General features: G+C 45.2%; 6 protein-coding genes and 1 pseudogene across 23 annotated transcripts; 6 read left to right on the top strand and 1 right to left on the bottom strand.

Moving 5' to 3' along the window:
• Window positions 1–3,876: 3,876 nt before the first annotated feature.
• Window positions 3,877–12,114, top strand: LOC112441491 (zinc finger protein 548-like). Of its 2 annotated transcripts, XM_015458463.3 has the most exons (3): window positions 3,877–4,862; window positions 8,427–8,553; window positions 9,711–12,114. In XM_015458463.3, exons 1-3 carry the CDS (start codon window positions 4,848–4,850, stop codon window positions 11,171–11,173), a joined length of 1,605 nt encoding a protein of 534 aa, XP_015313949.2. In that variant the 5' UTR covers window positions 3,877–4,847; the 3' UTR covers window positions 11,174–12,114. The 2 variants fall into 2 exon arrangements, with proteins under 2 accessions (XP_015313949.2, XP_015313950.2); XM_015458464.3 differs by lacking the exon at window positions 8,427–8,553.
• A 7,589-nt stretch (window positions 12,115–19,703) lies between these two features.
• On the top strand, window positions 19,704–25,546 carry LOC132342758 (zinc finger protein 304-like; the record flags this gene model as incomplete). Its single annotated transcript, XM_059877344.1, is given in 1 exon segment — window positions 19,704–25,546. A coding segment is annotated over 1 exon segment (1,218 nt), but the record flags the coding sequence as incomplete, so codon positions are not given.
• Window positions 25,547–25,936: 390 nt separating this feature from the next.
• Window positions 25,937–36,834, bottom strand: LOC528802 (zinc finger protein 501). 5 transcript variants are annotated; one of them, XM_010815628.4, is made up of 4 exons: window positions 36,585–36,834; window positions 32,765–32,803; window positions 30,897–31,023; window positions 25,937–29,578 (listed from the first exon to the last, which is right to left on the bottom strand). In XM_010815628.4, exons 1-4 carry the CDS (start codon window positions 36,597–36,599, stop codon window positions 28,194–28,196), a joined length of 1,566 nt encoding a protein of 521 aa, XP_010813930.1. In that variant the 5' UTR covers window positions 36,600–36,834; the 3' UTR covers window positions 25,937–28,193. The 5 variants fall into 5 exon arrangements, with proteins under 5 accessions (XP_010813930.1, XP_059733642.1, XP_059733643.1 ...); XM_059877661.1 differs by lacking the exon at window positions 25,937–29,578 and adding an exon at window positions 29,769–30,367; XM_059877659.1 differs by lacking the exon at window positions 32,765–32,803.
• Window positions 36,835–49,591: 12,757 nt separating this feature from the next.
• ZNF548 (zinc finger protein 548) lies at window positions 49,592–59,560 on the top strand. The gene is made up of 4 exons (NM_001206808.2): window positions 49,592–49,620; window positions 51,414–51,455; window positions 54,195–54,321; window positions 55,944–59,560. Exons 2-4 carry the CDS (start codon window positions 51,420–51,422, stop codon window positions 57,524–57,526), a joined length of 1,746 nt encoding a protein of 581 aa, NP_001193737.1. The 5' UTR covers window positions 49,592–49,620; window positions 51,414–51,419; the 3' UTR covers window positions 57,527–59,560.
• Window positions 59,561–62,083: 2,523 nt separating this feature from the next.
• Window positions 62,084–70,663, top strand: LOC101909173 (zinc finger protein 852-like; annotated as a pseudogene). The gene is made up of 2 exons (XR_009491231.1): window positions 62,084–67,728; window positions 68,043–70,663. The product of XR_009491231.1 is annotated as a zinc finger protein 852-like (transcript).
• A 3,250-nt stretch (window positions 70,664–73,913) lies between these two features.
• LOC512684 (zinc finger protein 547-like) lies at window positions 73,914–81,749 on the top strand. Of its 6 annotated transcripts, none has more exons than XM_059876649.1 (4): window positions 73,914–74,170; window positions 74,951–76,783; window positions 78,355–78,481; window positions 79,774–81,749. In XM_059876649.1, the coding sequence occupies exons 2-4, from the start codon at window positions 76,724–76,726 to the stop codon at window positions 80,943–80,945; spliced, it is 1,359 nt and encodes a 452-aa protein (XP_059732632.1). In that variant the 5' UTR covers window positions 73,914–74,170; window positions 74,951–76,723; the 3' UTR covers window positions 80,946–81,749.
• A 4,105-nt stretch (window positions 81,750–85,854) lies between these two features.
• On the top strand, window positions 85,855–98,326 carry LOC100296121 (zinc finger protein 776). Of its 7 annotated transcripts, none has more exons than XM_024979431.2 (4): window positions 89,113–90,953; window positions 92,991–93,061; window positions 94,800–94,926; window positions 96,173–98,326. In XM_024979431.2, exons 2-4 carry the CDS (start codon window positions 93,047–93,049, stop codon window positions 97,342–97,344), a joined length of 1,314 nt encoding a protein of 437 aa, XP_024835199.1. In that variant the 5' UTR covers window positions 89,113–90,953; window positions 92,991–93,046; the 3' UTR covers window positions 97,345–98,326. The 7 variants fall into 7 exon arrangements, with proteins under 7 accessions (XP_059733246.1, XP_024835196.1, XP_024835197.1 ...); XM_024979430.2 differs by lacking the exon at window positions 89,113–90,953 and adding an exon at window positions 90,960–91,281; XM_059877263.1 differs by lacking the exons at window positions 89,113–90,953; window positions 92,991–93,061; window positions 94,800–94,926 and adding exons at window positions 85,855–86,150; window positions 88,347–88,494.
• Window positions 98,327–109,527: the final 11,201 nt, after the last annotated feature.

Genomic DNA, 109,527 nt, shown 5'->3' with positions numbered 1-109,527 from the left:
CGTGGGCTTACTAGTTGCAGTTCCTGGGCTTTAGACACAAGCTCAATAGTTGTGGTGCTCAGCATGTGGGGTCTTCCTGGACCAGAGATCAAACCTGCATCTACTGCATTGGTAGGGAGGTTCTTCACCACTGAACCATGAGGGAAGCCCTCCAGTGGTCCATCTTGATCTTTGGCTTGTTCCAGTTGGGAGTCCCCTGAGGGTCGCTGAATCTGCGATAAGACATCTTCAAACGAGGCCAGGTGAGAAGGCAAGGTCGTCTCAGGTTTTGTGTTGCCCCCTGAAGGGAATACAATATATAAAAAGGCTTCTATGTGATGGCAACATAGAAGAAAAATCTTATTGGGGAAAGGGATTTCGAGTGCAGCAAATACCAGAAAACCTCCATTAGAAAGTCCCATCTCATTTATCGCCAGAGAATCCACATTGCAGACAGAATGAGTGCTGTGGGGAACTCTTTAGATATAACCACATTAAACAGAATCCACAGTGGTAAAGACTATGTGAAAGGGTCTGTGCTACTGTATGCCACAGGGAACTATATTAAATATCTTGAAATGACATAAAATGAAAAATATATATATATGGAATCGCTTTGCTGTACACCTGAAACATTGTAAATCATTTATAATTTTTTAAGAAATAAAAGACGTTATGAGTTCAGAAGTTATGGTAAATTAGGTACAATGATAAACTCCTAGATTGCTGAGAGAAATATTGACAATCTCAGATATGCAGATGATACCAGTTTAATGGCAGAAAGTGGGAAAATGGCAGAAAGAGGAACTAAGAAACCTCTAGATGAGGGTGAAAGAGGAGAGTGAAAAAGCTGGCTTAAAACTCAACATTCAAAAAACTATGATCATGGAATCTGGTCCCATCACTTGATGGCAAATAGAAGGGGAAAAAGTGGAAGCAGTGGCAAGTTTTATTTTCTTAGACTCCAAAATCACTGAGGATGGTGACTGTAGCCATGAAATTAAAAAACACTTTCTCCTTGGAAGAAAAACTATGACAAACCTAGGCATCATATTAAAAAGCAGAGACATCAGTTTGCCAACAAAGGTGTGTATTGTCAGAGCTATGGTTTTTCAAGTAGTCATATATGGGTGTGAGAGTTGGACCATAAAGAAGGTTGAGCACCAAAGAATTCATGCTTCTGAACTGTGGTGCTGGAGAAAACTCTTGAGAATCCCTTGGACAGCAAGGAGATCAAACCAGTCAATCATAAAGAAATCAATCCTGAGTATTCATTGGAAGGACTGATGCTGAAGCTGAAATGCCAATACTTTGGCCAACTGATGGGAAGAGCTAACTCTTTGGGAAAGACTCATACTGGGAAAGATTGAAGGCAAAAGGAGAAGGGGGCGAGAGGATGAGATGGTTGGATAGCATCATTGACTCAATGGACATAAATTTGAACAAACTCCAGGTAATAGTGGAGGATAGAGCCTGACATGCTGCAGTCTATGGAGTTGCAAAGAGTCCAACACGACTTAGCAACTGAACAAAAACCACAACCAATTCTTAACACTGGAAAAACTCCTATGAGTTATGTTGGAATGGGCCTTCTGAGTACAGTGAACATGGAATGTTGTTTTGGTAGAGCTATCTACAAGGGCTTCTCTTGTGGCTCAGCTGGTAAAGAATCTGTCTGCAATGCAGGAGACCTCGGTTCAATTCCTGGGTGGAGAAGATCTGCTGAAGAAGGGATAGGCTACCTACTCCAGTATTCTGGCCTGGAGAATTCCATGGACTGTATAGTCCATGGGGTCTCAAAGAGTTGGGCATGACTGAGTGACTTTCACTTTGCACTTTCCCACTCATTAGACATCGAGTTCACACCAGAGGATGGCCTTCTGAGTTCAAGTGAATGTTAAGATTCTTAATGGATTAGTGTGTTTAAAGTTCACATATGTGTGCAACTAATCTCCAGAATTCGTTTCAACTTGCATAAATGGAACTCTATATGCATTAAACAGCCTCTAAGACATCAGTGTAGTTGTATTTGAAAAATAACAAGATAGCTGATAGCTAAGAGTGGAGGCAGACTGTCATGCTATGTTGTAACCACTGGGGTGTGTAGGGCTGGGACCTTGCTGTGTTCCACAGAGTCTGAAATAACAGGAATGGAATGTGTGTGTGCTCTGCTGCTGTTAAGTCACTTCAGTCGTGTCCAACTCTGTGCGACCCCATAGACGGCAGCCCACCAGGCTCCCCCGTCCCTGTGATTCTCCAGCTGTGTTCAAATCTGTGCTATCCCATGGATTATAGCCCACAATGCTCTTCTGTCCAAAGGATTCTCCAGGCAAGAATACTGAAGTGGGTTGCCATTTTCTCCTCCAAGGGATCTTCCCAACCCAGCGATCAAACTTGTGCCTCCTCTGTCTCCTGCATTGGCAGGTGGATTCTTCACCACTGTGCCACCGGGAAGTGACAGAAATAACAGAGCCCTAACGAGAAGATGCTAGTAGTGAAGAACCCGCCTGTCAGTGCAGGAGACATAAAAGACATGGGTCTGATCCCTGGGTCAGCAGGATCCCCTGGAGAAGAGCATGGAAACTCATTCCAGTATTCTTGCCTGGAGAATCCCATGGATGGAGGAGTCTGGTGGGCTACAGTTAATAGGGTCACAAAGAGCTGGACATGGCTGAGGTGACGTAGCATGCAACCTTTCTCAGCTTTTCCAAGTGCATGCGTATGTGCTAAGTTGCTTCAGTCGTGTCCAACTCTTTGCGACCCCATGGACTGGAGGCCACCAGGCTCCTCTAGACTACCAGGCTCCTCTGTCCATGGGATTCTCCAGGCGAGAATAATTTTCCCGACCCAGTGATCCCGACCCAGATCTCTTCTGTCTTTCTTGCATTGGCAGACTGGTTCTTTACCACTTGTGCCACCTGGGAGTTCAGTTCAGTCACTCAGTCATGTCAGACTCTTTGCGACCCCATGGACTGCAGCATGCCAGGCCTCCCTGTCCATCACCAACTCCCGGAGCTTGCTCAAACTCATGTTCATCAAATCGGTGATACCATCCAACCATCTAATTGTCTGTCCCATTCTCCTCCTGCCTTCAATCTTTCCCAGCATCAGGGTCTTTCCCAATGAGTCTGTTCTTCACATCAGGTGGCCTAAGTATTGTAGCTTCAGCTTCAGCATCAGTTCTTCCAATGAATTTTCAGGACTGATTTCCTTAAGGATGGACTGGTTGGATCTCCTTGCTGTCCAAGGGACTCTCAAGAGTCTTCTCCAACACCACAGTTTAAAAGCATCAGTTCTTCAGCGCTCAACTTTCTTTATGTTCCAACTCTCTCATCCATACATGACTACTGGAAAACCGTAGCCTTGACTAGATGGATCTTTGTTGGCAAAGTAATGTCTCTGCTTTTTAATATGCTGTCTAGATTGGTCGTTACTTTTCTTCCAAGGAGCAAGCGTCTTAATTTTATGGCTGCAGTCACGATCTGCAGTGATTTCAGAGCTCAAGAAAATAAAGTCTGTCACTGTTTCCACCGTTTCTCCATCTATTTGCCATGAAGTGATGGGACCAGATGCCATGATCTTTGTTTTTTGAATGTTGAGTTTTAAGCCAGCTTTTTCACTCTCCTCTTTCACCCTCATCTAGAGGCTGTTTAGTTCCTCTTCACTTTCTGCCATAAGGGTGGTGTCACTTGCATATCTGAGGTTATTGATATTTCTTCTGGCAATCTTGATTTCAGTTTGTGCCTCATCCAGCCTGGCATTTCTCATGATGGACTCTGCATATAAGCTAAATAAACAGGGTGATAATATACAGCCTTGATGTTCTCCTTTCCACATTTTGAACCAGTCTGTTGGCCCATGTCTGGTTCTAACTGTTGCTCCTTGACCTGTATACAGACTTCTCAGGAGGCAGGTAAAGTGGTCTGTGAATCAGAAGTAGATGTTTTTCCGTAATTCTCTTGCTTTTTCTATGATCCAACTGATGCTGGCAATTTGACTCTGGTTCCTCTGCTTTTTCTAAATCCAGCTTGAACATCTGGAAGTTTACAGTTCATGTACTGTTGAAGCCTAGCATGGAGAATTTTGAGCATTAATTTGCTAGCATGTGAAATGAGTGCAGTTGGGGTAGTTTGAACATTTTTTGGTACTGCCCTTCTTTGTGATTGGAATGAAAACTGACCTTTTCCAGTCCTGTGGCCACTGTTGAGTTTTCTGTATTTGCTGGCACATTGAGTACAGCACTTTAACAGTATCCTCTTAGGATTATAAATAGTTCAGCTGGAATTCCATCACTTCCACCAGCTTTGTTCTAGTGATGCTTCCTAAGGCCCACTTGACTTCACCCTCCAAGATGTCTGGCTCTAGGTGAGAGATCACACCATTATGGTTATCTAGGTCATTAAGATCTCTTTTGTATAGTTCCTCTGCGTATTCGTTCCACCTCTTCTTAACATCTTAAGAGCCTGGGAACTCCGTTTCCCAGCGCACCAGAGGGACTCTAGGCAACTCTGAGAGTTGATAGGCGTTGCGGCAGCGGAAACTACATTACCCAGAAGTCTCTACAGTGCCAAGCGGTGTAGGCTGAGCCAAAAAAAGCTTAAGAGAGCCTGCATACGTGCGTACACATTGCCTGGGGGCGGGACTTCCGGCGTTTGCCTTGTAGTCTTTGAGCTACTGCTGTCCTGCTGCTCACTTATTCAGGGGTTTTCAGTCGCGTGGTGGGCACCGAAGAGACGGAGCGGAAAGCGAGAGGAGATGCGTTGGCCCCGCTGCCCAGTGGCGGTGTGAGGCCCCCTGAGCCCGTAGTTGACGGCAGTGCCCTCGGTCCGTCCTCGCTCTTCCCATGACCGGCGACCGAAGCCGCGGCGATGACGCCGGCTCAGGTGGGTTCTCCATCTCCCGAACCCCACCGGCCTGACTCCAGCCTCCGAGTCCCAGATCCGGACGGAGTGGCCCTGTCAGCCATAGAGTCCAGAACTGAGGGCAGCCTTGTGAGGGGTCGCCCTTCAGCCAGTGGACAGGGGTGAGGGAGAGAGTTCCCTCGGGGGGCGACGGTGCACGGCTTGCAGATGCTCACGAGTCCGGAGCATCTTTTTTCGGGGACAGAGGGAAACGAGCTGTCTCACCTGAAACGACATCCTAAGCGGATGGGAATCGTGGAAGGTTGCGAAGGGAGTGAGGAAGACAGGACCTGTGATATTGTGATTTAGAAGCAATATAGATGTGTTCATTCGGATGATCATAATGTATTTCCCTTGTGTATTTGGTCTTGATCCACAGTTGTAGACTCACAACTGCCAGGACACTTGGAATTCCCTAAGTGTTGAGAGTGATTGTGTCTTGTAATGAGAGTGAGCTGACTTGTGGAAGCACCTCAGGATGGGAGCTGATTACCAGGAGAACCAATTTTAGGTTTTGAGGGCTGCCTGTTTCACTCCCACCTCACGCCCCTTCAAGGAGAGGAGAGGGTCTGGACGTTGAATCTGGCTCCCATAGCTAATTATTATTATTATTTTAAAAATAGTTTTATATATTTTTGGCAGTTTTGGGTCTTCCTTGCTGCCCACTGGGCTTTCTGTAGTTGCGGCGGGGGCGGGGGTGGGGGTGGGAACTACTGTTCCGTGCACAGGCTTCTCAGCTGCAGTAGCTTCTCCTATTGGAAGCACGAGCTCTAGGGCTGTTCAGTACTTGCCACACGTGGGCTCAGTAGTTGTGGTTCCCAGGCCCTAGAGTGCAGGCTCAGTACTTGTACCACAGGGCCTTAGTTCCTCCGAGGCCTGTGGGGTCTTCCCAGATCAGGGATGGAACCTGCGTTTCCCTGCATTGGCAGTCAGATTTATTACCATTGACCCACCAGGGAAGCCCCCAAAGACAATTACTGAATCAGTCATGCCTGTACAATGAAGCCATTAAAAAACCCCAAAAGGCCAGGGTTCGGAGAGCTTCTGGGTTGGGAAGATAGGGAGGTGCTGTTGAGGTGAAGTTCCAGAGAATGTGGAAGCTTCTTCCACCTGGCTGTTCTTGAGCTGTGCGCTTTTATAATCAACCAGTAATCTAGTAAGTTAAGTGTTCTTTTCATTTCTGGGACCTGTACTAGCAGTTTATTCAAACCCAAGGCAGGGGTCTTGGGAATGTGTGATTTATACCCTGTGGGTCAGAAGCTCAAGTGAGCGCCTGGGCTTAGGACTGAATCTAAAGTGCTAGGAGCAGTTTTGTGGGGCAAAACCCTTAACCTGTGGAATATTAACTGTTTCCGGGTACATAGTGTCAGAATGAAGTTTAATTTTTGAGCGCTCTGCTGCTGCCTGAGGATTGCTTGGTTTTGTGTGGGGTGCCCACCCCTCACCCCATTGGCACTGGATCCAGGAACTGGATGAGGTATGGAGGCAGGGAGGCTGGTGAGGAGGACGTGGTCAAAGAATTCAGGAGAATTGTGACAGGAATTTGGATCGAATTGGCAGAATTTCTTGCTGCAACACAATGGCTGTGAGTAGAGAGTAGAAGACCACTCCAAATTTTTTTCCCCTGAACATTTAAGGAATGGTGATGAGGAAGTCTGTGCAGTGAGTGGGATTCAGGGAATGGTGATGAGGAAGTCTGTGCAGTGAGTGGGATTCAGGGAATGGTGATGAGGAAGTCTGTGCAGTGAATGGGATTCAGGGAATGGTGATGAGGAAGTCTGTGCAGTGAGTGGGATTCAGGGAATGGTGATGAGGAAGTCTGTGCAGTGAGTGGGATTCAGGGAATGGTGATGAGGAAGTCTGTCCAGTGAGTGGGATTCAGGGAATGGTGATGAGGAAGTCTGTGCAGTGAGTGGGATTCAGGGAATGGTGATGAGGAAGTCTGTGCAGTGAGTGGGATTCAGGGAATGGTGATGAGGAAGTCTGTGCAGTGAGTGGGATTCAGGGAATGGTGATGAGGAAGTCTGTGCAGTGAGTGGGATTCAGGGAGGAGAAGATCATGAGTTGTGTTTGGACATGGTTATTCTGAGACATTTTGAGATGGAGATGTTAGAAGATGGAGACATCTTGTGGGTAGAGGAGTATAAAGATCTGGAGGATTGGGAAGGTCGCTGGTCTGGTCCTTTCTGAGGGGTGTACTGTGTGGACTGGACCACATTGTAGCCAGGGTGTACTGTGTGGACTGAAGGAACAGAGTCTTAGGTTGTTATTTCACATGGTCTCCATGGTGAGGTGTGCAAGGCCTGAGACTGGAGGTGAGGGCACGGATGGGTGTAGGAGGGAGCAGGCCTGCTATCGGATGGATTCTGACCTGTGTGTAGAAGGATCCATCCAGGTGGACTCAGGAGCTGACCTGCGAAGGAGGTTGAGTGGTGAGTTGGTGTAGATTCTCCCCACTGCAGGCTTCGCAGGCCCTCAAAACCACTCCCTGTAGAACACGGCAGAGGTCACCTGGGCTACTGGAGCAGCCGGTCCCAGACCAGGGTACTACCTCATCTCCTCAAGCCCTCAGAGCAAGAGGGGTAGTGCACTGTCCAGCCCAGGGCTCCCTGAAGCTTCCTCCAGGCTACTGTGTTACAGGCAGGCTCAAAAGGACTAGTAGCTGATTCGCTTGCTCAGCGCCTTCCTGCACCTCATTAACTTAAGAGTACATGACACAGTTACTGACTTAAACACTAATGAACCGATATCCCTCTAAATACACACATGTAGGTAGGCCATTAGAAATGAACATATTGAATTAGTTAAATTTATCCAGACACTTGATCGTTGGTTTGCATGATAATATACATTTACGTATTTGCTTACAATGTGAAATTTTACTTCTCACATCTTCTTAAAACCTTAAAAAGTAGGAGAAACACACACCCAAATTTCAAAACTACCAGTTCACTTCCACTGAAAGTGCACACAAAACCCTTGATTGTGTGGATGGTACCACTGACACATAGTGTGTACTTCTTATGTTTGGTATCAGTCTCAGCCCTCTGAATTGAAACCATCCTTATTCCCATTTTACAAATGGAGACACTGAGGCCCTTGTGCCTTCTAAAATACTGACTTGGTGTGTGCGAGTTCGATAAGGAGGTGGTTCAGACCATGGAGGGGTTCCCAGGTGGCTCAGTGTAAAAGAATCCACCTGCCAATGCAGGAGACACAAGAGACGTGGGTTCAATACCAGGGGTGGGAAAATCCCCTGGAGGTGGGCACGACAACCCATTCCAGTATTCCTGCCTGGAGAATGCCATGGGCAGAGGAGCCTGGCAGGCTGCAGTCCATGGGTCACAAAGAGTAGGACACAACCACTGAGTAACTGAGTGCTCATACATGTCAGACCAGAGACTCCAAATGGTGGGGAGATATAAACGCGTTTGGTGGTTAGTTTGGCCCTGGAGTTGGTGGGTAAAGAGTAGGCCAATACAAAATGGAAGGAAATACAGCACATGCAGCTGCTTATGGGGTGAACTACCTTAATTTTTGTTACAGGGCCTTGTGGTCTTTGAGGACGTGGCCATATATTTCTCCCAGGAGGAGTGGGGACTTCTTGATGAGGCTCAGAGACTCCTGTACTGCCAAGTTATGGTGCAGAACATTGCACTTCTGTCCTCCGTGGGTAAGGCCCCCTGCCCACCGCAGCGTCCTGGGCCGGGCTGTGCTCTTCGTCACTTTCTAGGGCTGCCACTGACCTTCCCACAATTGGTTCTCATTCTGTAGGTTGTTTTTTCGTTTCATTTATGGTTTCCTCTGCTGTGCAAAAGCTTGTAAATTTGAATAAGTCCCATTTCTTGATTTTTGTTTTTATTTCTGTCGCATTGGGAGACTGACCTAAGAAAACATTGGTCTGATTTATGTCAGAGAATGTTTTGCCTATGTTCTCTTCTAGGAGTTTTATGGCATCACGGCTTATGTTTAAGTCCATAACCATTTTAAGTGAGCTTCGTGTCTGGTGAGAGGGACTGTTCTACTTCATTGATCCACTACTGGACTGTTTAGACCTGCTTTGTCCTTGTACTGATCCCTTTAGAGTGTGGGATTTCCTACAGCGGGCCCCATCCCTCTCCCAGCCTTTCCTCTTTGAGTGCTCTCTTCAGGCCCAGGTGGTTGCTTACCCTGAGCAATAGGAGGGCCCTGGGTGCCTGACAGGGTGGACATTATTTCCGTAAGGTCAGGAGAGGCTCAAGAGCGCATAGCCCTGGTACGTGGGGGTGAGGAAATGGTGAGACATCAGAGCTGGGGTCCTGTCACATCGGGCGTGTGTCCTATATCCAGCAGTGTGTGGTGCCAGAGTCCACACTTCACTTCCTCCTTTTCTTCCCCATTGATTTTTTGACTCTTCACTCCTGGCCCTGGCTCTCATCCATTCCTCTCCACTGCTCCTTTTGCAGTGTTCTCAACATAACCTCCATTTAAAGTGGTGGAACATGTGCATGCATCCTTAAATACTCCTTGTCGTCCAACTGCCATGTTGCATTTAGACATTTGGGGTCTGGACAGAACCTTCTGCACATTGCTCACCAGTTACCAGTAGCCAGGCCTTGTTGAAGTGAGCTGTAGACCTTCCTCCCCTCCCTGCACCATACCCCTTCCTCCTGTCCTGGCCTGTCAGTTGTCTGGGCTCTGCCCTCGGATGAGCCTCCCAGGCTCCTCTCTGCACCCCAGGCCTTCCTCACATGGGCTCTAGTCCCAGGCCTCTGCAATCCCACAGACTTATTGCTGGGCTGGTATGAGACACACTGATGGGCCCACCTTTATTAGCATCTCTCCTTCCAGGTTGCCGGCATGCCACCCAGGATGAGGAGGCCCTTTCAGAGCAGCATGATGTGGCTGCAAGGTCACAGGTCAAGACTCCAAAGCCAGGCCCATGCATCCAGAAGCCTCACCCCTCTAAGACATGCAGCCCACTCTTGAAAGACACCTTATGCCTGGCTGGGCACGGTGGGACACAGCCTGAGCAGGAGGTGTCCGCATGTGGGGAGAGTCCTTCCCAGCATCCAAAGGAGCCACATCAAAGGAGACTCCCTGGATGGGGTGAGGGGAAGACTTGCTGTGTGAAGAATGACAGTGTTCACGTGACAGACGAGACCTGGCCATGTCGGGAGAGAGGGCAGGAGTTCCTAGCCCAATCCAGCACTCTCCAGCACCAGACCCCTCACACAGAAGGGAAACTGCACAGCAACATGGAGGGCAGGGCAGCCTCTGAAAGTGGGCAGGATGATGACAAGTGCAGTGACTGTGGGAAGACCTTTAGCCAAGAACACACAATTGTTGAGCACCAGAAAAACCTTTGCTGTGAAAGCGGGAAGACCTTCATCAGAAAGTTCCACCTGGTTCAGCAGCAGAAAACTGACACTGAGACAAGACTCTCTGAGCAGCTTGGATGTGGAAGGTTCTCTGCACAAAAGTCTGGCTTCACTGCACACCATCGAGTTCACACTAGGTTAGTGCCTTATGAGTGCAGCCAGTGTGGGAAGTGCGTTAAGGACAGCTTCACACTCACTGTTCATCAGAGAGTTCACACGGGAGAAAAGCCATATAAATGCAGCAAATGTGGGAAATTCTTTAGGTACAGCTTCACGCTCAAAAGACATCAGGGAGTTCATATTGGAGAAAAAACATATGAGTGCAGCGTGTGCAAGAAATTTTTTGTAGACAGCTCCAGGCTCATTATTCATCAGAGAGTTCACACTCGGGGAAGGCGTTTTGAATGCAGCAAATGTGGGAAATTCTTTAGGTACCACTTCACACTTGAGAGGCATCAGAAAGCGCACACTGGAGAAAGGCCTTATGAGTGCGGCATATGCGGGAAACTCTTTAGGCATAACTCAAATCACATCAGGCATCGGAGAAACCACACTGGAGAAAGACCTTATGAATGCACTGTATGTGGTAGAGTCTTCAGTCAAAACTCCCACCTCATTCGGCACCAAAACGTCCACACCAGAGAAAAAACTTATCAATGTAGCAAATGCGGGAAGTTCTTTGTGGACAGCTCCACCCTCATTATTCATCAAAGAGTCCACACTGGAGAAAAGCCTTATGAGTGCAGAGAATGTGGGAAGGTCTTCAGGTACAACTCCAGCCTCATTAAACATCGGCGAGTTCACACTGGGGAAAGGCCTTATGAATGCGTCAGCTGTGGGAGAGGCTTTAGCCAAAACTCCCACCTCCTTCGACACCAAGAAGTTCACACTAAAGAGTACTGCAAACAGGGAAGACTTCAAAGCAAAGTCTGATCTGATTTAGCACTGGGATGGACTGCTATCTAGGTGTTTAAAAATTTTTTTAATTGTGAAGTACATGTAACAGAGAATTTACAGTCAACCATATTTAAGTGTGAGTTCAGTAGTAATAACACATTTACATTGTGCACAAATATTCAAAAGTCTTTTCATCTCATACAAGTAAACCCACCAGACAGCAATTCTTCGTCCCCCCTCTTACTGACTGACAACAACTATTCTGCTTTCCATGTGTGAATTATTCTCACTGGGTAACTTATATAAGAGTCATCAAGTTATTCTTCTTTTGTGGCTGGCTTATTTAACTGACCATAATGTTCTTAGGGTTCCTCCATGTTCTAGAATGTGTCAGAATTTCATTCCTTTTTTGAGTAATGCTCCATCTTCTGTACATCCTACTTTTTCTGTTTCCTTTTATCATTGGGCACTTGAGTTGCTTTCCCTATTTGGCTGTTGTACATAATGCTGTTATAAATATAATGGCATAAATATTTATTTGGACCCTGCTTTCAGTCCTTTTAAGGTATATTCCCAGACGAGTTTTTGGATCATATAGTAATTCAATATTTACATTTTTTGAGGAACTGAAGGGCTGTTTTCCATGGTAGTTGGGCTGTTTTCCATTGATACAGCTCGAGGTTTCCAATTTCTCTACACCCTCAGCAATGTTTTTATTTTCTTCTTGTTTTATTTTTTATTACACTAAGGGACATGAGGTGATATTTCATTGTGATTTTGATTTGCATTTAATGATGTTGAATAGTTTTTCATCTGCTTGTTGGCTGTTTGTATTAGTCCTTTGAGAAAATGTCTCTTCCAATCCATTGCCCATTTTTTAATGTGGTTATTATGGTCATTGTTATTGTTATTTAGATGTTAGAGTTCTTATATATTCTGTGTATTAACTTGTTATTAAATAGTTTGCAAATATTTTCTTCCACTCTGAGGGTTGTCTTTTCACTGTGTCTACTTAGTAATTTTTTTTTTTTGCACAGAAATTTTAAAAATTAGTGTAGTCTAGTTCATTTCTGTTAATGTTGCCTGTGCCTTTGTTATCATGTCCAAGAAATTATCACAAATCCACTGTCATGAAGCCTTTTTCTTATGTTTTCTTCTCCGAGTACTATGCTTTTAAACCTTAATATTTAGGTCTTTCATCCACTCGGCGTTCCTTTCTCTTTTTTTGGCCACATCACACGGCTTGCGGGATATCAGCTCCCAACTAGGGACTGAACCAGGGCTGCAACAGTTTTGTTAAAAACCAAGAACAGATATCTGTGCTTTCTTGCTTTCTCTGCTTCTCTTGTGGCTCAGCTGGTAAAGAATCTGCCTGCAATGTGGTAGACCAAGGTTCAATCCCTGGGTTGGGAAGATCCCCTGGAGAAGAGAAAGGCTACCCACTCAAGTATTCTGGCGTGGAGAATTCCATGGACTGTATAGTTCATGGGGTCGCAAAGAGTTGGACACAACTGAGTGACTTTCACTTTCACTTGCTGTATCTGGAGTATCGCCAGCCTTTTGAGCCCTTTGGTAAGAATACGTGCCCCACCCCCTTGATTGGTTAGTGTGGACATCACCTAGCTTTGCCAGAGGACTGGATCTGGCTTTGCTGGCAGTTTTCAGAGGTTTCCCTTGTTCAGGGTCATTAGTGATTGTCTCCTGATAGTCTTGACAGATTTTTCCAGCCTCCATTTTATCCGCTCCTCAAACTCCAGGCTAACCTTCCTGGTTCTTGCAATAAAGGTCTTTTTTTTTTTAATTGAAGTATAGTTCATTTACAATGTTGGGTTAATTACTGCTGTACAGCAAAGTGACTAATTATACATACATATTATTTTTTTAAAATATCCTTTTCCAGTATGGTTTATAATAGGGTATTAAGTAGAGTTCCCTGTACTTTACAGTAGGGTCTTGTTGTTTATCCATGCTATGTATAAAAGTTTACATCTGCTAATCCTAACTTCCTATTCCATTCTTCCCCTCAGTCTTATTGTTTAAGCTATCTTTACTCTTTAACTTTTTGTGACCTAAAGGAAATAGCAGGAGGACAACAAACAGCTCTCAGTGTAAATCTGGCCTACTTGTATTGCTTCCTGAGACTTTCTAGGAAAATCTGAAGGGCCCCTGCACCAGGATCTCATGCCCTAGACATGAAAATTATTTGTGGATCCACAGTCACTTGGGGCAGATGGTTTGCAAACAGCGGTATTTGGCAGTAGCCTGAGTTGGGGCCCTTGAATTTAGTGAATGTCCCTTGGCAAAACTGAGAGCTGTCTTCTGAGATCCACTGTAGGAGCTGTGTCCTGAAGAAAAAACTCATGTAGGTATATGTCCATGGACTTAAGATCTAAGAAGGCCTAGGGGTGAGAACCATATTGTGTACAGAAACAGTGACTGGGTTAATAGGGACTGGGGGAGATTGCAGCAATGTAGAATCGATAAAGTGAAGTCGCTCAGTCGTGTCCAACTCTTTGCAACCCCATGGACTGTAGCCTACCAGGCTCCTTTGTCCATGGAATTTCCAGGCAAGAGTACTGGAGTGGGTTGCCATTTCCTTCTCCAGGGGATCTTTCTGACCCAGGGTTCGAACCCAGGTCTCCTGCCTTGCAGGCAGATGCTTTACCATCTGAGCCACCAGGGAAGCCCTTTAGAATGGATAAGCCCCTTCCAAACGGACATGTGTTTCAGTAACTGGCTAAGTGGGAAGAGAGTGTACAGAATGAAGGACCTACAGTCCAGTCCATGGAAATCTGGGTGCATCCCCTTTAAGAAACCTGAAACCCCACCCGCGCCTCAGAGCCCAAGGATCCTCCTCTCCAGCAACTCTTCTGTGGTGTGGGGGAACCTTTCCGGATCTGGGGAGCACCGCCTCTTACCTGGACCTGGGACCCAGTGAACTGCTTTACCCAGAAGGCACTGCGCCGCACCTGTCACAGGATCACTGAAGACACAGGCACTTCCGTTCTGGAGGACGATGTCTGGGCGGGTCTGTTGATGTGCACCGCGGATGACGTTTTGTAAATACGGATGTGTTTACTTGGTGGGGAGCTTGGAAACGTTGGACCAGCCCGAGATCTGGGAGGTGGGAAGCCTGCCCCTTCTGCTTCTCTTGAGGCGGGCACGAGGCAATTTCACTCCACGTGCCCATTCTGCAGCAATAAAGATTCAACTGCAGAATGGTATTATTAATACAGAGACTCGTTTGGAGGTTTGGAGGCCGTTTATCTCCATTCCCCAACTGATCAAAAGGCCAGGCACCGCTACAATAGAATTTAACTCTCTTCTTTTTTAACCCTTCGATTTTGAAGAATTTCCAATTCTTAAGGATACAATCCAAAGGCGCTTTCTGGCTTAGAAGGGGATCCACCCGTGTTGAATAACCTGCAACTGAGAACTGAGGGTCACAGTGTTGCCACAGGTCGCCATGGAAATAGGGGCGCGTTGCCTTTACCAATAGGTCTGGCGCTTCAGACCACAGTTTCTCCCCGACCTTTCCGCCTCCACACGCCTCTGCAACTATCAGGGAGAACCAGAAACGTGCCCTTTCCATGGGTGGATTAGGCGCACAAACTCCTTTACCTCGAGGTCTCTGCCCAGCGCGTCCGCATTGTCCCAGTGGCCGCCCAGAAGATGGGCGTTTCCGGAGGCCCTTGCAGGCAGAGGCGGGATTTCTGGCGTCGCGGTTGTGACGTGGATTCCGGGATTCCACGTGGAATCCGCGTGGTGCCCAGGATTCTGGAGTGCCTGTGTAGGCTGGGAGTCCTCACTGGGGTCCGCTTTGGGGGAGGCTCTGGAGAGGCGAACAGAGGACAGAAGAAAAGATGGGACTTCTGTCCGCTTGGTTATTACGAAACATGGTTGCTGTCGTGGACGGGCCGCCTGTCGCGGAGCTGTCGCCTGGGGCTGCGCTCCTTCGGAGGCCTTGGCAACCGCCCTCTGTCCTTGTCCGCTTCCGGATGCAGCAGCCTAAACTTCCGCGCCTTTGACCAGGAGGAGACTGGGGCTCGAGCTCGACCGTCCTCTCGGGCTCACCACACCCAGGGGAGTGCGCGGGTTCCGCCGGCTTTTCAACCCGGTTCTGCTCACAGGACCCACGGCGGCTGCCGCGCGTATGGACCGGGCTCAGGTGAGTGGAGAGTCCTCAAGCCTTCCCGACTCAGGTGTGGGGGCCGTTGTGTTCTCAGGCTTTCCGAACTTGGCCTTCGTCGCTCCCTTCTCTTGAGTATGAAGGCGGTGGAGGGCGGTCGGTCAGTGACGGTGAACACGTGGCAAGGAACCCCTTCCCAGGGTTGACGGGATGAGGTGCGAAATGGTTTGCAGGGCTTAGGAGCCCCAGATACAAACACTTGGAGGTGAGGCTGAATTAGGCACTTTCTGGAAACGGCAGGTATCTGCGGTTATGTGTGCTGAGAACAGAGAGCAGGCAGTCAGGAGGCCGAACTGGTATGGCAGCCTGGGGAGCTGGACCTCAGTTCTGACGGTGACAGGAACCACAGAAGGTTTATAACACAGAAGGGAGGTGATCTGACGTCGGTGTTGACAGGCTCCCTCTAAGTAGAGTGGAAAGACTGGGGAAGCCTGAGGGTGGCAGGGAGACCAGGCGGAATTTACTGCAATAGCCCAGGTGTATTGATGGTGGGGCCAAAAGTGGACGTTAGAGAGTGTATGGATTTTGGATGTTTTTAAACTAGGGCCGGTGGAGATTTTGATGAGAAGTAGTGATGTTCTGGGACTCTTCACCTGTCCCTCCCTCTGTGCTTGAGTCTGGGGGCCTTACAGTAGGAGTCCTTTTATAGCCCAGCACCCCAAATCTAAGCCAAGAGTTATATGAAGAGGTTCCTGCTTTGGGCAGCCAGTAGGAGGAACGGAAGGGTGCATTAGACTCAGGAACCGCTTGCACAAGTGCTTAAGGGGTTAAGATTGAGTTGGGAGTCATCAAGAAACCACAGGTCTTAATTCTGTCTGTTGAAAAAAAGGCCAGAAGTTGGGCAACAATAGCAGGCTGAGGAGCTGGGCTTCTGTTTTGAAGGTGATGAAAGACATGAACTTCCGGGATGCCTCAGTGGTAAAGATTGCACCTGCAGTGTAGAAGATGCAAGAGACAGGTTTGCTCCCTGGGTCAGGAAGATCCCCTGGAGGAGGGAATGGCAACCCATTCCCGTGGTCTTGCCTGGGAAATCCCATAGAGAAACCAGGAGGGCTGCAGTCCTTGGGGTCCCAAAGAGGCAGACTGACTAAGTGAGCATGTAGCAGGCACAAAAGACACGGCAGATTTGGAAGAGAAGAGAGATGCTCTGAATCAAAACAGGCTCCCTCTGGCTGCTGTCTGGTTGAGAATGGAGTGTGGGCGTGAGGGAGGAGGCTACTGCACTGGTCCACAGAAGTGCTGATGGTGGCAAAGAAAGTCCCAACCGGGCACTGAGGACTGGGTGTGTTGTTCAGGCACTGGGGTAGCAGTGGAGCCTGTCATAAACACAAAGGAGTTCTTCCGGACACTGTGCAGAGTGGTTTCAGGGGTGGGGTGTGATTTGGAAGTGTAGACTGGAAAGTTTTCAGTCTTAAAGGAGGGGGACCCCAGATATGAGGAAGGTGTGGTTCAGAGTGGTGTACCTGGTGGGAGGAGCATGGACTGATGGCCTGAGAGTTGTTTCTGGGAGGCCTGGTCAGGAGGATGCCAGCGGGAGAGTGCTTGGTGCCCTTCCTGCCGGACCTATGGCTTACATAGTCTCTGTCTGCCCGCCTTCCTGATTTTGCTCTGGGCTGCCCACGGTGATCAGAGGGACAGGAGAGGGCAGCCAGGAGTGGTGTCATGGCCGAGTATTGCCTCCGAGTTGGGAGGCTGGGGAGCAGAGGAGTCAGGGGGTGGGAGGTGAGTTGGGGGCCTGGAGAGTCCTGTTGTGTGTGGGCTCAGCTGTCCCCATCGTGGCAGGGTGGTGTGACCTTCGAGGATGTGTTCATGTACTTCTCCCGGGAGGAGTGGGAGCTGCTGGAGGAAGCTCAGAGACTCCTGTACCGTGATGTGATGCTGGAGAACTTCGCACACGTGGCCGCCTTGGGTGAGTCCCTGTTTCAGTTACCTATTGGTACATGTCAAACTACTCCAAAAGTGAGTGATGTAAAACAGTAAAAAGGCCTATGGAAGTTTCAGTGTGTCAGGAACTCGTCACAGCTCACCTGGTGCTTTTGGCTCAGGGTCTGCCATGAGGCTTCTCTCAAGCTCCCAGCCGAACTGTTCTCATCTGAAGGCCGTTCTCGGGAGGATCTCACTCACAAACTCACTCATGTTTTATGTTTCCAAGAGGTCGTTTCTTGTGGCTTGTTGGACTGTAAGGCTGTTAGTCAGAGGCCCCCTGGCTTCCTTGTTACCCTAGCCTTTCTGTAGCGCATCTCAAAGCAGTGAAGGAACCTTCTTTCTGAGCAGAGAGAATGTCCAGGACGGTAGCTTGTCTTTTTGTAACCCGACCTGGAAACAGTGATCCCATCATTTTTCTCTGTTCTGTTCTTAGAAATGGGTCAGTCAGTGCAGCCTCCGGTCAAGGGAAGTGGCTCATGCAAGGGCAAGAACACCAGGTGACAGGTCTTCCTGGGCCATCGGAGAGGCCGCCTGCCACAGGCCCACATGCCTGCTGCAGTGTCCTTGGGTTCGGTTTTTCCCTGGTGCCCTGGGGGCAGCTCTTCCTGTCCTGCCAAATCAGGGGCTCTTCCCCCTCCCGTCTTGGTTCCCAGGGTAGGGGCTGTGGGTGCCCAGGGCTGTGTATAGTGTCGCCTCGCTGAGCAGTCCCGACACCTGCTGCCCAAAGCCTTCCTGGAGGAGGTTAAGCGTTCAGGGCGCTCGAGTTGGCTTCACAGATTGTCCCGGGCTTGGGCCCTTCTAGACCCATGATGTGTCCGTGTCTGTGTTCTGCCCCCACCCCCTGGCTGACAGTTCTCGGGGACGGACTTTGCCAGAAATTGTCGCTATTGACATGTCACTGCTTGTGGAGGGCATAGGGGTGCTCTGCCAAGTCCTCCTATGTGGTTTTTGTCTCTTTAATGTTAACCTTCTCTTCTCTCTGAGCTGGGTCTATCTGGGCCACTCACCTGTGCTATGTTTGTTTGTTTGTTTGTTTTTACGACTTCTACCTTCCAGATCCCATGTAGGTGCCCAGTGGCAGAGAGGCAGAGAGCCCCGGGTGCCTGTGGGTGGACCTGCCTCCAGCCACACTGACAGCCCAGAGCAGGGGAGCTGAGAGAGAGCCATCTGAGGGTTGGGCTCACATCGTACCATCAGCCTGCTTTGTGTTCACCGGTGTTTTCTTGCCAAGGCCCATAGCAGTGCTCACTTCTCCCTTTCCTCACCATGCTTGGCACTTGACGTTGTTCTCCTGTCTTCCATCCCTTGGCTGTTTTCCCACCTCTCTGGCCTCCATGTATGTCACTCATTCTCCTCTGCTCACCCTGCAACGCTCTGCCACATTGACTGCATTAATGTGTCAGGAGCTGTGTTCATATCCATATGTAGTCCTGAAGAGCCAGCTACTTACTTGCAATCAGATTTTCCTGGGCCTGGACAGAGCCTTCTGACAAATGAGCCAAGCTCACCTGACACCAACAGCTGCTGCTGCTGCTAAGTCACTTCAGTCGTGTCCAACTCTGTGCGACCCCATAGACGGCAGCCCACCAGGCTCCTGTCCCTGGGATTCTCCAGGCAAGAACACTGGAGTGGGTTGCCATTTCCTTCGCCAATGCATGAAAGTGAAGAGTGAAAGTGAAGTCGCTCAGTTGCGTCTGACTCTTACCGACCCCATGGACTACAGCCCACCAGGCTCCTCCATCTGTGGGATTTTCCAGGCAAGAGTACTGTTTAAACCCTGTTTAAACTGTTTAGACCCTGTTTAAACCCTTCTTAGAGGAGTGAGTTGGAGACCTCGCCTCTGCTTCCAGTACTGTTCACCATCATTGTGTCTTTACTCATCACTGGAAGTCCTCCATACCTTCCAAGGCCCAGGACTGACTGGGCCCTTCCTCACTGATCCTGGCCCCTCATCCTGCCAGAGGCCTGTGGACTCACTCATTGGTGTGTCACACACTCGGAGGTGATGGACTTGCTGCTTCTTACTGAAGTCAGCATGTCCTTCACTAGCAGCTCTTTGCTTTCAGGTTATTGATGTGAAGCAGACAATGAGGAGGCCCCTTCTGAGCAGTGTTTTTATGGAATTAGTGTCAGAGTTCAGGACTCTTGGGTCCTGTCCACTTATCCAGAAAGCTCACCCATGTGAGACAGGTGACCTGCTCTTGAAAGCAGGTCATTTTAACACCTGGATGAACACCACGGTCATGCCCTTCACTGCACCTGTACACTTGTGACCCCTGTGGGCGAGGATTCACCAGAAACCACATAGTGGTAAGAATCCTGTCAGTAGAATGATAATGTGGCCTCACGTATGAAGAGCTGTCCGTGAGTTAGGGAGACCTTTTATTGCGGGATGTGCAAGTAAAAGACTAGACTTTGGGCGACACCAGGGAGACAGTGATGAACTGATGCACTGACAGTGAGAAGGCCTTCCTGAGCGCCTTCACTCTCAACAACCGGATAACTCAGGCTGAAGTGCGAGCCTGTAGGTGCCTGCTGTGTGGAGATCTGTCCAAGGAGAAATCTGCTCTTATTCATCACAGAAGACTTCATGGTGGGGAAACATCACATGTGTGCAAGGAGTGTGCAGAGGCCTTCATTCACCTGTCTCACCTAAAGACCCACCAGAAATTTCACACTGGCAAAAGACAATATATGTGCAGTGGATGTGGAGAAGCTTACAACAGAAGCTTGCACCTTGTTCAGAACCAGAGAACTCACACCGGGGAAAGACCTTATGAGTGCAATGAATGCAGAAAACCCTTTGATTGTAAAAGCACACTTGTTCAGCACCAGCGTGTTCACACTGGCGAAATGCGTTATGACTGCACCGAATGTGGAAAAGCCTACAGCAGAAGCTCCCACCTTGTGCAGCACCAGAGAATCCACACCGGGGCGAGGCCTTATGAGTGCATTGAATGTGGAAAATCCTTTAGCCCTAACTCCAGCCTCATTAAACAAAGGAGAGTCCACACAGGAGCAAAGTCTTATTTGTGCGGCAAATGTGGGAAGGCTTTTGGCTACAAAGACACACTTGAGCAGCACCAGATAATTCACACTGGTGCACGGCCTTATGAGTGCAGCGAGTGTGGGAGGGTCTTCGGCTGTAAACACATGCTTGTGCAGCACTGGAAAATCCACACTGGAGAAAGGCTTTATGAGTGCAATGACTGTGGAAAACTCTTTAGCCATAGCTCCAACTTCATTGTGCACCAGAGAATTCACACTGGAGCAAAGCCTTATGAATGCAGTGAATGTGGGAAATGCTTTAGCCACAACTCCATCCTCATTCTACAAAAGACACATCACAGTAGAACAAGGCCTTATGTGTGTAGTGAATGAAGAAAAGCTTACATTAGTAGCTCCCACCTTGTTCAACACAAGAAAGTTCACACTGGAGCGAGACCTTATGAGTGCAATGAATGTGGGAAATTCTTTAGCCACAACTCCATCCTCATTCTACACCAGAGAGTTCACACTGGAGAAAAGCCTTATGTGTGCAGTGAATGGAGGAAGGCCTATAGCAGAAGCTCCCATCTTGTTCAGCACCAGAAAGCTCACCCTGGAGAAGGACCTCATGAATACCACAGTTTTGGTGACCCTTTAGCTGCATCTCTTAAACTTGTTTAATGCCCAGAAACTTCAACTGGAGAAAGGTCTTATGAATGGAGTCAATGCACTGTGTCCCTTTTGAAGATTATAGGACTCACACCGGCAAAGGTAGGAATCATCTTGGTACAGAGACAGTGAGATAATGGAGTGGGGATGACTGAGGCTCGTGAGAGGATGGGTATCTGCTCTTAAGGCAGCATCTGTATATGTCCCTGTGATTTTGGCTCTATGGCATGAAAGTATACAGAAATTCTCAGGACCTTCACACCTCTGAGTCTCCTGTGGCCAACACACTGTCTCAGTAAATAAAGGTTTGTGGATTCCTGTACCTCCCTAGGCTGTTTACATCTGGCCATCACTGCACAGGCAGGAACCCCAGCAGTGACAGAAGAGAGAACCAGGGCTCAGGCTTCTCTGACCAGCCAACATTCCTAGTGACTGAAGTGGACGTGGCCTTCATTGCTCTGCAGTTTTTGCTGATCCTGAGGCAGGGCTTATGCTCCTAAGTTATGTGGAGAGGGATATGGTAGAACTAGAACAGTTGGCAGATGGGACTTTCCAAGAAGGACGGTAAATATGGATATTTATGGGGAATATTTAGTTCCTAACATCTTTACTGAGGTATGGTGACATGAAATAAATATGTTAAATATAAAATGTGTTAGGTTTCAGCATGTGTATATACTGATGAGACCAGACATCAAGATAATGGAGATATCCAACACAGCCAAGAGATTCCTTGTGTCTCTTTATACTGTTTCTTGCCCATTCCTTTCTAACCCCCATCCCACAATTCACAAGTAATAGCAAGCATTTTATAGTATTTTATATAAACAGAATCATGTGGTACATATTTTCTGGGGAGTGGGGACTCTGGCTTTTTCACCAGCCATGACTACTTTGAGACTGATCCACTTTGCCACAGGTATCAATTATTCATTTGTATTGTTGAATATTCGTCCACTGTATGGATATACCACGATTGTCTTTTATCCATTTGCCAGTTAGTGGATCTTTGGGTTGTTTCCAGTTTTGTGCTGTCACAGATAAAACTGCTGTGACGATGTGTGTATAAATTATTACTGAATCACCTTCCATTGTATGGTTGTACCACAGTTTACCATTCACTGAGGGATATCTTGATTGCTTCCAAGTTTTGGCACTATGGCTAAACCTGCATTATGCATTGTTTTGTGTGGGTATACACTTTCAGTTCATTGGGGTTCAAGCCTCAGAGCATGATTTGCTGGGTCACATAGTAAGGGAATATTTAGTTTTATAGAAAACTGCCTTCTAAAGTGGCTGTATCGTATTGCATTCCCACCAACAGTAGGTGAGAGTTCCTGTTGCTCCATGTTCTTGTCAGTATTTGATGTTGTCAATGTTTTGGGTTTTGCCGTTCAAGTAGGTATGCTGTAATAGTATATTGTTGTTTCTTTCATTTGCAATTCTCTAATGACATATGATGAATATCTTCATATTCTTTTAACAGCGTCTTTTGCTGAACAGAAATTTTAAACTTTAGTCAAGTCCAAATTACTCAGTGTTTCTTCCATGGATTGTATTTTGGTGTTGGATTTAACACATCATTGCCTAACCCAAGGTCTGTGTCCCCTGTATTACCGTCTATGTGTTTTATTACTGTTTTGTATTTAGGCTCATTATCCATTTTGAGAAAATATTTGTGAAAAGTGCGAGGTCTGTGTCTAGATCACGTGTTTTGTTTTGTTTTCCCCGTGCTGTGCAGCTTGTAGGATCTTAGTTCCCAAACCAGGGATTTTAACCCACATCCCCTGCAGTGGAAGCAGGGAGTCCTAACCACTGGATCATGTTTTTAAGCCCCATTTGTTGAAAAAGACTATCCTTTCTCCATTTCTTTGCCTTTGCTCCCTTTTCAAAGATCAGTTTACTGTATTAGTGTGGATCTATTTCTGTGGTTTCTGTTCCAGTTTTTTCCACTTAGTGAGATAATCATCATGTGGCTGTGGTTTTTTTTAATTTTTTCCTTGTCTTTTATTTAAATGGTGCATGCGTGCTAAGTCGCTTCAGTCATGTCTGACTCTGTACAACCTGTGGACTGTAGCCTGCCAGACTCCTCTGTCCATGGGAACTAATCTTGCATTTCCTGCAAGAAATCCCACATGATCATCTTGTATAATCCATTGTATATATTGCTGAGTCAGTTTTCTGATATTTTGTTAGTGTATTGTATAGATAGATGAATGGTCATGGGTTTATAGGTTTGCTTTTCTCCGACTTTGGTATCAGAGTAATTCTGATGTCAAAGAAGAATGGTTTCCTCCTCCTTTATTTTCTGGAGGAGTTTTGAAGGATGAGTGATACTTCTGTTTTTAATGCTTGCTGCAATTCCTTAGTGAAGGCACCTAAGCCTGGAATTTCCTTGTGGGAAGACTTTCAATAAAAATAGTCAAGTAATTTTTTCAATTTTGTTCTCTTGAACGGCTTTGGAGTATAGTTGATTAAGAATATTCTGTTAGTTTCGGGTGGACAGCAGAGTGATTTGGTTATACATATACATGTGTGTATTCTTTTTCAAATGATTTTTCCATCTAGGTTATTTCAGTGTTTTGAATACATATACTATATATAGTAGGTCCTTGTAGGTTGTCTATTTTAAATGCAGCACTGTGTACATGTCAATCAACTCACTAATCTCTCGCTCCCCCCCCACCCCCCCCAAGTTTGTTCTCTTAAGTTTGTGCATCTGTTTCTGTTTTGTAAATGTGTGTGTGTTTTTTTTAATCATCCCCTTATGACAACTTCAATCTCTTTAGTCAGTAGTGTCTTCACTCTTGGTTTTGTTGTCTTTTCAGTCAACCTACAGTTTTGTCAATTTTGAAAGAACCAACATTTTTCTTCATTGACTTTTTAAAAGTTTTGTTTCAATATTTTGTTCTAATTTTACCATTTCCCTTCTTATCTTTGCTTTAGGGTTTGGTCTTATTTTCCAGGTTTCTCAATAAGGAAGGTTAGGTTATTGACATCAAATAAACTGTAAATAAAGCTATACATTTCCTTTAAATTTTTCCCTTGTAATTAGGATATTGGGCAGTGTATAGTTTAATAAGTCTCTTCCTATTAAATTTGCAGGGATGGTACCAGAGTGGGAAGAATGCTTATGATTTTTCAGTCCAAGTATTTACGGCTGAAATGGGGGAAATCTGGGTTATCTGAAATACCTTCCACTGTCAGGAAGAGATTGAGCTAAGCTGTTGGTGATTGATGTAGCATTATCCTCCATGTCTACCAGAATTTGATGAGGATGACCATGTACAGTCAACTCATCTTGAGTACTAAAGGGTATGGCAGGCTATTGGGCACTTTCCCGTCCTCAGGGCACCCCGTTTTGAGGTATATTCTTTGTGTCAGCTTTTCTTCATAAGATAGGAAAATCTTTCTCCAGTGTTCAGTCTATTTATTTGCAAGTGTTCTTGTCAATAGGCAGTTGGTTGGGATGTGGGCTCCTTAGCCTCTGCTCATCATCTGCAGGGACACGTTTCTTTGGATCCTGTCTTACAAATGTGCTAGTCTGTCCTGAAAACCTACAGCTTACACATATTTTTGTTTCGCTGATTAAATTGCAATCAATTTTTCTTTTTTTCCCTGGTGGCTCAGAGGTTAAAGCGTCTGCCTCCAATGCGGGAGACCCGGGTTTGATCCCTGGGTTGGGAAGATCCCATGAAGGAGGAAATGGTAACCCACTCCAGTACTCTTGCCTGGAGAATCCCGTCAACGGAGAAGCCTGGTAGGCTACAGTCCATGGGGTCGCAGAGTCGGACACGACTGAGCAACTTCACCTTCACCTTCACCTCAGGTCTGGATTTTAGGAGCCTTAGACTTCCTTTCCTGACCTTTCTATGACCCTCAGGGTTTTCGTGGAGAGAACCCCCTGTTGATCCTGATCAGTTCCCAACCAGCTTTTGTCACCTTATCACACAAGCTTAGCGCCTTATGTTCCAACCAACATGTATACAAGTTGTATAAATTAGATGACCTTAGATGTACCCTAAAGAATTCTAAATTTTTAAATAACTACTGCCGGTCTTACTTGGGTTGAAGAGAATCTTTAGTTATATGTTTTAATTCAGCTCAGGCCCAAGGTTTAAATTCTACAATTTTCTGCATGTGACTCACAGCTGGGGTCGATCTTCAGAGGTAACTGGCATTTGGAGTTTTAAGAGAATTGTTGGGAAAAGGTAGTGAAACTGTGTGTGCATGCTAAGTTGCTTCAGTAGTGTCTGACCTTATGGACTGTAGCCCACTAGGCTCCTCTGTCCATGGGAATTCCCCAGTCAAGAATACTGGAGCAGGTTGCCATGCCCTCCTCTAGGGGATCTTCCCGACACAGGGATCAAACCCATGTCTCCTGCATCGGCAGGCGGGTTTTTTACCACTAGCACCACCTCAGAAACTAGTTCCCCTGTTGAGTTTAACCTCCCTATCCAAAAATCTATCCCTTTTCTTTTCTCCTCTTACCTAAATCCTGTGCTAAATTCCACATTAATAATACTTGAATATTACAAAAAGTCATTAACAATGATTATGTAGTTAGTGAAATTGGGAAAAATATATCGTTCTAGAGAAACTTATTTGTTATAGAGGAAATAAAAAGTTAAACTTAAGATCTCAATGGCTACAGTTTATTACAGTGAAAAGGATACAGATGAAGACTAGCAAAGGAAGATGGCAGAATGTGACAGACTCCAAGAGGAACCACGTTGGCAGGTTCCAGTTGCCCCCTCACTTAAGTCTTGGTGTCTCCGTTTCTGGCTTGTGCGCCTCTGGAAACGTTACCTGGTTTGGTAACAACCTCATATTCACAGCTGGAAATTGCCACAGTTTGGAGTATTTGTATCAGGGAAATTGGCAGACACTACAATCAGGAGTCAATTTGCTGTTTTATAAATTTTTGAGACTTTAGACAGTAGTGCAGAATGAGTTAATAATGAGGACTATATATGGGGAATACCACAAACATTCATTCCACCCAGCCAAGTTGAACTGAAGAAAAGTCAAGTTCTAACACATTTCTTTTATTGTCTTCTTAGTTATTCACAAAAAAGGAAATATCAGCCAAAATTCACTACCAGATGGTAAATAACTATTATAAATATTTTATCAAAGACATGCACTTGGCAAGTGAACACATTAAAAATGTTCAACCAGATAGACCATCAGGCAATAGTGAGGTAAATACACACTTTGAAAATAGGTAGTATTTAATATTCTGACCATACCAAACAAGTACAGGTGAGGAATATAGGGGAGTTGGAATGCTCCCAATACTGTTGATGGAAATCCAAAAGGGTAATCATTCACTTTAGAATATGAAACCATATATTCATTTAAGAAAATTGATGTACATGTTCACAGTAAACTTTCTGTGATAGCCAAGCTGGAAACAAAGCGCAAAATCCCATTCATCCATTAACAGATAAGTGGATAAACAGTCAACAGGTTAGTATATCCAAACAGTGTATTTTTCAGGAATTAAAAAAATTAACTATCAGGGAATTCCCCAGTGGTCTCTGTGCTTTCACCACTGAGGGCCTGGGTTCAATCCCTGCTTGGGGAACTAAGATCCCAAAACCTTGTGCCATGGCAAAAACAAAAACAAAACCATTCATATCTGCAATATGGATAATTCTCAAGGTAATTATGTACCATGAAAGGAAAAGGCAAATACAAAAGTAAACACATTAACATTCCAATGACATTAAAATTCTAGAAAACTAATAGAATGTGAAATAAAGTAAATTGAATCCCAGTTGCCTGGGAACCCAGGGAGATTGCAAAAGGTAGATGTGGGAATAATGGATGTTTGTTATTATGGTGGTTCTGTGATTTTACACATAGAAGTTACCACGCTATACATTTTAAGTATATTCAGTCCACTGCATACCAACTATACAGCTCAATTAAGTTTAAATAAAAATTGGCTTCACATAAAAATCTGAATCTCCTTTTTAGAAAAGTAGAACTCTGGAAACCAACACATTAACTACATCACCTCTCCATGTCTCATGCAAGGCACTGGGTCCCAGTAGCAATGAAGACAGGAGCAATGGAAGGTGTTTCCACTTGAGTTCTCCAGGAACTCTGCCTGGGTCCTAAAAAATCACATGCCTGGACTACAGGATTCTCACTCTCCCTCTCTTTTTCCTCCACAACTGTGCAGCAATGGCCTTGAGATAAACAATCTGCAGATGCTATGAGGATCCTAAAACCTTTACATTATTCAGTCTGACTGACTGGAGGCTCAGGAGGAAGTAGCTCTGTAGATCTGGAGAATTTCTTTAAAAAATCTCCTAAACAACCAGTTACATTTGTGGATGAAACTTTAGAAAAGGCGCATTCCTTCTTTGCTAGTCTCTCAGGAGCTATTAATTCCGAGTGTCTTCTGTACCAAGTATGGTTCCCACTCAATGTCTGTAATCTAACACTCAGCAACACCAGCCTGCCATGTTGTGGACATTATGGTACATGGCTCTGTTCCAGCTGGACCTACAGAACTTCTTCCCTTGACCAGTACTGGGGGGATGATGTGACATCCCATATGAAAACAGAACATTCATGCTGTTCCAAAAATCACTGGTGGTTCTCATGGCTGCCCTCTCATCTCAGGGTGACCTCTGAAACCAAAAAGTATGACATTCAGATCACAACAAAACCCTGCAGTCTACCCCAGGAGGCCTTGGACAACAATGCAAATTAGACCAAAACTGCAATGAAAACTACTCTCTGCCATGACACTGTCCTCACTGAGGACTACGGAGTTCCCAAACAGGTGACACACAGCTGGAAAAACCCATTCTGAGCATGACATGAAATAATGCCACTGAAGAGGGTAAACAAGGCCCCAGCAGAACGCAGACTGGGTCACCTTGGTCAAAGCTGGTTAAGCCAATGTTCTAGTCAGTCAGACATAAGAGAATAACATCCAAGTGCTCAGGCTACTCAAGCTTTCCTCCATAGAATGCATGAGCACAAAAGTCTACCAACCCTGATCACACTGAGATGACCACCAGTTGGTAGAAGTAAGATGATTTTTACCACAGAAACTCACAGTGACATGAAGTTTGGGAAGGGCCATGGGCAGATTAGAAAGTACAGCATAGCTCCTTAAAAGCTTCCAACGAATCAGGTACCCACAGGTAATCTCCACACTAGGGCTGTGCAGATGGGTGGCATTCAACTTCCAGTTGAAAAAAAAAAAAAAACTTCCAGTGGATGAGTCCCTCACAGAGCCTACTCAGTAAGATGTATTAGCTAAGGAGACAGTTCATTATTTGATTCTCTGCTCATCTCATTTGAAGGTCTTTGCCCAGCATGAACTTTCTGGTGACGAAGGAGGCTAGACCTTCGGCTGAAAGCTTTCTTACACTCACTGCACTCATAGGGTCTATCTGGGCTGTGATGTTTCTGGTGCTCAATCAGAGTAGACCTTTGACTAAAGACTTCCCCACATCTGCCGCACTCGAGAGGCCCTGCTCTGGTGTGAATTTTTCGGTGTTGAGTAAGCTGCGTGCTTTGGCTAAATAATTCTCCGCATTCAGTGCACTCATATGGTCTTTCTCCAGTATGAATTCTCTGGTGTTGAGTGAGGCCAAAGCTTTGGCTAAAAAGTTTTCCGCATTCAGTGCATTTATAAGGCCTTGCTCCAGTGTGAACTCTCTGGTGCTTGATCAGAGTACAGCTTTGGCTAAAAAGTTTTCCACATTCACTACATTCATATGGCCTTTCCCCAGTGTGGATTCTCTGATGTTTAATGAGGCTGGGACTTTGGTTAAAAAATTTCCCACATTCACTGCACTCATAAGGCTTTGTGCCTGTGTGAACCCGCCTGTGTTTAACTAGATTGGAGTTGGATGTAAAGAATTTTCCACATTCATTGCATTTATAAGGCCGTGATCCAGTGTGAATTCTCTGATGTTCATTAAGGCTGGAGCTTTGGCTAAACAATTTCCCACATTCACTACACTCATAAGGCTTTTCTCCAGTGTGAATTCGCCGGTGCCTAGCAAGTGTGGGTCTGTTGCTAAAAGCTTTCCCACATTCCCTGCACTTGAAAGGCCTTTCTCCAGTGTGGACTCTCCGGTGCTGAACAAGTATGTGTTTATAGCTGAAGGTTTTCCCACATTCACTGCATTCATAAGGCCTCTCTCCAGTGTGGACTCTCTGGTGCTCAGCAAGCCTGTACTTGCGGCAGAAGGTTTTCCCACATGCACTGCACTTATAGGGCCTCAGTCCATTGTGAGAGGCCTCCACACACTCAGTGTCCCCTTGTGGAGTGACCTGGTACTGGAGAAGGTCAGAGCTAACAGGGAAATCCTTCCCAGGCTCCTGGCATGGGAAAGACTTCTTGGTTGTATGAACAATACGAGTCTTCATAAAGGCCTTCCCCATGTCTCTTCTAAAGAGTTTCTCTCCACTGTGCTGCTGAAATTTCACACCTGCCCTACACAGTGTCTGGACAGGGTTTACTCTCAGGTCCTCAGTGAGATGCAGACCACCTTCTACATCCAGGTTACCCATCTCCCAGGGATAGGCCTTCTGGATGGACAGGTCTGTCTTTGAAGTAATTATCTGTGGCACTTCTACAGAAGCATTCTGCTCAGAAGTTTTCTCCTTCATCTCTGCTCTCTGCCAACAACCTGAAAGCAAAGAAATGGGGGTGAATTTCATGTAGATCTTGGTAGAAGTAGGGAGCCCCATCACAATACATGTCTGACACAGAAAGAATAAATCCATGGGATTATTTTCAGGACAAGGGAGGTGGGAGCAGGTTAGGAAAGGGCTGCTGTGTGGACAGGGCCTCTACACATCACAAAACGGACAACTCACCAGGCAAGACACAAGGATGGGGTGCAGAACACAGGGAACCAGGGGTCCACAACTCACTCCTCCGGGAACGGTTTTCACCAGGGCCTTGGCTGCTGGGAACACATGTGTGCTGTGTGCAAAGCTGTATTCAGACCCAGGAAAATCCAACTGTTACTGAGTAGCTGGTGTTCAAGGACCGTTTTGAGGATAAGTGCAGGCCTCATGACATGTTAGGTGTAGGCCAATATTGAAAAGCAGAGAAGTGAAGATGGAGAGGACCACCGAGGAGTAGAAGGCAGAGAGGTGGGGGATAATCCTGGGCGCAATGTCAGAGTAGGTATGACGGAAAGAGCAAAGTGTCAGGAATGGGGAGGAGAGAGAGTAATGAGGTTCACAGTCACTGGCCTTGGCACCGAAATAGTGTTGCGCACAGGACACGTTCCTGATATGGTCTGAATCCAGCCATGACATCACTTCCTCCCCCTGATGCCAATCACCAAGGCCAGGCCCACTCTGAGCCCCTCTTGCTGTGCCTGGAGTCATGTCCACTCTGTCCTGTACCCAGGGTTCTCCTCCCAGCTCCAGCGGGACAACAACATAGGACCTAGAAGATGCAAGTCCTAAGGGAAAGACAGGACAGGTGAGTGGTCAGTACTGGCTCACGGGGGCAATTAATTCCAAAATAATCTCAGGAAACAGACACTATCACATAAAAAATCTTTGAGGGGGTATCATAGAAATAGCCAGGTGAACCCCAAAAATAGTGACTATGTTGGGTCCCAACAATTGCTAGTACAGTGAGGGCCAAGGAAATGTCAGCTGGAAGGGGGAAGAGCCTGGAGCACAAATGTGCAGGGGTCTACAGAGTCCTCTCAGCAGGGAGTGGCTGAGAACCCACAGAACTCATTCCAAGTCTTTGGGCTCAGAAAGCCTTCACTAGGAAAACTTCAGAGCCGCTGGCACTGGGGCTACCTGTGAAAGGAGTTGGTCCACACACTCACTCAGCCTTGGCACCCACAGCACAGAGGACAGGGAAGCAATAATAGAGAGGTGCCTACTGTCCAGCTGTGAGACGAATCAACTTGCCTTGGAGAAAAGTGGAAAGTCAGAGACCTGCCCAGGACGCTGGGACAGGGATGAGGGCCTTACCCAAGGACGCAACCAGTGCAAAGGTCTCCAGCATGACATAGCTGTATAGGCGTCTCTGGGTCTCATCAAGGATCCTCCATTCCTCCTGGGAAAAGTACACAGCCACATCCTCAAAGGTCACAGGGCCCTGTGATGATGGGAACAGAGTGTGCATAAGCAGCCTGTCTCCCCAGGACCCCATAAGTACCCCCAACCTAGTCCAAACTCACTCCGGGGTCATCATCCTCCCCAGCGACCCAACTTAAGAGGGCAGTGGTACCCAAAACTCTTCATGTTTTCTTGAGCACTAGGTCCAACCCCAGGAACAACACGCACATCTGCAGACAGATGTCTTCTACGCTGTGGGCCTGGGATGCAGGGCCTACTCCCTCTCCTGCAAGACAACAGCCTGACAGCTCCCAGGGTGATGCACCCCAGATGCCAGCAACTTGGGCTCATACTCCTCTCTTAACCTCCTGGAATGAGGGCACTGGGACTGTTCACACACCTTCCCCACATCTGTGTCACCCACTGGACCACCTCATACATCTGACCCCCAACACTAGCACCTGGACCACAAAACTGTCGTGTCTCCTGTCTCCTCATGCATCTTTCTGCACATGACACCTGAAAACCCATTCAACGCAACGGAATCCCACCAAAGCCCAACTCTCCACTGGCAGCTCACCAGCCCTGTTCTTCCTCACCAGGCCTTGATCCTAGTTTCAGCCTCAGTCACAACATGCAGACCTGAAAACCCCTGGTAAGGGTCCATTTCTATACTGCACATTATGTCCCCTTACCAATTCCAATCTTTGTCCACATAACAGCCATTCAAAATCCACGCCTACTTGACACACCTTACAGAAATTCACATGACATCCTGTCACCAACTCCCCAAGTTCCACCACAAAAGCCTGGTAACTGCACAGAAAGAGAAGCAAGCACCAGCCTGACTCTGCTATCACTTCATCTCCATTTCTGCTTTCCCTGTGCATCAACTTCACAGCCACTCTCCCATGAAAACCTGGGCCACCTGCTGACCCCCCCCACACACCTTCCCGCTGATGACCTTTGTAACAGCCCCCTGTTCCCTTGTCCCATAATTGCATCCTGAAGCCTCCTTGGCCCTCTAGAGCTGCATGTTCAACCACCCATTTGTCTCCTATATTTGAGAGTCATTGGAACATCATCTGAGATTCATCAGGGCCAAAACCCAATTCCTAATATTCTCAGTGAAAACGACTGCTACCACTGACTTCCCTGAATCAGTTAATGCAACTTCCACCCTTCCAGATGCAAGGGGAATAAACTGGTGTTATGTACGACCCCTCCATTTTAGAAAATCTGGTCAGCCCTACTTGTAAAAATCTGAAGCCAGGTATTTCTCCTACCTCCATATCCACCCCTCTGTCCAGTCACAACCAGTGCTCATCTGGATGACTGCAACAGCTTCCTTGATTATCTCCTCGTCTTTCCCTCCCCTAGTCTGTTCTGCACTCTGCACTTAAGAGGGAGCCTCTTAAAACCGAAGTCAGATCACTCTTCTTCTCTCTCCCAAATACTCCACGGCTGCCGTCACTCTGAACAGACTTCTGAGAGCACAGCTGCTCAGCAAAGCGTCATTCTAGGCCCGACTCTGGCCCTCTTGCTCTCTGTCTTCACCAGGCATTGAGAGAGACTTACAAGTCCTAAAGCACACTCAGCTCAGTTGCATCCGCAAGCATTAGTGTGGATTTCCCCCAGTACCTAAGACAAGCTTCCACATTTAGGCCACTGGCTGCCAGACATGCGACCCTCCCCATGGAACCTTTGCTTGGGCTTGGAAACCAGGCATCAGGTCCAGGGAAAAGTGGCAGCAAAAGACATCCGGGACAGCAGGCACTCACCAGGGAAGGGTCCATACGCGCTTCTTCTGAATGTGGGACCTGTGCGAAGAGGAGGGCCGTGTAACTTTAATACCCATCAGCAACAGACAAAAGGTTAATGAGTGAACCATTCAATATTGCAGGCAGACCTAAGGGAAAACTAAAGCCATGTAAAAGAGGGCAGAAAATGCTATGCAGTTGTGCCAAAAAGTCATGTGGTGCCGGGAGCGAGCTCCGCCCGTGGCAAAGGTCACGAGGAAGGAGGCTGGGCACACGCAAAGGCGGGATGGAGCCTCAGGAGTCCCCCTGGGAATTCTCGAGCATCCACCCCCAAAACCAGAGTCTGCCTACTTTCTGCTTTGTGCTCTCACCTACACCTCTGACTTTACGGGGGGCTGTCCCCCACTACCTCTCTCTGAAAAAAGAGTTAACTTACAGCTCCAGTTAATAAAGTTCCTGGGTGTGATAGTGTTTCAACCTACAAACTCCTTTGGAAGTCCTCTAGCCTGCCCGAATAGGTTTTTCCGGCCACATGTGATTGCTCAGAGCCTCCCAACTGTGAGAGCCATGAGATGTTCTAAACTGTCTAAATACAGATTCCTTTGAGCAGTTAAAAGATTGATTAGAAATTGTATTGGTGAAGGGTTTTTCACTTGTCGGGCCAATGTTTGCTGCTAAGTTTCCATATCCCTTACCTGCTGTGTCCCCGGCAGTGTACTGATTAATATAATTGGTGTAAGTAGTAGCTTTAATGTTTGTAACCTTGGACCCTTGAGTTAATTCTGTTACTTGTTACAGCCCACCACACCTTTGCCCTATAGGAATGCAACTTTAATGCTTTTGGAGGGTGGCGCCTGACTAATCACCTTTAGAGAAAAATAAGTTTTCTGAAAAAGGGTCTTAAAATGTTAACAGGCCTCCGGGCCAGAAGATGATGCAAATCACCTAAACTTTTGCATATGATAAGTTTTCAGGAAGAAAGCCTGGCTTGCTGCAAGACTCTACCCCTTCCCCCATTATCCTCTATGCATAACTTAAGGTATAAAAACTACTTTGGAAAATAAAGTGCGGGCCTTGTTAACCAAAACTTGGTCTCCCCATCTCACCTTCTGGCTGGATTATTCAGCCTCTTTTCTCCACTGAATTTCCTCACTGAGCTATCCTTATTTAACCACTCTTTATATCCTTAATTAACATTTAATTAAGCAATTGTTTCCTGATCCTCGCCGATGCCGTCCCCGCTTCGAATTCCCTGGATCCACGGGGCTGGACCCCAGCAATGTGGATAACTTGAGAAAAGGTTTTTCAACAGTGGTATAATCAAGTGCAAAGCCTCCCCATCAGAGTCCAGCCTGGTGTGTCTGAGTAGCACCCTCGAGGCTAGTGTGATTGCAACCCAGCAAGCCAGAAGAATAAGGGACTGTACTGGTGAGGAAACGCTGGTGGCAGGTCACATAGCACTTTATAACACTGAGCCACAAATACCAAAACTTACTCCATTTTATGTTAGGTCTGTTTCTGACACTCCCATTTGAGTCCCCTTTCTGTTTCCCCTGCCAATAATACATGTTTCTCTTCCTATCACTTGTGGCTGGCTCTAACAGCTGACCAGTTCTTATATGTCCTTTTCAAATTTTATTCTGGTTATATTAAAAGTTATTGTTGTATATAAAATTCCAGTTTACATAATCCAGATTAAATTCTGGTTTGAAATTATTATAACATTATATAGTATAATTCAAGAACAGGTATTTTTCCTATTTATCCATATTCTTTGATGTTAAAACTTTTCCATAAATATTCAGACAGATTATCTGTAATTTCTTACATGCTCTTCTCTCCTGTAGTAGAGAACAGAACCACCATGTACTGACTATGCATGCAAAATGAATCTCTGATAAAGGGGTTGTTCCTTAAATCAGAGGAAAAGTGCTTTGCCTCCAGCATCTGGTGATGACTGGACCTCATTTTGGACTCTTTAAACTTAAGAGAAAGCATATAAGCGATAGGACCTGACCTCTTGTCATCCTCATTATAGAAACATGGAAATATCTTCTGGAGTTCTTAACGTCCTGTTATGGTTTTGAAGCATTATAATTTTTTAATCCTTATAATGATAAGGATAATGATAATATAATGATATTATATATATTATATATAATGATATATCCTTAAAATGATAAGGCCAAAGCCCACGTAAGACAGGTATTTAATAAAATATTTCAATAATTTTCCCTTACAACATCACCAGAGGAAAACCATTTAACAGTGAAATAAATATTACTGGAAAAGCACAATCTTTTAAAATACTAAAACAGTCTATGTGTGTGTGTAGACTGTAAAACAAAAGTTTATATACGGCATAAGTGTGTATCAAAATATAACTATGAAACAGTTTAATAATTTCATTCAAAGAACTAAGTTAAAATTAGTAGTACGGAGGAAAACAAATTCAGTAAGCGGAAATGTTAATTTAAATACAATAAAAATGTTAACATAGAAACTAAACAGATGTGTGCTTAATGTATCTTCCCAGAACACAGGGCAAGTGTGCCTACAGTACCACTATTACAGACGTATCGGACTAAAACAAACACCACCACCATCAACAACAAATACACCGAGGAAAGCCTTCAACAGAAGAATATAAAGACATTTACTTGTATATTCATATCTACAAAAACTACACAGAAAGGAAAATGACTGGCTACTCTGCATGAGGGAGGGTATCCCAATGGACATGAATTTGGGCAAACTCCAGGAGACAATGAAGGACAGGGAAGCCTGGCATGCTGCAGTCCACAGCGTCACAAAGAGTCGGAAACGACTTAGCAACTAAACAACAACCTAGCATGAGAAACATGGGTAAAGTCATATCATATTTTGCAAATGAAGAAAAAGACATCGTAATACTTTTTATGATTCCATTCACTAAGTTTTAAAACGAAGGAGCGAAACTAAACTACAGCCGTCGCATATTTCCCACATAGTTGGCAAAACTGTCAAGAAACCATCAGTCGTGTCCGTCTCTTTGGGACCGCATGGACTGCAGCCTACCACGTTCCTCCGGCCATGGGATTTTCCAAGCAAGGGTTCTGGAGTGGGTTGCCATTTCCTTCTCCAGAGGATTTTCCCGACCCAGGGAATCGAACCTGGGACTGCCTCACTGTGGGCAGACACTTCACCGTCTGAGCCACCAGGGAAGCCTTATATGATTCCATTCACTAAGTTTTAAAACGAAGGAGCGAAACTAAACTACAGCCGTCGCATATTTCCCACATAGTTGGCAAGACTATTGAGAAAAGCAAGGAAACCCTTACTTTAAATAACAATAGACAATACCTTAACTTTGGGGGCATGGGTATGTTTTGGGCTTCCCTGGTGGCTCAAATGGTAAAGAATCCGCCTGCAATGTGGGAGACCGGGGTTTAATCCCTGGCTTGAGAAGATTCCCCTGCGAGAGGGCGTGGCAACCCACTCCAGTATTCTTGCCTGGAGAATCCCCATGGACAGAGGAGCTTGGCGGGCTACAGTCCATGCGGTCTCAAGGGCACGACTGAAGCGTCTAAGCACATAGGCGGCTTCCTGGGGTCCTGTTGATAACGCGTATTTTTTCTCTCAGGCGGTTAACGGATACTAATTTTAGATCTGCGTATTCAACTGCACGAGTAAGTTCTCTGTTTTTTTCCCCCACGCAGGTCATATTTTAAAATCGGAAAGTCAAGGTTTGGGGGGCACGAATAAATATACATATAAGACGTTAGTAAGGAGACACTAATAAGAACAAAGATAACTCAGGATAAAAAGAACAGGGGGAGGGCCCGGAGGACGCAGGATTCACCTGAATCGGAACCATCAATGTGGCTGCAGCCAAAGAAGTCCGTTGGCGAAGGCGGGGTCGGGCTCTGCAGACCCCGTCCCGAGACCCCGTCCCGACCCAGAGAGAGAGTCAGGTCGGATGGCGCCCACGCCGAGCCTGAGACTCGCCTCGGAATAGCAGGCACAGCGGCCTTCCAGCTCCCAGGTTTCAGGCCGGCTCAGCGTTAGGAAGTACACCAACCGTGAACCAATCTGAATTACAATATGTCGCCGGGGACCCACACAGGAAGGTCCACCCAGAGACCGTTCTCTAGAACGGAAGTGTCTCTGTCCTGAGTCTTCATTGGTCCATTGTCCTTGGCGCCTCGCGCGGTGCCTTTAGGGTAATGTAGTTCATAGCGCTCCCGTCGCTGGCAAGAGGTAGTGTTCCCCAATTCGGGAGAATTGTCCCGCCTCACCAGTAGGGTTGCAGTGAAGTCCCCAGGCTGCGAAGACTGGGGCAGTTACACGCTTTTTAAAGGGGTTGCACCCAGATTTCCATGAAACATAGTCTGTGCTGATCACATAGAAGTATAGTGACAGTAATATTTGAGATGTTTGGCCTCTCGTGCCTTCTGAGATGGCCCACTCTGTCAATGGAGTGTGTCTCTCTCTGAATTAGCCTTCTTTTACTTTTTTAAAAAAGAAAGAAAGAAAGAAATTTTTTTAAATTTTATTTTATTTTTAAACTTTACATAATTGTATTAGTTTTGCCAAATATCAAAATGAATCCATCACAGGTATACATGTGCTCCCCATCCTGAACCCTCCTCCCTCCTCCCTCCCCATACCATCCCTCTGGGTCGTCCCAGTGCACTAGCCCCAAGCATCCAGTATCGTGCATTGAACCTGGACTGGCATCTCGTTTCATACATGATATTTTACATGTTTCAATGCCATTCTCCCAAATCTTCCCACCCTCTCCCTCTCCCACAGAGTCCACAAGACTGTTCCATACATCAGTGTCTCTTTTGCTGTCTCGTACACAGGGTTATTGTTACCATCTTTCTAAATTCCATATATATGCGTTAGTATACTGTATTGGTGTTTTTCCTTCTGGCTTACTTCACTCTGTATAATAGGCTCCAGTTTCATCCACCTCATTAGAACTGATTCAAATGAATTCTTTTTAATGGCTGAGTAATACTCCATTGTGTATATGTACCACTGCTTTCTTATCCATTCATCTGCTGATGGACATCTAGGTTGCTTCCATGTCCTGGCTATTATAAACAGTGCTGTGATGAACATTGGGGTACACGTGTCTCTTTCCCTTCTGGTTTCCTCAGTGTGTATGCCCAGCAGTGGGATTGCTGGATCATAAGGCAGTTCTATTTCCAGTTTTTTAAGGAATCTCCACACTGTTCTCCAGAGTGGCTGTACTAGTTTGCATTCCCACCAACAGTGTAAGAGGGTTCCCTTTTCTCCACACCCTCTCCAACATTTATTATTTGTAGACTTTTGGATCACAGCCATTCTGACTGGTGTGAAATGGTACCTCATAGTGGTCTTGATTTGCATTTCTCTGATAATGAGTGATGTTGAGCATCTTTTCATGTGTTTGTTAGCCATCTGTATGTCTTCTTCGGAGAAATGTCTATTTAGTTCTTTGGCCCATTTTTTGATTGGGTCATTTATTTTTCTGGAGTTGAGCTGTAGGAGTTGCTTGTATATTTTTGAGATTAGTTGTTTGTCAGTTGCTTCATTTGCTATTATTTTCTCCCATTCTGAAGGCTGTCTTTTCACCTTGCTGATAGTTTCCTTTGATGTGCAGAAGCTTTTAAGGTTAATTAGGTCCCATTTGTTTATTTTTGCTTTTATTTTCGATATTCTGGGAGGTGGGTCATAGAGGATCCTGCTGTGATGTATGTCAGAGAGTGTTTTGCCTATGTTCTCCTCTAGGAGTTTTATAGTTTCTGGTCTTATGTTTAGATCTTTAATCCCTTTTGAGTTTATTTTTGTGTATGGTGTTAGAAAGTGTTCTAGTTTCATTCTTTTACAAGTGGTTGACCAGTTTTCCCAGCACCACTTGTTAAAGAGATTGTCTTTAATCCATTGTATATTCTTGCCTCCTTTGTCAAAGATAAGGTGTCCATATGTGCATGGATTTATCTCTGGGCTTTCTATTTTGTTCCATTGATCTATGTTTCTGTCTTTGTGCCAGTACCATACTGTCTTGATAACTGTGGCTTTGTAGTACAGCCTGAAGTCAGGTAGGTTGATTCCTCCAGTTCCATTCTTCTTTCTCAAGATCGCTTTGGCTATTTGAGGTTTTTTGTATTTCCATACAAATTGTGAAATTATTTGTTCTAGCTCTGTGAAGAATACTGTTGGTAGCTTGATAGGGATTACATTGAATCTATAAATTGCTTTGGGTAGTATACTCATTTTCACTATATTGATTCTTCCAATCCATGAACATGGTATATTTCTCCATCTATTAGTGTCCTCTTTGATTAGAAAGAAAGAAATTTTAAGACGGTCCCCAAAGCTTCCCAGGTGGTGCTGGTAGTAAAAAAAAAAAAAAATCCACCTGCCAATATGGGAACCCAGGGTTCTATCCCTTATCCCATCCAGGAGGGAAATGGCAACCCACTCCAGTATTCTTGCCTGGAGAAATCCCATGGACAGAGGAGCCTGCCGGGCTACAGGCCATGGGGTTGCAAAGTCGGAGGTATCTTAGCGACTAAACTACAACAAAACTGGCCAAACTAAGTGGTCATATGATACCAGGTTGTCACTCAGACAAAGTGCATCCATCCATAGCTGGAGTCCAATAAACACTGTCTTATTGTTTTTCATATAAATGTAGCCTAACTTGTTGGCTACAGTTTATGAGTGTCTCTGTGTTAGGTCATAGTCAAAAAACCTAAGACTCCAGACAGGGCCATGGTGAACAAGACAGAGGAGGGATGTGGGGCAACTAGAAGCAGGTGGACCATGTGCCGTGTCTTTGGTTCCTTCAGAAAAAAACGTAGGTTTAGTGATGGTGTGTCCTATTCAGGAACTGACACATATTTCAGACTCCACATTTTAATACATATCCAGTTCTTTTCTTGGAGAAGGCAATGGCAACCCACTCCAGTACTCTTGCCTGGAAACTCCCATGGATGGAGGAGCCTGGTAGGCTGCAGTCCATGGGGTCGTGGAGAGTCAGACACGACTGAGCAACTTCACTTTCACTTTTCACTTTCATGCATTGGAGAAGGAAATGGTAACCCACTCCAGCGTTCTTGCCTGGAGAATCCCAGGGACGGAGGAGCCTAGTAGGCTGCCATCTATGGGGTCACACAGAGTCGGACACGACTGAAGTGACTTAGCAGCAGCAGCAGTTCTTGTCTAGAAGCTAAAATCTACCTATCTGAAAAGAAGAGTGACTTATAACATGTCACTTCCTGCCTGGAAAGTGACTCCATGGTTACGGTCATAGCTTATTTGGGACAGGAGCAATTGAACACTGAGATAAAGCCTTGCAATTTCATGATCCTCTTTCCTTTCTGGGGAGTCAATATAATTTCACCTGCAAGCACAGAGACCATGCATAGAGTTGAGATTACCTCAGGAAAATATCTGTAAATGTTGAAGATGTTGAAACCAATCATCAGTTATTCAAAGTTCTGGCCAAAATACCTCTTGGCCATGTCCACAAAGTTAGGGTCTTAGTGAAGCTTAAAGGGACACTGAAGACTGAGAGTGAGAAAATGAAGCTGAGCATGTAGTGACACAGGAACTTGGCTAGTCTGTGAATCTGGCTCTCTAAATTGTGATTTATTGTTTGTTTATTTATTTAATAAACAATTAATAATAATCTTTGTGTGTTTTTTTTGTATACGAAACAATACCAGCTTGAAGGGAGATGTGGAGAGAGCAGATTGATTTGCCAGAATGCTGAAAGCAAACGGAATCCATAGCATCATATTTGTACCCTCGTTGACAAACACTGATTAAATTGCGTATTCCATTCCAAGCACTACTTTGGCTGTATAGGCTCAATACCCAACGAGACCAAGAACCTCTTTCTTCTTGAGTCCGACCTTTTGGTCAAAGTGATAAACAGCACAAACTTAATGATAAGATATTCCATTACATAAGACTTCTGTGCAATGAGTGTTAACCAAAATTTCAGGAAAAAAATACCTGATTGGTAGAAAGAGACATTTATTGGGGGTTTGTTAGGACTGCAGCCTGGAAGACACAGTTTTGAGAAACATTAGAATCATGTTTCCCTAGACTACAAAATGGAGAAATTTGGGGATGCAAAAAAAAAAAAAGGAAGGCCATGATTTTTTCAATAAATTGTGAAAAATTGTAATTGGAGCTGTCATGAAGTAAGGGTGCCAGTAAAGCAAGGATTGATTGGAACTGGAAATGTCTGCATACTTACAAGGGAGAATCTTGAGACTGCGAGCCTATGGGCAGAATTTTTTTTTAACAACTTTATTTTTAAATTTTTGGTTCCACTGGCTCTTCTTTGCTGTGCGTGGGCTTTTCCTAGCTGCAGTGAGTAAGGACTACTCTCAGTTTCAGTGCTTGGGCTTCTCATTGCGGTGGCTTCTCTTGTTGCAGAGCACAGGCTCTAGGTGGCGCGGGCTTCCATCCTTGCAGGATGTGGATTCAATAGCTGAGGCGCACCGGCTTAGCTGCTCCCCATAATGTGGGATCTTCCTGGACCAAGGATCAAAGCCCTCTCCCCTGCATTGGCAGGCAGATTCTTATCCACTGAGCCACCAGGCAAGTGCAGTGGCAGAATTTTTAAAACATCTAGTGTCTGCTGTCCAACTGAACTTGCATTTACTCGTTTGCTTTACAGCAAAGCCAATCTACTAACCGAGTTGTGGTGAATGAGAGTACATTGTTAATTGTGGGACATCAAGTGAGGAGAACAGGCAGCTCTAGCTCAAAAGACCCAGACTTCCTGATGGATTTTAGGCAATGGTGTTTGGAGGCAACATTTGGGTTGAGGCGTGCAGCTTGTGGACTTCCTTCTAACTGGTTGGTGTTGAGATAGCTGGGTGATGTTTTGGGAATATTATTGTAGGCATCAAGTAATCAGCATCCGCCACCTGAGTGGGGGGTTTGTTTTTTGTGTCAGTCGCTCACTCGTGTCTGACTCTGCGACCCCATGGACTGTAGCCTGCCAGGCTCCTCTGTCCATGGGATGCTTCAGGCAAGAATACTGGAGTGGGTAGCCATTCTCTTCTACAGGGCATCTTCCTGACCCAAGGACTGAACCCGGGTCTCGATCAGGTGGCCAAAGTATTGGAGCTTCAGCATTAGTCCTTCCAATGAATATTCAGGGTTGATTTCCTTTAGGATAGATTGGTTTGGTCTCCTTGCTGTCCAAGGGACTCTCAAGAGTCTTCTCCAGCACCACAATTGGAAAGTATTCTGAAGAAGGGAATGGCAAACAACTTCAATATTCTTGCCTCGAGAACCCCATGAACAGTAGCCTTTGCCATAAGTAAGTAAAAAATGCAGCATATACAAAACAGCAATACAGGACAATTGAACCACCAGCGTAGACCAGTATAGGGCAAGGTACTCTCTTTTAGATATGGTTCCAAAGGAAAGGCAGTGATAAAGACTTCTAATTTTACCATTTATTCAGGAAGAGGGAGAAAAGAAAACTTTGTTTAAGGTTTATCTTATTTGTTTACTTAAATTTTTGGCTGCGGTGTGTCTTCATTGCTCCACCCTGGCTTTCTCTAGTTGCGGTGAGCAGGGGCTGCTCTCTATTGCGGTATACCAGCTTCTCACTGTGCTTCTCGCTGCAGTGGCTTCTCTCTTGTTTCAGAGCATGGGCTGTAGAGTGCTCAGGCTCCAGCAGTTGTGACTCAGGGGCTTAGTTGCTCCATGGCACATGGGACCTTCCGGGACTAGGAATCGAACTGGTATCCCTTTGGTTGCGAGGTGGATTCTTAACCTCTGGACCACCAGGGAAGTCCCAAGAAAACTTTTTTTCTTTTAAAAATATCTAGGGAATTTCTTAGTGGAATTCTAGTGATTAGGACTCCACACTAGCACTGCAGGGGCCACAGGTTCGATCCCTAGTTGGGGAATTAAAATCCTGCAAGCTGTGCCAACGGGTCAGTAAATTTAATAAATAAAATAACTGTGATGGGAGAGTTCTGAACTCTACTAAGTGAATGGTGCATGTCAAATACCCTCAAGGCCCAGTCATGGAGAAGGTTCAAGATCATGTGGGAGAGCCTCCAGCTATTTCTACTGCTCAGGTCGTCAGCACTGGGACTTGTCCCTATATTTGGCCCTCGAGATTATTGGGAGAGGCCCTTGCTGGCCTTTCTGGATTGGCCCCTGAGCCCTGTCTGCTTGATCCAGCAGCCCTGCTGTAGAGGGTCTGGGCTCCTCTTGGCGAAGGATAGAAGGGGGTCAGCATTGCACTTAAAACACTTTAGAGTCAAGAAGGCAACAGTGGAGCTGCATGCAGGGATGGGAGGAAAGTCCCTCCCGACTCCGTTTTATTTCGGGTTCCTGTTAGACTGGTCCATCTTCTATGTTCTTTTCCTAAGGAATTCATCTTATTTTTACTTTTCCTTCATGGAGATTGCTTCCCTGATGGCTCAGATGGTAAAGAATCTGCCTGCATTGCAGGAGACCCGGGTTTGATTCCTGGGTGGGGAAGATCCCCTGGAGAAAGGAATGCCTACCTGCCGGGAGCTGGCATATTGTGTACTAACTGCATATTGCATATTGAGTGCAGCACTTTCCACAGCATCATCTTTCAGGATCTGGAATAGCTCAACTGGAATTCTATCACTGCCTGGAGCCAGCGTGAGGAGCTCCACCCCTGACAAAGGTCATGAGGAAGGAGGCTCGGCATACGCAAAGGCGGGATCGAGCCTCAGGAGTCCCCCTGGGAATTCTCGAGCATCTACCCCCAAAACCAGAGTCTGCCTACTTTCTGCTTTGTGCTTTCACCTACACCTCTGACTTTACGGGGGGCTGTCCCCCACTACCTCTCTCTGAGAAAAGAGTTAGCTTACAGCTCCAGTTAATAATTCCTGGGTGTGACAGTGTTTCAACCTACAAACTCCTTTGGAAGTCCTCTAGCCTGCCTGAATAGGTTTTTCGGGCCACATGTGATTGCTCAGAGCCTCCCAACTGTGAGAGGCATGAGATGTTCTAAACTGTCTAAATACAGATTCCTTTGAGCAGTTAAAGGATTGATTAGAAATTGTATTGGTGAAGGGATTTTCACTTGTTGGGCCAATGTTTGCTGCTAAGTTTCCATATCCCTTACCTGCTGTGTCCCTGGCAGTGTATTGATTAATATAATTGGTTTAAGTAGTAGCTTTAATGTTTGTAACCTTGGACCCTTGAGTTAATTCTTTTTCTTGTTATAGCCCACCACACCTTTGCCCTATAGGAATGCAACTTTATCTAATGCTTTTGGAGGGTGGCGCCTGACCAATCACCTTTAGAGAAAAATAAGTTTTCTGAAGAAAGGGTCTTAAAATGTTAACAGGCCTCCAGGCCAGAAGATGATGCAAATCACCTAAGCTTTTGCATATGATAAGTTTGCAGGAAGAAAGCCTGGCTTACTGCATGACTCTACCCCTTCCCCCATTATCCTCTATGCATAACTTAGGGTATAAAAACTACTTTGGAAAATAAAGTGCGGGCCTTGTTCACCGAAACTTGGTCTCCCCATCTCACCTTCTGGCTGAATTATTCAGCCTCTTTTCTCCCCTGAATTTCCTCACTGAGTTATCCTTATTCTATTACTGTTTATATCCTTAATTACAGTTTAATTAAACGGTTGTTTCCTGATCCTCGCCGACGCCATCCCCGCTTCGAATTCCCTGGATCCACCGGGGCTGGACCCCGGCACCTACCCACTCCAGTATTCTTGCCTAGGAAATACCATGGACAGAGGAACCTGGCAGGATGTGGTCCATGGGGTTGCAAAGAGTTGCACATGACTGAGCAAATAACACTTTCACTAACTGAGGTTACTTAATTTTTACAGTGCCTTTGAGACTGAAGAAGCATGGATTACCTAAGTGAACGTGAAAATGTTAGTCACTCAGTCATGTCCAACTCTTTGCGACACCATGGACTGTAGTTTGCCAGGCTCCTCTGTCCACGGAATTCTCCAGACAACAATATGGGAGTAGGTTGCCATTTCCTTCTCCAGGGGATCTTCCCAACCTAGGGATCAAACCCGGGTCTCCTGCATTGCAGGTAGATTCTTTATCATCTGAGCCTAGGTGGATACATCACTAATTCAGCAGGGATTAAAAAAAAAAAAAACCACATGTCAGTGTTTGTATGAGGAGTGCTTAGAATATGTAATATTAATATTAAACATGTAATATGTTTGTGAGCCTGTGAAAGCTGACTTGCAAGAGAAATAAGTTATTAGGTTGGCTTTGCCATAAATGAATGCTAAACATACAAATACAGAATCTTAGGAAACAGGAACATTGCTGCACACACAGAGAAGGTGGCAGAGTATGAAATAGAAGCACATCTTGGAGATGAAGCCACAGCTTCAGTTTCATTTTCTGGCTTTTCAGACTTCACTACCTCTAGCTTAAACTTGGCTAAGATTTTAATTTTTTTTTTTTACATGTCACAGTTACTCTCACCTAGAATTATTTCTGCTGCCATATATATATATATAACTGTATTGATTTGTTTCTGGCTGTGCTGGGTCTTGCTTGCTGCACAGCCTTTTCTCCAGCTGCAGTGAGCCAGGACTACTCTTTAGTTGTGCTGCATAGCTTCCCACTGCGGTGGAGATCAAGTTGGTGGCTTTGCCTTCTGCCTATTTATTCATGAGGAGACTCTCCTTGGGCCTGTCTCTTTCCTGACTCAGGAAGGCCTAGGGGCTACAATTCTTTTTTATAGACAAGAGGCAGGCAAAGGATATGGAGTTGGGCAGAGAAGTCTGTTTCAGGAAAGACCCAGAGGGTCCAGTTCCATTTCAAGTCTACCGGTATCTGAAAAGCGACAACATAGCTGATTATAGGAGTGCACACAGAGTATCATTATAATATGCTGTTGTCTCTTTGGATTTGTAGATTTGAGACCCTCCTTCTGTTTCGCAGGAGGGCCGAGAGGAGCTACTCCACGTTCAAGGTCAGGAGGGGCGGCGGTGAGGAGATACCCCTCGTCCAAAGTAAGGAGCAGTGGCTGCGCTTTGCTGAAGCAGCCGGGAAGAGATACCCCACGTCCAAGGTAAGAGAAACCCAAGTAAGACGGTAGATGTTCCAAGAGGGCATCAGAGGGCAGACACACTGAAACCATAATCACAGAAAACTAGTCAATCTAATCACACAGACCACAGCCTTGTCTAAATGAAACTAAGTCATACCATGTGGGGCCACCCACGACGGGCGGTCATGATGGAGAGGTCTGACAGGATGTGGTCCACTGGAGAAGGGAATGGAAAACCACTTCAGTATTCTTGCCTTGAGAACCCCATGAACAGTATGAAAAGGCAAAATGATAGGATACTGAAAGAGAAACTCCCCAGGTCATAGGTGCCCAATATGCTACTGGAGATCAGTGGAGAAATAACTCCAGAAAGAATGAAGGGATGGAGCCAAAGCAAAAACAATACCCAGCTGTGGATGTGACTGGTGATAGAAGCAAGGTCCGATGCTATAAAGAGCAATATTGCATAGGAACCTGGAATGTTAGGTCTATGAATCAAGGCAAATTGGAAGTGGCCAAACAGGAGTTGGTAAGAGTGAACGTCTACATTCTAGGAATCAGCAAACTAAAATGAACTGGAATGGGTGAATTTAACTCAGATGACAATTATATCTACTACTGCAGGCAGGAATCCCTTAGAAGAAATGGAGTAGCCATCATGGTCAACAAAAGAGTCTGAAATTCAGTACTTGGATGAAATCTAAAAAATAACAGAATGATCTCTGTTCGTTTCCAAGGCAAACCATTCAATATCACAGTAATCCAAGTCTATGCCCCAACCAGTAACGCTGAAGAAGCTGAAGTTGAATGGTTCTATGCAGACCGACAAGACCTTTTAGAACTAACACCCAAAAAAGATGTCCTTTTCATTATAGGGGACTGGAATGCAAAAGTAGGAAGTCAAGAAACACCTGGAGTAACAGGCAAATTTGGCCTTGGAATACGGAATGAAGCAGGGCAAAGACTAATAGAGTTTTGCCAAGAAAATGCACTGGTCATAGCAAACACCCTCTTCCAACAACACAAGAGAAGACTCTATACATGGACATCACCAGATGGTCAACACCAAAATCAGATTGATTATATTCTTTGCAGCCAAAGATGGAGAAGCTCTATACAGTCAGCAAAAACAAGACCAGGAGCGGACTGTGGCTCAGATCATGAACTCCTTATTGCCAAATTCAGGCTTAAATTGAAGAAAGTAGGGAAAACCACTAGACCATTCAGGTATGACCTAAATCAAATCCCTTATGATTGTACAGTGAAAGTGAGAAATAGATTTAAGGGCCTTGATCTGATAGAGTGCCTGATGAACTATGGAATGAGGTTCATGACATTGTACAGGAGACAGGGATCAAGACCATCCCCATGGAAAAGAAATGCAAAAAAGCAAAATGGCTGTCTGGGGAGGCCTTACAAATAGCTGTGAAAAGAAGAGAAGTGAAAATCAAAGGAGAAAAGGAAAGATATACCCATCTGAATGCAGAGTTCCAAAGAATAGCAAGAAGAGATAAGAAAGCCTCCCCCAGCGATCAATGCAAAGAAATAGAGGAAAACAACAGAATGGGAAAGACTAGAGATCTCTTCAAGAAAATTAGAGATACCAAGGGAGCATTTCATGCAAAGATGGACTCGATAAAGGACAGAAATGGTAAGGACCTAACAGAAGCAGAAGATATTAAGAAAAGGTGGCAAGAATACACAGAAGAACTGTACAAAAGAGATCTTCACGACCAAGATAATCAAAATGGTGTGATCACTCACCTAGAGCCAGACATCCTGGAATGTGAAGTCAAGTGGGCCTTAGAAAGCATCACTATGAACAAAGCTAGTGGCGGTGATGCAATTCCAGTTGAGCTATTTCAAATCCTGAAAGATAATGCTGTGAAAGTACTGCACTCAATATGCCAGCAAATTTGGAAAACTCAGCAGTGGCCACAGGACTGGAAAAGGTCAGTTTTCATTCCAATCCCAAAGAAAGGCAATGCCAAAGAATGCTCAAACCACTGCACAATTGCACTCATCTCACACGCTAGTAAAGTAATGCTCAATTGAGCATAATTGAGTAATGCTCAATTCCCCAAGCCAGGCTTCAGCAATACATGAACCGTGAACTTCCATGTTCAAGCTGGTTTTTGAAAAGGCAGAGGAGCCAGAGATCAAATTGCCAACATCCGCTGGATCACAGAAAAAGCAAGAGAGTTCCAGAAAAATATCTATTTCTGCTTTATTGACTATGCCAAAACCTTTGACTGTGTGGATCACAATAAACTGTGGAAAATTCTGAAAGAGATGGGAATACCAGACCACCTGACCTGCCTCTTGAGAAACCTATATGCAGGTCAGGAAGCAACAGTTAGAACTGGACATGCAACAACAGACTGGTTCCAAATAGGAAAAGGAGTACGTCAAGGCTGTATATTGTCACCCTGCTTATTTAACTTATATGCAGAGTACATCATGAGAAACACTGGGCTGGAGGAAGCACAAGCTGGAATCAAGATTGCCAGGAGAAATATCAATAACCTCAGATATGCAGATGACACCACCGTTATGGCAGAAAGTGAAGAGGAACTAAAAAGCCTCTTGATGAAGGTGAAAGAGGAGAGTGAAAAAGTTGGTTTAAAGCTCAACTTTCAGAAAACGAAGATCATGGCATCTGGTCCCATCACTTCATGGGAAATAGATGGAGAAACAGTGGAAACAGTGTCAGACTTTATTTTGGGGGGCTCCAAAATCACTGCAGATGGTGACTGCAGCCATGAAATTAAAGGACGCTTACTCCTTGGAAGGAAAGTTATGACCAACCTAGATAGCATATTGGAAAGCAGAGACATTACTTTGCCAACAAAGGTCCGTCTAGTCAAGGCTATGGTTTTTCTAGTAATCATGTATGGATGTGAGAGTTGGACTGTGAAGAAAGCTGAGCACCAAAGAATTGATGCTTTTGAAGTGTGGTGTTGGAGAAGACTCTTGAGAGTCCCTTGGACTGCAAGGAGATCCAACCAGTCCATTCTGAAGGAGTTCAGCCCTGGGATTTCTTTGGAAGGAATGATGCTAAAGCTGAAACTCCAGTACTTTGGCCACCTCATGCCAAGAGTTGACTCATTGGGAAAGAATCTGATGCTGGGAGGGATTGGGGTCAGGAGGAGAAGGGGACGACAGAGGATGAGATGGCTGGATGGCATCACTGACTCGATGGACGTGAGTCTCAGTGAACTCTGGGAGTTGGTGATGGACAGGGAGGCCTGGCGTGCTGCGATTCATGGGGTCGCAAAGAGTCCGACACGACGAGCGAGTGAACTGAACTGAAACTTCCTGTGAATTTCCTAGACTGCTCTATAGAAATCAGAGTACATCCCTTGTAAAAGCAAGCGAAACCCCGCCCCATCCTTGGAGCCTGAGAACTTGGTTTCCCTCAGCTTGTGGGAAAAAGGGAAGTGAGTTCTGCTTTGACCAGAGGCAAGTGTGGTGGCAGCGGAAACTACATCACCCAGAAGTCTGTACGGTGCGAGGCGGCTGTGACTGAGCCAGTGAAAGCTTAGGAGAGGCGGGCGTATGTGCTTGCGCACTGCGTTGGGGCGGGACTTCCGGCGTTTTCTCTCGTAGTCTCTTGGAGGCTCTTCGGCTGTTCACCAGCAACGGCCTTACCTTAGCCCGCTGAGCGGTGAGGTGACCTAGCGGAAAAGCGGGAGGAGACAAGTTGTCCCCGCTATTCAGAATCGGCTCTGAGGCCCTTTGAGCCCGTAGTTGTCGGCGGTGTCCTCCTTCCTGCCCCACTCGCCGCATCTCCTGGCCCAGCTCTTCCCACCGGCCAGTGACCGAGGTCGGCGCAGGTGGGTGCTGTGTCTCCCGGGCCCCCACCTGGCCCGACTCCGAGTCCCAGATCCGGACGGAAGGGTGCCCGTTCAGGTCCCTGCCGGTCAGCCCCAGAGTCCAGAACTGAGGGCGGCCTTGTGAGGGGTCGCCCTTGTGAGGGGTCGCCCTTCAGCTAGTGGACTGGGCTGAGGGAGAGAGTTCCCTCTTGGGCGACGGTGCAGGGCTTGCAGGTCCTCCCCTAGTCGGCAGCCTTGGGGAAACTTGGGGTCACTTTTTTCTGGGACAGAAGGGAACGGAGTGCCTCACCTGAAATGGCAGCCTGAGCAGGTGCGAGCCATGGAAGGTTGTTGTGAAGGAGGCGGGACTGGGAGAACCGTGTCTAGAGTTAGAAGTTGGGAGAAAAGAGTGCGAATGGAGGCAGGAAGAGTGGGAGGTCTTATAGACCCCAGGAGAATTTTGGGAGAGGCTGGGCCAGGGAGGTAGCGGGACATTGGAGATGGGATAAGACTCTGGGTAGGTTTCTTCAGTAGAGTCTACAGGACTTTCTGATGCTCCTTGTGTGGCCAGGAGGATGTCGACTGGCCCAGCATGGCGTGGGAATCAGATTGAGGAGGGGGTCATAAGCTTGTTGCCTGAAATGGGCCCTGTGGTGAGGGAGGGGAGGGCTCAGAGTAGGAGGGCAGGACGTGAATGCTGGGTGCGGGCATCCCTCATGCTACTTCCAGGAAAGAGCATACCTGTCTGAGGAGGGATTCTGGCCTGTGTCTTCAGGGTAAAGAGCTTCACGTCTGTGGGGCCTGCTGTGGGTGCTGGAGTGGATACTCCACTGGCAGGCTCTGCCGACCCTCACTGCTTCCCCGATGGAAGGAGGGAAAGATCAACCAGGCTGGTGGGGCCAGTGGGTCCTAGACCCACCTCACCCCTCACCTCACCCCTCAGGGCAGGAGGGATGAGACTCTGCTTCAGTCAAGGGCTCCCAGCAAGCTCCCTTTTGAGGATTATTTACTGAGTAGGCCTGCTTGCTGAATGGACTAGTAGCTGACCTGCCTGCTCAGCCCCTCCCAATGACTCATTAAGTTAAGAATGTATGAAAATTAACCAAGAGTTAATCAATATTCCTCTAAATACACACACAGGCAATTTGAAATGAACCTGTTCACTCAGTTAAATCTTTGTGAACACTTTGTAATTGGCTTGTCATTGCTTTACCTCTATATATTTGCTTACAAGGTAAAGTTTTATGTATGACATTTTCTGAGATCCTAAAAAAATGTGAAGACCCCAAATTTCAAAACTATACCACTTCAATTGCCTGAAAATACATATAAAACTATCTTATGGACAGTCATAGCTGATACATGGTATGTCCTCCTAACATTAGATACCAATATGAGTCTTCTGAGGTTGGAATAATTCTTATCTTCAGTAGAATTTTCTTTTGCCTGAAGTTCAGGGAGGCTCAGTCCTTCTCCAGGGACACCTGGTAAGAGGCAGTACTGTTTGCTGACATGCTCAGTCATGTCCAACTCTTCGCGACCCCATGGACTATACAGTCTGTGGAATTCTCCAGGCCAGGATACTGGAGTGGGTACCCTTTCCCTTCTCCAGGGGATCTTCCCAACCCAGGAATCAAACTAGGGTCTTCTGTGTTATAGGCGGATTCTTTACCAACTGAGCTATCAGGGAAGCCTGAGCTTAGACTGACAGGCAGAGGTCCTGTTACACCTGGGCCAGGAAAAGGTGGAGGTCCAACTCTGCTGTAGGATTCTAGCACTGTTGTCCACGTCTCATGAAGTCTTTCTTCCCCCAGGGCCCCATGGCAGTGGTAGAGATGCTCATGAGTCCTGTACAGGTGAGTCATAATTATCAATCTGATAGTTTTATCATCCTGATATATATGCCCTTGAGGAATGGCAGTGTCACAAGACTTCTATCCCTATTTTCTGTCTTGCATCTGTAGACCATGTGCTCTCACCATGCCCAGGATCCTATATTTAGTCCTGTGTTATATATTTGTCAGCAGTTTCATTGCTGACAGCTGATGGGGGAAGGTGTGGCAGGGAGCCCTGGCCACAGGATTTAAAATGTCCAGACAGTTGCTCATGATACTGAGGTGGAATATGCAGGGAACTGTTGGTTCTGTCATATCTGTGAGAATGGGGTGCTGGGACAGGGGTGCACAGGTATCAGGCCTTGACTGATAGCCTGAGGTCCTGGTTCTCTAACCCTCAGGTTGAGGGCAGGTAGGGAAGGTTTGAAGCAGACCAGGAAGGTGCCATGTCTCAGATTTTAATAGGCTCCCTGTGACTGCAGAGTAGAAGACAGACTAGGTATGCATGAAGGCTGGGAGATATGAGGGGAATTTCTGCAATCATCCATGTGCTTGTTTGTGGGGGCTACACCTGAGTGGTGGCTGTGAAGGTAGGGATAGAGCTGCCCATATTTTTTTTTTTTTAATGTTGTTTATATTTTAAATTGAATATATTTGATCATATTTTATATTTAAAATTTTATATTTATCATGTATTTTAAATATTATATATTTAGGTGGTTTACAGTGATGTGTTGTCCATATTTTATGTAATGGAGAATGAGGTACTCAAGGAGGTAGGCTGATAGGAAGAATCAGGGAAGACCCCATGTTTCTGGCTTCATTAGGAAGGATGGATACCTCATCAGCTAAAATGAGGAAGCAGCTCTAGTTGTAGGGAGAATTTCCAAATGGAATAAGAAGAGTTAGTTTTTGTCCATGTCACAGATGTTCCAGAGATTCCCAAGGGGAGGTATCCCAGAGTTGTCAGGAAGGTGCAATCCCACAAGTGAGATGCAGTGAGGAGGAGCGTGAACAGTTGGCCCTGAGCCCTGGCACTGAGCTTATAAAGACAAGCACAAATCTGAGTTTGTCTGAGGGTCAGCATCTGGGGGAGGGACTGCAGGGAATCACTTTTACACAGAGTCTGGGTTTCACAGGAAGGATCCAAGGTGGAGACAGCCATGGCATAGGATCCTTGGGTTGGACTAAGCTGCAGGTAATATTTAGGCAGTATCATTTCTAGTTGGTGTTGGGAATGCCATTAGAGGACAAGGAGTGAGGATGAAGGGCCTGAGTAGTAGGTCTCTGGGTTGGATACCTGGTTGGTGGTGATGGGCATCACGAAGACAGATGAGTAAGCAAAGTGTCTGTGTGACAGCAGGGTGTAGGTGTGAGAAAGTCTTCAGGCCAGTGCAGACAGGAGATGGATGTTGAGGATGGAAAAGGAATTAGCTGAGAGAGTCTCTAGACCTAGGGTGCAGTGGGAATGTGACTGGGGAGGTCTGTGTGCCTGGGCTTCACGTGAAGAGAGAGAAAGGTGTTGACTGCTTGTGGGACAGTCCTTGCAGTGCAGAAGAGGGAAAGAGCTAAGGGGACATGAGGTCTCATGTAGGTGGGATGGCTAGAGAGGAAGCAAAAAACAGGGCCCTGTGGGGAGAGCTTCTGGGGTGTGCCTCCAGGGCTTGGGGTGGGCCCTGGCCTTAGAGGACTTTGGGGTTCAGGGGCAGGACTGGCTGCGTTAAATGTTGGATGCATTTGCCATTCACTGCCTGGACTCCATGTGCAGAGCGCCCTGTAGGAGGTGAAGGAAGTGCCTGTGGTGTCTGTGGTGGGGTGGGTGTGGTGCTGTCACTATGGAGGGGTCAGAGTTGTCAGGAAGGTGCAGTCCTACAAGTGAGATGCAGTGAGGAGGAGAGTAAACGGTTGCCCTGAACCTTGGCACTGGGCTTATAAAGACAAGGACAAATCTGAGTTTGTTTGAGGGTCAGCATCTGGGAGATGGATCCCAGGGAAATTGTCCAGCAGGAGAGGGGTAGGGCCATGCATGGCAGTCCACAGCCTACATGGTGGTTTGTTTTCTTCTGTGTACTGGACACAGGGATCCATGGTCATGAGGAGAGAGCAGGCACTGATGCCCTTAGGACGTATCTTGAGGGTGGGACACGTGGGAGGAGGCTGACTGGGGACCGATGCGTAGGGGGAGGGTGAAGGTCCTGGAGAGGGATGTGCATCAGTGGTTGTACCCAGAGGATATTAACTTGTAGAAGTGAGTGAGTGGTGATGAGTGGTGACACAGAGAGGCCAATGACATTTCAAGCAAGTTTCATTGCTTACATTTCCTGAAAGGAGGCACACTGTGTAACCCAGGGTCATGTGGGGAATCACCATACTTGGTTAGCAGGTGCAAGCACCAGCTTGGGGAAACCAGTGGTCAGAGCCTTTTTTGGATTTTCAGGAGAAATGTGGGGAGGGTTGGACAGAAGGCTTAGGGATGAATAGTTTGGATAATTCTGTGTACCTGGAGTACAGGAGCTGTCTCTAGCTGTCTGGTACCTGGCTCTGGACTGATTTAGGGCAGGGGAAATACTGATCTGGTGAGTGAGAGTTAGTTCAGGAGTTGGTTCAGAGTATGAACTCTGGAAGCAAGGGAGATGTGAACAAATTTGGCCTTAAGTTTAGCCCTGTAATTAATGGATGGCAAATAGATAAATACAGAATCCACAAAACTAAGTTAAAACAGGAAGCTGTTCATGAACCAGACACTTTTGATTTTGGCAGGACTGTGTGGTCTTCGAGGACGTGGCTGTATATTTCTCCCAGGAGGAGTGGGGCCTCCTTGATGAAACTCAGAGACACTTGTACCATGCTGTGATGACAGAGAACTTGGCACTCGTGACCTCCCTGGGTAAGCTCTGCACACTCACCCAGTGTTCTGAGCTGCACTCTGTTCTACCCCTTTTCCCAGGGGCAGCTCTGTGCTCCCCACATTGAGAGCTTCCTTTCCTGGTTTCCTGGTACGTGTGCTGTTGGTGCTGGGGCTGGACCACGTGTGCGGTGTCACTGTTCTCCCGCAGAGCCCTGTCTCTCCCATTCTGAGAACTTGCACTACAGGGCTCAGAGTCAGAAATCTAAATTTTATCTGAGACCCCCTCTGACCTGGCTTGTCCCTGGTAGGTGATCAGACTAGATGCTTGGACTCTTGTTGCCCCAGGCTTTCCCCTCCTCTTGCTGACATTTCTTTCAGGCACCAACCAAGATACGAATTCTGGAACCATTACTGCTTCTGCAGTCTCTCCTATGAAGCTGTTAGAATTTTAGCATGTCAGATGCCCTGTGTTGAATTTCTGGACGTGTGCTGGCCCCTCCTCTTTCTGTCTTTCCTGTAGGACTGGCGTCTTCCTGATGCCACATCAGTGCTCACCTGGTGCAGGAGGGAGGACCCTGGGTGCCTGATAGTGTGGTCTTACTGCATCTGTGGCAGAAGACACTTAGAATTACCCGAGCTCAGTGTGCGGTCCTGGGAAATGGTGCCATGTCAGAACTGGGGACTTGTTCTGTGTTCACCATGGATTGATGCTATGACCACTGGCCGTACCTCATTTCTTCCTTTTCTTCTCAATTTTTATTTCTTCTGTCAGCCTCCAGCCACACCTTTGTGACCCTCACTTGTCACATGTTCCATATCACTGCTTTGTATATAAGATGTCCTGAGGTCTGCATGTATAGATCCTTAAACAGTCTAGAACTTTAGCATCTCCTTTGTATCTGATGTTTCAAGGTCTGGGCACCATCTTTGTCACAGGGCTCACCTGTCACCCATAGCCATGGGTGTGGTGGAGGCCCTTTGCAGAGGACTGATTTGGAGGCCTGCTCTGGTCTGAATGTTTGTGTCTCCACACATTCCATATGTTGGAAACTTCATGCCCAAGGTGACAGTATTAGGAGATGGGGTCTTTGGGGTGATTAGGTCATGAAGGCAGAGCCTTTAAGAATGAGGTTAATGCCCTTTTGAAAGGGGACCCCACTGAGACTTCCCTGGTGGTCCAATGGTTAAGACTTTGCATTTCCTATGCAGAGTGCCTGAGTTAGATTCCTGTTGAAGGAACTAAGCTCCCACATGATATGCAGCTCAGCCCAAAAGATTAAAAGAGAAAAAAGGAGGAGACTGCACAGAGCTTCCAGGCTCCTTCCACCATGTGTGAGGACGCAATGAGAAGTCTGTGACCTAGAAAAATGCATATGGGCTCTGGGTTCCATCCTCTAGAAATGTGAGAAATAAACTTCTGTTCATTACAAGCCAGTCAGCTTATAATTTTATCATAGCATCCCGAATGGACTGAAAGAGTAACTCTTCCTTCAGTCTTTACCTGTTGACAGGACTGTGGGAGCTCCCCAGGTCCATCTCTGCACAGCAGACCTTCCTGTCTCTGGCTCTGATCTTGGGTGTGTGTGACACACATATTTCTGATGGGGCTGTCCTTTCCATCAAAGTCAACATGCACTTTACCAGCATCTATCTGGTTACAGGTTGTTGTCATGGAGCCCAGGGTGAGGAGGCCTCTTCTGAGCAAGGTGTTTCTATAGGGATGTCAGAGGTCAGGACTGCAAAGCCAGATCCATCCTCCAGGAAGGCCCAGCCCGGTGACATGTGTGGCCCACTGTCCAGAGACCTTTTACCCCTGCCTGAGCATGACAGAATGTACCCTGATGAAGGACTGTACGTTTGTGGAGCAGACCTTTTCCAGCACCAGAAGGAGATTAGAGACAAACTTTGCCGAAGGGCTGAGGGGCAGCCTTCATTTGTGACCAACAGCAGTGTTCACACAGGAGAGAGGACCTTGACCTGCAGCAGAGATGGGAAGCCCTTCCTGGGCAGCACAGGCCTTCTGCAGCAGCTGGCCCCTCGTGGTGTGGGGCAGCCACATGGGGACACTGAGTGCCAGGAGGCCTTTGGTCATGAACAAAGTGGTTACAGGTGCACTCAGTGTGGGAAAGCCTTCAGCCGAAAACAGATACTTGTTGAGCACCAAAAAATCCACACTGGAGTAAGGCCTCATGAGTGCAGCATATGCGGGATGGCCTTCATTAGAAAATTTCACCTTGTTCAGCACCAGAGAATCCACACTGGAGAAAGGCCTTTTCGATGTGGTGAATGTGGGAAATGTTTTAGGTACAACTCCACGCTCGTTAGTCATCAGCGAGTTCACACTGGATTAAGGCCTTATGAGTGCAGCAAATGTGGGGAATTCTTCAAGTACAATGCCAACTTCATGAAACATCAGAGAAAGCACAATGGAGAAAGGCCTTTTGAGTGCAGAGAATGTGGAAAATTCTTTAGGTATAACTATAGACTGATAAGACATGGGAGAGTTCACACTGGAGAAACTCCTTATAAGTGCATTGAATGTGGGAAGTTTTTCAGATACAGCTCCACATTCATTAGACACCAGAGAGTTCATACTGCAGAAAAGCCTTATAAATGTAATGAATGTGGGAAATTCTTTAGGTACAATTCCACACTCATTAAACACCAGAGAGTTCATACCGGAGAGAGGCCTTATGAGTGCAGTGAATGTGGAAAATTTTTTAGATACACGTCCACCCTCATTAGACATCAGAGAGTTCATACTGTAGAAAGGCCTTATGAGTGCAGCTTGTGTGGGGAATACTTTAAGTACAAATCCAAACTTATTAAACATTGGCAAAATCACACCGGAGAAAGGCCTTATGAGTGCAGTGAATGTGGGAAGGCCTTTAGGTACCACTGCAGACTCATTAGACATAAGAGAGTCCACAGTGGAGAGAGGCCTTATGAGTGCAGTGAGTGTGGGAAATTCTTTCGGTACAACTCCAACCTCATTAAACATTGGAGAAATCACACTGGAGAGAGGCCTTATGAGTGCAGAGAATGTGGGAAAGCCTTTAGCCACAAGCATATACTTGTTGAGCATCAGAAAATCCATACTGGAGAAAGACCTTACGAGTGCAGCAGATGTCACAAAGCCTTCATTAGGAAGTCCCACCTTGTTCATCACCAGAAGATTCACACTGAAGACACTATGAGTGCTGTGAATGTGGGGAACTCTTTAGATACAACTCCAACCTCATGAAGCAGAGTTCAGTGGTAGAGACCTTATGAAGGGGTCTGCTGTATAGCACAGGAAACTATATTCAATATCATGTAATAAGTTATAATGGAAAAGGATCTGGGAAAGAATTTTATATGTAAACTGAATCATTTTGATATATGCCCGAAACACTATAAATCAACTATACTTCAGTTAAAAACCAAAATACCATTTAAGTACAGAAGCTATAGTAAATGAGGTACTACTCCAGACTCCTAACTCATAGGTGCTGGAGAAGCCCCTATGAGTTACGCTGGGCTATGTTCACTTCTGAGTGAACATAGCAAACATGGAAAGTTGTTTTGGTACAGCTCCCCACTTTAGACATCAAGAGTTCATACCAGAGGCAAACCTTTTCAGTGAATGTAAGGTTTTAGCTTAAGCTGCGACCCGATTACACGTCAGTGATTTCACAGTGGAGAAAGGCCTTAGTGCAGCAGTTGTGGATACATGTTCTGCCGAAACTGCGACCTCATTCAGCACCAAAAAGTTCACACCAGAGGGAGTATTGCAAATGGGGAAAGATTAGCAAGTTGCTCTAATCTATCCCTGAGAATGTCTTTTTTTGATGGTGTAAAATATATCTAACAATGCTGGGCTTCCCTCGTAGCTCAGCTGGTAATGAATCCACCTGTAATATAGGAGACCCCGATTTGATTCCTGGGTTAGGAAGCTATGCTAGGGAAGGGATAGGCTACCCACTCCAGTGTTCTTGGGCTTCCCTGGTGCATCAGCTGGTAAAGAATCTGCCTGCAATGCAGGAGACCTGGGTTCAATCCCTGGGTTGAGAAAATCCAGTGGAGAAGGGAAAAGCTACTCACTCCAGTATTCTGGCCTGGAGAATTCTATGGACTATATAGTCCATGGGGTCGCAAAAGAGTTGGTCATGACTGAGCGACTTTAGGGCTTCCCTGATAGCTCAGAAAGGTAAAGAATCCACCTGCAGTGCAGGAGACCCCGGTTCGATTCCTGGGTCAGAAAGATCTGCTGGAGAAGAGATAAGCTACCCACTCCAGTATTCTGGCCTGGAGAATTCCATGGACTGTATAGTCCATGACGCTGCAAAGAGTCAGACACAACTGAGCAACTTTCACTTTCATATGTAACAAAATTTACCCTCTACCTTTTAATGTTCGGTGTAGTGTGTTTAAAAATTAATAGCTAGTTTCCAGAATTCTTTTTCATCTTGCAAAAATGAAACTCTGTACCCCTTAAACAACATCTCTCTCTTCTCCCTCCCTACCGTACCTGTCTACCTCTGTTTTACATTCTTGTCTATGAATTTGATTATTCTGGATACTTTGCATAAGTGTAATCATACATTTTTTTCATCTCTTTGCAGCTGGTTTATTTAGCTTAGAATAATGTCCCCATGTTGAAGCATTTGTCAGCATTTTCTTCTCTCTTGAGAAGGAATCAGAATTGACCTGCCTAAAACATGAGGAAGGGTGCTGATTGTCGATACAAGTTTGTCTGATATGATGACATTTAGAGAAATAAGAGATCCTGATTTTGTATGGAACATATATTAATAGCTTTACTGAGGTATTGGCATACTCAATTTCATTTATTAAAACTGTAAACTGTATTTTCACATAGGTGTACACAGTGGGACTATCACCAAAGTTATGATAATGAACATGTCCATTACTTACAGAGTTTCCATTTGCACCAACCCTACCCAAGTTGCCATCTCCAGGTAGACATTGTAGTTTACATTTTCTAGAATTTTATATAAAAGAAATCCTGCAGGTATTCTTATATGAATTTTCACTAAGTTCATAAATATATTTTTTATTATATGTGTGCAAAGGAATGATATCAAATAAAAATAAGCAAGGCTCTCTTATGTATTAGAGGTGCATTGTTTGTAAGCAAATGTGGGTGGTTTTGTTGTTGTTCTCACTATCACTGAGAAAATGTTATTTAAAGTGGGAACTGAAGTTGAAACTAAACTGAAATTCAGTTTTGTATGAATTTTTTATGAATAAAAAATTTTGAACCTTTTGCATCATACACAGCTTCCACTGACATTTTTCTAGATTTTCTTCTTGACTTTTCTAGTGTCCTTATCCTACATCTTTGTGTCAAAGAAGTTCTTAGGGAATTTTTGCAGTGAAATACACAACATAAACTTTATCATCTCACTATTTTAAGTGTTCAGTTTCATGATATATTGGGATCTCCAGCAAAACAACCCATCAGTGTGTGTGTGTGCATACTCATACACATGCATTTGTGTAGAGACAGAAAAAAGAAATATATATATATTTTATTAATTTTATTTGGCTATGCTGGGTTTTCCTTGCTGTGTGTGCTAGTTTTCTCTAATGTGGGATGGTGGTGGGGGAGTGGGGGGGCTACTCTCATTGCAGTACGTGGGCTTCTCATGCAGTGACTTCTGACTGTGGAGCATGAGCTTTAGGCCAGCGGGCTCAGTAGTTGTGGAGTACGGGCTTAGTTGCCCTGTGACGTGTGGAATATACCCAGACCAGGGATCAAGTCCATATTCCCTGCGTTGGCAGGTGAATTCTTAACCAGTGGACTAGCACAGAAGTCCACCTTCCTGTCTTGCTCACCATGGCCCTGTCTTTAATCTTTACTTGCTTTACCCTGACCTACCACAGTGAAAGTTATAAATTGGATCTAATGCTTAGGCTACGTGTGTTTGCAGAGCAGTAGACCACCTGACCTGCCTCTTGAGAAATCTGTATGCAGGTCAGGAAGCAACAGTTAGAACTGGACATGGAACAACAGACTGCTTCCAAATAGGAAAAGGAGTACGTCAAGGCTGTATATTGTCACCCTGCTTGTTTAACTTATATGCAGACTACATCATGTGAAACGCTGGGCTGGAAGAAGCACAAGCTGGAATCAAAATTGCCAGGAGAAATATCAATAACCTCAGATATGCAGATGACACCACCCTTATGGCAGAAAGTGAAGAGGAACTGAAAAGCCTCTTGATGAAGGTGAAAGAGGAGAGTGAAAAAATTGGCTTAAAGCTCAACATTCAGAAAACGAAGATCATGGCATCTGGTCCCATCATTTCATGGGAAATAGATGGGGAAACAGTGGAAACAGTGTCAGACTTTATTTTTCTGGGCTCCAAAATCTGCAGATGGTGATTGCAGCCATGAAATTAAAAGACGCTTATTCCTTGGAAGGAAAGTTATGATAGCATATTCAAAAGCAGAGACATTACTTTGCCAACAAAGGTCTGTCTAGTCAAGGCTATGGTTTTTCCAGTGGTCATGTATGGATGTGAGAGTTGGACTGTGAAGAAAGCTGAGCGCCGAAGAATTGATGCTTTTCAACTGTGGTGTTGGAGAAGACTCTTGAAAGTCCCTTGGACTGCTAGGAGATCCAACCAGTCCATTCTAAAGGAGATCAGCCCTGGGTGTTCGTTGGAAGGAATGATGCTGAAGCTGAAACTCCAGTTCTTTGGCCGCCGCATGTGAAGAGTTGACTCATTGGAAAAGACTCTGATGCTGGGAGGGATTGGGGGCAGGAGAGAATGAGATGGCTGGATGGCATCACTGACTCTATGGACATGAGTTTGAGTGAACTCCGGGAGTTGGTGATGGACAGGGAGGCCTGGTGTGCTGTGATTCATGGGGTCGCAAAGAGTCAGACACGACTGAGCTACTGAACTGAACTGAACTGAACTGAGGACACCACTTATTAGACCCGCACTGTGGATGGATGCCCTGTGTGTGTGAACGACAGCCTAGTTGTTGTTTGTTCAATCAGTCGTGTCCAACTCTGTAACCCCATGGACTGCAGCATGCCAGGCTTCCCTGTCCTTCAACATCTTCCAGAGCTTGCTCAAACTCGTCCATTGAGTCGGTGATGCCATCCAACCATCTCATCCTCTGTCGTCCCCACGATACAGCCTGGTATCTTGTGCCTATTTGGTTTGGTAGGTTTGGGGACCATCTGAAATATTGTCTCTGTACCTCTCGTGATGCATCGCCTTTCAGACGCGTGAAACCCCGCCCCAGTACTCAGAGCCTAGGGACACCCCTTCCGGCAACCCTCTGAGGCTGAACTTTGCCAGAGTTGGGCAGATAATTAGCCTGTGCTCTAGAGCTGGGGAGCCACAACTACTGAGCCCAAGCCCTAGAGGGGCCCCTTGCCAGGGCCTGGAACTCCGTAAACTACATTACCCGGAAGGCAGTGCGCCGCCTCCTACAGCACAGAACCAATGAAGCATCAGAAGAGAGGCAGTTTGGTTCTAGAGGACCGCGCCTGGGCGGTCCTTCCGGCGTCAACCGCAAGCGACTTCCTGTGAACTCAGTACACATTTGGTGAAATCGGTTCCCTGGTGGGGATCTTGGGAACCCTGTGCCGCCTTGAGGTACAGCGAGCTGGGTAGGCGCTGGTACAGCTGTCCTGAGGCGGATCTGAGGCTCGGCGTGGGCTCCATTCGGCCAGAATCTGTCTCTGTGCTGGAACAGGAGCCGCCGTGCCCGGGCCCTTCCTTCGCCTACCGACTCGGCTGGAACGGCTGCGTGGATGAGTACGATTGAGGTAAATGCTTTGACCTCTTGGACCCCTCGGCCAGCGTTTTGTTTTTTGTATTTTTTTTTTAATACTTTTATTTTGCTATTGCTGCGCTGGCCTTTCTCTAAGGGCGGAGAGTGGGGTCTACTCTCTGTTGTGGTGCTCGGGCTTCTCATTGCGGAGCCGGGACTCTAGGGCTTGGGCTCAGTAGTTGTGGCTCCCCGGCTCTAGAGCACAGGCTAATTATTTGTGACACAGAGGGATCTGCAGCATGTGGGATCTTCCCGGATCAGGGATGGAACCCATGCCTCCTGCATGTGGACTCCAATTCTACCGCTGAGCCATTGAGGCAGCCCCCTAGTGGCTCGGACGGTAGAGTTGGCTTGCAGTGCCAGAGACCCAGGTTCAATCGCTATGTCTGGAAGATCCCTGGGAGAAGGAAATGCCTGGAAAATCCCATGGACGGAGGAGCCTGGCAGTCTACAGTCCATGGGGTGGCAAAGAGTCGGACACGACTGAGTGACTTCACTTTCAACTCTTCATTTTTTAAAAAATATTTTCTTTTTATACATAAATTTGGATGCTCCAGGTCTTCTTTGCAGCATGCAGGTTGAGGCATGTGACTGGGATCCTGACCTGGGATCCAACCAGGGACCCCTACATTGGGAGCACAGAGTCCTAGTTACAGGACCCCCAGGGAAGTCCCTCAGCCAAGTCTTACCATTCTGTGGGACCTTCGTCCTTAACAGTGTTTTCTTACAAGTGTCATATATTTCTATTTATTGTTTCCCCAAATGGTTGGTTTACCACATATAGAAATATGAGGTGTGTAGAAAAAAATTGCAGAGAACCTCCTGGTAAAGTTGAATAAGCAGCTCTAAAATTAATATTCATTCTCTTCTCAAGCCAAGAAATTCGATATACGGACTCTCCTGGTGGTCCAGTGGTAAATTGTCCGCCTTGCGATGCAGGGGAGGAGGGTTTGATTCCTTGTCAGGAAATTAGGAGGCTTCCCTGGTGGCTCAGATGGTAAAGAATCTGCAATGTGGAAGGCCCAGGTTTGATTCCTGGGTCTGGAAGATCCCCTGGAGAAGGGCATGGCAACCCACTCCAGTATTCTTACCTTGAGAATCCCATGGACAGAGGAGCCTGGCAGGCTACTGTCTGTGGGGTTACAAAGAGCCCACACGACTGAAGCAACTTAGCACACATACACACAGGGAGCTAAGATCCCACATGCCTCAGACCAACTAAGCCCATGAGCCACAGCTACTGAGCCCACATGAGGTAACTCAAGAGTTCCTGAGCCACATGGAAAAGATCCTGAATGATGAAGTGAAGATCCCTAGTGTGGCAGTTAAGACCTGATGCAGCCAATTTAAAAGACAAAAAAGAAATGCAGTATAAATAGGATCCCGGAAGCTGCATAAATGTGGGTGTTCTAAAACAATTATCCCATCCCCCAAAAGTTAAAATTTTCTTTCATGGAAGCATTTCCTTGCTTTTCTTGATAAATTTGCCAGTTATGTGGAAATTACTCAAGGACTATGGCTTACCATCACTCCGTTGTTTTAAAACTCTTTTCTGAGTGGAATCACATAAATATAATGTATTTTCTTCATCTGCACAACTTGGCATGAGTTTATCCATGTTTTCATAGCTATTCATTTATTTTCCTTTTTTGTGCAGTATTCTATAGTATGAACATATGAGGACAGGGTCCTTATAAATTCAGCTGTTGAAGCTTCTTTTGTTTTTGTTTTGTTTTGGCATTTATAAACATTGCTACTGTAGATATACCTGCCATGTCTTCTGGGATATACCCAGCACACATTTGTGTAGCGTATATGTTAAAATTGTTATTTTATCTAAATGAATGTTTCCACTTTTTAGTCTTGTTTTATTCCTTGTTACTAATTTTTTTTTTAATTCCTTGTCACTAATTTTAACTTAGTTCTTTGAATGGCTTGATTACACTTAATCTACCTGTAGTTAATTTTGCTACACACTTATGCATTAGGTACATTTACAGTTTTACGTTACACACCCATGTAAAGAGTTTTTGCTTTTTCAGTCATTGTACTCTTCCAATATTTATTATTTATAAGTTATTTAAATCTACTCCAGTACTATTGCCTGGAAAATGCCATGGACAGAGGAGCCTGGTAGGCTACAGTCCATGGGGTCGCAAAGAGTCGGACATGACTGAGCGACTTCACTTTTCACTTTCACTTTAAGTCTTTACTCGGGTGGTATCAGAAGAGAAAATGATGAAGATATCTTGTTAAAATATTTGTTATAAGGGGGACAAAGTGAATCATTTTAAGGGTAATAAGTTATAAGGCTTTGAATCCATATCAAGATGTTTTAGAATCCAAGAAGATTTACAAATGATCTCTCTGAACATTGGTGGGAAAAAACCCGTATGGATTTATCAAAGAATATGAATAAAAAGTACATGTTCTTCAATTCTGTTGTATAATGTAATAATAACTTCAAATCAGAGTTTAATATATGAATTATGTAAGCTGAAATTTTATATCCAACAGTTTTTAACGTAACTGTTGGGGGAATGTGTAGTTTCCTCGGCTCTGTCTTGCCACAGCAAAAATTTGAAGCAATGGATGGATCAGCGTTACAGGTTGGGGTTACAGATCCGTTTTATTTGGCAAGCAAAGAAAAATAATCCTCAAGGCCTGAGAGCAGGCCGACCCAAAAAACACGAAGAGAATAGAAGCCAGCTGTTCAATTTTGGCTCCTTTTTTATATGTTTTTTCTCCTCTCCCTGAGCCTGCCCTATGTAAATTGGGCTAGCCAGGAGGGCTGTTTGCTTTGCCTGAGGTTCTCACTCCCGTCCTCAGACCTTCCTTTGTTCTATTTTCAAAGGCTTTTCCCTTCTTTGTCTTTCAGCCACTACCATTCTGGACTCCTTTTTCCTATTCTAACTACCTATCATAACCAATGGCACCCCACTCCAGTACTCCTGCCTGGAAAACCCCATGGACGCAGGAGCCTGGTGGGCTGCAGTCCATGGGGCTGCTAAGAGTTGTACACAACTGAGCAGCTTCACTTTCACTTTTCACTTTCATGCCTTGGAGAAGGAAATGGCAACCCACTTCAGTGTTCTTGCCTGGAGAATCTCAGGGACGGGGGAGCCTGGTGGGCCGCCGTCTATGGGGTTTCACAGAGTCGGACACGACTGAAGCGACTTAGCAGCAGCAGCAGCAGCAACATAACCAAAGTAAACTTTGAAAGGGAAGTATAAGAACTCCTGGTCACTTGTTGTGGCCAGCTACAAGTGGGAAGAAGAGGAAAATGTATTATTGACAAGGGAGAAGCAAGAAAATCAAATGGAGGTGTCAGACCTGGACATACAGGAAGACTTAATTTTGATATTTGTAGCCTCGGGTATAATAATGTAATATGACCTGCCACAACCATTTCCTCACCAACATGATTGCTTTCGTTTTGTCTCATTGAACTTCAGTCACACTATCCTCATACATGGTACTCAAACACACTGCACATGACTGATGGACTTTTCACTTGTATCTTCCACTTCTGGAAAGCCTTTTCTCAAGACATCCATATTACTTTATGGAAGAACTCCATAATATTTTCTGTCATCTTTTACATGCTTTGTTTTATCCTTAAGTATTTCTCTTTGCCTTAAATATAAAATGTTTTATTCATGGATATTCTTTTTTGACTATGTTGCTGATCAAATTAAAGTTACATGGCCCTGCTCTTCTCACAGGTTTCACATTCAGCAGAACCTTTTATGGACTCCACTGATGAGTGGCAGGTGTTCTGGAAGTGTTACGCTGCTACTCTTCCTGGACCTGGTGTCTGGAGATCCTAGAGAAACCCTAAGTCCAGAGTTCCAAGTCCAGGCCAGAGGTTATATGGAGGGATTCCCTTTTTGGCAGCCAGTGGACTGAGATGTGGAAAGTTGTCCTAGGTACAGGGGTAGTCCGTGCAAATGCTTGAGCCTGTGATGGGGCGGGCGTGCTTTAGGACGTGTGGGTCTTCGTTAATGTCTGGTAAGAACAGAGAGCAAGAGGGCCAGAGTCGGGCCTAGACTGCTAGCCTGAGAAGGTGAGTTTCTGTTCTGAGAATGATGGCAGATGTGGAATTTTTGGTACGGAGGGGAAAAGTAATGTGACTTAGGTTTAAAGAGGCTGCCCCTGGCTGCAGAGGACACAATAGACTGGGGAAGAGGAAGACAGGCAGATAGCAAGGAGGCTATTGTAATCATCCTGATGAGCAGTAGTTGTGCCTAGACCAGAGTGATAGGTATGGAAGTAGGAGAAATATTTGGCTCCTGAATTTGTTTTTAAAGTTTTAACAGTAGACTAGATTTTATAATGTGGAGTGAGTCACAGATGACTCCAAAGGTTTTTTTCCCTTTACATCTGGAAGGGTGGTAGTGTTATCAGCTGAGATGGGGAAGTCAGCAAGCAGAATCCCCTTCTGTGAGACTGTTAGGAATTGGGTCTTGTGTTGAGTCTCAGATGTTCCAGTGACTCCTGAGTATAGGAGACCAGTGGATGGCTGAACTTGCAGATCGAGAGTGCTGGGGAGTCTTCAGGATGCCATTAGGGGACAAGGGAAGGTGGGGGGCTTTTACAAAGGTCATCAGCAGGAAGATAGGGGGAGGGAAAGTCCAGCATGTGGTCCAGGTATTTATGAGATAGTGCTTATGAAATTGATGCACAGGAAAAGCAGAAAAGGAGACGAAGTGATGCCAAAGTCAGGCTGCTGCTTATTGACCCTCCTGTGTACTCACTAGGTTTTCGTGGTGGAATTTGGGGACTTTATGATAGAATGTCAGGTGAGTTTACCCACGATCTGCCAGCTGGGTGTGGATTTTTGAATGATTATTATGTGAACAAAGATTGTAACTTTTGAAGAGACATAATGTGCAGTATGGAAGTGGAAACTGACCAGGGATATTTAGATCTGAATGTTGTGACTGAGGATAAAGTCAAGAACAAGGTTTAGTGGGGAATCCTTCAGAACAGGGCTAGGGAGCTGCCAGTGGAAAGTGGGTGAACAGTGGGGTTGTGTTGTATTTGTCAGGCACTTTCTGAATGTTCAGGAGATGAGGGGAAGCTGGAGACATGCCAATTTTGTGAACCACGTGGCAGTGATCAGGGTCAGATATATAGTCCACTGAGTGATATGCTTGTGGGGAAGGTGTGTGAACTAACTTCCTGAGGTACTAGGAGTCTGAGAGAAAGGTGGGCCTAAGTTTCTGTGTGTCTGGGAGACATGATCCTGGGAACTGTGGCTGTTGTTTTACAAGAAAGGGAAGGGGCCCTGCATGCCAGGCCCACCACACAGATAGCCTCTGTCTATCCACCTGCCTGTAGTCACTGAGGATTGTACCTAGTGTGCAAGGAAGGATGAAGTGTTTTGGGTACCACTGCCCTCTATGTTAGGAAATGGGAGGATGATGATGCCAGAGTTAGGGTGGGCTGGGGTTGGTTGATTATGGGGTCCTGGGGAGAGAAGCTGCTTATGCACACATCTCTTCCCATCATCACAGGGCCCTGTGACCTTTGAGGACATGGCTGTGTACTTTTCCCAGGAGGAATGGAGGCTCCTTGATGAGGCCTAGAGATGCCTGTACCATGATATCATGCTGGAGACCTTTGTACTGGTTGCATCCTTGGGTAAGGCCCTCACCCTTGTCCCAGCATCCTGGGCAGGTATCTGACTTTCCCCTTTTTTCCAAGCTCAAATCTGTTCTCTTCATAGCTGGACCGTGGTTGCCTGTCTGGTACTGCTTCCCTGTCCTCTGTTTTGCGGGTACTAAGGCTGAGTGAGTCTGTGTCCCACCTCCTTTCACAGGTAGTCGCAATACCAGTGGCTCTGAAGTTTTCTCAGTGAAGATTGTCTAAGTCAAAAGACTTGGGATAAATTCACTGGATTCTCAGCCACTCACTGCCAGTTTGACTCAGTTGACCCCTGCATCTCTGTGCTCCAGGTTCTGCCTTGATCCAACTCCATTTCCTGGAGCCTGACTGACCAGGAAGTATTGGAACCAAGGTGGGACTATCTGTGGGGTCCACTTGGCTGTTGCTGCCAGACTGTCCTGTGGAGAGGCCCATTATTGCACAGCACTGGTTTTCTAACCTGCCTGAGCTCCCTCGTCCTCAAAATAGTCCCATGGTTTTATTCTTCTGTGTCAGACACATATGTGTGATGGGGCTGCCCATTCTACCAAAATCTATGTGAAATTCCTCCTCATATCTCTGGTTTCAGGTTGTTGGCATGGAATAAAGGTCAAGCAGAGAACTTCAGAGCAGAATGTTTCTGTAGAAGTGCCACAGAGAAATACCTCAGAGATAGACCTCTCCACCCAGCCTCTCCCTGGGACATGCGTAGCCTGAATGTAGAAGGTGGTGTGTGTGTAGCTGAGGACATGGGAATAAACCCCGGCCAGACCCTGTGTGGAGCAGGTTTGAAATTTCAGCAGAACAGTGGAGATAAACTCTTTAGAAGAGGCGTGGGTAAGGCCTTTATGAAGAGATGCACACTCCATGCACTGGGGAAGGCTTTTATGTGCTGTGAGGCTAGGAAGGATTTCCCGGGTATCTCTCGCTATTTCCAGCAGTAGATTTTTTTTTTCATCTTTTATTTTATTTTTAAACTTCACAACATTGCATCAGTTTTGCCAAACATCGAAATGAATCTGCCACAGGTATACCTGTGTTCCCCATCCTGAACCCTCCTCCCTCCTCCCTCCCCATACCCTCCCCCTGGGTCGTCCCAGTGCACCAGCTCCAAGCATCCAGCACCGTGCTAGATTAAATTGCAAAAGGGCACTGAGTTTTTGGAACTTTCTCATAATGGACAAAGGCAGCGTAAATGCCACGAATGTGGGGAAACCTCCCAAAAGTCCAAGCTTGCTCAGCACCAGAGAGTCCACACTGGAGAGAGGCCTTATGAATATGCTGGATGTGGGAAAGCCTTCAGCTATGAATATGTATTTGTTTGGCACTGGAATGTCCACACTAGAGAAACGCCCTATGGGTGCAGTGAACGTGGGAAAGCTTTTAGTGACAAACATGTACTTGTATGGCACCAGTGAATTCACTGGAGAAAGGCCTTACAAGTGCAGTGAATGTGGGAAACCCTTCTGTTGCAAATACAGACTTACTCAGCATCAGAGAGTCCATGTCCATAGTGGTGAGAGGACTTACGAGTGCTGCGAATGTGGGAAAACCTTTACCTGTAAACCCATACTTTTTAAGCACCAGGGAATCCACACTGGAGAAAGGCCTTACAAGTGCAGTGAATGTGGGAAAGTCTTTAGATGTAATTCCAGCTTTGTTATATAGAAGAATTCATACAGGAGAAAGGCCTTATGAAGGTAGGGAGTGTGGAAAGCTATTTAGCCGAAGCTCCCAACTTGTTGTACACCAGAGAACTCACACTGGAGCCAAGCCATATGATTGTAGTGAATGTGGGAAAAGCTTCACCCCTAAAAGCAAACTTGTTCAGCACCAGAGAGTTCACACTGGAGAGAAGCCTTATGAATGCGGTGAATGTGGAAAAGTCTTTAGGTTCATATCCAGCCTCAGTAAACATAGAAGAGTTCACACTGGAGAAAGGCCTTACAAGTGTAGTGAATGTGGAAAGTTCTTTAAGCGAAGCTCCCACCTTAAAGTACACTACAAAATTCATACTTGAGCAAAGACGTATTACGAGTGCAGTGAATGTAGGAAATGTTTTAGCCAAAGCTCTACTCTTATTACGCATCTGAGTTCACACCAGAGAAAAACCACACAAGTGCACTAAATGTGGAGAAGTCTTTAGCCAAAGCACCCAACTTAATTAACACCAAAAAGTTCACACCACAGAAGTGCAGCACCAGCACAGCAAGTGGGGGAATATTTTTTGTCAAATGTGTGCTCTAACTCAGCGCCAGAACCTAACAGCCCATAGAGTAGTGTAGTGAATGTAAAAAAGCTTTGAGCCGAAGGTCTAACCTTGTTTGTCATCAGAACACTCATACTGGAGAAAGGCCTTCAAATGAGATGAGGAGAGAAGAGAATGAGCTGTTGCCTTAGTTAATACATCTTGCTGAACTGGCTCTGTGAGGGACTTCTCAACTCTAAGTGGAATGTCACCCGTGTGCACGGCCCTAATGTGGAGATGGTCTGTGGGTACCCAGTTCCTAGGAAACTTTGAGGAGCTAGGCTGTGACCTCCCAGGGCCCTTGACAGACCTCGTGTCATTGTGACTTTCTTACCTCTACCAAGTGGCAGATCCTCATACTGGGCATCTACCAAGTGGCAGATCCACATACAGTGAGATCAGTGTAGGTAGACCTTTGTGCTGTCCTGTACCCTAGAGGGAAGCATAAGTGGCCTGAGGACTTGGGTGGTGTCATGCTCTTAGGTCCTGTCAACTGCATAGGACACAACCTAAGCAGCTTTGCCAGTCTGGGTTCTGCTGGAAGCTCATAGAGGTTTACATTATTTGGTGGTATTGGATCATTTTATGCCTAGGATGGATTTTCTAGCTCCAAGTCACCCTTTGGGGAACTGCCTCATTTTGCACTACTTTGTGTAAAAATAAAGACTATTGCTTAACACAACATGCGTCTTTGGTTTTGTTCACTTTGAGACTGCTGTTAAGAACCACATTGGACTATCAGGATGAAGAGGAACAAGTTTTGTGGGTGTTCCAAACTTTGTGTACTTCAGTGGGAATGATAATGGCAGAGAACAGTATTCAGTCTAATTTGATCTAATTTTCCAAGGTCTCCTGGGGTAGACTGCAGGGTTCTGTGGGACTAATGTGACCAGATGTCAGAATTTTGGGTAGGTCTTCAGGTCACCCTGAGATGAGGATAGTTGTGAGCAGCACCAGTGTTTTGTTTTGTTTTGTTTTGTTTTTGGAGCTGCATAAGTTGTCTTTTCACATGAGATGTCACATCATGCCCCCAGTATTGTTTAAGGGAAGAAGGTCCCTAGGCCCAGCCATAGCAGAGCCACATGCCACAATGTCCACAACTTGGGGCTGGTGTTGCTCAGTGTTAACTTACAGACACTGGGTGGGAATCATACTTGTTGCAGAAACAGGCATAGAGTTAATAGGAACTGAGAGACTAGCAAACAAGAAGGGACACACCTTTTCTAAAGCTGCATCCACATATGTTCCCATGGCTGTTTATGATAAAGTTTTTGCCAAAATTCTCAGATGTTACAGAACTGGTTTTGGCGTCATATAGCATCTGCAGATTGTTTATCTAAGGCCATTACTGCACAGTGAAGACAGTGGGGAATAAGAGCAGAAATCCTGAAGTCCAGGCATGTGATTTTCAGGACCCAGACAGAGTTCTTGGATAACTTTGATTGCTCACCAGTCTTCATTGCTACTCTGACAGAATCCCTCCCATGAGACCAAGAGAGAGAATGGATTTGAGGTGTGATTGCCAGAGTTCTCCTTTTCCAAAAAGATACTGATTTTTATGTGAAGTCAATTTTTATACAGATTTAATTGAGCTTATGTATAGTTGGTCTGCACTGAATAGAACATCCCTAAATTGTCCAACTTGATAAGTTTCAACCACGCATGGAACCATCATCATAACAAACATCCATCACTACCTGTAGAGCCCCTATGTGTGTACTGAATGTGACAAAGCTTTGAGCCAAAGGTCTAACCTCATTTGTCACCAGTATGCTCATACTAGAGAAAGGCCTTCAAATGAGATGAGAAGAGAAACAAATGAGCTATCTCCTTAGTTAATACATCTTACTGAACTGGTTCTGTAAAGGACTCCTCAACTGTAAGTTGAATGCCATCTGTGTGCACACCCCTAGTGTGGAGATGGCCTGTGGGTACATCTCCAATTCAGTAACTCAGTGTTTTCCAGAACTTTAATATCATTGGAGTGTTTAATGTTTACTTTTTTATTTGTCATTTTCTTTCTACATGCATAGTTACTTTAAGAATCATCCAAGTTGCCAATGTGAATAATTTTTTTCTGATAAATATATTATTTGGGTAGACCATCGTTTAACTGTTTATCCATTCATCTGTTAAAGGATTGGGTTTTGTGGTTTGTTTCCAGTTTGCCTGCCACAAGTAAGCAAACAAGTAAATAAAATCCTTTATATGGACACTTGGTTTCATGTTCTAAAATGAATGACTACCCATTTGCATTCCCATTGACAGTGTTCAATTCCCCGTTATTCCTCACCAGTAGTGGTTGGTATGGTTAGTATTTTAAATATTACCTGTTTTAAAAGTATGGAGACTATTATCTGATTGCATTTCCCTACTAATTCATGATGTTGGACTTTTTTTTTTCATTTGCCAGATAATCTGAGAAGACAATAAGTGTGTTGGAACTTCAGTTTTCTTCACTGAATGACTTGGCTAGGTTCTCAGAACATTATTCGCCACTTTATACTCCTAATAATTAACATACTTGACATACATAAAAATATTTACTCATTTTTACATAGGACATTTAGCCCCACCCTGCCTCATTTAACTTTTAAATAATTCAAAGTGTATTTCCAGACTTTGACACTTTTTCATAATTTTCATAATTTAATCAAATACAGGAATCTCCTGCTTTCCAAAGTTCAGATTACATCACTTGTGTTTTATAAAGACACATTAGTACATGTTTTTATGAAATCCAAAGAAACTTCCGAAGTATTTTAATCACTTTTATGAAAAAAGCCATAACACCATATTAATGGCTGTTCATTGGGAAAACCGAAGTGGTGTATCAGAATTTTGAGAAAGAAGGGAATATTTCTGCTTTATGACATCTCAGTTTATGAAACATTTCCTAGGAAAGCTGTTCATTGGGATAGCAGGAGCAATCTGTAATTAAGCTCAAGTCACTAAACCGTATTCATTTTCTATGGCTGCTATAATGAATAACCACAAAGTTGATGGTTTCAGACGAAACATGAATTATTTTACTCTTCTGGACGTCAGAAGTCTAAATCACTTTCACAGGGATAAAGTCAAAGTGTGACTAGGGGCTTGGTCTCTCTGGAGGCTCTAGGAATGAATTGTCCTTGCCTTTTCCAAAGTCTAGAGCTGCATTCCTTGTGTTTGACGGCTGAAGACCACTTCCTTCCAAGACCAGCAGTGCAGCATTTCAGTCATCAAATCGCCTTCCTCTACCTGTCTTTTATGAGGAGACCTTGGAGTCCATCTCCGGACAAACATACTTTTGGGGTAATCTCCTCTCCAAATCCCTACTAGAGTTGGCAAAGTCTCTGACCATATAAGTAACATGAGTTCCAAAGATGACCCAGTTGTCTTCGGGGAATATTCATCAGCCTGCCACATTGAGTCTAAGTCCTTCAAAATGTGTTTGTTTTCAGGTATATTCATTGCAATCATAATGCAAAATATTACTTGTAGGTGTGTATCATAAATGTCTTTGACCTCTAAGTATGTATGACCTCATAATTTTTCCAAAATGTTGACGTCACTAAGTCCTCTACCTGTACCACATTCTCAATTTCAAGTTCTTAAAATTTTAGAATGCTCGATGCCCTGTGTGGCACGACTCCCTACGCGTGCTGACACCTCCTTTTTCTGTCTTTGAGAAGAGTGGTTTCACGGATATCTGGGTGCGTCCCCTTTAAGAAGCGTGAACCCCGCCAGTAACTCGGAGCCTTGGAAAATTGCTTCCCAGCCACCCGCCAGAGTCAGGCGGAACTTTCCTGGCAGTCTGGAGCACCGAACCCAGCCGTGGCAGACAGCGGAGTTCACTACATTTCCCTGAAAACAAAGCGCAGCCCGTGTGGGTCACTGGGCCAATGAAAACCCGGGGCTGAGCCACTTCCGTTCTGTAAGAAGGCGTCTGGGCGGGTCTTCCGGCCGGTCCCGCGGGCGACATTTTTAAACTCCAGCCTGATTTCGTGTGTGGAACTTCAGAATTTGGCCGGCCTGAGGTGAAGGAAGGCAGGAAGGCGCTGTGCCCGCTGCTCTCAGGGGGGTCTGAGGCTCTGCGCGGCGCCATCCGGCCTGACTCTGACTTGGGACCGAGACGGGCGCCGCGGTGCCCAGGGCCCACCTTCGCCCTCAGGCTCAGCTGAGACGGCCGTGCTGACAGATCCGCTTCAGGTAAACGCTGCGCCCTCCGAGCTCTCAGCCAACTCTTCTCATTCTGCGGCATTTTTGTACTTACCTGTGTTCTCTTTCAAGTATCCTGTGTATGTTTTCATTTCTTAACCAAAACCTAGGTTTTTCTAATGTTGAAATATGACCTGCTTGGGAGAAAATAAATGCTTCTGACCTACGTGCAGTTGAAAAACCAGCTGTTATTAATAGCCGTTCAATGCTCAAATCAAGAAATGAGGTACAAGTAGGACCCAAAAGCCGCCTGTGGAGGTCCTGCCAAAACTATTGTCCCGTCTCCCAAATGTTAAGATGTTGTCTTTTGTTTCAAGTGAGCGGGTTTTGTTGTTGTTGTTTGTTTGTTGCTTTCTTGATTGTTCTGCTTCTTACATGTCGCTGGTGGTAGAACCTGCCTGCCAGTGCAGCAGACATAAGTGACGTGGGTTCCATCTCTGGGTCAGGAAGATCCCCTGGAGGAGGAAGTGGCAACCCACTCCAGTATTCTTGCCTGGAGAATCCCATGGACAGAGGAGCCTGGCGCGCTACAGTCCGTAAGGTCGCCAAGAGTCGGACACGACTGAAGCGGCTTAGCGCACACACATAGTTCTGCCAACTGTGTGGAGAATATTCGAGGACCGTAGTTGCCCTTTGCTCAGTTGTTTTAAAACTTTTACAACTGAAATCATATAAGTATTAAGTGTTTCTGTTTTTGTTTTCTTTTGGAGAAGATGGTGTGACGTCACCCATTTTTTCGTGTCTATCCGCTAATTTTCTTTACTTTTGCAGTATTGTATAGTGAGTGTATAGTCTGTGGGGCTTCTGAGGTGGCGCTAGTTGTAAAGAATCCACCTGCCAGTTCAGAAGACACAAGAGAAGCAGGTTCGATCCCTGGATACGGAAGGTCCCCTGGTACCCTATTCCAGTATTCTTGCCTGGAGAATCCCGTGGATAGAGGAGCCTGGTGGGTAACAGTCCATGGTGTCACAAAGAATCAGACAGGACTGAGTGACTGAGCACATACATTATATGAGTAAGATGTCTTTATAAAATCAGCTGTTGAAGGCTTTTTTGGTCAGCTTTCTTTATTTATAACCATTGCTATTCCAGCCATAACTTCTTTGCCTTCTGTTGTGTGTTAAGGACATATCTGTCTAGCATATATGTTAAAATTATTATTGTATTTAAATGAATATTTCCACCTTTTGAACTTATTTTGCTCCATCTTACTAATTTTAACTTAGTTCTTTGAATGAGATGATTATGCTTATTTTTAATGGATCCCGTGTTTGTATTTTCACACTCTCTTTTTGCATTATGCCTACTTAACAGTTCTGCAGTATACAGCCATTTAAGAATTTTTCTTCTCTTTCAGTGATTGTACTCTGCTAATATTTATTTCACCGTTACGTGATGCTCCTCTGGTAGTTTCGGAAGAAAATGATTATTTTGTAAAACACTTGTTTTAAAAGGAGGATTAAATGAATCATTGTAAAAATAAAAACTTATAATGCTGGGAATCCTTACCAAGATACTTAGAACCCAAGAAGGTATTTTCATGTTTATTTAAAGAGGATTGAACAGAGATCAGGTCATATAGGTTCTTTCCTTTGTCTTAAGTTTAAAGAGTCATCAGTGATGTCCAGTTATCTCAAACTGTTGGAAGCCACACACATTTACTCTGATTCTAGCAATAATCCCTTTCTCACAGATTAATTTTCTGAAGCCATTTTCTTCTTGTAATTCTCTCTCTCTCTCTCTCTCTTTTGTGTGTGTGTGTGTGTGTGTGTGTGTGGTTGCACTGCTTGGCTTGTGGAATCTAGGTTCCCCAACCAGGTATAGAACCCAGGTCCACTGCAGTGAAAGTAGCACATTCTAACCACTGGGCAGCCAGAGAATTCTGAGATCCATTTTCAAAGCGAAGTCAGTGGTGTTTCCATTCTCTACAACAGGAGAAAAAAGCTTGTAGGAAGTTAATCTGTTTGAACATTTATGGGGGGAAAAACTGGATATATTAAAGAATATGGTTCAAGTATAAGTTTTTTAAAAAACAATCTTTAAGATAACCAAAGTAAAATTAGAAAAGGAGTATAGGAACTCCTGTCCAAATGTTGGGTCCAGCTACAAGCTATGAGAGGAAAAAGTGATTATTGGCAAGGGAGAAATGGAAGAATGGAATCAAATGGCAATGTCAGAAAGAGCTCTGCTTAATTTTTATATGCATGGCTTGGGGCTGTAATAGCTCTATATGACCTGCCACAAGCATCTCCTATCTAACCAGGTAGCTTACTCTTTGGATCATTGGGCTCCAGTCGTACTAGCCTCATGGAGCTACTCAGACACATCAGACATGAATCTAATAGAAAGGCTTTGCACTTATTAGTCCCACTTCTAGAAAACCTTTTCTGAAGTCAGACGTATGACCTTATGGCACAACTCCATAACATTTTCTGCCCTCTTTATGATTTAGTTTTCTATTGAGTAATTTGTCTTCACCTGAAATATTGAATAGTTATCTCATTAATCTTTCTTGTCTTTGTTGCTGATGGGAATTAAAGTTACATGGCACTACTCTTCCCACAGGTTCCATGTTCAACAGAACAACTTATGGACTCTTCACTGGTGAGTGTTGGTGTTCTGAAAGATTTTTCTGCTGCTTTTCGTGAACTTGGTGTCTGGACACCCTAGAGAAACCCTGAGTGCAGAATTCCAAGTCCAGGCCAGAGGGTATATGGAAAGATTCCAAATTTGGCAACCAGGGGACTGAAATGTGCAAGATTGTATGTATAGAGGTTACTATGTCCAAATGCTCGAGGATGCAATTGAGATGAGTGTATTTTAGGACTGTTGGGTCTCTGTTTATGCAGTAGGAACAGAGAACAAGGGAACCAGGGTCAGGGCTAGACTGGTAGCCTGATAAGATGAGTTTCTGTTCTGAGACTGATGGCAGAAATGGGATTTTTGTAATAGAAATGAAAAGTGATATTACTTAAGTTTCAAGAGGCTGCCTCTGGGTGCAGAGTGCACAACAGCCTGGTGGAGAGGAAGACAAAGAAACATAGAAGCTGTCTTAATTTTCCAGATGTGCATGGCTCTAGCTGCACCAAAGTGGTGTATGTGGAGATATGAAAACTACTTGGTTTCTACTTTTTCTAAGTAAAGGCTGATCAGATTTTCCAATGTGGAGGAATCACATGCTTCCAAAGTTTTTTCCATTTGCATCTGGAAAGGTGGAAGTGCCATCAACTGATTTGGGGAAGTCTGATAAGAGGACTTTTCAGTGAGAATATTAGGAATTGAGTTTTGGCCCTGTTAAGCCTCAGATGTTGCAGTGGCTCCCAAGTGTAGGAGACAAGTGGATGGCTGAACATGTAGATCTAGAGTAATGGGGAGGCTTTTGGATGCCATTAGGGGACAGAGGAGACACAGACAGACAAAGAAGTGGAGTGGTCATCAGCAAGAAGGTAAGGGGAAGGGGAAGGCCAGTTGGTAAGTCAGCTTTCTGTGGGGAAAAGCTATGGTACTGATGTGGAAGAAAAGCAGAAATGAGATAAATTGATAGCAAAGTCATGCTGGTGCTAATTTATTCTCCTCTGACTCACTAGGCTTTTGTGGTAGAACTTGGGAAGCTTGTGACAGAATGTCACAGTTTCTTTAGGCTGTGTTAAGTGGGTGTGGATTTTGAATGGGTGTTATATGAGCAAAGATGGTAACTGTTAAAGAGACATAGTGCAGTATGGAAGTGGAATCTGACCAGAGGTATTTAGATTTTGTGTGTTGTGACTGAGATAAAGTCAGGATCAAGGCCTGGTGGGAAAGCCAACTTGGTGGTCCATGTGGTGAAGATGGGGGTCAGATGTCTGAGAATGTCCACTGAGTGATATGATATGCATGTAGGGAAGGTGTGTGAACTAATTGACTGAGGGCTCTGTAGTAGGACTTTGAGAAGGGTGGGTTCAAGTTGTTGGTGTCTGGAGTGGATCACCTGGGGACTGTCAGACTGTTGTCTTGCAGGAGAGGAAAGGGGCTCTGCATGCCAGGCCCACAGCCAGAGTTTTGGGTACCACTGACCTCTAAATTAGGGAGCCAGGGAGGATGATGACACCAGAGTGAATGTGGATTAGGGTTGGGGGTGTTCTTAGGGTCCTAGGGAAAGAGGCTGCTCATGCACACATCTGTTCCCATCATCATAGAGCCCTGTGACCTTTGAGGATGTGGCTGTTTACTTTTCCCAAGAGGAATGGAGGCTCCTTGGTGAGGCCCAGAAATTCCTGTACCGCGATGTCATGCTGGAGACCTTTGCACTGGTTGTGTCCTTGGGTAAGGCCCTCACCCCTATGCCAGCATCCTGGACAGGTCTCTGCCTTTCCCCTTTTCTCTAAGAGCAAGTCTGTTCTGTTCACAGCTAGACAGTGGGCACCTCTCTATTACTTCTTCCCTGTCCTCTGTGTTGTGGGTACCAAGCCTGAGTGAGTGTGTGTTCCACCTCCTTTCACAGGTGGCCCCAATGCCAGCGGCTGAAGTTTTCCCAGCAAAAATTTTCTGGATCATAAGCCTTGGAGTTAGCTTAGTGATTTCCATTCATTTCAGCTTCTCCCTGTCAAGTTGACTCTGTAGACCCCTGTACCTTTGTGCAGCTTCTGCCTCCTTCCTGCTGACATTTCTTTGGGCCTCACTGTTTCAGGAATTGTTGGGACCCAGCATGGTCACTATTTATGGGGTGCATATAGCTATGAGATTCAAAGATTATTTTTATCATTATTTTTTTCTTGAATTCTTTTGAGATTGGTTGTTTTCCCATGGGAAACTGTCTTGTTCTTTTCTTAGAATGTGGATCTTCTAAGTCCCATGTTGTTGTCCAGTTGAAGCTGGGAGGAGAACCTTGGGTATAGGAGAGAGTGGACATGATTCCAGGCATAGGAAGCAGGGCTCAAAATGGGTCTGGTCCTGATGATTGGCATCACAGGGAGCAGTGACGTTGTGGCTGGATTCAGTCAAATTTTGAATATGTCCTGGCCCCAACACTGTTTGTGGTCTAAGACCAGTGACTTGTTATCTCATTTCTGTTTCTTCTCCATTCTTGACACATTCCCCCTGTGATTTCTACCCTGGCTTCCAACCCAGGATTATCCCTCACCTCTCTGGCTTCCACTCCGCATTGTTCCTCAACATCCTCACTCTAATGCTTTCCACTGTTTGCCTATGCTTACTGTGTCATAAAACCTGCACCTCTCCTTAAAATAGTCCTGAACACCAGCTACTCAGTGACACAATATCCTGGGCCTCGACATAGCTTTCCACACAGCACACATGTGTCACCAGCAGCCAAGGCCCTGATGAAAACCATTCCTGTAGGAGTGCATTGTGGACCCCTGGCTCCTCCATTTAATATCCACCCTCTTGTGTCTTTTGCCTGGTGAGTCCTTCCTGTTCTGTGATGTGTAGAAGCCCAGTTCTACAGATTGGGGCTTTTCCTTACCTGCCCACAGCTCCTTGTCCTGAACTAGTCCCATGGATTTATTCTTTCTATGTCAGACACATATGGTGCAAAACATCTGCCTTTTTAAAAACCTTTTCCTACATTAAGTTCACCCGCATTTTTCTGATTTCAGGGTGTTGTCATACAGCAGAAGATGAACAGACACCTTCTGAGCAGAATGTTTCTGTAGAAGTGCCACAGAGAAATACCAAAAAGACAGACCTGTCCAGCCAGAAGGTCTGTCCCTGGGACATGGGTAACCTGGCCTTAGAAGGTGGTTTGTGTGGACCCGAGGTCCTGCGAACAAACCCTGGCCAGACACTGTGTGGGACAGATGTGAAATCCCACCAGCATGTTGGAGAGAAGCTCATGAGAAGAGATTTGGGTAAGGCCTTAATGAGGAACTGCACAGTCCATGCATTGGAGAAGGCTTTTAAGTGCCAAGAGGCAAGGAAGGATTTCCCTGGTACCTCTGACCATGTCCAGCACCAGGTTAAACCACAAATGATGGAGTTTGTAGCAGAGTTTCACAATGGAGAAAAGCGTTTCAAGTGCAGTGAATGTGGGAAGCTCTTCTACCGGAAGTCCAGGCTTGCTCAGCACCATAGAGTCCACACCGGAGAGAAGCCTTATGAATGCAGCGAATGTGGGAAAGTCTTTAGATGCAGCTCCAGCCTTGCTATACATAGAAGGATTCACACAGGGGAAAGGCCTTATGAGTGTAGAGAATGTGGAAAATTCTTTAGGCAACACTCCCAGCTTGTTGTGCACCAGAGAATTCACACTGGAGCCAGACCATATGAGTGCAGTGAATGTGGGAAAACATTTAGTACTAAAACCAAACTTGATCAGCACCGGCGAGTCCACACTGGAGAGAGGCCTTATGAATGTGGAGAATGTGGAAGAACCTACACCTGTAAACGCATGCTTATTCAGCACCAGCTGGTCCACACTGGAGAGTGGCCTCATGAGTGCAGTGAATGTGGGAAAGCATTTAGATACATGGCCAGCCTTGTTATGCATAGAAGAATTCACAGTGGGGAAAGGCCTTATGAGTGTAATGAATGTGGGAAGTCCTTTAGGCAAAGAGCCCACCTTCAAGTCCACAATAGAATTCATACTGGAGCAAAGACTTTTGAGTGCAGTGAATGTGGAAAATGTTTTAGCCAAAATTCTATTCTTACTACACACCAGAGAGTTCACACTGGAGAAAGGCCTTATAAGTGCTGTGATTGTGGGAAATGTTTTAGCCAGAAATCTACTCTGATTAAGCACCTGAATTTACACTGGAGAAAAGTCACCTGAGTGTACCAAATGTGGAGAATTTCTTTAGCTATAGCACCTGAACAAGGAAAAAAAAAGCTGAAAAGTTCACAGCACAGAAAGACCCCACAAGTGCAACAAATATGGAAATATTTTCTGTCACAGGTCAGCTCTGATTGAGCACCAGACCCAGGAGTGCAGAGAATGTAGGAAAGCTTTCAGCTGAAGGTATAACCACATTGGTCACCAAAAAGTTCATACTGGAGAAAGACCTTCAAACCAAATGAAGAGAGAAGCCAATGAGCTGTCTCCTTAATTAATATATCTTACTTAACAGGCTCTATGAAGGGCATCATCAGCCAAAAGCTGAATGCCATCCATGTGCACAGCCCTGGTGTGGAGAGGGCCTGTGGATACTTGGTTCTCTGGAAGCTTTAAGGAGCTAAGATCTACTTCCTAACCTGTGCAGCAGCCTTGCCAGACGTCACTGTGAATTTCTTCCCTCTACCAGATGGCAGATTCCTGTTCTGGTTGTCAGTCCCGCAGTGTGATCAGGGTAGGTAGACCTTTGTGCTCTCCTGTCCCTTAGAGGGAAGCATGTGTAGCCTGAGCACTTGGGTGACGTCATGCTCTTAGATCCTGTCAACTGCCTAGGATATGGCCTAAGCAGCTTTGATCTTGGGCATCCAGTCTGGGTTCTACTGGCAGCTCATAGAGGTTTACTTTGTTTGGTGGTATTGGGTTGTGTCATGTTCAAGATGGATTTTCTAGCTCCAAGTCACCCTTTGGGGAACTGCCTCATTTTGCACTGCTTTGTGTAAAAATAAAGACTATTGTTTAAGACAACATGCATCTTGGGTTTTGTTCACCTTCAGACTGCTGTTAAGAACCAAACTGGACTGTCAAGATGAAGAGTAAAAAAGTTTTATGGGTGTTTCAGACTTCGTATAATACCTCAGTTGGAATATGACAGAGAATAGTGTTCAGTCTAGTTTGGGTCTAATTTGCATTGTCCAAGGGCTCCTGGTATGGACTCCAGGGCTCTGTGGAACTAATGCTGTGACCTGGATGTTAGGATTTTTGATGGGTCCTGAAGGAATTTTTGATGGGTCCCAAGGCCACCTTGAGATGAGGACTGTGAGCAGCAAAGTGATTTTTGGAGCTGTGTGGATTGTTCTCTTTTCACGTGGGATATCACATCATCCCCCTAGTACTGTTCAATGGAAAGTTCTCTAGGTCCAGCTGGAACACAGCCATGTGCCATAATGTGCATAATGTGGCAGGCTGGTGTTGCTGAGTGTTAGGCTACAGACATTGGGGGGGACCATACTTGGTTCAGAAATGGGGGATTAGTAGGAACTGAGAATCTAGCAACAGGAAGGGATACACCTTTTCTAAAAGGGCGTTCATAAATGTTCCCATAACTGTGGCTGTTGATGATAAGGTTTTTGCAGAAATTTTCAGAAGTTACAGCCGTGTTTCTCTTCCTCTTGAGCCTGCAGTCAGTGACTGAAGAATGTAAAGGTTTTGGCATCACATAGCATCTGCAAATCTTAAGGCCATTGCTGCACAGTGGAAGCAGTGGGTAAATGAGAGTGGAGAGTCCTGTAGTCCAGGCATGTGAGTTTTAGGACCCAGGCAGAGTTCCTAAATAACTCAAGTGTAAGCACCTTTTTATTGTTCAGCAATCTTCATTTCTACTGTGACAGAATTTCTATGAGACCGGGAGAGGTGGTAGATTTGAGGTGTGGTTGCCAGAGTTCTTTTCCAAAATGGAGATTCAGATTTTTATGTGAAGCCAATTTCTATCCCGATTTGGTTGAGATGTACAGTTGCCATGCTCTGAGCATAACTGCAGCTGAATTACCAAACTTACCAGCTTGGTAAGTTTTAACACTTGCAAAGTCACAGAACCATCATCATAGCAAACATCCATCACTACCATATGTCTCCAAGGATCCCAGGCAACTACTATTGACTGATTTTTCTCTCATTAAATTAGTGTTTTCCAGACTTCTAATATCATTGGTTTTTCTGGTGGCTCAGATGGTAAAGAATCCACCTGCAGTTAGGAAGACCTGAGTTTGATCCCTGGGTTGGGAAGATCCCCTGGAGGAGGACAGGGCAATCCACTCCAGTATTCTTGCCTGGAGAATTCCCATTGAGAGAGGAGCCTGACGGGCTATAGTCCATGAGGTTGCACAGAGTTGAACAGGACTAAGCACAGCAATATCGTTGAAGTCTAAATGATTACTTTTGTAGTTGTCATTTTCTTTCTCCACGCGCAGTTATTTTGAGAATCATCTAAGTTGCCAATGTGAATAACTCATTTTTTCCTGATAAATATACTATTTGATATATTTTCATTGTATTTTTTAATCCATTCATCTCTAAAAATGGGGTTTTGTGGTTTCTAGTTTGCTTGTCACAGATTAGCTTACTGTCATCATACATAAAACCCTTTATATGAACGTCCAGCTTCATATTCTAAAATAATGACTGTACCCACTTGCATTCCCTTCAGTAGTATTCAGTTCCCCTGTATTCCTCACCAGTACTTGGTTGGTATGGTCAGTATTTTAAATATACCTCTTTGAAAACTGTGGAGATGTATCTCCCTATGATCTGATTTCATTTCCCTACTGATTCATGATGTTGACCATTTTTGTATTTATTGGCAGGTGTATGTCTTCTTTGACATAATGTCTGTTTTCTTATTAGTGACTGAGAATATGATAAATATGTGGGAACTTGACTTTCTTTCAGTGACTGACTTTGCTGAGTGGCATAAATATTTGTACTGACAACATTATTCACCATGTATATTCCTCATTATGAACATACTTCTATTACTTTAGGCCTAGACAGTTCATAAAAAAGGCAACTGACTTTCCTTGTTGTGTTTGCCAATTTCCTGGCACGAGGCTTCCAACTGTGGGCAATTTCATGCTGTGTGTGTGTGGTTGCTACTGAACCAGAGGCGCAGCAAGCTAAACGCTGAGATGCTGAGGTTTGCTGGGGGGAATTTTCTTTCACAAGACAGCCACATGAGGACACAGAAGGACAAGTTTCAGAACCACAACCTTCTCGGAGGTGAGGTGCTTGTGATATTTAGGGGATAAAGAGGCAGCCTGCTTTTAGGTGTGGGGACAAGCAATCAGAGAAAAGGTGAGTTAACTGGCGTGTGCATTACATGCTCCGTCACAGATGCATGTTCATAAATAGGCACTTTGCATGATCTGAGCATGGAATTTTAGCCATCTGATGTCAAAAAGTTATTCATCAGACACCTGGGCAGGCCCAGTTTTAGGGGTTGGTAGTTTTGATCATTTGTAGTCTGCTCAAGAGAAGAGTTGATCCAGGTTCCCAGGAACTTGAGATTCCTTTACTATAGTGACCCATATGTCAGAGGTGTCACCTCTAGGGTATGTTAAGGTGTCACCTCTTGTGATAGCACTTTGGCCATGGGAAACTTGTGTACAACTAAAGAAAGGGATGGGAGGTCCCCAGAGCAAGCTTAATCAGTGAAGGCAGTTTACAAGCAGGAGGGTTTTAACATGCTGTTTTCTTTTCTGTAGTTCTGTAATACAAGCCCAAGAATTTGCTGTTTGTCAGCTTCTGTTCACCCTTGGGGCATGTTTCAAGGCCACCCGATGTGGACGTGGGAAGACAGGTGCAGTAGCACACCTTTGTACTCTATTTCCATTATCAGATGACTTTAACCTTGAGAACTCGGATAATGTTAAAATGCAGTAAAATAGGAACGGCATGAGTTTTGAGTATTTTCACTTGGCCTGCGTAAAGGAAGACATACAGGCCTGAGTTGTGCAACCTCTTCATTCCAAAGAAATGTCTGGCACTGACTTGCCCAGCTCCTGGGAGATAACCTCGAAGCACTTGACATATTTGGCTCAATAAGAGTGTCTTTGTTTACCTGGGGCCTTGTGCTGGGCTGAGAAGTTTATGTTAATACTGTACTGGGATACTGGGAGGCTGAGGCTCTCAATACCAGTTTGACATTTGGAGAAGCTAGAGAGTAACAGGTCAGTCACACAGGTGCCCCTTGTCTGTGTGACAGACACTCAGAAAACCTGGACAACACCTAGGCTTGCATGGCGTTCCCTGTTAGCAATACTAGATGTGCATTGCCATATGTCGATGTCAGACTGAAGTGGAGTGGCAGGGGGCAACTGGAAGCTGGCAATGTGATCTCTCTTGGACTCTGTTGTATTGTGCCATCTTTCTTGGCTGATTTTTATCTGTATCCTTCACTGTAATAAGCCATAGGCCTTAATTAAACAGCTTCCATGAGTTCCGTGAGTCCTATGGAATCTGAGGGTGGTCTTGGGCATTCCAGAACATAATTCTGTTTTTAAAGAGCTTTCTTAAGGATAATTGATGTAAAACATTTTAGCAGTGCAGGCTTTGATAAAATTTTTCCAATGCTTATACTTCTCAAGCCAAAAGTTTTCTCATGCCATTTGAGAGTTGTCCCCCTTTTAACTATAAAATACAAACGTGAAAATCCTTTCTGGAATAGATATTTTTCAAACATAACAAAAATGAGAAGGGCCCTGTTTGATGCCCAGTGAACCAATTTGCAATTTTCCACCATTACTGATAATTTCTTGGGTATTGTTCATTCATATTCTCACATTATGGGTCATTTTCACATAGAACACCTAGCCTTGTCCTGTCTCAAAAGACTTATGTTAGTACTTATTTTCACAAAATCGAAAGAAACCTGGAAAGGATTTTAGTCACTTTTATAAAAAAGCCATTACACTGTATGAATGGAGGTTCTTCCATAAAACTGAAGTGGTGAATCAGAACTTTGAGAAAGAAGGGTATACTCCTGCTTTATGGCATCTCAGTTGATGAAACATTTTCTAGGAAAGCTATGCTTCAGAATGGCAGGAGCAACCTGTAATTTACGTTACTAAATCGAATTCCGTTGTAGGAAAGGAGTTGTAATGAATAAGCTCAAAGTTGATGGTTTCAGACAGCATCTGTTTAATTATTTCATTGTTCTGGAGTCAGAAATCTTAAGTCACTTTCACAGGGGTGAAGTCAAGGTGTTGGTAGGGGCATGGTCTGTATAGAGGCTCTAGTGATCAGAAACGCCATCCTTGCCTTTTCCAAATTCCAGAGCTGCATTCCTCGTGTTTGTTGACTCAAGACCACTTCTTTCATCTTCAAAGAGCAGCAGTGCAGCATTTCAGTCATCAGATCGCCTTCCTCTGCAGAGTACGTCTCCCTCTGCTTGTCTTTTATGAGAAGACCTGTGAGTACACCCCAGGGCAAACATGAACTTTAGGCCAATCTCATCTCAAAATCCCTAATGGCACTGGCAAAGTCTCTGACCATGTAAGGTAACAGTTAACGAGGTTCAGGGATGAGGACCCAGTTGTCTCTGGGGATATTAATCAGCCTGCCACTTTGGGTCTGAGTCTTTTGAAAACGTGTTTATTTTAAAGTATATTCATTGCAGTCATGATGCAAAACATTCAGTTCCGTTGTTCAGTCATGTCCGACTCTTTGCGACCCCATGAACCACAGCACACCAGGCCTTCCTGTCCATCACCAACTGCCGGAGTCCACCCAAACCCATGTCCATCGAGTCGATGATACCATCCAACCATTCATCCTCTGTCGTGCCCTTCTCCTCCTGCCCTCAATCTTTCCCAGCATCAGGGTCTTTCCCAATGAGTCAGCTCTTCACATCAGGTGGCCATAGTATTGGAGTTTCAGCTTCAACATCAGTCCTTCCAATAAACACCCAGGACTGATCTCCTTTAGGATGGACTGTTTGGATCTCCTTGCAGTCCAAGAGACTCTCAAGAGTCTTCTCCAACACCACAATTCAAAAGCATCAATTCTTCAGCTCTCAGCTTTGTTTATAGTCCAACTCTCACATCCATACATGACCACTGGAAAAACCATAGCCTTGACTAGACGGACCTTTGTTGGCAAAGTAATGTCTGTGCTTTTTAATATGCTGTCTAACTGCTAAGTCACTTCAGTCGTGTCCGACTCTTTGCGACCCCGTAGACGGCAGCCCATCAGGCTCCCCCATCCTTGGGATTCTCCAGGCAAGAACACTGGAGTGGGTTGCCATTTCCTTCTCCAATGCATGAAAGTGAAAAGTGAATGGGAAGCCGCTCAGTCATGTCTGACTCTTCGCGATCCCATGGACTGCAGCCTACCAGGCTCCCCTGTCCATGGAATTTTCCAGGCAAGAGTACTGGAGTGGGGTGCCAAATATGCTGTCTAGGTTGGTCATAACTTTCCTTCCAAGGAGTAAGCGTCTTTTAATTTCATTGCTGCCATAAACATTACTTGTTGTTGAATAATTACCTTTAATCTCTAAGTATGACCTTTTAAATTTTTTTCCAAAATGTTGACATTATTGAGTCCTGTACCTAATTGGGATCTGCCACATTCTCAATTTCATGTTCTTAAGTTCTCAGAAGTTTAGAATGCTGGATGCCCTGTGTTTGATCTCTTGCTGTGTTTGCTGGCCCCTCCTTTTTCTGTCCTTCACATAGGACTGACCTCCTTCAGGTGCCACATCAGTGGAGCAGTAAGGACCCTGGGTGCGTGATGGTGTGGACATCACTATATAGGTGGCAGGAGGTGCTTAAAAGTACATGATGTTGTTGAGAGGTTGCTAGCAAAGTTGTGATGACAGAGCTGGGTGCCTGTCCTGTGTTCATCATTGACTGATGCTTTGACCACTGGACACAAATCATTTTTTCCCCATTTTTCTTCTTGTTGCTACACTCGAGTGATGCCTGCGCAGCCTTCACTGGTCACATGTGCTGTTTCCTTGCTCCCTTTACGGTGTTTCACTTTTGACCTCCATGTTACATGTTATGAAGTCTGTACATATCCTTACAGTCCTTGAAGCGAGGCATTGCTCTTGAGAATCGGGTGTGTCTACATCCGTCAGCAATGCTCAGCACAGCGCTCACTAGTCACCAGTAGCCACATGCGTGTTGAGAACCATTTGGTGAGAACCGACTTGGTGGCCAGCCCACGTCCATCTTTGTCCTTCATTTTTCTTTTTTTCCCTGACACCAGATAACTTGTAGGATCTTAGTTCCCTGACTAGAGACTGAACCTACACCCACAACAGTGAAAGCTTGGCGTCCTAATCACCTAATCACTGGACCAGCAGGGACACCCCTGCTCCCACCCAGCCTCATTTGTTGTTTGTAGAGAAAGGCTCCAGTTTCCTAGACGTTCCCTGGTTGCAAAGAGCAGTCTTAAGCAGTTCCTAAGCAGAGATTCTAAGAGTCCAGAAAAAAGGAAAAGCAGTCAAGTAAAAAAAGTTATGACACATTGAACAATAAGTCAGTGATAAAGCAATCAGAGGAAGTCTACTGCTTCCCAAAGGGATGTAAACAATAATCTAATGCATGTCCTTGTGGTGTTTTGCAGAAAGAAACCTGTACCCAGGTTGAGGATGATGACTACATGCTGATCACAAGCACACTGGCCTGAGCTTTCCTGGAACCAGAAGGTTGCTGATGAAGATTCCTGAAGCATTGCCTTGTTAACTTAAAGCCAACCAATCAGAAGGAAGTAGGTGAGTGCAAACAGGTTCAGTTCAGTAACACACTAGACTGTTTAAAATATCTGCTAGCTGCAACTTTGCAGTTTCAACGTTCTCCCTTGTAACTGTACAGCCATTTCAGACCCAAACCAGTCTTTGCTTTACAAGTACCCTTGACTTCCCTGGTGGTCCAGTGGTTAAGAATCTGGCTGCCAATGAAGGGGACACAGGTTTGATCCTTGCTCCAGGAAGATTGCAACTAAACACATAAGCTTCAGGGCAACTAAACACATAAGCCACCACTGCTGAGCCCATGCCCTAGAGCTCACGCTCTTCAAGAGAGCCACTGCAGTGAGAAGCCTGCACTCCACAGCTGGAATAGCCCCCACTTTCCACACCTGGAGAAAGCCCGCACAGAGCAATGAAGACTCAGCGAAGCCATCAATCAATAAACAGAAGCACTGTTGATTGTTGCCAGCTCCAATTTTAATTCTTGGCAAATAACTTATGGAACCAACTCGGGCCTTTATTTTTTGCCATTATAAGCTTTCTCCATTTTTCAGTTCAAGGTCAAACAATTTAAGTGCTTCTGGCATCTCTGTCTCCTGGGCTGCTGTCCTAACAAGCCCTCAATAAATGCTTGTTGAGGTCAATTAGGTCTTCATTTCTGAAATTTTGGTTAATGCTCAGTACATAAAAGTATTATGTAATTGACTATGTTGTCATTAATTCTTACTGTCCATTGCCTTTAACCTGAATGATAGCCTCATGAAGGCTTTAGTCTTTGACTCTGTGGCCCTTGATGTGTGCCATGCAGCCAAAATAGTACTTGTAATGGGACAGATAATTAATATCTGTTTTTTTTTTCAAGAGGGAGTAAATATGATGCTATAGATACTTTGTTTTTAAGTATTCTGGAAAAGCTATTTGCTCTGTTGTCATAGCCCTTCAAGGTGTACTTAAACATTTTTTTAATACATTAATAATAGATCACATGTTACAAAACTATAATCACAGGTTAGCAGAGTTTCCTAGGTAACTGTGAGCTCTGCTTCATTCCCTCACTTCTCAAAAGTTATTGTGTCTAGGGACCTCGCTGAGATCTAAACATTCACATGGTGAAAAGTGATTTTGACCACTAACTGAATAATTAAATACTGATTGGTTTCAGCAGTTATAACACTTCACGAGTATTTTCAACTCTTCTTGCATTTTTTACTGCACTTGCTGGTGAAATTATATTGTCCCCAGCCAGGAAAGAGGATCTTGTAATCCAATCCTTTATCTCAGGCTTCAGTTGCCCCCTTTGGAATAAACTAGGACTGAGACTATACAGTCACTGTCTGGGGAGAAAATAGCACGCAGGAAGTCACTTTTCAAACAGGTAGATCTTAGCTGCTGGAAAAGTACTGAAGACACATCAAAATGTGAAGTAAGAAATATGTGTTGATTGGACAGTGTCACTTGGTTTACATTTCTTCCGAGGCTACCAGAGACACAGCACGTGGCCTGCTTGCTTCTGGTTACCCCTCACCTCTCCTCTGCCTTGCTTGCTATGGCTCTGTCTTACTCTCTGCTTCCTTGACCATGGCCAAACACAGTGACACTCATAAATCTAAAGCATGAATCTAAAGCTGCAGCATACAGGTGTTGGTAGAGCAATAAGATACAGTTTGTTAGATGCACTTTGTGTCTGAGTGACAACCTGGTATCATGTGCCCATTTGCTTTTTAGGTTTGGGAGACATGGGAAATACTGTGTCTGGGTTCCTCTCTCTCTCTCTCTCTCTCTCTCTCTTTTTTGACTGCCTCCGGTCTTAGTAGTGGCATGTGGACTTCGTTGACCATGGACTTAGTTGCCCCTCCGCGTGTGGAATCTTCCAGGACCAAGAATCCAACCCCAGTTTCCCCTGCACTGCAAGGCAGATTCTTTACCACCAGGGAAGTCCCAATATCTGGGTTCCTCCCTCTGATCAGTACAGACTACATTCCACGGAAATCTACGTGTGTCCCCTTTAAGTAGTGTGTTCCAAGGAAATCTGGGTGCGTCCCCTTTAAGAAGGGTGAACCCCACCAGTATTCTGAGCCTTAGGGAACTGCTTACTGGTTACCCAGAGAGTGAGGCTGAATTTTCCGACTTCGGTAGCACCGCCCCTTGCAGCGCCCTAGAGCGATGTTAACTACATTACCCGGAATGCAAGGCGCGGTGCGTCGGGGTCACTGGGTCAACTGAAAGCGCAGGACTGAGGCACTTCCGTTGTGGAGGACGGCGTCCGGGCGGGTCTTCCGGCGGGATCTGGGAGTCGCTGGGCAAGTTTGGGTCTTAAAGGTCCCCAGATAAAGATGCTGTGCCCGCTGCTCTGAGGAGGGTCTGAGGCTCTGCGTGGCGCCATCTGGCCTGACTCTGACTTGGGTCGGGGACAGCGCCGCCGTGCCCGGGCCCCGCCGCCCTCAGACTCTGCCGGGACGGCCGTGCTGACAGATCTGCTTCGGGTAAGCGCTGCCCTCTCCGGGCCCTCAGCCAACTCTTAGCATTCTGCGGCATTTTTGTTCTTACCTGTGTTCTCTTACCTAGTGTCCTGTGTGTGTGTGTGTATTTTTTTCCCCCAAACCTCTGTTTTTCTAATTTTGAAAAAACTGCGTGGGAAAAAAAAATTGCTGAGATCTTCCACCTGCAGTTGAAAAAGCAGCTGTTATTAATAGCCATTCACTGGTCAAGTCGAGAAACGAGATACAAGTAGGACCCAAAAGCCGTCTGTGGAGGTCCTTCCAAAACAATTATCCTGTCTCCCAAATGTTATGGTGTTGTCTGATGCTTCAGGTGAGCATCTCTTTACTTTCTTGATAGTTTTGCCAGCTGTGTGGAAAATATTCGACGACTGTAGTTTCCCTTTGCTCAGTTTTAAAACTTCTGGCTGAAATCATATATGTATTATATGTTTTTCTTCACTTACGTAAGATGGTGTGACTTTTCCCATTTTTTTCATAGCTATCCGCTAATTTTTCATTTTTTGTAACTTTGCATAGTGAGTGAGTAAAATGTCTCTAAATCCTGCTATTGAAGGCTTTTTTTCTCTTTCTCTCTCGGCTTTCTGTATTTATAATCATTGCTATTCCAGCCATACCTTCCATGTGTTCTGTTGTGTATAAAGGACATGTTAGTGTGTATTTAAATGAATGTTTCCACTTTTTGATCTTTTGCTCCATGTTATTAATTTTAGCTTAATTCTTTGAATGAGATGATTGTACTTATTAATGGATCCTGTAGTTGTATTTTCACTCTCATGCATTACGTAAAGTTAACAGTTTTACAGTATACAGCCACTTGGAGGTTTTCTGCTTTTTTTGGTGATTGTACTCTGCTAGTAATACTTATTTTACTATTAAGTCATCGTCCTCTGATGATATTGAAAGAGAAAATTATTAACATATCTTGTTAAAATATTTGTTTTCAGGGAGACTAAATTAATCATTGTGATGATAGAATGTTATAATGCTTGGAATTCCTATCAAGATGTTTAGAACTCAAGAAGATATTTCCATGTTTATATAATGAGGGTGGAATAAAGGTCAGGTCCTATAGGTTTTTTTCTCTGTTTTGGGTTTGAAGAGTCATCAGTGATGTCCAGTTATCTCAAGCTGTTGGAGGCCAAGCAGTTTTAGATTCTACCAACAACCCCTTTATCACAGACTAATTTTCTGGTCTCATTTTTTTCTTGTAACTCTGTATTAGTCTGTTTGAAAGTCTTGAATTCTATTATATAATGTTCTAATAATTTTAGATCAGAACTTAGTGTATAGCAATTTTTTTAAAAACAATTTTTAAGATTACCAAAGTAAAATTGGAAAAGGAATCATAAACTGTTCAGAAGTTAGGTCAAACTGCAGTAATCTATGAAAAATGTTTTATTGGCAAGGGAGAAAATAGAAGGCAGTCAAATGGAGGTGTCAGAAACAGATATACTTTATTTTGATGTATTAATATATTAATACCTGGCTTACGGCTGTAATAGGGGCTTCCCCGGTGGCTCAGCAATGAAGAATCTGCCTGCAATCTAGGAGACGCAGGCTTGATCTCTGAGTAGGGAAGGCCCCTAAGGAGGGCATGGCAGCTGACTCCAGTATTCTTGGCTGGAGAATCCCACGGACAGAGGAGCCTGGAGGGCTAGAGCCCATTGGGTCACAAAGAGTCAGACACGACTGTAGTGACTGAGCACACATACACAGAGCTGTAACAGTCGTATATGAGCTTTCACCAGCATTTCATCTGCAACCCGATACCTCATTCCTCTGGATTATTGAGCTCCAGTCTACTAGACTGATGGATACTACTCAGGCACATCAGACATGACTGATAGGCTTTGCACTTGTTTGTCCCACTCTTGGAAACCCTTTTCTCAAGATATCCACATGACTTTATTGCATAACTCCATAGCTGATCTTTTACATGCTTTCGTTTTCACTTGAGTATCTGTCTTTGCCTTAAATGTTGGACGGCTCACTCGTTAACCATCTTTTTTGTCTGTGTAGCTGGTGGGGACTAAAGTTACACTGCCCTGCTTTTTCCACATTCAGCAGAGCCGCTGATGGACTGTTCACTGGTGAGTGTCAGGGGTCCTAGAAGTGTTTTGCTGCGATTCTTCCTGGACTTGGTGCCTGGAAACTTCAGAAACCCTCAGCCCAGGTTTACAAGTCCAGTCAGAGATAACCTGAAGAGATTCCCATTTTGGGCAGCCACTGGACTGAGATGTGAAAAGTTGTCTTAAGTTCACGGGGAAGTCCATACAGATGCTTGAGCATGCAGTTGAGGTGGATGTGTTTTAGAATTTGTATGTCTCTGTTAATGTCTGGTAAAAACAGAGCGCAAGGGGACCAGAGTTAGGGTAGACTGGTAGTATGCGAAGATGGGTTTCTGTTCTGAGAATGATAGTGGAAATGGAATTTTTGGAATAGAAAGGAAAAGTGATGTGACTTTGGTTTTAAGAGGCTGCCTCTGGCTGCAGAGTGCACAACCACTTCGGGGAGAGGAAGACAAGGAGATAATCAAAGGACTATCTTAATTTTCCAGATTTGCATTGGTTATAGCTGGATCAAAGTGGTGGATGTGAAGGTAGGAGAAATATTTGGTTTTTAAGTAGAGGCTGACCAGATTTACCAATGTGGAGGGGTCACATGCCTCCAAAGTCTTTTTATTTGCATCTGGAAGAGTGGAAGTGTCATCAGTTGATTTGGGAAAGTCAGTGGTTTTCAGTAAGAATATTAGGAATTGAGTTTCAGCCCTGTTGAGCCTCAGATGTTCCAGTGACTTCCAACTGTAGGAGACAAGTGGATGGCTGAACATGTAGATCTAGAGTGCTGGGGAGGCTTTGGGATGCCATTAGGGGACGGAGGAGGAGACGGGGTACTGTCACAAGACAGACAAGAGGAATGGTCATCAGCAAGAAGGGAAGGGGAAGTCCAGATAGTAGGTCAGGTTTCTTTGGGGGAATGGCTTTGAAATTGATGCAGAAGGAAAGCAGAAATGGAGATGAAGTGATAGCAAAGTCAGGCTGGTGCATATTTCCCCTCCTGTGACTCACCAGGCTTTTGTAGTGGAACTTGGAAAGTTTGTGACAGGATGTCAGATGAGTTTACTGAAGATGTGTTAAGCAGGTATGTTCGTGTAACATCATTTTAAATGGGTGTTATATGAACAAAGATTGTAACTGTTGAAAAGACATAATGTGCAGGATGGAAGTGTAACTGGACCAGGGGTATCTAGATATGCGTGTTGTGACTGAGGATAAAGTCAGGACCAAGGGCTGGTGGGGAAACCTTCAGAACAGGTCTGGGGAGCTCCCAGTGAAGACTTGGGATATGCTGGGAACCTGTTACATTGACAAGGATTTTCTGTTGCCATGTGCAGAAGGGTATATGAGGAGACAGGAGATATGCCAACTTTGTGGTCCAGGTGGTGATGATGGGGGTCAGATGTCTGAGGTGGTCCACTGAGTGATATGTATGTGGGAAGGTGTCTGAACTAGTTGACCCAGGGCCCTGTTAATAGGGAGGGTGGGTTCAAGTTGCTGGTGTCTGGAGTGGATCACCCTGGGGACTGTCAGGCTGTTGTCTTGCTAGAGAGGGAAGGGGTCCTGCATGCCAGGCCCACAGCCTAGAAGTCATCTGTCTTTAGACCTGTGTGTTGTTGCTGGGGGTTGGAGTTGGTGTTCAAGGAAGCACTTCTCTCTGAATCAGGGACCTGGGGAGGATGATGACCCCAGAGTATGGACTGGGCTTCGGGTACTTACGGGGTCCTGGGGAGAGAGGCTGCTTATGCACACATTGTCCCCATCATCCCAGGGTCCTGTGACCTTTGAGGACGTGGCTGTGTACTTTTCACAAGAGGAATGGAGGCTCATTGATGAGGTCCAGAGACTCCTGTACCACGATGTTATGCTAGAGAACTTGGCACTGGTTGCATCCTTGGGTAAGGCCCTCACCCCTGTCCTGGCATTCTGACCCGATTTCTGCCTTTCCCCTTTCTCCAAAGGCAAGTCTGTTTGTCTTAACAGCTGGACAGTGGGCACCTCTCTCTCAATGCTTACAAGTAGCTCCCATGCCAGCCATTCTGAAATTTTCTCAGTGAAGCTATTACAGGTCAGATGATTTGAATCAGCTCAGTGAGTTCCATTCCTCTCAACCACTGCCTGCTAAGTTGATTCTGTAAGACCTCTGCACCTCTGTGCTCCAGAGTCTTTTCCCTTCCAGCTGACATTTCCTGGGGCTCACTGTTCCAGGAATTGTTGGGATCCAACGTGGTCCCTATTTAGGAAGTACTCTTGGCTGTTTCTGTGAAACCATCATAGAAGATTCTTTGTACTATTATTTTGGACTCCTGGGCCAGTACTGACCACTCACCCGTCCTTTCTTTCTCTTAGCACTTGCATCTTCTAGGTCCCATGTTATTGTCCAGTTGGAGTTGAGTGGAGAATCTTTGTTATATAGGACCCAAAGTGGACGTGACTCTAGTGACAGGAAGAAGGGCTCAAAATGGGTCTGGCCCTGGTGATTGGCAGCACAGGGAGGAAATGATATGGCTAGGTTCAAATCAGATTTGAAGCCTCCCCTGGCCCCAACACTGTTTGCAGTCCACGACCAGTGGCTGATTATCTCATTTCTGTTTCTCCTCAGTTCCTGACAGATTCCTTCTGTGATTTCTACTCTAGCTTCCAACCCAGGATTATCTCTCACATCTCTGTCTTCCACTCCTCATTATTCTTCAGCATCCTCACTCTCATGCTTTCCATTTTTCACCTATGCTAATGTGTCACGAGGCCTGCATCTAGCATTGAAATAGTCCTGAACACCAGCTGTTCAGTGACAATCAGAATATCCTGGGCCTGGACATAGCTTTCCACATAGCACACATGTGTCACCAGCAGCCAAGGCCCTGGCGAAAACTGCTCCTGTAGGGGTGTATTGTCTGATTGTGGCTCTTCTGTGCACTACCTCCCATCTTTGTATGTTTGCCTGGTGAATCTTCACTGTTCCGTGACCTGCAGAGGCCCAGTACGGCAGACTGGGGCTTTCCTGTCCTGCCCACAGTGCGTTTTTCCTGTTGGGTTTATTCTTTCTATGTCAGATATAAGTTTGTGATGGGGTTTCCTCTTTTTACATTTTTCTCCATGAAGTTCACTACCAGGTTTTTTTTTTCTTTCTTTTTTAAATTTCAGGGTGTTGGCATACAGCAGAGGATGAACAGACACCTTCTGAGCAGAATGTTTCTGTAGAAGTGCCACAGAGAAATACCAAAAAGACAGACCTGTCCAGCCAGAAGGTCTGTCCCTGGGACATGGGTAACCTGGCCTTAGAAGGTGGTTTGTGTGGACCCGAGGTCCTGCGAACAAACCCTGGCCAGACACTGTGTGGGACAGATGTGAAATCCCACCAGCACGGTGGAGAGAAGCTCATGAGAAGAGATTGGGGTAAGGCCTTAATGAAGAACTGCACAGTCCATGCATTGGAGAAGGCTTTTATGTGCCAGGAGGCGAGGAAGGATTTCCCTGGTACCTCTGACCATGTCCAGCACCAGGTTAAACCACAAATGATGGAGTTTGTAGCAGAGTTTCACAATGGAGAAAAGCGTTTCAAGTGCAGTGAATGTGGGAAACTCTTCTACCGGAAGTCCAGGCTTGCTCAGCACCATCGAGTCCACACCGGAGAGAAGCCTTATGAATGCAGCGAATGTGGGAAAGTCTTTCGATGCAGCTCCAGCCTTGCTATACATAGAAGGATTCACACAGGGGAAAGGCCTTATGAGTGTAGAGAATGTGGGAAATTCTTTAGACAACACTCCCAGCTTGTTGTGCACCAGAGAATTCACACTGGAGCCAGACCATATGAGTGCAGTGAATGTGGGAAAACATTTAGTACTAAAACCAAACTTGATCAGCACTGGAGAGTGCACACCAGAGAGAGGCCTTATGAATGTGAAGAATGTGGGAGAACTTATAACTGTAAACGCATGCTTGATCAACACCAGAGAGTCCACACGGGAGAGTGGCCTTATGAGTGCAGTGAGTGTGGGAAAGCCTTTAGGTACTTCTCCAGCCTTTTTATGCATAGAAGAATTCACAGTGGGGAAAGGCCTTATGAGTGTAGTGAATGTGGGAAGTCATTTAGGCAAAAGGCCCACCTTCAAGGCCACCAGAGAATTCACAGTGGAGCAAAGACGTTTGAGTGCAGTGAGTGCGGGAGATGTTTTAGCCAAAAGTCTGTTCTTACTAAACACCAGAGAGTCCACACTGAAGAAAGACCTTATATGTGTAGTGAATGTGGGAAATGCTTTAGGGATAGAACTAGTCTCATTAAGCACCTGAATTTACACTGGAGAAAAGCTACCTAAATATACTGAATGTGGAGAAGTCTTAAGCACCTGAAAAGAAAATTTCACACCACAGAAAGGCTCACAACTACAGTAGTGTGGAAACTGTGTGTGTGTGTGTGTGTGTATGTGTGTGTGTGAGTGTGTGTGTATATGTGTGTGTGTGTATGTGTGTGTGTGTGTCTGTGTGTGAGTGTGTGTGTGTGAGTGTGTGTGAGTGTGTGTGTGTGAGTGTGAGTGTGTGAGAGAGTGTGTGTGTGTGTGTGTGTGTGTGTGTGTGTGTGTGTGTCTTTGGTCAAAAGTCTACTCCGAGCACCAGAACCATCATAGCCCAGGTAGAGCCAAGAATACAGAGCGTGTAGGAAAGTTTCCACTGAAGATCTAACCTCTTCTGTCACCACAAAGTTCATAGTTGAGAAAGGCCTTCAAACTAGGGGAAGAGACAGCAAATGAGCTGTGTTCTTAGTGAATACATCTTACTGAACAGGCTCCGTAAGGGAATCATCACCTGGAAGTTGAATGCCATCCATCTGCACAGCCCTAGTATGGAGATGGCCTGTGGGCACCTGGTTCATTGGAAGCTTCTAAAAAGCTCAGGTCTACTTCCTAACCTGTGCAGCAGCCTTGCCAGACTTCTGGTCATTGTGAGTTTCTTCTACCAGGTGACAGATCCTCTTTTGGGCGTCAGTCCCCTCAGTGTCATCAGGGTAGGTAGACCTTTGTGCTCTCCTGTCCCCTGAAGGAAAGCACGTGTAACCTGAGCACTTGGGTGGTGTCATGCTCTTAGATCCTATCAACTGCCTAGGAAAGGAACTAAGCAGCTTTGACCTTGCACATGCACTCTGGGTTCTGATGGCTGCTGACAGAGGTTTACTTTCTTTGGCATTGAGTCATGTCATACTTATGACATGTTTCTATCTTCAAGTCACCCTGCTTGACAACTGCTTTCTTCTAAGCAATTCTCTTTTCTTTTAATGAATAAAAACTTTTTTAAGCCACTGCATTCGTGTGTGTTCCTATCTTTGTATTCCTCACTGAGAATAGTATCATGACAGAGAATACTGTTCACTCTAGTTTGGGTCTACTTTGCATTGTTGTCCAAGGCCTTCTGGGGTGGATTGCAGGGTTCCTTGAGACTAATGTTGAGACCTGGGTGAGAATTTTAGGTGGGTCCTGAAGTTATCCTGAGATGAGGACAAGTGAGAGCCACCAGTGATTTTTTGGAGCAGCATAAAGTGTTCTCTTTCTCACATGGGATGTCATATCATGTCCCCAGTATAGTTCAAGGGAAGAAGTTCTATAGGTGGAGCAGAGTCATGTGCCATAATATCCACAATGTGGCAGGCTGGTGTTGCTGAGTGTTAGGTTATAAACATTAGCAGGGAATCATACTTCATACAGAAACCATCAGGGCATTAAAAGGGAGTAAGAGACTAGAAAACAGGTATGAAAGGGTCTTTTCTAAAGCTGCGTCCAAGAATGTGAATTTGGCTGTTTATAGTCAGGGTTTTGCAGAAATTTTTCAGAGCTACAGAGCTGTTTCTCTCCTCCAGAGGTCCCAGTCTGTCAAACTGATTAAAGGTTTTAGCATCCCATAGTATCTGCAGATGGAGAAGGCAATGGCACCCCACTCCAGTACTCTTGCCTGGAAAATCCCGTGGACAGAGGAGCCTGGAGGGCTGCAGTCCATGGGGTCGCTGAGGATCGGATACGACTGAGCAACTTCACTTTCGCTTTTCACTTTCATGCACTGGAGAAGGAAATGGCAACCCACTCCAGTGTTCTTGCCTGGAAAATCCTAGGGACGGGGGATCCTGGTGGGCTGCCGTCTATGGGGTCGCACAGAGTCGGACATGACTGAAGTGACTTAGCAGCAGCAGCAGTATCTGCAGATTGTGAAGCTGAACGTTGCTTAGTTGTATCCAACTGTTTGCAACCCCATGGACTATACAGTCCATGGAATTCTCCAGGCTAGAATACTGGAGTAGATAGCTGTTCCCTTCTCCAGAGGATCTTCCCAACCCAGGGATCGAACCCAGGTCTTCTGCATTGCAGGCAGATTCTTCCACCAGCTGAGCCACAAGGGAAGCCTTGTTAACGCAGAGCCATTTCTGCACATTCAAGATACTGGGAAGGCAAGTGAAAATCCTGTAGTCCAGTCATGTGATTTTTTAGGACCCAGGCAGAGTTCCTGAATAGCGCAAGTGGAAACACCTTTCATTGCTCACCAATCTTCATCGCTACTGCAAGGGAGACAGGGAGACAATGAAGATTGTCTCCCTCACATGAGACAAGGAGACGTGATGATGTTAATGTGTGGTTGCCAGAGTGGTACTCAAAAGGAGATTCAGAATCAGTTTCAGGGATTTCCCTAGCAGTCAGGACTCTGCTCTCTCACCTCCAGGAGCCTGAGTTTGATCCCTGGACAGAGAACTAAGACCTGCAAGCCACCCATCTGTGGGAAAAAAAGCTCAGATTTTTATGTGGTGCCAATTTCTATTAAAATTGTGCTGTTTAGTTGGTGTGCATTGAAATGAAAATCCCTACAATATACACCTAGGTAAGTTTTAATGTGTAAATCCACAAAACTATCATCATTATTACAAACATCCATCACTCCCATATGCACCTTCTAACATCCATTTTAGAAATCCAGGAAACTAGTATTGATTTACTTTTTTCCTATGTAATTTTTCTATGTAATTTCTAGACAATATCATTGGGGTCTTAATGTTTACTTTTATATCTTTTTTCATGATGCATAATTTCTCGGAGAATGATTTGCTGTTATGAGTAATTTTTTCTGAAAAATTATTTGGATATACCACCTATTGAGTGTTTACCTTTTTTTTTTTTTTTATGTATTTTGTTGTGCCTGGTGTTAAATGAGGAACACAGTGTATTTAGTTGCACCATGGGACCTGTTAGACGCATCACGGGGAGTCTAGTTCCCTTATCAGGGTTTGATCTTGGGCTCCCTACACTGGGAGCGTGGCGTCTTAGCTACTGGACACCAGGGAAGTCCCTCCATTAATCTTTAAAAGGGTGGGATTTGGGTTATTACAGATAAACTTAACATGAAGATACACATAAAATTATATGACCATGTGGCTTCATACTCTAAAGTCAATGATTATACCCTGTTGCCATCCCATCGATATCGGAGCATTCTAGTTTTCTTGTATTTATCACTAGTAGTTGGTTGGTATGGCCAGTATTTTGAGTATTACCTCGTCAAAAAGGGCTTCCCTGGTGGCTCAGATGGTAAAGCGTCTGTCCGCAATGCGGGAGACCCGGGTTCGATCCCTGGGTTGGGAAGATCCCCTGGAGAAGGAAATGGCAACCCACTCTAGTATTCTTGCCTGGAAAAATCCCATGGACAGAGAAGCCTGGTAAGCTACAGTCCATGAGGTTGCAGACTCGGACATGACTGAGCGACTTCACTTTCACTTTCATTAAAAAGTTTAGAGGTCGACTTCCCTGTTGGTCTGGTGGTTGAGTCAGCTTACCAGTGTATGGAACATGAGTTTGATCCCTCGCCTGGGAAGATTATTCATGTGGGGCAACTAAATACAGTGCACCACTGCTACTGAGGCTCGCATGCTCTAGGGCCCACGTGATGCAACTACTGAGCATGTTTGCTGCAACTATTGAAGCCCACGCACCTAGAGCCCGTCCTCTGCAACATGAGAAGCCCTTACAGCTCAATCAAGAGTGGCCCCTCCTCTCTGAAACTAGAGAAAGACTGTGCAGCAGTGAAGACCCAGTGAAGCCAAAAATAAAATGTAGCTGTATCTCACTATGCTGATTGCAGTTCCCGAATGATTCTCTCTTACATTCATTTGCCAGGTATGTGTCTATGATATAATGTGAGTCTTTTATTAGTAACTGAGAAAGCAAAAATCTGTTGGAACTTTTCTTCAGTGACTTTGCTGGATGGGATAAATATTTGTGCTCACAATATTATTTACCTAATCCTCATTATTAACACAGTTTTCCTTACTTTATGTCTAGACATGTGTTAAAAAATATACCCACCCCATTTTGATGGTCACATCAATTTCCCTGATATGAGCACTCCAATTGTGGGCAATTTCATGTTATGAATATTAAGTTTTTACTGCAACAGAGGTGGAAGAAACCAAATGCTGACATACAAAGGGTTGCAGGGGAGGAATTTCATTCACAATGCAGCCAAGCCAGGAGACAGTCTCATATCTACCTTTCTGGAGGCCAGGTGCTTGTGATATTTAGGGGACAAAGAGACAGCGTGCTTTTAGGTGTGGGGACAGGCGATCAGTTAGCAAAAAGGTGAGGTAATTGGTGTGTGCATTACGTTTCTTTGCAGATACAAAAATGGTTTCCCCGAATGGGACACCATCACTGGCTCTGCTGTTTTCTGAGGGAACCAGAAAAACATGGTCCACCGGCTTCTTGTCGCCCCACATCCTTCCTCTGTATTGTTCACCATGACCGTGTCTGGAGTCTTTTCTCTTGACTCTGACCTAGTAGAATGCAACTCATAAACTGAGTCTAAAACTTTAGCCTACATCCACTGGAAGAGCAATAACACCATGTCTATCAGATCCCAGCTATGCATGGATGAGATAGATAGCATCACCCGCTCGGTGGACATGAATTTGGGCAACTCCGGGAGATAGTGGAGAACAGAGGAGCCTGGCATGCTGCAGTCCATGCGGTCACAAAAAGTTACAACAGCATAAGTGGATGCACTTTATATCTGAGCGATAAGCTGGTATCATGGACCCACTTGGTTTTGCTGGTTTGGAAGCACCTGAAATATTATGTCTGGGCCACCTCTCTGTGATCAGCTAAGACCACGTTCCATGGAAATTTCGGTTCATCCTCTTTAGGAAGCGTGAAACCTCACCCCGGTCCTCAGAGCTTCAGGACTCTTACTCAGCCAGCCTGGTGCTGAGGCGGGACGTTTACCGCAAGTGCGGAGCTTCGCCCCTTGCCAATTCCACAGGACACGAAAATACGGATCTCTTTCCTCGGCGTCTCTGGACCAATGACGGCTCGGGACAGAGGCACTTCCGTTCTAGCGGACGGGGTGTGGGCGGGCCTTCCGGGATCTACAGGCCAGTTGTTCTCGCGCTACTTCCTGCGCGCTGGTGGGGAGCCGCTGATCGCTGGCCCGCTGAGGTCGGGGAGCTGGGAGACGCTGTGCCCGCTGCTTAATTTGATTTGAGATTGGCGTGGGCTGACTGTCTCGGGCCGGGAGGTGCCTTTTTGCTCGGCCGCGTCTTCGCCAACAAACGTCGCTGGCCCCCAGCTCGGCGAAGGTGTAGCCCATTCAGGTAAATGCCGCGTCTTCCTCCCCCACCTCTCCTCATTCCCCAGCGCTTTTGTTCTTTATCTGGGGTCTCCTGTTGTTTAGTCGTTCAGTCGTGTCCGACTCTTCGTGACCTCCTGGACCGTAGCCCACCAGTCTCCTCTGTCCACGGAATTCTCCGGGCAAGAATACTGGAGTGAGCTGCCTTTCCCTTCTCCAGAACCGGCGTCTCCTGCATTGACAGGCGGATTCTTTACCTCTGAGCCACCTGGGAAGCCCGGAGAAAATAAGATACTGAAATATGAATTAGTGAATATTGGCTTCCCTTGACAGAGGGAGACAAGAGGTATTTTATTTAGGGAACTGAAGGTGCTCGGTGCAACCCTGAGATAGTTTCCATAAGTTTTTATGGAAGATAGTTTCCATGTTTTTAGAGTTGTGTACGAGCAGGATTTTCTTAGGTTGGATTAAATCTAGTTGGGTAAATGGATTTTGTTGGGAAGGGACTAGAACAAGACCGGAGTCTGTTTCTCCCTTCAAAGTTTTCTTGGAATACTGCTTTTGATAACAGCGTGTGCGCTCCTTTGCCTTTAAGTGATCTGTGTTTGCTGTTCAAGTCTTTTTACCTTGGTTAAGTATTTGATAGATTCTAAAATTTCTTTCAACCTCCAGCTAACTTTAAGATGCTTTAGAAGGCCAAGGATTCTCAGACGGAAATATTTTTTATTAATTTGTTAAATTACATGGGGGCGTCCCAGGTGGCTCAGCGGTAAAGAATTCGCCTGCCAATGCAGGAGATGCAGGAGGAGGTGTGGGTTCGATGCCTCGGTCAGGAAGATCCCCTGGAAGAGGGCAAGGAGTTGGACATGACTGAACAAGCTCGAGCATGTACATGCCCAAGTTGTGTGGTTTCTAAAAGTCTAGGGCCTGTGTGCTGTAGCCCACAGGCTCCTCTGTCCTTGGGATTTTCCTGGCCAGAATACCAGAGTGAGTTGCCAGTGCCTTCTCCAGGGAATATCTTCCCAACCCAGGGATCAAACTGCTGTCTCCCGCATTGGCAGGGCCCTTCTTTACCACTGAGCCACCAGGGGAACTATAGTTATTTTTCTTTGTCCCCCAAAACCTTGGCTCTCTTAATTTTGAAATATGACCTGTGCGGTGGTGGGGAGTGCCAAGAACTTCAATGTGCAGTTGAATAAGCTGTAAAATTAATATCTATTCACTGCTCAGGTCAAAAGTGGTATATACATCGGACCTCAGAAGCTGCCTGTGGGGTTCTTTCAAAACAGCTCTGCCTGTCTTCAGAAAGCTAATGTATTGGTTAATATTTTAAGTAAACATTTCCTTTATTTTATTTGTTAATTGATTTCTTTTTACTGCACTGGGTCTTCTTTACTGCCCAAGGGCTTTGTCTAGTTGTAGAGAGCAGGGGCTGCTCTTCGTTGGGCTGCAAGCTTCTGTTGTTGCAGAGCACGGACTGTAGGTCAAGCAGGCTTCAGTAGTTGCAGCATGTGGAATCTTCTCGGATCAGGGATCGAACCCGTGTCCCCTGCACTGGCAGACGGATTCTTAACCACTGGGTCAACGGGGAAGCCCCTCCTTTCCTTTCTTGCTTCTTCTGCCGGTTATGTGGGAACGTCTGACGCTTTTGTTTAGTGTCGCTCTTTTGTTTTAAAACTTTATGAAAATGAATGTTTTATGACTTTTTTCTTTTTTAAAACTTTATGAAAATGAATGTTTTATGACTTTTTTCTTTTGCACAATACGGTTTGACTTTACCCATGTTTTTCATGGCTATGCATTTGTTGCAGGAAGGGGTGAGTCAGGAGGTAAGGCGACAGGTCACAGCCTTCAAAAGAACGACATATCCATAGGAGGTGACTAAAACTGGTTAGAACCAAGTGAGTCCAGGATGGCGTAGGATTTGAGTTCCCGTGGCCCTTTTGAACCTCGTTATGTTCTCAGTGGAATACATTAGCATCTAAATGAAACACCACCAGCGCCATGACAGTTCTAAGGCTAATCATGAAAGGTCAAAAAGTGGGTGGTGGCCCAATTCCTGAAAATCCGCGCCACTTCCCCCATAATGGTTGGAATAATTCTCCTACACATTAGCCTGTGAAATTACCCAGGGCATAAGAAGCAACCTCATCATATTTTGAGGCCTCTCGCTTTTGAGGTGGCCCACACTCTGTGGAGTGTTTCTCTCTCAGTAAATCTACTTCTTCCCTATCTCTCACCGAATTCTTTTTGTGAGGAGACATCAAAAACCTGCCCTTCATTAAGATCTGAGACCAGGTGTGTGATCTCAATTAAAAGTTCCCATGTGGGTTCTGGCCAGTTCAAGTCCTGGTATGTGGGTTGCAGGGTCTCAGAGGCACCCCTTCCTGGGCCTGAGAGTGGCCTCCTGTCTAACACTCGGAAATGAATTGTTACAAGGGACACAGGTGCTGACAGAGAAGAGGCTTCATTGGAAAGGGGTGCCTGCGTGGGAAGCAGCAGGGTCAGGGAACCCAGGAGAACGGCCCCACCACGTGGCTCCGGTTTTATGGGAATGGGCTCAGTTTGCGGGTTGTCTCTGGCCCACCTTTCTGACTCAGGGTCCTTCCTGGAGGCACACACACCTCCCCACCAAGATGGATTCCAGTGTGAGGGATTCTGGGAGGTAGGCAGGACAGATCTCTTCCGTCCTCTCAGACCCTCGCGGAATCTCGCAGTTAGTTTTCATAGACTGCACCTCCATCTTTATCAGGACCCCCAGCTGGGAGGCAGCTCAGACAAGTGGTTGTCATTGTGCTTGGCCAAGGCAGGCAGTTTCAGTCAACAGTTCCCTGACACGCGGTTTTTCCTTTCTTGTGCTTTATTCTGTAGGTGTGAATATATGAGTAAAATGTCTTTATAAGTACTCCTGTGGAAAGCTCTTCTGTGCTTATGGGTTTGTTTTTTCTTTATTTTTCTTTTCCCTGCTTTCTGTATTTATAAACATTCCTGCTGTAGCCATACCTGCCATGTGTTCTGGGGTATATACAGCCTGCATTTTCTAATGTGTGTGTTAAAATTATTGTATTTTAACGTACATTTCCACTTTTTAATTTTGTTTTGCTCTCTCTTACTAGTGTTCACTTAGTTCTATGAATGAAATTATTATATATTATTACCTATGTTTTATCTATTCCATTTGTAGATTTTGATACACACTCATTATACAGTACATAAACTTACAGCTTCACACATACACACGTTTAGAGGCCTTTTACAAATAATGTTGGTTAGAGTAAGCTGATTTACAGTGTTGTGTTGGTTTCAGGTGTACCGGAAGTAAATCACACATACAAACACATGCATCCACTCTTTTGTAGATTCTTTTCCCGTGTGATTCGTCAGTATTGAGTAGAATTCCTTTGCTGTAAACAGTAAGCTCTTATCAGTCAGCTATTGTACATATAGTTGTTGTTCAGCCGATAAGTTGTGTCCAACTGTTGCAACCCCATGGACTGCAGCACACCAGGCTTCCCTGTCCTTCATTGTCTCCTAGAGTTTGCTCAGATTCATATCCACTGGGTCGGTGATGCTATCTAACCCTCTCATCCTCTGCTGTCCTCTTCTCTTGCCTTCCATCTTTCCCAGCATCAGGGTATTTTCCAGTAAGTCAGTTCTTCACGTCAAGTGGCCAAAGTATTGGAGCTTCAGCTTCAGCATCAGTCCTTCCAATGAATATTCAGGACTGATCTCCTTTAGGATGGACTGGCTGGATCTCCTTGCAGTCCAAGGGACTCTCAACAGTCCTCTCAACACCACAGTTCAAAAGCACCAATTCTTCAGGGCTAATCCTTCTTTATGGTCCAACTCTCCATTCCGTACATGACTACTGGAAAAACCATAGCTTTGACTAGACGGAACTTTGTCGGCAAAATAATGTCTGCATTTTAATATGCTGTCTAGGTTGGTCACAGCTTTCCTTCTAAGGAGCAAGTGTCTTTTAATTTCATGGCTGCATTCACCATCTGCAGTGATTTTGGAGCCCCCAAAATAAAGTCTGTCACTGTTTGCATTGTTTCCCCATCTATTTGCCATGAAGTGATAGGACTGGATGCCATGATCTTAGTTTTTTGAATGATGAGTTTTTAAGCCAGATTTTTTTACTCTCCTCTTTCACCCTCATCAAGAGGCTTTTTAGTTATTGTCCACTTTCTGCCATTAGAGGGGTATCATCTGCATATTTGAAGTTGTTGATATTTCTCCTGGAAATCTTGATTCCAGCTTGAGCTTCGTCTAGTCTGGCATTTTGCATGATGTACTCTACATATAAATTAAAACAGGGTGACCTAAATAGACAGCTTCCCTGGTGGCTCAGATGATTAAGAATCTTCCTGTAATGCAGGAGACCCAGGTTCTGTCCCTGGGTCGGGAACACCCCCTAGAGAAGGGAATGGCAACCCACTCCAGTATTCTTGCCTGGAGAATTCTATGGACAGAGGAGTCTGACTGGCTAAAGTCCATGGGGTCACAAAATTGGGCACAACTGGATGACTAATACTTTGACTTTCAAACAGGGTGACAATATACAACCTTGTAATCCTTTCCCAGTTCTGAGCCAGTCCGTTGTTCCATGTCCAGTTTTAACTGTTGCTTCTTGACCTGCATATAGGTTTTCTTAGGACGCAGGTAAGGTGGCCTGGTAGTCCCGTCTCTCTTAAGAATTTTCCAGTTTGTTGTAATCCACCCAGTTAAAGGCTTTACGGTGGTCTAGGAAGTAAAAGTAGATGTTTTTCTGGAATTCTCCTGCTTTCTTTATGATCCAGTGGATGTTAGCAATTTGATCTCTGGTTCCTCTGCCTTTTCTAAACCCAGCTTATGCATATGGAAGTTCTCAGTTCATGTACTGCTGAACACTTGCTTGAAGGATTTTGAGCATGACCTTACTAGCATGTGAAATGAGTGCAATCATGGTAGCTTGTACATTCTTTGGCACTGCCCTGTCTTTGGGATTAGAATGAAAACTGATCTTTTCCAGTCCTGTGGCCATTTCTGACTTTTCCAAATTTGCTGACATACTGAATGCAGCACTTTAACAGATTCATCTTTTGGTGTTTTAAATAGCTCAGCTGGAATTCCTTCACTTCCACTAGCTTTGTCTGTAGGAATGCTTTCTAAGGCCCATTTGACGTCATACTCCAAGATGTCTGGCTCTAGGTGAATGGTCACACCATCGTGGTTATCTGGGTCATTAAGATCTTTTTTATATAGTTCTTCTGTGTATTCTTGTCACCTATTCTTAATCTCTTCTGCTTCTGTTAGGTCCATACATTTCTGTCCTTTATTGAGCCCATCTTTGCATGAACTGTTCCCTTGGTATCTCTAATTTCCTTGAAGAGATCTCTAGTCTTTCCTATTCTATTGTTTTCCTCTATTTCTTTGCACTGGTCACTGAGGAAGGCTTTCCTACCTCTCCTTGCTGTTCTTCGGGACTCTGCATTCAGTTGGGTTTATCCTTCTCTTGCTGCATTGCTTTTGCTTCTCTTCTTTGCTCAGCTCTGTGTGAAGTCTCCTTGGACAACCACTTTGCATTCTTGAATTTCTTTTTCTTTGAGGTGGATTTGGTCACTGACTTGTACAGTGTTACGAACCTCTGTCCATTGTTCTTCAGGCACTCTGTCTGTCAGATCTAATCCCTTGAATCTGTTTGTCACTTCCACTGTATAATCGTAAGGGATTTGATTTAGGTCATACCTGAATGGCCTATGGTTTTCCCTATGTTCTTCAATTTAAGTCTGAATTTTGCAATAAGGAGTTCATGATCTGAGCCACAGTCAGCTCCATGTCTTGTCTTTGCTGACCGTATAAAGCTTCTCCATCTTTGGCTGCAAAGAATATAATCAGTCTGATTTCAGTATGACCATTTGGTGATGTCCATGTGTAGAGTCTTCTCTTGTGTTGTTGGAAGAGGGTTTACTATACCAGTGCATTCTCTTGGCAAAACTCTGTTAGCCTTTGCCCTGGCATCATTTTGTACTCCAAGGCCGTACTTTCCTGTTACTCCAGGTCTCTCTTGACTTCCTACTTTTACATTACAATCTCTTACGAGGAACAGGACCCGTTTTTGGTGTTAGTTCTAGAAGGTCTTTAGGTCTTCATAGAACTGGTCAGCTTCAGCTTCTTCAGCAGTAGTTGGGGCATAAACTTGGATTACTGTGATGTTGAATGGTTTGCCTCGGAAAAGAAATGAGATCATTCTGTCGGTTTTGGGGTTGTACCCAAGTACTGGATTTCAAACTTATTGTTGACTCTGAGGGCTATTCCATTTCTTTTAAGGGCTTCTTGCCCACAGTAGTAGATATAATGGTCATCTGAATTAAATAAATTCCTGTCCATTTGAGTTCACTGATTCCTAAGATGTTGATGTTCACTCTTGCTGTCTCATGCTTGACCACATCCAGTTTACCCTGATTCACAGACCTGACGTTCCAGGCTCCTATGCGGTGATGTTCTTCACAGCACTGGACTTCACTTTCACCACCACACGGCCACAGCTGGGCACGGTTTCCGCTCTGGCCCAGCCACTCCGTTCTTTCTGGAGCTGTCGGTCGTTGCCCTCTCCTCATCCCCAGTAGCACACTGGACACCTTCCCATCTGGGGGCCCGTCTTCCAGTGTCGTATCTTTTTTGGCCTTTCATCCTGTTCATGGGGTTCTAGTGGCAAGAACACTGTAGTGGTTTACTGTTCTGTCATCCAGTGGACAGTGATCTGCCAGAACTTTCCCTATGACCCATCTGTCTTGGGTGGCCCTGCACGGCATGACTCATAGCTTCGCTGACTTATACAAACCCCTTCACCATGAATATATATATATATATTCCCTGGTATTTAGCTGGTAAAGAATCTACCTGCAATGCAGGAGACCCTGGTT

This window comes from Bos taurus, chromosome 18 (genome assembly GCF_002263795.3).
Source record: "Bos taurus isolate L1 Dominette 01449 registration number 42190680 breed Hereford chromosome 18, ARS-UCD2.0, whole genome shotgun sequence".
NCBI lineage: Eukaryota > Metazoa > Chordata > Mammalia > Artiodactyla > Bovidae > Bos > Bos taurus.
Note: the sequence above shows the minus strand (reverse complement) of the source record. Positions and strands in the feature narration are given on the sequence as shown.

Coding starts and splice junctions, on each gene's coding strand:
- LOC112441491 (XM_015458463.3), top strand. Junction 8,554..9,710: donor TGCACTTCTGTCCTCCGTGG/GTAAGGCCCCCT, acceptor CTCTCCTTCCAG/GTTGCCGGCATGCCACCCAG.
- LOC528802 (XM_024979437.2), bottom strand. CDS start 30,962: ATGAGACCCAGAGACGCCTATACAGCTATGTCATGCTGGAGACCTTTG. Junction 29,890..30,896: donor TGCACTGGTTGCGTCCTTGG/GTAAGGCCCTCA, acceptor GTCTGAATACAG/CTTTGCACACAGCACACATG. Junction 29,579..29,768: donor CCATCCTTGTGTCTTGCCTG/GTGAGTTGTCCG, acceptor CTTTGCTTTCAG/GTTGTTGGCAGAGAGCAGAG.
- ZNF548 (NM_001206808.2), top strand. CDS start 51,420: ATGGCAGTGGTAGAGATGCTCATGAGTCCTGTACAG. Junction 51,456..54,194: donor TGCTCATGAGTCCTGTACAG/GTGAGTCATAAT, acceptor TGATTTTGGCAG/GACTGTGTGGTCTTCGAGGA. Junction 54,322..55,943: donor GGCACTCGTGACCTCCCTGG/GTAAGCTCTGCA, acceptor ATCTGGTTACAG/GTTGTTGTCATGGAGCCCAG.
- LOC512684 (XM_059876649.1), top strand. CDS start 76,724: ATGGCACTACTCTTCCCACAGGTTCCATGTTCAACAGAACAACTTATG. Junction 76,784..78,354: donor AACTTATGGACTCTTCACTG/GTGAGTGTTGGT, acceptor CCATCATCATAG/AGCCCTGTGACCTTTGAGGA. Junction 78,482..79,773: donor TGCACTGGTTGTGTCCTTGG/GTAAGGCCCTCA, acceptor TTCTGATTTCAG/GGTGTTGTCATACAGCAGAA.
- LOC100296121 (XM_024979428.2), top strand. CDS start 94,596: ATGCCAGGCCCACAGCCTAGAAGTCATCTGTCTTTAGACCTGTGTGTT. Junction 94,927..96,172: donor GGCACTGGTTGCATCCTTGG/GTAAGGCCCTCA, acceptor TTTAAATTTCAG/GGTGTTGGCATACAGCAGAG.